At 34.2% G+C, this 144179-nt stretch overlaps 1 protein-coding gene across 3 annotated transcripts; it reads right to left on the minus strand.

Moving 5' to 3' along the window:
• Window positions 1–15698: 15698 nt before the first annotated feature.
• Window positions 15699–106928, minus strand: DPY19L3 (dpy-19 like C-mannosyltransferase 3). 3 transcript variants are annotated; one of them, XM_023494155.2, is made up of 19 exons: window positions 106436–106928; window positions 92545–92686; window positions 90669–90802; window positions 75408–75498; window positions 69393–69514; window positions 64446–64591; window positions 62139–62262; window positions 61559–61693; window positions 52783–52914; window positions 49425–49526; window positions 48598–48671; window positions 48272–48430; window positions 44387–44506; window positions 43899–44010; window positions 43408–43464; window positions 40098–40180; window positions 22976–23108; window positions 20019–20177; window positions 15699–18946 (listed from the first exon to the last, which is right to left on the minus strand). In XM_023494155.2, the coding sequence occupies exons 2-19, from the start codon at window positions 92645–92647 to the stop codon at window positions 18785–18787; spliced, it is 2148 nt and encodes a 715-aa protein (XP_023349923.1). In that variant the 5' UTR covers window positions 92648–92686; window positions 106436–106928; the 3' UTR covers window positions 15699–18784. The 3 variants fall into 3 exon arrangements, with proteins under 3 accessions (XP_023349923.1, XP_031810247.1, XP_031810248.1); XM_031954387.1 differs by having other exon boundaries at window positions 106414–106928; XM_031954388.1 differs by lacking the exons at window positions 90669–90802; window positions 106436–106928 and having other exon boundaries at window positions 92545–92650.
• Window positions 106929–144179: the final 37251 nt, after the last annotated feature.

Here is a 144179-nt window from a genome sequence, read left to right on the forward strand (position 1 = left end):
ACATCTTAAAAATGTTTTAGAAGTGCCTTTTGGTTTTAATCTTAGTAATTGTAGAGAGTCGCAGGTAGTGGGGGAACTCTGGGTAAGGTATAAAACCCTTCATCCAAGAGGGAACCTGCTGACAATGTCCGGTTGGGCTCCCCATCTCCCCTAAGGGCTCTCAGCCTTCCTGAGAAGTCAAGGAGGGCAAGAGTGTGTTCTACTTGAAGCAAGGCATACTTACAGTAAGAGGAATTTACTTATCAATAGCAGGGTGCTTATAGTTAGCACTTGCACAGTGTGCTGTGGTGATGTAATGGTACTGAGGTATTTAGGGGCTGAGAAGACTGGAAATAAATGGACTCCATCTTTGACCAGTCTCATGGTCTCTTGCCTTCATCACTCCTCCACTAAGACCAAGGACTCGGGCTGGTCCTGAGATCCTCCAGAGAGCTAGTCCGGACACTATATTTTGGCATTCCAGCGTGGGGGCTCTAGAAAGTACACTACAAGTAATTCCTGAAGAATCTGGTTGTTCTCCAGACCCTTCCTCTATAACAAACAGAAACCGTTAAGGAAAACTAATAAAATGACCAACTGGATTGGCAGTCCATGGCACATGTTGCCTACAGTGTTCTCCTCCCTGTCTACCAAGAAAAAGGAAATGATTTATTATGTTTTCTAGAAGTAGAATTGGGTCATTGCAATTAATCTGAATTCACCATTCTGGTGGTGGCTGGATGGCTCAATGGATAGTGTTGGACTTAGAATCAAGAAGACCTGAATACAAATTCTGCCTCGTTCACTTACTGGCTGTCTTATCCTGAGAAAGTCACTTAATCTCTCTTAGCCTCAGCCATAAAATAGGGAAAAAATAACAGTACCTACTGTTACTATTATTTTAGTGTTGCTTTCTTTGACATTATGGTAGTCATTGTTTTTTTCTTTTATTTCTTTTTTTTTTTTTTTCTCAGAGGCAGTGTGACACAGTGGTTTGAAGGCTAACCTGGGAATCCTATTTCTGGTACTGAAATAGCCCAGGCAATCGAGACGGCCATAGTAATTCATAATTTAGAAATAATTTATTGTAACTGGCCTAGATGGTCTGCATGGCCAGGACGGATCTCCAGTAGGATTCTGGCATGGTTCCGTGCCCAACTGAAGTAGGGACAGCCTTATAAGCATTCTTGTTCACCCTTGCTGGCACATTTTGACATTAAACAGGACAAAAGATACAATGGCAGATGTTTAACATAGTTTATAGGTCAGGGTTATCAAACAGATAACCCTCGTTGTTGATCAGGCACTTTGAAGTGCAAAACACCTCCTTTAATATAGCTGAGCAGACTTTTCTCTGCGAGCCCCAGGCCCTTTAACCTAAGACTGAGGGAAGGGAGGGGAGGCCAGTCCTTTATCCATTTCAGTACCATTGCATAAACAATGATGGACTAAATCCCTAGTGCTTCAAACTTTCAAAGACTATCAATTAGTCTTAGTGCTTATTATTGCTACTAGTCTTAGTGCAACTGAGTATGAGGAGTACTTCATGCCAACAAAATCACAAATGCTTAAGTATTAATCATAAAAGAACAGATTTTATTACCTGTACTTAAACTAAACAGCTCCTAAGAGTTGAAAAACAAAAAAAAGTGACTTTCACTTTATTCCAAATAATCAGATTGGCCTGGGAAAATGGTCCTCCTTCAAGGAAAAAGAATAAAACCATAAAATAGTCTTAATCCCAGGCCCATTGGGTATAAAAATTGTAGGAGGTAGGGAATAAATCCACTCCAAAAGAATAGCTGGTAAGACTTCATATATATGAAGACAGGGATTTAGAATGATTGGCATTCAAACATGCAGGAAACAAAGGCCTGAAATAAACTCATAGTGAGTTATTGTGCACTGCTTTGAGTACTGCAGTCAAATTCAGACTTCTTCCTAGAGAGTCTGGATAGACATTTTTTAGGAAATAAAATAACCTGGGGTGTTTGCTAATTATCTGCAGCCAATGCAAGTCAGAACAACACATGATGGCATGAGCAATATAAGGAAGCCATATTCCTTTGCTAAGATATAGTCTTTTTAGACGCCTGAACAGACTCTCATTCCTGTATTAACATGGGCTCAAGTCCCAGGTTCTCTCACTTGCTAAAGTCATAACTGAAGATACAGAAAAAACCTTGATGTGGAGAAGTAGTTCTCAAAATTTTTGGTGTCAGGATATCTTTATACTCAACTACTACTGAGGATCCAAAAATGTTTTTATTTGTGAGTTAAATTTATTGATTTTTTTCTTACATTAATCAACAAACATTTAAAAGTGCCTCCTATGTGCCAAACATTGTGCTAAGTATTGGGGATACAAAAAGAGTTAAAAGTCCCTGCCTTCAAGGAGTTTACAATATAATGGTGGAACAATATGAAAATAAATAAACATAAAACAAGCAATGTATAGGATAAATAGCAAATAATTAATGGAGGAAAGGCACTAGAATTAATAGGGATTGGGGAAGGCTTCCTGTAGAAGATGGGGTTAGAAATTAAAATATGATGATGATGACAATGAAAATAATATTGGCCTCCTGGACCCAATGAAGCTACCAGGGATCCCTAGATCATACTTTGAAAATTGCTAATGTGGAGATTCCTAAGGAAAATTTGAGGGCATGTCACCTCTTTATCTTTGTTGGCAAAATTATTGATCATCCAGTGTCATACATATACTTTCCTAGAGTGAAATGATGTGATGTGAAGCAAAGGGAAAACAAATTATAGAATCACTTCTATAGTTTATCATAATCACCAAAGAATACTTCATGACACTAAAAAAATCTTTCATGTTCATCGTCCACACAAACACACATGCTGTTAGATAATATAAGAATCCTTTCTACTAAATGAAGAAAAGCTGTCCATAAAACTGTATAAAACCATAGGATGTTAGGGCTCCTAATCACAATCTTCTCTATTTATATTAGACTATTTATCCTCAATGATCCCAGAATACTTTCCTATTCATAAATAGTGGCTGTGATATGAGGTCAGGTGTTGTGAAAAATCATTAAGAGTAATGAATGCTAACTGAACATAACTTATGTAAATAATCTTAATAGCAATAATAAGCCAGAGATAATTGTTTGCAGGTGTCATTTCCTTGGGAAAAAAAACACATCCACCTTTTTTTCTGATAGAAAATGCTAATAATGTCATTTAATTTATGTGCCTTAATTAGCACACTGCTGTTCTAATTACTGTGCTAGCCCAGAAATCATGATTCTTTACTCTTTCCCCTGTCTCAGGCAGACACATATGTACTCAGCTGTCTCTCGTTTCTTTCTGAATACATAGGTGCATCTCAGCAGGGTTCAGCATTAGCCCAGGATGATAAGACCTGGTACCATTTCTTGAAATTCTACAATCACACATGGTTTCTTTCCTCCCTAGTGACAGAGTGAACTCTGTAAAAATTGTGTAAAATCACAAAAACCCAGACTTCAAATGGTCTCACATCCTCTTAGCATGTGATAAGCAGTACCATTCAAGAGCAAATCAAACTCCTATTGATCTTTTAGGCAGTCAATTCTCAGGAAAAACTTCACATTCAATTGAGAAATCCTGGTCTGATTATCAAACCTCCCCCAGATTTGCCCATAAAATAGGTCTTCTGGAAACCATTCCAGATTTTCTCCATTGAGAAAATAGGCTCGCTAAGGGAAAGCCTCTTACTGAAAAATAAAACTTCCTATTTTTGTCACAGATTTTGGGGTTAGTGAATTCTTTCTCTTCTGAACCTGTATCTCTCTGAGCAGAAGGAATCACACTCATTCACACACCTCATCATCACTAGTACAAATCCCTATTAGATGAGGCCAGGGGAAATGGCTTTCATCTAATCTATGGTACTTCTATTAATCCAGACTTACATAGTAAAAAAAAAAAAACCAAAACATTATCTAATAATAATAGCTTATATTTTTATAGTATGTACTATGTACCAGCTACTGTGCTAAGGGTTTTATAATTATTATTTTATTTGATCCACCATCCTGGTGAATGGAGAGGTTAGATGTTATCCCTATTTTACAGATGAGGAAATTGAGGCTGAATATCTATCAACTATTGCTGACTCTGGGTCCAATGCTTTGTCTACCAATGCTTTGTCACCCACCTGCTCCAAATATATCTTACAAAATCCTACATATAAAAGTTCCTGAACTTTGTAACTTACAGGATGTGAAACTAAAAAAGAACTTTAGTCTCACATTCAATGCATGAATATCTCTTCTTCATGAATCTGCTTCTTCTTGACTGGTGGCTATGTCCTCTGCTTAAATATTTCCTGAGATGGAAAATTTACCAGTTCAAAAGGCAACTTATTCTATTATTACTCCAAATGTCACCACTGACTCAAATGTATATAGTATGCTAAAGATTAAAAGGCATTTCCCTCATGATTCCCATGAGGTAGATAATAAAAATAATTAACAATGTGTATGGCTTTAGGCTTCATGCAGTGCTTTATTTACATAGAGGAACTCATTTGATCCCCACAATAATGTTGTAAAATAGGTACTGAGATTCTGTCATTTAGAGAAGCAAAGACTCAAAAGATCAAATGTTCAGCATTATATAGTCTAAGGCAGGGTTTGAACTCAGGTCTCCCTGAGTCCAAATCCAGTGTTCTATCTACTACACAGCTGCCCAAGTAGCACAAAGCTATTTTATCCTCAAGGAAACTGAGGCTCATAAAGGGTTAATGATAGTTCATGGACACAAAACTAACAAGTTGAACCCAGGTCTTCTGATTTCAAATTCAGTGTTCTTCTCACTATATCATGATGTCTTTCTCCTAGAAAATTTTTCTGCATATTGAGCCAAAATCTGTCTCACTGTACTTAAATCACCCTAAATATCATTTGTCTACGGGATATGTTTTTTGGTTCAAATCAAACTTTTGATTGCTCTTCACTATAAGGGAAAAGAACCAAGCTTTATATCTAAGACTTGATTCCTCTTTCCATCAAATACCAATTCCACAATGAACAAAAATAGAAATAAAAAAGAAATGTATTTATCCAAATCAATAGCAAAATAGAAATCAAAGAAAACACACAGGAGAATATATGCCAGACAGTGCAGAGAGAAGTTCTTCACAGCACCTACTTTTATGTCTGGCATATGGTGGGAGCCATTTAATGTTTGTTTCTCCATTCTCCTTGGGAGTAAGGTAACCCAGATAAATCAAAAGAGAATCCCAGATCTCAAGGGAAATTTCCTGAAGTCTTTAGTATAATAGCAAATGATAGCAAAGAGATAAGGGCATGATAGAGAGCACCAGCTCCTAGACTCCTATTCTTCCCCTTAGTAATCTGAAGTGGGGTTTGGCGTTGTCCATTCCTCAGAGCAGGAAACCAGAATCTGAAGCATCTGTAGAACCCACAGGGACTTGAAGAAATTTGAAGGACCATACATATCCATAGTATACAGCAATCAATCAAAAGTAATAAATGTGGCTAGCTAACAATGTAACACTAGCTGCAACAATAATAAAAAGTACAACTTAATTGTAAGCAGTACTGCAAACATAAAGACTTATTAACAGACACTGCTATACTGTGAACATAACAAGTTAGCAAAACAAAAGACACTCAAACATACAGTGATTCACATGTACAGCAATAAACATATGCTATACCAGGCCTTTTCACAAGGTATTATCTATTAATGTCACTTGGATAGAGGCACAACTATTTCTTCAGACTTACCTACAACATCATAATTTAATCTAAGGGTCTTGTTTAATAGTCTTAGTTCTTTTGTCACTGATTGGTATCTCAGCTCCTATGCCAGAGTAATTGAAATGTGCTGACCATCAAGATCACTACACACTCTGTCTACATTTGGGCTAGCCTCAATGCCAGAGTAGTGAATATGTTCTTGCTCTGTACATTGAATTTATGCCCTAAGTCTCTGCAGCAGTTTAAGTTAGAAAAGCAATTGCTTGAGTTTAGTCCTCCTGTGTTATAATAATCATTTCTTTCATTGGGTGCATCACTTTCAATGCCCATATTTGAGTCTGAAAGTCTTTGTGCCACTGCTGGACAGTCTCTTTTACCCAGCTTGTTCCTAAGTAAATGTCTGTTATGGGCCAGAACTCTGAACTTGAAACAAGGATTCTTACAAGGTAGTAAGTGGAATTGATGAGACAATGATTATCTAGTTTAGCATGGTGCTTAATAGTTCTCTAAATTCAGTGTGATTGATTTAACCTTAAACAAATAATGATTTCCTAGTGATTGTAATGATTGGTTTATTCTCAGTGAAGAGCATATAAGCCAAGCTCTGGAAGCCAAAGAGAGAGATTCATTTCCACCTTCAGTCAGGCTCCTGGTGGCTCTCCTAGGGGACTGAGAGAGCTCGGATTCAGAGCTAGGGAAGACAAGCAGACTGGAGGCTGAAGCACAAGCCCTTGGACTCAGATTCATTCATCCCGTGTCACACCACCTTGGTGGCAGGCTCTCCTCCTTAGTTTCTCCACTGAAACCTAGACTCCAGAAGGCCTCTAAGGAAGCTAGCTGAAGCCCCAGGAAAGGAGACAAGATTTTGAAGGAGACTGGATTTGGACTCTTAGCACCGGGCTACTCTTGTGGTGATTACTCAACTGAAAACAAGGCTGCCCCCAAGACCACCAGAAAACCCAAGTAAGAACATTACATTTCAGCGTCCAAACGTGGGACAAAGTGATTACTGAGCTGAAACGAAGGGTTGCTTCTGAGACCCCCCAGAAAACTGAACTAAGAACTTTACAAATGTCTGATAGTTCTCTCCCACTGCAAAATCTTGCAAACTCTTCTATGGGCAATAGGTGATTACAGTGAATAGCTCTGACCCGGCCCACTTCATTCTTGGGGGCTATTTTGTAAATAGACATGTTTTTTAGTCTCTCAATAACTTTGTATTAATTAGCTTTCCAGCAGTCAGTTAATTTGTGAGTCCCTCAAAGGGTTTCACAATAGAACTTAGTCTCCATGCTGTACTCTGCCATCATAACTTGTGCACACACACACAGAGTGTATATGGAAACTAATCTCAGAAGAAAGGCACTAGAGGCTAGGGACACAGGAGTGGGGAGTAGATTTAAGCTGGGACTTGAAGAAAGCCAGGAAAACTTAGGCAAAGGGAAGAAGGAAGAGCATTGCAGGCATTAGGGACAGCCAGTGCTGATACATTGAATCTATGGTGGTGCAGCAATTGGAATGGAGACTCTGTATTCAAGAAGCCTGAGTTAAAATACAACCTCAAACTAACCACATGGTCCTAGGCAAATATGGAATCTGTTTTCCTCAGTTTCCCCAATTGTAATGTAACTGTAGGATTGCTGCGGCAATCAAATGAGATAAAATTTAAATTAGAGCAGTGTCTGGCATGCAGTAGGAGTCATATAAATGTTTTTCTCCCCCAATCCCAATCAGATGAGGAACAGCAAGTAGATTGGGAGAGGTCATAGTATAAGAGAACTGGAAAGATGGCATGGAGCTAGGGTGTGTCTGGCTTGGGATGGGGACAGAGCATCCTATATTTGATCCTGGAGGGCATATGGAGCCGTGAGAGCTCACTGAATTGCGAGGTGACAGTCAGACCCACATTTTAGGAAGAGCATTTTGGTGGCTGAGTAGATGAAGCGGGGAGCTGTTAGGAGAGAGGTGAGGAGGGCCCCCTTGGGGCAAACAGTAAGAAGGGCTCATATGTGAAAAGTGACGGTAAAAACAAGATTTGACAACAGATGGATTGTATGGTGAGTGTGAATAAGGAATAGAGTGCGACTACAATTGTGACTGAATGGATGGTGGTACCCTCAATAGTGATAAGAAAATTGGGAATGAAAAGCGGAGTCTTCGGATTCTTCCTCCATAAGCAATCAAGGATGGAGTAGAACAATCTATTTTATTTTATTTTATTTTATTTTTTTTTTTATTTAATAGCCTTTTATTTACAGGATATATACATGGGTAACTTTACAGCATTAACAATTGCCAAACCTCTTGTTCCAATTTTCACCTCTTACCCCCCACCCTCCCTAAATGTCAGGATGACCAGTAGATGTTAAAATATATTAAAATATAACTTAGATACACAATAAGTATACATGACAAAACATTATTTTGCTGTACAAAAGAATCAGACTCTGAATTATTGTACAATTAGCTTGTGAAGGAAATCAAAAATGCAGGTGGGCATAAATATAGGGATTAGAATTCAATGTAATGGTTTTAGTCATCTCCCAGAGTTCTTTTCTAGGTATAGCTAGTTCAGTTCATTACTGCTCCATTAGAAATGATTTGGTTGATCTCGTTGCTGAGGATGGCCTGATCCATCAGAACTGGTCATCATCTAGTATTGTTAATAGAAGTATATAATGATCTCCTGGTCCTGCTCATTTCACTCAGCATCAGTTCGTGTAAGTCTCTCCAGGCCTTTCTGAAATCATCCTGTTGGTCATTTCTTACAGAACAGTAATATTCCATAATTTTCATATACCACAATTTATTCAGCCATTCTCCAACTGATGGACATCCATTCAGTTTCAGTTTCTAGCCACTACAAAAGGGCTGCCACAAACATTCGTGCACATACAGGTCCCTTTCCTTCTTTATAATCTCTTTGGGATATAATCCAGTAGTAATACTGCTGGATCAAGGGTATCACAGTTTGATAACTTTTTGAGCATAGATCAAACTACTCTCCAAAATGGTTGGATTCGTTCACAACTCCACCAACAATGAATCAATGTCCCAGTTTTCCCACATCCCTCCAACAATCATCATTATTTTTCCTGTCATCTTAGCCAATCTGACAGGTGTGTAATGGTATCTTAGAGTTGTCTTAATTTGCATTTCTCTGATTAATAATGACTTGGAGCATCTTTTCATATGACTAGAAATAGTTTCAATTTCTTCATCTGAGAATTGTCTGTTCATATCCTTTGACCATTTTTCAATTGGAGAATGGCTTGATTTTTATAAATTAGAGTTAATTCTCTATATATTTTGGAAATGAGGCCTTTATCAGAACCTTTGACTGTAAAAATATTTTCCCAGTTTATTGCTTCCCTTCTAATCTTGTCTGCATTAGTTTTGTTTGTACAAAACTTTTCAGTTTAGGTATAATCGAAATTTTCTATTTTGTGATCAGTAATGATCTCTAGTTCTGCTTTGGTCATAAAGACTTTCCCCTTCCACAGGTCTGAGAGGTAAACTATCCTATGTTCCTCTAATTTATTAATGATTTCATTCTTTATGCCTAGGTCATGAACCCATTTTGACCTTATCTTGGTATGTGTTAAGTATGGATCAATGCCTAGTTTCTGCCATATTAGTTTCCAATTTTCCCAGCAATTTTTATCAAACAGTAAGTTCTTATCCCAAAAGCTGGGATTTTTGGGTTTGTCAAAGACTAGGTTGCTATATTTGTTGACTGTTTTATCCCTTGAACCTAATCTATTCCACTGATCAACTAATCTATTCCTTAGCCAATACCAAATAGTTTTGGTAACTGCTGCTCTATAATATAATTTTAGATCTGGTACAGCTAAGCCACCATCATTTGATTTTTTTCATTAATTCCCTTGAAATTCTTGACCTTTTGTTTTCCATATGAACTTTGTTGTTATTTTTCTAGGTCATTAAAATAGTTTTTGGGATCTGATTGGTATGCGCTAAATAAATAGATTAGTTTAGGTAATATTGTCATCTTTATTATATTTGCTACGCCCTATCCAAGAGCATTTAATATTTTCAATTGGTTAGATCAGACTTAATTTGTGTAGAAAAGTGGTCTGTAATTTTGCTCATAAAGTTTCTAATTTCCTTAGGCAGATAGATTCCTAAATATTTTATATTATCAGTAGTTACTTTAAATGGAATTTCTCTTTGTAACTCTGACTGTTGGATTTTGTTAGTGATATATAAGAATGCTGATGACTTATGTGGGTTTATTTTATAACCAGCAACTTTGCTAAAGTTGTGGATTATTTCAATAACTTTTAGCAGAATCTCTGGGGTTCTCTAAGTATACCATCATGTCATCGGCAAAGAGTGATAATTTGGCTTCCTCATTGCCTATTCTTATTCCTTTAATCTCTTTCTCAGCTCTTATTGCTATAGCTAAGCGTTTCTAATACAATATTAAATAATACTGGTGATAGTGGGCAACCTTGTTTCCTCAGATCTTATTGGAATGGTTGCAGTTTGTCTCCATTACATATGATGCTTACTGATGGTTTTAAATAGATGCTGCTGATTATTTTAAGGAAAAGTCCATTTATTCCTATACTCTCAAGTGTTTTTAATAGGAATGGATGTTGGATTTTATCAAATGCTTTTCTGCATCTATTGAGATGATCATATGGTTTTTGTTAATTTGGTTATTAACATGGCCAATTATATTGATAGTTTTCTAATATTGAACCAGCCTGCATTCCTGGTATAAATCCTACTTGATCATAGTGTATTATCTTGGAGATGATTTTCTGTAGTCTTTTTGCTAATATCTTATTTAAGATTTTAGCATCAATATCATTAGGGAGATTGGTCTATAATTTTCTTTCTCTGTTTTCAGCCTACCTGGTTTAGGTATCAGTACCATGTCTGTGTCATAGAAGGAATTTGGTAGGACTCCTTCATTCCTATTTTATCAAATAATTTATATAAGCATTAGGCCAATTGTTCTTTAAATGTTTGGTAAAATTCACATGTAAATCCATCTGGTCCTGGGATTTTTCTTAGGGAGTTGTTTAATTGCCTGTTCTATTTCTTTTTCTGAAATGGGACTATTCAAGCAATTTACTTCTTCCTCTGTTAGTCTGGGAAGTCTGTATTTTTGGAGGTAGTCATCCATTTCACTTAGGTTATCAAATTTATTGGCATAAAGTTGAGCAAAATAACTCCTTATTATTTCTCTAATTTCCTCTTCATTGGTGGAAAGTTCTCCTTTTCATTTTAAGACTACTAATTTCATTTTCCTCCCTCCTTTTCTAATCAGATTTACCAAAGGCTTATCTATTTTATTGGCTTTTCATAGAACCAACTCTTAGTTTTATTAATTAGTTCAATAGTTTTTTACTTTCAATATTTTTAATTTCTCCTTTTAATTTTAGAATTTCCAATTTAGTATTTGATTGGGGGTTTTTAATTTGGTCTTTTTAGTTTTTTAGTTGCAAGCCCAATTCATTAATCTTTTCTTTCTCTGTTTTATTCAAGTAAGCCTCTAAGGATATAAAATTCCCTCTTATTACGCTTTGGCTGCATCCCTAAAATTTTGGTATGATGTCTCATCATTGTCATTATCTTGAGTGAAATTATTAATTGTATCTATAATTTGCTGCTTCACCCAATCATTTTTAAGATGAGATTGTTTAGTTTCAATTACTTTTTGGTCTATTTCCCCTAACTTTTTGTTGAATGTAGTTTTATTGCATCATGATCTGAAAAGAAAGCATTTACTATTTCTGCTTTCTTGCATTTAATTTTGAGGTCTTTATGTCCTAATATATGGTCAATTTTGAATAGGTTCCATGAACTGCTGAGAAGAAAGTATATTCCCTTCTATCTCCATTCAATTTTCTCCAAAGATCCAATATACCTAAATTTTCTAATATTCTATTTACTTCTTTAATTTCTTTCTTATTTGTTTTCTGGTTTGATTTGTCTAATTCTGAGAGTGCAAGGTTGAGATCTCCTACTATTACAGTTTTGTTGTCTATTTCTTCTTGCAACTCTCTTAACTTCTCCTTTAGGAAGTTGAGTGCCATACCACTTGGTGCATATATGTTTAATATTGATATTGCTTCGTTGTTTATGCTACCCTTTAGCAGGATGTAGTTACCTTCCTTATCTCTTTTAATTAGATCAATTTTACTTTTGCTTGATCTGAGATAAGGATGGCTACCCTCTTTTTGACTTCACCTGAAGCATAATAGATTTTGCTCCAGCCTTTTACTTTTACTCTATATGCATCCCCTGCTTTAGATGTGTTTCTTGTAAACAACATATTGTAGGGTTCTGACTTTTGATCCAGTCTGCTATCTGCCTCCTCTTTATGGGAGTTCATCCCATTTACATTTCACGGTTAGAATTACTAAATCTGTATTTCCTGCCATCCTAATAACCCCAGATTGTGCTTTACTTATTCTTGCCTCCCCAACCCTCTTTCCCCTTTTAAACTTATGTACCCTCTTGTATCACGATGCTTATCCTCTTTATAATCCCTCCCTCCCCCTTTGAGTCTTTCCCCTTCCTTCCCTTATTACTCTTTTTCTTTTCCTTTTCCTCTCCCCGTTTTTAATGAGGAGAGAATTTTCTCTAAAACAAATGTCAATTATTTTTCTTTGAGCCAACTCTGATGAGAGTAAGATTCACACAATGTTCCTCCCCTCTCTAAATTCCCTCAGATATGATAAGTTTCCTTAGCCTCTTTGTGGGATGTGGTTTCCCTCTTTTATCCCTCCTTCCCACCTTATTCTGCCATCATCCCTTTTCCATATCTACTTCCCTTTTTTATGTTATATCAGTACAATCAAATTATACATGTATTCTTTTTGTATATCCACAACAGAAATACAATTCTCAAGAGTTCTTTTTACCTTTTCTGCATCTCTTGAGTTCTATTCTTGGAGATCAAATTTTTTGTTTAGTTCTGGTTTTTTCTTCAGAAACAAATGGAATTCATTTGTTTCATTAAATGTCCATCTTCTTCCCTGGAAGAAAATGCTCAGCTTAGCTGGGTAGTTTATTCTTGGCTGCATCTCAAGTTCTTGTGCCTTTCGAATATCATATTCCAGGCCCTTCTTTCCTTTAATGTAGAGGCAGCCAGATCTTGGGTGATCCTTATTGTGGCACCTCGGTATTTAAATGGTTTTTGGCTGCTTGTAAAATTTTTCCTTAATCTTATAGTTCTGAAATTTTGCCACAATATTCCTTGGGGTTTTTTAGGGTTTCTTTCAGAAGGTGTTAGATGAATTCTTTCAATGCCTATTTTACCTTCTGATTCTATTACATCTGGGCAGTTCTCTTTGATGATTTCTTGTAAAATAGTATCTAGGCTCTTTTTTTCATCATAGTTTTCAGAAAGTCCAATAATCCTCAGATTATCTCTCTAGATCTATTTTCCAAGTCTGTCGTTTTGTGAGTAGATAATTGTGGTTTTCAGTTTGTCATTTTTTTGTTTTGCTTGACTGATTCTTGCTGTCTCAATGAATCATTAGTTTCAATTTGTTCAGTTCTAATTTTTAAAAATTATTTTCTTCAATAGCTTTTTACTTCTTTCTGTATATGTCCAATTGAGTTTTTGAATGTATTGTTTTGGTCTGTGGAATTTTTCCATTTCACTAATTTTTTTTTTTAGTGAATTATTTTCTTTTTCAATTCACAGATCCTACTTTCTTCGTGTTCTTTGTCTTTTCAATTCAGGATCCTACTTTCTTGCAGAGTTCTTTGTCTTTTCAATTCACAAATCCTACTTTCTAGTGAATTCTTTATTTTTCAATTCACAATTCTTACTTTCCTGAGATTTTTTACTTTTTCCAATTACGTATTTCAGGAAGTTGTTGCTCTCTTGTAAGGCTTCTCTTTCCTTTCCCATTTATCTTCTAACTCTCTTTTGAGACTTTTAATGGTCTCTTCTATGAGAGCATTATGTAAGGAGGACAGTCTGATGCATTTTGCTGTTTGAGGTCTCTTCAGGTTTGCTGACCTGCTCTTTTTCTGCATAGAAGCTGTCGATTGTTCTTTTCATCTTTTTATTCATGTTTTAAAGCCTTTAGGGTAGGTCTCCTAGGCAAGGGGTTACCAGCTTCCTCTGCAGAGCAGGGAAAGATGTAAACCGATTTCTGGCTCGAGGTATGGGAGTGCTCTGAGTGAGTTTTCCCTTCCCCAACAGGAAGTGGATTCAGCACTGGCGAGCTATCAAACTGCTTAGTAGGGCTGAGTGGATTATTGATTGCCCTTGGCTAGAGACTAAGTGGTGAAAGTGTCACCGCCCAGGCGGAGCCTCTTTTGGGACTGTGAGTATTAGCAGCTGACTGCAGAGCATGAACCTACAAACTCTGCCTAGCGTCTCTGCCTGATGCAAATCGGCCCTGGAAAAGCTCTATGGCCCCAAGCCGGCTCCCCACTGCGCAGATTGGAGGCTAACCGGGCTCGTCCTCCTGCGGTGCAGGATCCAACTGCCCAAGGAGAAGCCCGTACTGCGGGTTGGGGCTCTGGCTTGTGCTGAGATCTGTGCCTTCACCCTGGTTTGAGACTCTCCTCCAGAACCTAATTTCTCTCCCGTCTGCCTGATCTCCCCCTGGCCCCGGAACCAACCTTTTTGGGGAGACTGCAGATTTTCTTCGGCCGGTGAGTTGTTCTACTTCTTATCTTTACGAATTGTAGCAGTCAAGACTATTTTTGAGGCTCGATATAATATTGATAAAGAGGGTAAGAGAAGAGCTTAGAAAGTTGCATGTGACTTCTCCGCCATCTTGGCTCCGCCCCCCCCAGAACAATCTATTTTAAAATGTAACTAATGGAAAGGGTGGTTAGGGATGCAGTGTTGTAAGAAGCAAGCAAGAACTCAATGAATTCTAGAAGATGGAAGGAGTAAGGAAAAAACAGTATAAGAAGGAAAGTTTGTTAATTATTGAGTAGATGTTCCAGAGAGCACAGGGGGAAGGGCAGACAGGTTAACAGTGGAACATTATTAGCCTAGGAATAAAAGCAAATGAGTAGGTAGTTGGTAATAGGGAATGGGGATTGTATGCTGGCAGCTGAGATTTCAGGATCACTGGGATGGGAGAGTATAAAGAAATGAGAAGACACTAAACCATTAAAGAAAAAGCCAGGCAAATTATTAGTGATTGGAAAGGTCCTCTGAAGGATGCGGGTGATTTAGATCAATAGTCAAACTCAAATAGAAACATGGGCCACTAAACTGAAAATAAGGTTCCCTGTAAACATAATATCATTATTATTCGATAGGATTTTTGTTAACTATTTCCCAGCTATATTTTTAATCTGGTTTGAGTTGTATTCCACACATAACACAGGCTATGTATTTAACACTTCTGATTTAGACTTTTCAAGGTCTTCCTTGAGGTCTAACCTCATAGAAAGCTATGATTTGGATTGATAAAGAGCAAATGTGCAGAGAAACTGGAGACAGATGGCCAAGATCCAGGTACCAGTTTTAAATCCTGTGATCTCTTTTCTTCCACATAGTTCTGAGTCTGTAATTAGTTTGCTTGCTCTCTTTGGATATGTTAGTTAAATGTTCGACCCAAATGAGATAGTCAAAACTGAACAAAATACTCCCTATGTAGTCTGACAAGGGCAGAAGGACCTAATTCTAGACAATATACTTCAGTTAATATAGGCTAAGATCACAGAAGCTTAAGTTGGTATAGAATTCATTATGCCACCATTAAGTTGCAAAAACTGGATTTCCCCCGAAAGAAATGAACCCCTTGAAAGCAAGTACAGTCATTTTTATCTGGATAATGTCACTAAATCAAACACCTACAAATTGAAGATTCAACCCTAGCTAGCAGGGATATTAATAGCATGAATAAAAATAAAAATATAAGTTAAAAAACTGATAAAATGATCACTTCTCTCTAGCACAGGCTTATAGGTAGATTCCTTAAGCTTTGACCTTGAGAGAAATAAAAACCACTCCTCATGTGTGATTTAAAAGACCTTTATTTTAATATACAATCTTCACATGGTTCAGTATAACAAATTATAAAACAGTTTTCTATAAGATCTCACCCATAGGATGTTAAATCAGAAAGCCAATTATCACAGGAAAGTTAACAAGCTCCCCTCACAACAAAAAGTCTCCCTCTATGACCTGATAAATATTAACAATCCAGGCCTAATGGCTGTACTGAAAAAGAATATCATAGAACACCTTTGTCAGAACTGATGATTTGGGAGTATCAAAACTTTATTCCATTAAATATAAGGTTAAGACTAACCCCAAAATGGAATTTTTGCAAAATTAAGGTAAATTTTTACCATAAATTACCTGAAATTTTTGTGTCTGATACTAGTTAGAATTTTGTTTTCTTTAGAAAAAGGAATAAAATAAAAAATAAAACCCAAATTTCATGGGAAAGTAATTGTCTTTTAAATTTTTTAGAACAATATTATGAATTAGCTCATATTTCTGATCATCTCTAGTTTTATAAGACTACCATTCTAGTCCTGATAAAAAGACTTTAAATATACTCCAGTCCTTTAAAAATAAAAGGACAATGAAAAACTATGATGAGCATTAGTTAATTAAGTTTTTTTGACTACTAACTTTGGAGAGCCGTCTTTTGGTGCACCAAGACCCACTGATCTGAAGATATTACTAGATTTTGAGGCTCTCTCCAAGTACTAATTGCTTCTTATATGATGTCTATTAAGGTAAAAGTTAGGAAGGCCAGAGACTCAGGGATCTGCAGCAGCTGGCTCCAGGGTGGTGTCCAAGCTATTCATACAAACCTCAAGTCATGAGTTTCCTTGTTCTTCCCACTAGTCCAAGTTCCCTTCCTGAATATGCTACAGAGAGATTATAAAAGGGGCTCGACTCGAGCTCTGAAAATGTCCAAGTGATATCTGGGAGATCTATCTTTTAGGAAATTAAAAAATTCTACTGTACACGGTTCACAGTGTCTTGGAAAGAATAAGAATGTGTGGGCTCTGTCTGGCACATTTTTTTTCTTCTGGCACTTTATATTTTCCATGAAAATATTTGATCAACATGGAATGATTTGGCAACACTGTTACTGTTATATAAACTTAATAAAAAAGCATCTTGTGCCACTTATGTGACAATGAATAGCAGCAAAATGTCCATATAATTTCTCAGATGGTAAATCAACAACCAAATTCTTAAAAGGAATAGATGAATACTTGTGGGATGTTCCAGGTTTTGTTCAAATATATGAAAAGAGAGCTGATGATTTAAAAATTGAACCCCACAGTCTAACACAGTACCTTACATGTGCTTGATTTTCAATTATTGTAAGGCACTCAATGAAGAACTTACTGACCCATGCTGTCAGCTACAACAGGCATGCATCATTACTGGCTTAATTAAAGTTTTAATACTGATTAAAATGTTTTATTATTGTATTATGTTAAACTGCAGTGGACTCCAACCTCATTAAGGGATATAGGAAAGAATGATTTAGGAGCTTTGAATACACAATTTAATAGCCCAGCTACTGTCAAGTTTTGATTTAAATAAGTTTTGATAAAAGCTCACTATCCTTTTGTGTTCAACATGAAAGTTCAGAAAGATTCTGAATGCTACTTAATGAATATTTACTGAATATAAAATTATTTGAACATGTGACATATCCATCTCAATCCCTTTGGTAATGTACCTTAGAACAACTACAAGGGGAAGGCTTTTAAATCATTTGGCATTGGTGCATAGAGGACTGGTGAAAATTAATCTCATTAGCCATCTTGATTTAATTAAATGTACAATATGTTTTTTAGCAGCATCTTTCAAAATACTTTCATTAGAAATTAATTCTAACAGTAATCATCAGAAATTTCTTGAGCAGATACACATACTGCCAGAGGATGCTTACAAGTATTTCCGTATTGGGGTAGACTTAGAGGCACTTAATTACCTTTGAAAAAGGAAAAAAAAAAAAGATAGAAGGTACCTCATTAAGGTTGGAGCTGACATAAGTCACACTTGGTATGAAAATGCAGTTTGCCTAAAAATACCATAATAGTGACATAGTTAAGACAACATTTAAAAGTAGATAGATACCAAGCTGTAAAAATACAAAAGCTAAAACCAGAACACAGGTTACCAAAGTTAGGAAACCTGGCAATTTTAAAACAAGTACAAAATGAAATAAAATAATATCAATGGAAGGAAAAAGATTATAATAGTATAAATGTGCCTTAAAACAAAAACACCAAATAGTAATAAAACAAATACTAGTTGAAGATCCTATTGTGAAACAAAATAAGTCTTCCTACACACTTTCTGCCACTCCTAAGAACCCAAGATGCTTAACTGTAATACTCTTCTGTGCCTATTACTTTAAAAACTGTTTCAAATAAAAGATATCATGTTTTACTGAAGTGCTTACTCAAACACATATCAATGAAAAAATATCAAATAAATACACAGAGCCAATGTAATTTTTGAATGTGAAGAGCATGGAAACTTGAAATGTCTGTAAAGTTTACCCCAAAATAGGACAACAGTAAACTTTGTTTTTAACTGCCACACCATTATTAGTATATATATAATACTTCAATAGCATGAAATGATTAACTTGAAAGGATATTATTCACTAATTCTGTTACAAAGTCACTTGATTCAGTTCAATAAAATTGAAAACAAGTTTAAAAATATTTCCAATCCTAAGCAGATTCAGTATTCCCACCTGATTGGAAACAGCTCAAACAACAAAGTTTCAGTCACTGTTAGAAACACGATGAACAACAGTGGATAAAGTTAAAAGAAAAAGAAAAAGACAGTTTATGTAAAATACCTTCAAAAATATCAACACGCATGTAAACTTCTAGAGTACTTATTAACCTCACAGCATTAAATTACAGGTGAAATTCATTTACCAGGTACTCGTTTGTTGCTACAGAATGGGGCTACTCAAAATGGTGTGAAAAAGCTGCATGAGTCTAGTGAAGGCTCAAACTTGATTCATGACATAGGAATTTCATAGGAATTGGGCTTTAATAGAATGAAATTTCACCTGGATCAGAATAAAGAATTACCAAAAGTTGTATTATTTGTGCCTAGACAGTTTGTAAACATGGAATGTTTTATTCTGAAACACTCTGGTAAAGTGTGCAGAGTATGAAGGCAAGTTTCTTTTGATTTCTTCACAGAAGCGAGGATGCTTGGCAGGCTTTAAATCAGGATCATTCTCTCCTGGGCCATCCATTACCTAAGACCAAAATGAAAAATCATGTAAACTTAGAAAATATGCATAGCCACGAGTGGCTATCAGGATATATATGAGGCACAATTCAATTGAAAATGTTATAATTCTAATTTTAGAGCTTGAAGGTCATTAGAGATCATCTACCCCTCCGTCATTTGACATGTAGGAAAATTAAGGCCTAGACCTGTCAAAGGGACTGGATAAAGTCATACCATCTGTAGTAGAGGCAGGAATGTAACATAAGCCCAGATCACCTGTTTCTCTGTCCAGTTCTTTCACTTGTACCATATTGTTTTTCCAAGAAAATAAGATTCCTCTCTTTAGCCCAATAAATATATAAAGATGGCCATGATGTATGATGTACTTATCAGAAAGAAAAAGCTTACATTAAAAAAAAGTAAATATTGATACAGCAATACAATCTGTTAAGTCTAGAGGTCTTTGGTTCATGGTTTACCAAGAACATCAATAAAGATTATTCCAGGTCATCTTACCTCTGAGAAAAAATATGAGTCTTAACCTCATTTCTTCCTTCATGACTCATTCATGCCATTCAACAAATATTTATGTAGTGCTTAGTGTGCATATCATGTGACTGTCTTTTACATCTAACCCCTATGATCTACTATCCCTCTGAAACAATAAATAATATGAAAAAGAAAACAAGCTGGGTAATTTTTCTTGTCTCTTACAGGACTCAAATCCTAAAAGGTAAGGAAGGCCTTTCTTCTGATAATTCTTTCCAGGGCCTAGCAGAGCACCAGCCACCCTTTCCTTGGAATTGGCCAGGGAGAGTCACTTTGCTATTTCATATCTATAGACTAGAAAGTCATTTTTACCGAAATGTGGTATTGGTCACAAGAACTGCAAATACCTTAATAGGCCACTTCCATTGCCAGTCCTAGGAAAACAAATCAGTATGCATGTCTTAGTAACCAGTGGAACCTTACTAACTTACTCATATACATATGTAAAAATTAGTAACTAACCTGAAATCCTAAAGAGCCCATTAATTATTGTGACCTCTTATTCTCTCAAAGAGTACTCTATGAAAAAGAATGACTACTGTGCTTACATGTCCATTAGCTATGTCAAGCAAGTCTCGGAGACGGCAGCCCCTGCTATGCCTTCTTTCATAGCAAATGCTATCTTCCAAGATGACATAGTCTGTGCCAAAGGACTTCAGGAGGGAATAAACTTCCTCAGGAGATCTCTTTGCATATATCTGATAAACCTATCAAAATGAAAAGAAAATGGTGTAAGAGTATAGTTATCAAATCAGTAGAAAAAAAGCCATTTTTTTTTTTTTTTTTTTTTTTAAGAATCATGCTAAAGAAAAGGGGGGAATCCCTAGTAATATACCTGTAACATATAACTATTCAAAAATATAGTTAAAAGTTTCAGTTAAAAGCAATTCAATATTTATTAAATGCCTACTAAGTGTCCAGCAATATGATAGATGAATGAAACAAAAACAAATTAGTTCCTGCCTTCAAAGAGCTTACTGTTAAGAGAAAACAACACTTACAAGTAAATATAAAATAAATGCAAAGTAATTTCAGAGGCCAGGAAGCACTGAGAATTGAAAGAATCAAGAAAGGTTCCTTATAGAAAGTATTCACTCCTATTCCCAAGGAAGAGATGATATCTCTGTCTTTCTCATATAAGGCCCATTCTTCTATCTTTACTTTTGATTTAATCTCTTCTTTAACATAAGCAGTTTAATAAATCAATAATTCTTTCTCTTGTTCATCTTCAAACTTTTTCTATTTATTGATTTTCCCTGTCAACTAAAACACATGCAGGTATATGCCATACTTCTAAAATCTTTCCTTGACCTTAATATCCTCACAATCTATTATATCTTCAATATCTCCCTTTCACTGCAAATTTCTTAGAGGAAAAAAATCTTGATATATTCCCTCTTTATACTATACAGCTAACTTCTCAATCTTTTGTAGTTTAGTTTTCCAGCTTTACCTCCCTGGCTGATATTGTTTTCTCTTAATGGCCTTTTCTCAGCCCTTACTCTCTTTGCCCTCTCTAGGTAGCCTCTCATTCTGCTAAACAGCTCTGCCTCTTGGATACTTTTCTCTCTTCATTTCAGTGACACTATTCTCTCTCAGTTCTTCCCTATCTGTTGTGGATAACTGCTCACTCATTCTCAATTTCCTTTGATGGATTATTACTCCTCTCCTGTGCTCTTGGCACAGGTGTTCCTTGGAGCTCAGTCTTAGGCCCTTCTGCTTCTTTCTACATACTGTCTCTCAGCAATCTCATCAGTTCCTATGGCTTTAAGGATTATCTACATGACAAATCTATACAGATCAGGTTTGAAATTCTCTCCTGAATTCCAGTTCCAGAATCCCATCTGCATGCTAGATATTTTCTTCCAAATGTTCCACGACATTTCAAACACAGCATATCTTTTCTCTCCTAAATTATCTCTCCTCTATACTTCACAAATTCTTCTTGGGTATCACTATACACTCAGCTGTGTAAATCAAAAGTAGGGACTCCTTCCTCTTTCTCACACTCCTTTGTAATCAGTTATGAAGCCATTTCAAATCTACCTCCCCACTTCTCATGGCTATCCTTTTCTCTCTACTTATAGAACCATCACCTGTAATATTCTCTCTAAAATGTAATGTTCTCTGTTGAGGTTTTCTTGGGGTCTCTGGAAGCAGTCTCCATTTCAGTTCAGTAATCACCACATGAGTAGCCAGGGGTTAAGGTCCAAATCCTTTATTGTCTCTTTCAAAATCTTGACTTCTTGCCTGGGGCCCAGTTAGCTTTCTTAGAGGCCTATCTCTCTTCTAGGTTCCAAGAGCTTGAGCTCCTGCCACCAGTCCTTTGTCTTCTCTGCTTCTGCCAGCTTCTTGAAGTCCTCTTGAATGTGTCTTGGTTTCTGTGGGGGAGGCAGGAGGACCGCCATCACGGTCTCTGTCTTCCAGTTCTGATTCTGGCTGAGTTTGTCCGAGCTTATATGGTTTCTTATCAAAGGTGTTAATCTTGTAGAACTATAGTAAGTACTAAGTACATGTACTGAACTAGAGAACTGTTAAGCACCATGCTAAATAACCATTGTCTCTATCAAGTCCACTGATTTAGCACCTTGTTTCAAGTTCTAGACCATAACAACTACCCTAATTCAAACTCTCATCACCTTATATAGACGAGAAAAGCTTCTAGTTGGTCTGCCCCTTTTCTAATTCAGTCTATGCACAGCTGCTAAAATAATCTTAAAGCACAGGCTTGACCACATCACATACCCAGCTCTTAAACACCTTCAGTGGCTCCTAACTGACTACAAAATATAAATTCTCAAGTCTACTAACTTATCTTAACACCAAACTTTCAGCAAGCACCAAGATGAGAAGAGCCATTTATCCAAACATATGCTAATAGAGTCATAATAGGTAATTAGCCTTAAGTGCTTGGTTGTCTTATTCAAGCATACCTTTTTAGAGTTTCAGCCCTTTACATAGTCTTAAAACTATTCTCAGTCATCAATTCTTTGTTCCAGTGAAACTGATTTAACTTGTTCTATAACCTACATTCCTGATCTTACCTATGTACATTGGCACAAATCACACTACTCAAATCTTGAATTATCTTTTGCCTCATTTTTCACCTTTTAGAACCCTCATCTTTTGAAGAAACTGCCTTCTCAGTCAAGTTTTCTTTGATTTCTCTTCTCTCCCCTTTTCAATATTCCTTGTTTCATATTTAGCTACATTTGTATAAATGCTGTATCCTTCCAATAGAATGTAAGCTCTTTTGGGGCAGACTACTTTGTTTATGTCTTTTTATCCCTAACATAGTACATTACATATACAATATGACTAATCAGTATTTACTGAAATAAAATTAATACAAGAATTTTAAAAGCTGAATCCTCTGGATTAGTTTTTCTTCTAATTTTTAGCTCCTCTAAACTCCACATTATAGACATCCTGAATGAGATTCTATTTAATACCAAGCATAAGAAAAATCAGAACAACCTTGGCAGGCCAGTTAGAGGACACTAACCTCTTTTGTTCTCTCTCTTAGTCCTTTATCTTCATAGTGTGGGTGATTGGTTAAGGTCCTTCCTGTGCACAATTTGACTCCAGCTAACAACTGCATGCTTCCAGCAAATACAGCTTTCTTGGGAGTGTTTGATCTAAAAATGGTTTCCAAATTTTGGGAAAATCTTAAGTGTTAATTTAAGGAAAGACAATTTTAAAAATTCTTTCACCATTCTTCTGAATTCATTCAATCATGTTAACACATTTAAAATTAGGTAAGCCAAGACACATTCACACGATAGTGATTTCTAGTTGGAAGTTTACCAGAACAAACTACCAGGAAGTACCAAACTTAGGAATGTGTTCTGAGCTGCAAAAGACCTTAGAGATTTCCTACTCCCATCCTCTCATTTTACAGATGAACAAATTGATCCCAAAGACTAAATAGACAAACCATACAGATAACAGCAGAGGTGGGATCCAAACCAGGGCTTCTGACCCCAACTCCAGAGGCCATCATTCCATGTTGTAACAAGTTATGAAGCGTAACAAACTGTTTTTATAACATAGGTCCTGGACTGGCACCAGACCAACCAAAAGGAATTCAAGAGAGATTCACTCTTCCTTTGAATGGGGCTTCAGTGAAAAGATGCCTAGGGTAACACAGAATGTGATCTGTTGCTGAGAACAAATCTGAGTCCTGGAATGACAGCCCAACATCAAGTGCAGATTTCCAGGGCTTTCACTTGGTCTGAGGGCAAAATGGTCACCAACATTTTGTTTGAGTGCCTTTAATGACAGAATCTATAAAAACCACAGGAAGGAATAACCAACCCAGCAGCAGAGATGGTATTAGCATAATCACCCTCCCCCCCAAAGAAATCCTCTTTGTCTTCTTTTCTTTTCTACTTATCCTTAAGACATTTATTATATACCTATTATCTAGAGATATTTGTTATGCTATGCGTTAGAAATAACTTTTTTTTTAAAGGCACAGTTCCCACTCTCAAAGAACTAACATTCTAATGAGCAGAAAGAAGTAATGTCTATATCTAACCTAAATTATTTTTATGGAAAACTTGACAAAAACTAAAATAGATAAACCACATATAGAGTATATCATGTCCTCTTGGTTTAATTGAGGAATGATTAACCAAGTTGTAGTATATGGCTGTGATGTACTATAAGAAATGATGACCTCATTGATTTTATAAAAACATGGGCAGACCTGCAAGAAATAATGACAAGCAAAACCAAGAGAACATGGTATACAGTAATAGCAAAATTGTTTTAAGATCACTTTTGAATAAGCAATTCTGACTAGTACAAATACTGAACTTAATAAAAAAGAATACATGAAGGAACATCCAATCTGCAATCACAGAAAAAATTGTCAATAGGAGTAAATATAGAATGATTTTACACATATATAAATATTTGTGTTTAATGATAGATATCTATAGGAGCAGGGTCGGGGAGGGAAGAAAAAAGGGGAAAAAAAGAAAGTTACATGATGGATAACTCTTAATGATGGAAAAGGAAAAAAAAAAAAATAAAAGAAAGAACATACACAAAAGCTACACTTTTCTTTTTATGGGGGACACGTCTTTCCAATGCTGCCTGGGAGAAAATGTAACTATGTGCTTCTTGGAAGATGTAAGATACATTGAAAAACTTTTTCTTTTCCTTTTTGAAGCCAGAGCAGAAATAATGTGAGAATCAAATCTACAACAATGGCTTCTCTGTCAAAGTAGTTAACCTCTGTAAAATGGGGAAAATAATGGTGCCAAGCTCACCAGATTGCTTTGAAGTAGGTGGTACAGTGAATAACAGCACAGAGCCTGGACCCAGAAAAACCTGAATTCAAATTGGACCTCAGATCCTCCCTAGCTGAGTGACTCTGGGGAAATGGTTGAACCTCACTACCTCTCAGTTTGTTCCTCTGTAAAATGGTAAATGCTGAAGGGTATGGGAGAAAAGGGGGAGGGGTGGTGGTGGCAATCAGCCACTCTCCACCTAGATTCTACTGCTCCAGAAGATAAACAATAAATATGTCTCTCTGCCTGAAAAAGACCTAGAGTTTGCTTGTCCAAATGGGTATCCAAAAGATTATAGTTTGGGAACTACTGTGAATTAGTGCATTTTTTTTTTTTAACATCCTTGCTGTTTCTTGAAGAAATTGAACACAAATAAATGAAGTTCAAGTTAATGAACAAATTGTTCTCATATAATAGTTGCATTTGAACAAATTTGAGTTTTGAAAATAAGCATTACAACAGAATTAATTACACCAAGAATTTACTTAATAAATGTTTTACTGAGCAGAATTCATAAGAGGAAGCTCTAATCTTAAGTTTTAGGAGATTTAGTACCCAAATACACTACTTTCTAAGATAAACAGGAGATTTAGTACTCAAATATTCTTATTTCTAAGATAAACTATATCACAATCATCTCTCACAAAGACTTTCTTATTTAAAAGGTAGGGAAATATATGCAGAAAAGACAGCATGATTGATTTAGAGTCTCAAGAGACAGAGCATACTCCCTTATTAAAATGATGAGGAAATTAAGGCTCGAAGAAGTTAACAACTTGGCCAAGTTTACAGGGAGGTCTCTTGCCATTAAACCACACTGACTCCATATATTTCAGCTTCCTTGCCAATGATGACTATATTGAACAGTAAGAACACTGTCATGCAGAACAGGAAGGAGAGAACTATTTCCAAATAATACTACTTTGGTAAACTCCTTAAAGGTCACTTTTTTTAAAATGAAAGAGAAGGGATAGAGATATTCTTCACATCTTTGGCTAGGGAGAGAATTCTTAGCCAAATAAAAGGACAAAAGTAATCATGAAAGACAAAAGAGACAATTTCAAGCATGAAAAATTCAGAGAAACATAAAAAGATTTATATGAACTGTTATGGAATAAAGTAAGCAGAATAAAAAATATCAATATGCATAATGATAATTTAAAAAAAAAAAAAAGAAAACACACTGAAATGTAGTCAGTTTCTAAATAACTACGATAACTAGTCTTGTTTCCAGAGAACAGCTAGTGAAACATATCTCAGTCTTCACAGCAGTCAGTCAACAAGCACTTATTGAGCATTTACCATGTCCAAGTGTGAAGGTAACCTATGAGTTTGGAGTAAACATCTTCTCTCCAGAAAAAAAGTAACTTTAGAGGTCAAAGAAACAAAGCTACAAAGTGGTGTATAGAGACACATTCTCAGTATGTATTTTAATCAATAATAGTATGAGTCTTAGTGATTTCTATCTTGAAGGAAGCCTTCACTATCTTAAGAGATATCCAGCCCTATCAGAATATTCTGATGAGATTAACTATAGAGAAAACCTCTTTCTAATGGTTAACAACTTCTCCCCCAAATCACCTGATACTCTATCCCTATGACTCAATCTCACAAATAAGAAAAGAGATTGAATAGTTACAAAAGAGATTGAATTGTTCCTTTTGTCAAGTGTAACATCAGCTCTCAGGCTATATATATATCTCCATTGTTCATGGAGTTCTATCTACCTTGTAATTGCCCAATGATGCTTAAACTTTTTAATCTCCTAATTTTGCCTTTTTGCCTTTTTTATTAACTGCCAGTCAAAGGACTAACCTTTAGAAGAACTGTTATATGATGAGGATCCTCATCTGAGACAGAGCAGAAAGCTAAGGTGGTGAAAAAAGGAAGGGACTTGCCTGAATTCTCTCTAATACCCTTCTGAACATCTTTAAATGACATTAAACAATTCCTGGAGCAGCAGAACCTACAAAAGGATGGGATGAAATAATTTTCTAGCTAAAGAAAACTTAGAAAGTCAGCAGGAAAGTGGGGAGAGTGGAACATGGTTCAGCCCAGGCCATGCCAGCATAGAACCAGTCCCAGCAAACCTTGGGGAGAAAATGAATTAGCAGTGGCAGCAGTTGCTTCTGGAGTTCTCAGCCCACATACAGTAAGGGAGTCGAACAACTGGTCAGAAGGAGATTATAGGAGGCTTTTTGTTAGCAATGAGGCAGACCTGTGTGGCTTTGCCTATACTTGGATCCAGATTCTAGTCCTAGATGGCAGTCCCAGCATGAGGAAGAGAGCTTGTAAACACAGTGGAGCAGTTTCATGAAAGAAAAGAATGCTTGTGGTCACTCACACACATTGGGTATGAAATGTGTGTGCTATGTCCAGGAGAATAGTAAACACTTCTCCTTACATTGTACCATCTTGGAACAATTGGAAACTTCAGGTCTTTAGAAATATCTTTGAAAGTAGCTGCATAAAAACCTTGAAGCTTGGGACAGTTCAGATTCCACCCTGGAAACAGAGTCCTATCTTAACAAAGAATTAAAAATAAGTAATGGGCTGGGAAAATGAGCAAACAAAAGAAAAAAATTGACCACTGAAAGTTATTATAGTGTCAAGGAAGATCAAAACACAAGAGAAGATAACAAAGTCAAAGTTCCTACATCCAAAACCTTCAAGAAAAATAGGAATTTGTCTCAGGTCATGGAAGAGCTCAAAAAAGATTTTGAAAACCAAGTAAGAGAGATTGAGGAAAAAACTGAGAAGAGAAATAAGATTAATGCAAGAAAATCAGGAAAAATGAGTCAATAGATTGGTAAAGGAGACACACAAAAAATTGAAGCAAATAATGCCTTAAAAACCAGATTAGGCCAAATGAGAAAAAGAAATACAAAATGAGGAGAAGGATGCCTTAAAAAGCAGAAGGGGTCAAATGGAAAAAGAGGCACAAAAGCTCACTGAAGAAAATAATTCCTTAAAAATTAAAGTTGAACAGATGGAAGTTAATGACTTTATGAAAGAATCAAAAAACAACCAAACAAAGCCAAATGAATGAAAAAAAAAGACAATGTAGAATATCTCATTGGAAAATAACTGGCCTGGAAAACAGACCCAGAAGAAATCATTTTAAAATTACTAGATTACCTGAAAGTCATGATTTTAAAAAAAGAGCCTAGACATCATCTTTCAAGAAATTATCAAAACCAACTGCACCAACATTCTAGAACCAGAGGGTCAAAAAGAAATTGGGAGAATCCGCTGATCACTTCTTGAAAGAGATCCCCAAAATGAAAACTCCCTGGAATATTATAGCCAAATTCCAGAGCTCCCAGCCAGAAAGAAACAATTCAAGTATCATGAATATATCATAAAGAAGTCATGAAGATTTAGTAGATTATACATAAAAGATATGGCTTGGAATATGATATTCTGGAAGGCAAAAGTATTAAGATTACAACCAAGAATCACCTACCCAGCGAAACTTAGTGTAATCCTTCAGGGGAAAAATGGGTATTCAATGAAGTAGAGAACTTTCAAGCATTCTTGATGAAGAACTGAATAGAAATTTTGACTTTCTAATACAAAACTGAAGAGAAGCATAAAAAGGTAAACAGGAAAGAGAAATCACAAGGGACTTAAATAAGGTTAAACTTTACAATCCTCCATGTGAAGATGATACTTGTAACTCAAAAATGTTCTCATTATTGGGGAAATTAGAGATATAGAGGCAGAGGACATAGGTCTGGGTTGAATATGAAGGAATGCTACCTAAAAAATAAAATTAAGGGATAAAAGAGGAATGTACTAGAAGAAAGGGAAATGAAAAGATGGAATGGAGTAAATTATCTTAAATAAAAGGCAAAAAAACCCCTTTTACACTGGAGAGGAAGAAGAGAGAGATGAGAGGAAGTGAGTGAACCATCAGAATTAGCTCAAAGAGGGAATAACATACATACTCAATTGGAAATAGAAATCTATCTTACCTTACAGAAAAGGAGGGGAAGGAGATAAATAAAGGGGTAGAACAGAGTGATGATAGAAGGGAGAGCATACTGGTGGAGGGAACAGTCAGAAACAAACACTATTGAAGAAAAAGAAGGTGAAAGGAGAGGGAGAATAGAATAAGTAGGGAGAAAGAAGATGGAAGGGAAAAGCAACAGTAGCTGGAAAAAATTTTTTGAAGCAAATTTCTTTGTTAAAAGTCTCATTTCTCAAAATATAGAGAACTGCGTTAAATTTTTAAAAATAAAATCCATTTTCCAAATGATCAAAAAGTTTTCAGATGAAGTAATCAAAGGTATCTATAGTCATATGAAAAATTGCTTTATTCATTATTAATTGGAGAAATGTAAATTGGAGCAATTCTGAGGTACTATTTCATACCTATTAGAGTGGTTAAGAGGATAGAAAAGGAAAATTACAAATGCTGGAGGGAATGTGAGAAAACTGAGATAATCAACGTGCTGAAATTGATGACGTGAACTGATTCATTCATTCTTTAGAACCATTTGGAACTATGTTCAAAAGGCTAAAAAATCATGTGTACCCTTTGCTGTACCAATTCTTCTACTAGATCTCTCTCCCAAATGAGATAAAAAGCAAAAATGAAAAGGATCTATATTACAAAAATATTCATAGCAGCTTTTTTCTGGTGGCAAAGAATTGGAAACTGAGGGGACGATCATCAGTTGGGGAATGGCTGAACACACTGTGATATATGTTTATGATGGAATACTGTTGAATGATAAAAAATAATCCAGTTTTAGGTAATTTATTAGCTTTGTGATCCTGGTAAAGTCATTTAACCTCTGTTCATCTAAGCAGCCTCATCTATAAAATGGAGATAATAATAGCACCTACCTATAAATGTTTAATTACTGACTGATCAACCTCCCAGAGTTGTTATGAAGTTATAAGAAAAAAATTTGTAAAGACTTTTGAAATCCTTAAAAGTGTTATCTAAATGCTAGCTATCATCTCAAGGACATTCTAACAGGAAGACAATCTATAAATAACTACATACATACAACAGATATCTGGCATAAGTCAGGAGTTTCCACAGACAGACTTCAGGTCCTTCATGAACGTGAATGGGAAAAAAAAAATCATCTTTTTTTCAATAACCTTTAACTAAAATTTAGCATTTCCCTGAATTATTTAAAAACAATTCTATAAGCATTATTGGATTTAGAAAAGGAAATATGAATATGTAGGGGAAAAAAAGAATAGGAACCCCTGATATAAATGGAAGATGATATCAGAATAAAGGGACTAAAGTAAGGGGGATTAAAAAAAAGAGGGACTTGGAAGATCTGTACCTCCTGCAGAAGGTAGGCAAGTAAAGTAAAGGTAAGAGATAACTGGTGTGAATTCTGTTGAGTGTCAATAATTTCACTAGCAGCAACAAACTTTTCTTTCTCTAGAAGCGATAGATCTGAGCTCTACAAAAATATCAAACTACTTGATCACATAACAAAACTGCACTGAAATCTTTGCTCTTCATTTAAAATAGAATTTGTATCAACCATCTTAAATAAGCTCCCACCATCACTATTAATAAGCAGGCAGCCATGCTTAGTCAAGCATAGTACTCTAGATGCGAATGAAGCTATTATGATTCCTGCCCTCATGCAATTCTGTCAAAAGGATATTTAACTATAGACATCTATCTTCCTCTTCTCTTCTGCACTGGAAAATGGGGGAACAGAGACTGTTATTACAAGTAATAACAATTCTCCACAGAGACAAAAAGAGCCAAAGCTCATAGCAGACTAGAAAAATGAATTCACAAAATAATGCTGTTTTTGGTTTCCCTTATTGTGCTAACTGGGAAGAGGGGAGATTAGGAGCAAGGTACAAACCAGTAATGAGCATGAGCAGGTGGACTTGGCCTGGCTCAGTATATGTGAGAAGGAGCTTGCTTCTGGAAATGAGCAGTAATGTAGAATGCAAAGGCCTGGCTCTCCACCTCAAAGAATGCACCAGTATTATCCATTTCCCAGCAGAAGAAAAAGCTTTTTGGTCAAATTGCTGAACTAGAACTGGGAATGCCTACAAAAGGCCATAATGGAGAAATTCACTCTTTTCTTCCTGCTGGTCAAGAAGAGTAAGGAACACACTGGAGTTCTGAACAAATAGTGGAAAGATATCCTTTTTTTACCCTCCACCAGGCCAAGCAGTGAATATATGGCTTCCGATGCAAGCCAGTGTCTAAAATAGGATAATTTCCTGTTTGTGCCTCTATTTTCTTAGTAAGGGGTCTTGTGAAACTTCAAAACATCAGAGAAACAGAGGTTCATTCATAGTCTATCCTCGCATTTGCCAGTAGCCAGCCTTCATCACGATCTGGAGTGACTTGCTTGGCTCAGCCTAGTAGCAGAACAGAATCTTGCAGTATGGGATTGACTTGTCAAGAGGCTTTTTTTTTTTTTTAATCACATTCAGAAGTGAACTTGGGAGAGTAAATGCTTTGTAAAAACTGATTTAAGCTTAAGCCTCCTCTCCCCAGAGATTGAGGTGGCATAGAGTAGAATGTGACTCCCATTCAGGGAAGGGGGCGTTGTACTTCTCTTCTTTTTTATAGCTTCTTGATAAATATTCCTTTGTAACAGTGAATTATGTTAAGTGGTTACAAATTATTTCGAGGAGAAAGCAAATGGTTAATATTGAAATTGAAGTGCTAATTACTTGGTCAAATAATATTAGAAATACTAGTAAAAGATACAATACTATAGCAGATTATAAGTACTAAACCATTTAATTGCAAATGTTACCTTAAAAGGAACTGGAATAACAGAAATCTTAAAAATTAATAATTGCTGCTGATTGGGGCTCAAGCTGACAGCATTAAATTAAAACCCTACTGCTCCTCAGAGCCCTGAGAGATGGAGACACACGACTTATGGCTGCAAGTGAGGACTGGGAGATAAATTCAAAACTGCACTACATGTGGAGCCTCATCCAGTATAAAAACCCCTGAGCCCTTTCTAGTTGTGGGGGCCTGCTTGAGAGATTCTTTTCTCAGGCCTTTAATTTTTGGATTCCTAATTTTGAGAATATACTAGAGAAAAATAATCATTTTTTCTTTGTTACAACCAATTCATTCTAGTGTATTTCCTTTAAAAATCAGACCAGATCCTTCTAAAATGATTTTTTTATAGCTAAACATTTAAGAACTGATACTTGATATAGCTGTATCTGCAAGACATGAGCATTTCACTGACAATTGTTTTCAGTTTTTCTTAAGCTTTTAAACAGTCTTGGCCTGCTTGTCTAACTATGAAATCTATAAGGTCTGTTGGCCTAGAAATCCAGAGAAATCAATCCAGAATAATTCCTTTGGAAAGCCTCACATTTACTTGTTCAAGACTTCTTGATGCAGTTCTTCCCAAACTGACCCTGCTTGTTTTTTCTGTTGGGAGAATGTGGAATTCCACTTGGATTGTCTTTGCAGTGATGAAATCAGTTGGAGAATCTGGTGTGTGCCTTGTGTAGAAAGAGGACACTTAGAGGTTTTGTCTGAACCTCCAGCTAAGTTTTTCCTAGGAATCTTAGAATCCCTGTAGAGAAGTTCTGAAGATTAAGGAAGGGGAGGAGGGGAGGTTTGCCTTTCCCTCACACCAGGTGTCTTGTGAGTGCATGACATTCTAAACAATGTCTGGAAGGTGACCATATTCTGTTTGCATCTTCTTTCTAACTATACAGGATCTTATGAGACTTCATGCATTTGGAGAACAAAGATCCAGTGATGGAAATCTGTATCAGAGAGCAGCCCAGTCTAGTGGTCAATCTATTTGACCAAAGTTATCATTGGATCAACCCAGTAGCCAGATAACTGTTTTGCTTTGAGGGAATAATTTATCCTGTGGCAATGCCATATTTGGAAATGAACTTGTTGGAGCCAATGCTTTGTAGCTAAAATGCTTCAAGTTTGAGACTCCTTTCCTCCCCAAGGTAGTAGACAGACAAGTGAGTCCCTAGTTTAAGGAAATGTCTTTGTACTTTTGTTCTTGCTGTATCTTCTTAGTAAATATTCCTCTGTAAAAGTTAATTGATACTAATTGCTTATCAGTGATATCATGAGAGATAAAAACAAATGGTCAAACAACACTAATCCATGGGTCAATGTGATATAGAAAAGATTCTAAATATAATGAACAATCAATAGATACTGGAAATACAGTGGAAATGGAGGCTCAAACTGATAATGACAGAGGAAATCTCAGTGCTCTTTAAGGATACCCTCAGAACTCTGAGAGGAGATGTACCCATGTGTCCTCTGAAGAGTTGACTTACTAATGTAAAAAAGAGATGAGATAAAGCCACCCAGCATCTATATATGGGCTTCATTTACCTAAGACTTATTTTGAAATGGTGTCTTTCTTGGTAATAGTCATCAATAAATGAATTTTAAGGTACATATTATTTCAAGATCCACTACTGAATTACATGTTTGAATTTCAAGTTAAACATTCTAAACCAGAAAGCTTGACTCAGCAAAGTTCACTTATTTAAATTCTGTACTGAGACAGAATACCTTTATATAAACAAATAATTGGCATTAAAACCAGTGCAAGCAAAATCAATAAATATTTGTTGAATGTTCACTGTGTATTAGACTAATTTGAAAGGGATACAAAGAAATGTAAGGCATTTTCTGTATCCTCAATTTACAATCTAAAAGGAGATAAGAAAATCAAATAAAGCTAAATAATTAAAATCCAGAAAACATTGACTGATATGTAATTCAGATTCAAGAAGTTCAGGAGGGGAAAAGTCATTATTACATAGATTTTAGAATTTAGAAGTGGAAGAGGTCTTTGAGCAAGGATCATAATTTGGAGTCTGTGAACTTAGATGGGGGGAAAACTCCAAGACCAACTTGTAACTGAAAGTTAGCATTTCCTTACATTATAAGGAGAGGCAACAAAGCATATTTCTGAAAATGGGTACATATACTTCACTAGGCTGCCAAAGAGATACAAAAAAGTTAAGAAATTTTGTTTTAGAGATTACTTAATCCAATGGAGATGAAACAAAAACCTAGCAAGGGTCTTGCAGCCATTGTTCTGTGTGGATGAGAGGCAGTTCATTAAGATTGCAGATCAGGAGGAGGAAACTATTTCATCTAGTGCACTCCCCTCATTTTAAAGATGAACAAACTAGAATCCAGAGAGATAATTTGGCCAAGATCAAACCCATAGTTAATGTAGAACCAGTCTTACCAGGTTAATAATTCACATCCTTAATAATAGAATATCTAACTTTATGATGTCCTCCCTTTTCTACCATTTTCTACCTAAGGCAGATAGATGCTCATTCTTAAACAAGAAGCATAGTTTATATTTATTTTAGGGTCTCTAAAGCAAATGTGAGATGTGAAATCAGAACTTCTGAACTCAAATATAGAGCTCTTTTCACATGCCACACTGCTTCTTTTGTCTTGCTATGAACATTAGTCATAATTGGAAAGGCTGTATCATAGATAACTTGTTTCTAGTGCATCAATGCTACACATTGGACTTTGTAAATTATTACACTATATTCACTTTTATTAAGTATCTTGACAACAAAAATCTGGTAAAAATCTAAGAGCTGTAACTTCCTCAAGGTTAATTATTAATACTGTAGCTTTATAAACCACTAAATTCTGACAACTGCAGAAGCTGTGGTCTACCTTTCTCAGTTTATAAAACAATTGTATTTGAAACTGTAGAATTCTGATCCTTCCCCTTTCCTCCCACCTGCTCTATTGCCAAGGTCTGTTGATTTCACCTTTGTATTCTGTCTCCTATGCATCCTCTTCTCTCTTCTGACACAGTCACCATACTGGTAGAGGCCTTCATCTCCTCCTGCCTGGCCTGTTACAATAGTTGGTAAGTTGGTCTGACTACCACAAGTCTCTCTTCACTCCAGCCCATCCTCCCTTCACATGTCAAGTGATCTTCCTAAAGCACAAATTTGAATATGTCACTACATCCCTCACCCCTACACCCAACTTCAGATTCAGATACTAGCACATACTAGGCCCTTAATAAATGTTTATCGACTGAGTTTCTTTAAGTATTTTAGTTTATCCTTAATGAAAACAAACCCATAGCCACTGGATTTTCTGTTATAAAATTATCAAACAAAGAAATAAATGCTTGTTAGAACTTAACTTTAAATTAGTATATGACAGGTAGAGTTCCTCTTTCATGAATATTTCCACCTGATAATGTCTCTTAACGGTTGTGGTCTGTATCTAAAACAGCTAATGTGTTTCAAATCACTGAATGACACTTCTCTATTATAGAAAAACGAAGCAATTTTTACAAATGTCTGAACAAATGATGTATAAAATGAAAGGATAATTTGTTTTTATAGCTTTCTGCCAAGCTCCATAGCAGGCTGCCCAACCTGCAAACAATTTATTCTGTAAGAAATGTCACTAAATAATGACAAGGACTCACAGGTCAAACTGATTTACATTATATAATTTAAATGTCATTCCAAACAGACCTGATGGCATTTTGAACAAATAATCTCATTTATTTTTGAAGCTCTAAGCCTCAACAAGTTAATTACTGTTGAACTAATGGGTAAACTGAGCATTATAATGTAACATATGAATATTTGCTTTATCTACACTTCAAGAATTTATAGAATTATGCAAATATTAAAGAATGATTCATTAAAAATAAGAGGTTTAAAGGCATTTAAGGTCTAAACTTAACCTGTTTCATATTTAAAACATGTAGTAATTCACTCTGCTCTGGTTAAACTGCTTAAGAAAACTTGGTGAATTTGTTTTTTAAACCGAAGGAAAAATTATTGCATCTGTAAGTTTCATTTAAGGAAACAAAGTACTGCTAAAGAAATTCTATCACAACCACAATGATAAAAGATCCAACTCTCTAAGCCCATTTTTCTTCATTGTATCATATCAGAAGAAATCCATAAAGCAAGAAAAGAAATGCTGTGCTATTGAGAAGAGGTATAAACTAGTGAATTGGATGGCAGATGTCTTTAATAAAAGGAAATTTACTTTTATATATACACAAAAGGAAAACTCTTTAAAAAACAAACAAACAATAATGCCTTATACTTTAGTTGGAATTGATATCCAGAAGGAAATCACAGGTTTCAGTTGGTTTAGTGTTGGCACAGAAAAGATCATATGAATGAATGAATGAAAAAGCATTTATTAAGACTGTATTATGCTAAGTGCTAGGCTAAAAAACTGCAGTTACAAACATAAAAGCAAAAAGTAATCTTTCCTCCTAAGGACTTTTACAATCTTCTCTTTCTTGGTGACCTCATCAGTTTCACTGGCTTTAATGATCATCTCTATGCTGATTCCTAGATCTATATATTTAATCTTTTTCCTGAATTTCAACATCACCAATTCCTAATTTACATTTCAAACTGGATGTCCTAGAGGCATCTCATGGACTCATCTACGTCCAAAACAAAACTTATCTTTTTCTAAGTTGGCCCCCTTCCTAACATCACTCCTTCACTTCAGTTTATCCTCCACACAGTTACTGAAGTTATTTTCCTTAAATTCAGATATGGCTATGTCACTTCCCAATTCAAATTCCAGAAGTTCTGTTACCTTGAAGACTAAATATGTACTTTACTGTTTAGTTTTTAATACTCTTCACAACCTAGCTTTAATGGATACTATTGGCCTTCCTAGTTTACCTAGTTAAATTTGGCCTTCTCGCTGATCCTTACCCAGTGGTCACTTCTGGGTCTTTGCACTGGCTGTTTCCCATAGCTTGGATGCTCCTTCCTCTCCCTTTTGCCTCACAGATGGAGCAAAGCACTACTGTCCACAGGAAACTTTTCACGATCCCCTTAACTGAGAGTGTCCTTCCATTCAAACGAACTACTATTTAATCATATAAACTTTTCAGAAGGTCTCAAATATTCAATTTACTTGATAAAGTTTCTTTTACAGAAATGGACAGTCAATTACAAAGTATTAGCTCCTAAAAAATTCACTATTGATTATTAGTCCATAGGACTTCTGCTTCTACCTGCTTCATTCTCCCCAACTGTGACACAAATTTCTGACCTAAGAAAGAGATAAGCTTCCTTTTTACCACCTTAACAATGAGCTTTAGGACAGGAAGAAGGCTGACACATATGACAAAATAGTTTGTAAAAATCAGTTTGTTTTTGATCCTAATAGGTATGAAACTCTTTCCATCAGAAAGGAAACATGGTTAAGGAGAGAAAATTTAAGAAGTGGACTGCCTGAAAAAAATAATCCAAAAAACCAGTCCAGAAATCATAATGAAAACTGTCCCACTTACTGAGAATGGATGGCTCTTCCCAAACTCTCTTCCTTCTACTGCTTTCCCCTCCCCTTACTTAAGGAGGGCATGTAGGCTCACATCTCATTTCTTCCCAGGTTATACTCTGAACTTTGTGTACCATGTTTCCCCCCTTCTTTTAATCTTTTTTTTTTTTTTTTTTTTTAATGAGCTGCTGTCCCCATTAGATCAGCTCCTTGAGGGCAAGGAGAAGATTTCTTTCTATTTGAATATGTATGTATTCCCAGCACTTAAAAAGAGCCTAATTTATGCCTATTGGCTAATTGACTTTCAATATTTTTGAGTAAAAGACTAAAGAACTATGAAACACAAACATATATGTATGTAGAAATCTAGAAAGGCTGATCTCTATTATGGCCAGAAAAAGTATTCAAAAAGTTTTGAGGGAGGTAAATAAGAAAGAGAGATTCTGGGGGAGAAAGGGAGGATTTACTGTTCTCAAAACTTTTAAGAGAGGAAAGAGAGTCAGTCAACAAGCATTTATTAAGTACCTACTAAGTGCCACTAAAAAGATGATGTTTACTTAGTTGTGTATGTGCTGATCTCTCTTAAAAAGTTTTAAGATTGGGGGGAGTGGTATAAAAATTCTTTCCTTTTTATCTCTGTATCTCCCAGTTCTCAGTACAATGCCTTACTGATTAATGAAACAAAATTTAAATAATACTCTTAGAAAGTTACAATAACGCAACTCAAAAAAATTATTAAAAATCTCTTGTGTACAAGGGATGGATACTGAGGTAGATATAAATATGGGGTCCTCAATCTCAAAGTTTACAGTCAATCAATCAACTTTGTAGTATAAGGATGTATAATATACACAAAAATTATAATGCAAAACAATAAAAACTGTAAAAGATGCAAAGGGCTATGAAGGTTCATTTTTGACAGAAGAGGGATCAAAAAAATGTAAATACAAAATTTTCTCTAGAACTTCTTATAGCTGATGCCACAGAAATCACGTTGCTAAGGAAAGAAACAAAGCATACACACTGGTAGTACTGTGGGCCATTTTTTCAGTTTTGAAAGCAAACAAAATCTTGCTATGGGCAAATATATATATATATAAAAAGAAAAGTAAAACTACTCCAATTTGATCTGGATGGTGGACTGGTGCTAATTTACTGATTTAAGCAAACACTCTTATGTTTAAATAGACCCTGTTTTGGTTACATTCATCATCACTTAAGCTTATTTTACAAACATGCCTGGCAGCTATTTTTCTTCAAATTGTAATTTAGGCTTGGGAAATTTTAAAAGAAAATTGTCAAGGAGATTGTATTACAATGAGGGTTGGTGCATGTGAAATCATATTTGTATTTTGCCAGAGTCATCCAACAAAATCCAAAAAGACTAAGGGCACCATTTAATGATAGTGACTTTAACAGAAGAGGAACCTAAGTCACAAAGACCAACACTGATGAAGTATAAATCTGAGTAAGGAACAGATTAGATTGTGTCTCTTTGTGACCAGATCATTCTTGCCATTTTTCAAAGACAGATTATATTTTGAAAATCTTTGAATCTTTTCCAGTAGGGAAAGTATGAAAACAAAGGCTGCTGTATGCAAGTACTTGTAGGCTTAGATTGCCTGAGACAATCTGGGGCCCTGCCAGGATAAATTTTTAATGACTAAATAATTAATTCCTGAAAATGGGAGTTTTTAATGCAAATCCTGACAGCCTTTAAGTCTTCAGACCTACCAGGTGGTGGTGGTTATATAGCATTAATCTTTAGCAGCATAATTTTAGGAACAGAAAATACCCATCCCACCTTCAGATGCATGTGTCATAAATTTCCAGTTGCCTATAGTTAATGCAAAAGTAATTAGCTTTTCTTTATATGAATAATGCTCTTTCCCCATACACAATAAATACTGCAAGAAAAATTTACTCTGTAATTGTCTGCCATGATTTAAAATGAAATAAATAAATAAATAAAGACAAAGAACAGTTTAGCATTCTCAGCACTAGGAACATGTGAAAAATTATTCTCATTGCATCCAGTCAAATCCAGTCCAACATTGGGACCAAAGCCACATGTATATTTTATATATAAATCTATATAAAACTCCATCTATTGCACTCAAGAGACCTAAGCTATCAAACATTTACCATCTCTTAATACACAAGTGGTGCTAAATGGTACTGGTTAGTAAACATTAGTCATGAGAAAGTGTCAATATGGCTACTAAAATCCTAAGTGATGGAGACAACATGGCCAATGCTTTCAGAATATGTCACATAAGATTTGTAACATCTATTTACTTGTGAATAATTACACTGCTGCTTTTAGGTTATAAAATAGGGAAATGTAGTATTACGGGGCATAAGAATGCTGCTCTGGATAGAAAGTTTATTTTTGCTGGTGGGAGGTATGTTTCATCAACATAGCTTTGAAACACATGAAGTTCATTCAGATGTGGGATACTGAATGTGGGATAAACTAGAAGGAAAAAATAATAATAATATAGTACAACAACTCCGACTTTCAAGATAAAGGCCCTATATTCTTCCCCCTCACAAGTTTAAGATTTGAATGATATGACCAAATCAACTAAAATCTGGCTCAAAAGATCTGACTACTTAATTCTCTGTACAAAATAAAAATTATATCATTCACAAACCAATGACAGTTCGTGTGTTTATATTGTTATAAAATTAAAATGAAGTAAGAATTGAAGAAAATAATGGACAAGACACATCTGACAGAAATTTTTAAAATATAAGGAGGCTCTATGATGCAGCAGGTCTAATAGCAAATGAGAAGAGAACTGGATTAGCATCAATCATATAGTCTTACTTCTGTCACCTGTATGTCATTTATACTCTTTATTTTTCTATGAAATGAACATTTTCTGATGTGGGGTTATTCTTAGAGGGAATAATGAAAGATTTAATTTTTAATCTAAACAAAATCAAAACTGCTTAGCATTTTGTCACAAGTGAAAGCAAATAAATTTAGGTCCATGAAAAGCATTGTATGGAAATGAAAAACTTAAAAAACCTCTTACTTAATCCAGTTCATCAGCTCCACTGTGTCTGGGTCATAGAATTCTCTCAGCTCTGATAGCTCCGCCATCATTCCTGGCCAGAACTAAAATGAAAAATAAAACTTACCTTCCATGACTATCATCAATATTAAGTACACAACATTATGTTTTTGAGGAAACTAAATTATTATTAGCAAAGTGAATATGTATGTGTGTGTAATACATGTGTACACACAAATACATATACAATACATGCCCACATATTTGTATATATTTGTTACTGAAGTCAAACTTGAAGGACTTTGAGCAGCAGATTAAGAGAAAATTTCTAGGATGTTTTATTTTGGGGGGAGAGTAGGGGAATGATAGAGAATGCCTAATTAAGTATTTAAAAAATCAAAGTTCTTACTATTTGTATAATTGTTTTACATATTATGCATTATATAGGATAATTTAAGGAGTATTAATAAACACTTTGACTATATAGAAAACAATGACTATTATTATATTACAATTGGCAATGATTATACAAGATTCTAAAAATAATTAGGGAAAAAAAAAGTAGTATAAAATAGGGCAAAAAGCCCTAAAGATTTAACTAGAAACATTAGGTTTCAATTGTTCAATCAATTCTAGATTATTCAATATAGCAAATTAATTGACCATTCATACTCTTTGCCCTGTATGCCACAAAAATATTACTTAACTCATTATTATTGCTCATTCATTGCTCACCAAGTAAGGGAAAAAGAGAAACCAATGGGGATGAAATTCATGTCAGCTGTGAGCATTTTTGGTTATTGGTTTCTTGAGAAAACAAGTTAAAATTTCTGCCTACAACGAAATCTTTGTATTATTTATGGTTTTTAATGATTTATAGCCCCAATCTTTATGGCAATTTTTCTTTCTTAGCGGACCAGTTCACTGTCTTTCATTTTCATTTTTTGGTTTCACAATGGTAATTTCCTGATATGTCTTTCTGCAAAACTTCCATTGTAATAGAGAAAAAAGTCAAGCAAAACCAAGTGACATAGAGTTTACTTTAGCAAGTGTATTTCATACCCATAATCTCCCACCTTTCTAAGAGGAGACAGAATGTCAATTAAGAACCTGTTGAGTGTTGCAGCCCAAAGCATGTGAGATCTCCAGTTGTTGCCTGCCTTCTCCTGACCCACAACCAATATGGACACTTCCATGGGCACTAAATAAACTTGTTTTCATCAGCATAAAAATGTAAATTAGTTTATGATCCATTGCTTTTTAGAAAAGGTAATGCTCACTTCTTTGGCTAAGTTAGATCGCATATCAGAAGACAGGATTCTCCTTTGATTCAAGTCCTGTTGCGTGGTGCTCTTTTTTATTTTTTCAGTGGGATTTGTTTAGTAGCTTTAAATAAAGTTTAGACTTGTCAGTTAAAAAAAATACCATAGAATGAGCTATGATTGGGTTTATCATCTTTGCACAGGGTCATGCTACTCTCTTATTCTAACTTTGGTATATGTGCTCCTGGAAGCAATGGCCATACTGCATTTTTCAACAGCTTATAAGACCCTTGCTACCAGCCATTGAGATCCAATATTAGTTAGGTAATATTAGTTATCATATTGGTTTGAATATAGGCTATTCTTTTAATACAGGGTTTTTTTTTAAAAAAGACACAACATCAAGGCATCATAGCAAATTAAAAGGAACCTAGGAAAGTGCAAACATCTGGAGTGATAAAGAAGGTGCTGGAGGCTTTCTGAAGTGAAGAAGGCAGGTCACTATCTTTTCTTTCCCTCTCTTTTTCCTCTCAGTTTCAAACCTGGAAACCCCACCTACTCCTGGGACCCACCAGACCTCTCCTCCCTGCCTCCCTCCATTTTCTGCTCTGTTACACTTCTACTTTTGTTCTTGCCTTTGTAGCTATGAATAGTATCTATCTAAAAATGGCAAGGGCAGCCCGGATAAGTAGTGGGCCAGTGTACAAACCCGGGGAAGGGGATTTTCAATAATCCCTGACTCCCCTCCATCCCACTCCTGATTCCTAAGAATCTTCTATATCCCAGGGATACAGTAGATGGAAAGAGAGTGGAAGGACTTCCCAGTGAGATCCCTGAGCAGCATGCAAGCAGGAGGGATCTTTTATCTTGTAGTGCTAGCAGGAGGGATGGCTGGCATGGAAGCTGTTCTTAATGCAAAAACCAGGAAATTTAAAACTGCCTGTGGTGGTAACAGCAAGATTATGGGCCACATTTAAGTTTCATACAAGCCAGAGTCGGGGGAAAATGTGTAGCCTATATTAAGACTAATGCAGTATAATTAGTTTAGTCATTTCAAGTTTTGTTGAGGAAAGGGTACCTGATCCTGACTTCCTCCCTCTTAAGGGACATTACAGAAAAAATTAATCAAGTCATGGAACACTCCATCTAGATGAAATCACTTTAAAGGTTCAAAACTAATGAAAAAAAAAAAAAAAAGAATCAGTTTTAAAAGATGTGAAGCAAAAACAATCTAAACTAAACTAAGTCAAAGGCAAATAAACTACCTTATTTAGTACTTTTAAAGTTTCTTGCAAAATTGTTAGCTTCTGGAGGGGACAAAAAATCTATGCAGTTTAGAAATCTGGATCAGGTCATTTAATAATTTGAATCTCACTATTATATTAGTGGATTGGTGAACTTGCTGGCTATACTGAAGACTTAGGAATCAAATCATTAGAGTTTAAGGATTTTTATGATTTCTGACTCTTTGTGAGATGGATGATAGAAAATTTGTTATAATTTTTTGCTAAATTCAAACCAACAAAAGGAGTATTACTATATTCTAAGACTGCTTTAGGCAAATTCAACAATATTGAAAACTCAACTATAAATATCCAATTCCAAGTAATTCCTGCTGCACTATACTGAGATATTAAAAATTGTTTTGGAAGTAAAAGATAATTTTGTACAGCAAAATTACGGTTTGGTCATGTATACTTATTGTGTATCTAATTTATATTTTAATATATTTAACATCTACTGGTCATCCTTCCATCTGGGGGAGGGGGTGGAGGGTAAGAGGTGAAAAATTGGAACAAGAGGTTTGGCAATTGTTAATGCTGTAAAGTTACCCATACATATAACTTGTAAATAAAAGGCTATTAAATTAAAAAAAAAAAAGGAAGTAAAAGACAAGTTTTCATATTTTTTCCTATTATAACCAAGAGTTAAACACTTTTTTTTGACTACTGAGTCTGACTTTATGAAAAAATAAACCAAAAATAGGGGCCAAGTCAAAATCACAAGTTATAGGCTCTATATATCAGCACACAAAGCTAACATCATCACACAAAGAAAACTTGACTTACCTTATAGCAAAGATAGATGAGTATTAAAACTGGTATTGAATATTTCATCATTTTCATCTATATGAAAAAGGCATTAATTAGTTTACAAGTATTTTTTAGCACTTTTTCTTTCAGGTGCTAACTTGTAGATATTTATCTTCTATAAAATGGAAAAACAACTTAATAGAATCCATTATTGACAATCAGGAGAACTAATGACATCTAAGGGTCCAATTCAAAGTACCCATTAGTGAAGGTATTTGTTGCTTCTATCATATTGCCACCTAGTGAATTTATAAGGAAGAACAAATTAAAGCTCTGCTTGTAGACATATTACCATTTAAGCCTTTATTAAAAGTTTTCCTCAATATAAAACTTGAAACTTCCTGCTTTTTTATTTTCATATTTAAGTAGCTTGATGTTTGACAGTCTTTTAAAAAGTGTTTTTTTTAAATGGGGTATAAAGGAAATAGGTAAGATATGTAACAATGAAATAAAAGCATAACACTGACCCTTTTTGGTGTGTAGAGATGGACCAATTTTAAAAGTAATTCCCAAATGTCACTACTGCATAAGCCGAACGATGCAAACACACACATATGTGATGTCCAAAGATATTTCATTCTGTAAGGTTAAAATACACACACTTTATCAGGTACAAGTTGAATTTAAATAATTTCTGCAAATTAGGCACTTTTATAAAATATGAACCTGACAGCTTTCTTCTGCTCTCAAATAACTGCCAAAGGTAAACTGTAGAAACAATGAGATATTTTTCTGGCATAAGTTTTACTTATGCGAGTTACTATAAAAAATCATAAATGAATTCTCTTTCAAGATAAACTTGTCACAGGGCTATCTATCTCTTCTACTGAAAGGGGGAAATCAATGGGGAAAATCATGAGTTTTGTTATCATTACTGGAGTGAGGATCAGTTTGTAAATATGTAGCTAAAATTACATTGAAAAGTGGAAAAAATGGAAAAAATAAAGGCAAATACCTCATGGTACTAAAAGCCAGACATCCAAACAAAATAGAGTGCATCAAGTTATAAGCTGTTCCAGGTTTCAATATAATTGTGCATCTTCCCTTATGCAAGTATTGCACATTAGTAGAATCACTAAAAAAAAAATTACAGAGCCACAATCAGAACTAGAACTGATTTTAGTTTAGTAAAATATTTTTGTAAGACATCTATATATATTTAGAAACATACTAAATTTCTTGGAATCAAATTCACCAGGCAGAACTAATAAACTTAAGAATTTCTCTTTAATTTGATAAAATGATATATTAACAGCCAGTATATTTGCCATATACACAGTTCATTTACATTTTAGATCTTAATTTTAAATTGTATATAACTATTTTACAAATGTATACAATCTCTAGGAAGTTCTGATTCAAGATAAGAGAGCAAAAACAACATTTTTAAAAAATCTTTAAATCTGGAGAGCAATTTACATCCTTTAAAGAATAAATAGAAAAATAGTGAGGAGGAGGAGAGGTGTTTTTAAAAAATTGCAATATAAGATATCAGTTTTAGGTGAAAATAGATATATCTTTAAGTCACAAGTTTCTCTAATGCAGTACAAATTTTTCTGTGAATATATCATTCCCTTAGAGCTAATTATGCCAATATTAAATATTGACATTCCCCCCTATAAACCTTTTTAGCTCTTTCTAGTTAGAAAATTAAAATGACATTCCCCCCTATAAACCTTTTTAGCTCTTTCTAGTTAGAAAATTAAAAATGTCTTTCAAGGTAATTTTCACTTTTCTGGAAATGATTTTCTTTTCCTTGAAATACTGTGAATAAAATTTTGATTTCAAAGTTGATACAAGAAGATTATTTTTGACAGGTGAAAAGTACTGCCTTTCTTTTTTTTTTTGAAGATAGCATTAGTACAGTGAGAAGAATTTTGGCTTGGAAGTAAGAGGAATTAGGTTCAAATCCCAAGCTTTCTGGTGGGCAAGACGCTTCACACTTTTGAGCCTGTTTCCTCATTTGTAAAATGAAGGGGTTTTGAACTACATGGCCTCGAAGGACCCTTCCAGTCCCAAATTTACAATCCTGTAATCCTATTCCCTTAAGTATTCACATACTATAAAAGTCTTCAGATCATAATTTTTATAGTTCCATAAGAATAAGGCATGATAATTTTTATAGTTCCATAAGAATAAGGCATGATTGAGGAATGACTAAACAAACTGTGGTACATGAATGCTACTGAATAAGATGGTGATACAAGAAATGATGTGAATGATGATACAGAGAAGTATGAAAAGGCTGTATGAACTGATGCAGAGGAAAGTGAGCAAAACTATAAAAGCATATATGCATATTGTCTATAATAATGTAAATGGAAAGAACTATACAACAAAAAGTCAAAAGTAAATGTAATAAAATTATAAAGTTCAAGCAAGATTAGAATAATGAGAGATCCAATTTTCCCTTCATGGACATGGAAAGCCCACAGGTGCTACTGAAGATTTTTCAGTGTATTTATCAATTGTGCTGGTGTTTTTTGTTTTCTGGGAGAAGGAGAAATACTTATAGTAATTATGGTGATGTGAAAAGCAGAAAATATAAAAATTAAAAAAAACAATAAAGCATGATATGCTTTTTATTTGTTTCTAGGATTACAGTTTGTAAAACTGATAAAGTAAAATTTATAGGTAAAAAAAGTTAACACCAAAAATTAATATAATTTGTAAGCTCTTGACTAGAAATAATTTAAAATAACTTAGTTAACATATACTATTCTGATGTAATTCAAAAAAATTTTTTTCAGATTAGGTGGTAGAGACTTTTTAAATGATATTGATGCTCACAGAGTTGATTAGTTTCCAAACTGGGAATAATTCCCAGTCTAGAGGGCATGATTGGTACTTTTATTTAATAGCTCTGAGCCTCTTCTCTATGTTACCTTAAGTAGCTTAAAAAAATACCAATTTTTCAACTTGTTATTTAATGGCTACAAAAGGCTCCAACCTCTATTTCCAGCCTACTTTTCCCTTTCATATACTTTCTATTCAACTAAAATGACCCATGAGTACAAAGTTCCCCAAATTCAGCATTTCTGGTGTGAGTGCTTGAACTCCTTTCTGGCTTCCACCTCTTTAAATTCTTAACTTCCTTCAAGCTCAGATGCACACATAACCACCTACTGTAATTTTTTCTTTACATACTTAGTTACTAGTGTTTTCTTATTTATTGAATTATCCTGTATTAAGGCGAAATTCTACAGGTTTTATTTCATAGAGAGTAAGCTCCTTGAGAGCAGGGATGGTAATGATTTTTTCTTTATATTCTCTGTGCCTTGCATAAAGTAGAAGCTTAATAAATGTTTGCTGAATTTCAGAATTCAATTAAGCAGTGATTAGCATATTGATAGCATCTGAGGTACACTAAATAATACTGAACCACACAATTTTGTCTATTTTCAAGAAGCTAAATCAAACCTTACATTAAGTACAAAAAAGAACACTACTGAGAGATACCAAAATTGTTTATGGTTATAGAAATACTTTCAGTTCCATCTTATTTCATTCTTAATAATCATAAACTGCTACTCTAAATAACTAGTCTTTGGTTATTTTAATATCTTTTACTCAACACAACACTCTGGTGACTATGAATCACAGTTCACTAGTACTTAATTGACACAGTAACTATATATAAAAAAGCATTTCCTTTGGAACATAATTATGTGTTCACCAACTATAATAGCTTTGTTTGCTAACAATTAATTCTCTTTCATCACATGATAGACTATAAAAGCAAAACAAATTTTATTAAAATTTCCATCCTATTTCCATTTCATTCTATTCAAGTTGATAGTACTTATTAAGTATCAGAGATTGTGCTAGGTACTGAAGATGCAAGAAAAAATACAAGATAGATCTTATTATCAATACAATAAAAAATATTATCAATAATACTATCAATCTTACTATCAATTAAATCTAAAAGGGAAGAAAAGCATTCAAAACATATACAATGAGGGTTAGTGTGTTAAGTGCAAAGAACAGATCCAGGTGAAATGTTATGAAAAACTTAGAATTCTTTTTCCTATTGATAGATTGGTGAACATGGTAAGAAAATTTGACAATGACTACTTAATCGCTTACTAGATATTAAAAACTGCTATTTTTTTCAGGTTCAAGAATCCTAAAATGAGGTACTGAAAAAAGAGAAAAAACTAATTCTTGATTTTCGGTGAATAATTTACAATTGATTTTTTCTTTCTTAATCATTATTAAAGCTTTTTATTTTCAAAACATATACATGGATAATTTTCAACATTCACCCTTGCAAAATCTTGTGTGCCAAATTTTTTTCTCCATCCTTTCCCCCCTTCCCTTCTCCCCCAGATGGCAAGCAATCCAATATATGTTAAACATGTGTAATTCTTATATTAAACATGTGCAATTCCACCATTATCATAATGCACAATAAAAGTCAAATCAAAAAGGGAAAAAAGGAGATAGAAAACAAAATGCAAGCAAGCAACAACAAAAAAGAATGAAAATACTGTGTTGTGATTCACATTCTGTAGCCACAGTTTTCTGTCTGGGTGCAGATGACTCTCCATCATAAGACCACTGAAACTGGTCTTGCAATTGATTTTTTAAGGAGAAAGTAAAAAAAGCAATGAACACTGATAAAATACAAAATAAGAAATCCCAAATCAACATTATTTTATAGGTAAGACAGAAGACTGCACCTTCCCTTAGGTAAGGGGGAAGTTTGTATATGTCCATATACATGAACTATATCTGATTTTTTTGCTGTTTTCATGTCAGCTAAGTTTAAAAAAATAAATAGATGTATATATACACCATAAGAAGTAAAATGTAATATTTCTAAACTAGATGGTACCTGAGGTTCCGAAGAGCAACAACAATAGCCATTATCACCATAATGGAGAGAACAAACATGTACACATAAAAAAGTAAAGTATGTGACAGTCTTTCAAGGGTATTAAAGGGTAGGAGACCAAAAGCTTCTTCACATAGATACAGATTGGCATCAAAATCCCTAAAGAAATGGAAAGTAGACTATTAAATTCAATGCAATATAAATAATTTAAACATGTTTCTTCAAGCCATCCAATAATAAATAATAGCAAGCATTTACTCTGACTTAATTTTTAACTTTACTGATTTAAGGTAATTTTTCAAAAAAGAATATAATTTTTATCCTACCTTGTTGCTCCAAATCCAAATTTTGCCTTCAGAAATTTAAATATATGTTCATCTGATTTTAGATTAAGAAATTGCTATTGAAAAAAACAAAAGTTGCTATTACTGTCTTGATATTTACCTACAGGGAGCATGAATAATAAATGTTTTTAACATATTAGTTATAATACAAAAAAATAAGCTTAGGCATCTGAATGCTGATGAGTTTTCACATACAAGAATGTCCAAAGGACAATAATGTGATCTAAAATTGAAATCTTTTGATAAGCATTATCAATATCATACATATTTTTGGCCTACAACTTGCTTATAGCTATCACTGTAAAGTCATACAGATAAAGATAATTCAAGTCATGCCATCTAAGTTCTAAGGAGTTGAGTATTTCTACATCATTACAGAATGGTTATGAACAAACTGTACCTGGAATTTGGAATAATTTCATCTGTAAGAGAGGGGACTCTGTTTTTATAAATGAAAAAAGATAACTACAAGTCAGAGTTTTTAATTTGATTGTGCTTAATTACTTGTTGGGAATCTTCAATTTGTTCCTCGAAAGGCCAATCATTCAGAAGGTGACAATATGAGATAAAAAAAGGGGACTCAAATAGAGCAGGACAGAAGTTAGTGATCAACTATATAGAAAATAACGTGTCACTTTGGAAATTCTAGAAATGGAACCATAAAATTACAACTTTAAGTTTAAAGTATACCAACAATATCTAATACTGATATCATTTAACAAAATACTTCATATCACTTATGAGGGTTTTTTTTTAAAAAGAATCTTTTTTCAAGTGCTTATTAAAGTAAAAGTGATGTACCAACCTACCTTAATAAAGCTATTGAGAAAAATGGTCAAACATAGCACCAGGGCTAAGTGGAACAAAAGTTTCCAGAGCCTATTAAAGAAGCTTCCAGTTTTCAGATTTTTCTAGAAATTAAAAGATTACACTTCAATTATTTTATATTTACTTAAAATGATATTACTTGTCTTCCAGAAAGATTGTTAATGGATTCATTTGACCTTACTCAGCCTCTTCTTTGTTCTGATTACAGGATGAGATACCTCCCAGAGCTTTCTTTCTAGAGGGCTTAAAGTGGGACTCTTAGATCACTCTACTCCATCTGCTGCCCTACCTGGTTTCATCTCCATGGAACAAGACACCCCTAGACCAGGTACCTCTGATATTCCTTCCCTTTTCCCCTTCTCCTTACTGTTTTCCCGCCTCATTTTGTAAGTCGTTTCCTCTTTAGATTGTAAGCTTTTTGAAGGCAGTGACTGGCTTTATATTTATTGTATTCTCAGTACTTAGCACAACATCTGTCATGCATAGGCACTTAATAAATATTTATTGGAGTATATTATTTGATGCACAGATAAAATATGAGCCAAAATTATCTCAATGAAGCTATCCTATATCTATTTATCTACCTACCTATAGATATATGAAAATTATACACACATATCCTATATATATATCTTTAACTGTCTACTTAGAAAATGCCTCATTTTTTTATACCCTTTTTCTGCTTTTAATTTTCAACAGCACTGGGCAATTGCTATAACATGAGTATAAAAATTCCACAATATGCTGTGGAAATCATGTTCTTTATTACTTAGGAAAGCTGCTTTTGTATTCTCGAATATGCTAATAAAGTGATCAATACCATACATTATCTTACATGTCACATCTGATAAAGTTCAAAAAATATCAAATATAATTAAAGTTGATTACTATTGTTACTTAATAATTAGCCATTGTAACACAGGATCTTTTTTTTTTTGTTACAATTTGAATGGTATTTTATCAATAGTAAGTACTATAATCAAGATTTTAAAATAAAGTAAATTCTTTTTCTTCCAAAAATAGAAAATGAATCTCTATTTAGATAATGTGGATCAAAGGTGAATGACAATAGCTTCAACATAAAAAAAAAAACAGGATCTACCCAAGTAAGTAAAAACTTATGAACAGTAATTAGGTATTAGTCAATGCCTGCTCTTCTTAATTTGGGGGATAAAAGGATTATTTGCTCACTTTGAGATGAGTCTGAAATTTTTTTTTTAATTCTAACTTCCCAAATTAATATGAAATTATTATAAATATGTAAAACAAAAACTAAAGAAAGAAACATCTCACATTGCTCCACTTTGGAGGTAAGTAGTATAAAATCAAATGATATAGTTACACAATTCCAAAAAAGGCTCTAAATTCATAATTTCCATAAAGGAACAAAGTTGCTTTAAAAGTTGATGATCTATTTATATTATGGAAGCAATGGAAATATTTTTTAAAATTGATTTTCTTACCTTTAAGTCAGTACTTTTTAGCTATGGTCAATGAAATATAAGTTTCAATAGGACATCTCTAGGACTTCCTTTTTTAAAAAAAAGTGGTCCTGGCTCTATTCTAAGACTTGTTAAGATTCCAGGTTATTGGTAGAGGAGAGGCAACAGAGAAAAGTCTCTTGAACCCAATGTCTGAATAGCTTACTTCAAAGAAACACAAACAGTAACTTTTAATGTTTTGTCATGGGAATTTAATCATATATATTTCTCCCATCTTCTGTGCAAAAATGATGTAGGGCAGAAGAATAAATTTGTTTTAAAAATTATGTATGTAGTTATTTGCCTCCAAGGGAAAAAGACAGGAGGCAGCAAGTGCCAGGGGAGGCAGCAAATGCCAGGGAAGTCAGACCACCTCCACCCACTATTATCTTGATTTACAGTCTCCCCCTCAGATGCTGCTGAAGACAGCCTAGAGCCTTAAACACAAGAGCCATTACAATAGCAGAGCCCCCTAAATGACTAGACATTTTTCCTACCTATCCCTTGAAGCCATCCCTAAGGGAGAAACTGTTGTGGAGAAGCAACTCCCCTCCCTCACCAGTCAGTCAGTCACACTTCATTAAGTGCCTACCACATGCCTAAGACTGGATAAAAAGAAACATAAAGAAAAGTCTGTTCTGGAGAAACTAACAGTCTGATGGGAAAGATGACCTGTCACAAACCACGTACAAGCCAGATAGACACAAGATAAATAAGGAATAATCATCAAAGGGAAGAGACTAAGATTAAGGAGGGTAAGAAGGTTTCCCTGAATTAAGTGGGATTGTAGCTGAGACTTGAAGGAAGCCAGAGACGGCAAGAGGTTGAGTGTTAAGCATGGCGGACAACCAGAGAAAAACCTAGAGTAGGGAGATGGAGCTTGAGTGGGTCAGTGTCACTGCATCAGGGTATGTGGAAGAGTGTTTTGGGTAAGAAGACTGGAAATGCAGGAAGGGGTTAGATTAAGGCCGGTTTTATAAGCAAAAAAGAAGACTTGGCATTTTATTCTGGAGTTGATGGGAGCAGTCAGATATATACTGTAGGAAGTTCAATTTGACAGCCAATTGGAGGACAGAGGAGGTGGGGAGGGACTTAAGGCAGAATCAACGCTGGGCTATTCTAACTGTCCAGATCTGAAGTGATGGGGACCAGAGTGCTGGCAGTGCCCAAGGAGAGAAGGGGGAATACATAACGGATGGTAGGAAGGTAAAACTGGCATGGCCTGACAACGGGTTAGCTAAGGGGTGAGCCTGCCTGCCTGGGAGTACTGTGGCAGCCTTAAGAGGAAGAGTACTGACATTGAGGAGACGGAGGGAGGTCGAGTTCCGTTTTTTAGCATGCTGAGGTTAAGGCTCTAGGATCTACAAGTGTGAAATATCTAGCAGGTGGCTGGAGAAGCAAGACTGGGTGGTCACAAGGTGTTAGCTTTGGATAAGTCTATCTGAGAATGATAACTGAATCCACAGGAGTGGATGAAATCCCCTAATGAAACAGTATATACAGAAAGGAGAAGCTTGTCTAAAACAGAGCCCTGTGAAACACCTCTAATTAGTGTTTATGTCCTAGTTGAAGATCCTTGGTACGTCGGAAACAGAAAATCAAGATATGGTTTTATAGTGGACATGACATTTAAAAAGAATTAATATCTACTGAGCTACTGTGTATTTGTTCACTTGACTTCTAGCTAAAACTTCCCCTAAGAGTTCTCTTCCCATGAGAATCAGAGCTCCCTGAGAGTTGGGACTTGTTTGCTATTTATATTCCCAGCACTTGGTACAATACTTTGCACATAAGTACTTAATAAATGGAATTTTATTCACTTAAAATACATTTACAATAAAAACAAAAAGATGCATACCTGAAATGTTCTTGCTATTAACACTGAGAAATTAAAACTTATAAGCAAAGATCCAAGGATCATGGAATTAAAGAACTGAAGGACACAGACCAAGAGTAAACTTGTCACCTGGATAACATATAGCCATGTAACCTGCCAAGTCAAAAATGGTAATGATAAGTTAGATAAATATATTCTACTAAGAATTCACCACTTAAAATGATTATAAAATCACACAGAAGGCATTTGGAAATAGTCTACACAAAAGACAGGCACTTACTTTTTTTTAATCAACAAACAACCTAGTACAGAATCTTACGGGCTAAAAGTAATCTCAGAAGCCATCTATCCCAATGCTTTATTTGAATTAGAAATCCCCAGCATAATATCCTTGATTAAAGGCTTTTAGTAATAAGGAATTCACTAGCTCATAAGATAAATCATTCCATATATGTATGGTTATATTTGATTGGATATTCTTTCTTAAATTGAAACTGAAATCTGCCTTCATGTAACTTCTATCTAATTAGTTCTTATTCTGCTCTCTGGAATTATAATTCATGACTGCTCATCAAATATGTGAAGCTATGTGATCATATCTTCCTCAATCTTTTCTTTTCTAAGATAAACATTTCCATTTCTTTCACTTCATCTGGGGCCAGGAGACTTTAAATCATTTAAAACAACTAGTTACTTAAGTTCCATCTACTGTGCGTAGTGACTTCATCTCAAAGACCATGTTCATCTGCATTTTACCAGAATGGAAACATGCCCACATAAAAAAATTTTAAAGTGAGGTTTGCAATTGTACTGAAAGGTACATAGCATTGAATTTTATCCGACATCCATTCTCAAGTGAATACAATTTATCCTTATAATAATGGACTGCACACAATACCTTTTATATTTAAGGATTAAAAGTTACTTTCAATTATGAGTCTAGAGTTTTAAAAAATTCATACCAGTTCTTATTAATACAAATGAGTGTTATCTGCCAAAATAGACTCTTGGAAAATTATTCAAGCAACACTGCCTTTGTTTAAGTTTTTTTTTTTTAAACTTCTTTTTCAGAAATGCTTTCAGAAGGAATCTATCAACCACATGAGAAAATCAGTTTCATTACTTTATAATGAGGGATCAATTTCTCAATACCGTAGCAACATATATTCCCTTCGTCTTCCATTTTCTCCTTGTTTCACATGCTCTGCTCCCTCCTTTCCACTTTTTTTTTTTGAGACAATAATCTGAGGGACCAAAATTAAGAACTATAGACTCAGACAAACTGGGAGGTGGGGGGACAGCACAAAACACAAGGAAGCCAACTAACTCAACATTCCTGATGTTTCCAGTAAACTGATCACATCAGGGCTGAACTTAATTCAAATTACTTTTAAAAAACACATGAATTTTTCTACATAAGTAATCTTTTTTCTGGTGTGCTGGTCAGAAGATTTGGGTTTTTAGGTTTTATAGGTGTTTTCTTTGGACGAAAAATTTAGGAAAAAGTAAAAAAAATTGAAAAACTGCTCTTTATAATTATATTGGGATCTATGCTAATATGTAAGATTATTTTTCAAATATTTATATGATAAGAGAGTAAGGGTCATATTTTTTATGTGATTATATATCATGTGACCACCCTGAAAGTAGTCAAAAGTTCACTGATGGCTGCAACAGAAATGACTTCTTGTATTTCTCCCATTACTACTTCTAATTTATACCTATTATTATACTAATTAATGTTTCTGCCATAACCTTAAGTAAGCATTCAGAAAATATTCACTTATTATCAATTGGGAATTAGAAGGCTTTAATGAGAAAATCTCAAAGGAAAATATAATAAAGTCTCAAATTTTATCTTTATAAATGTTTTATGTTTTTATTTCGGTGAATTGGTGATGGCCATTGTTCCATAACAAACTTAAATGCCTCCAGAGTAAAACTTAACTTGCTTGTCTAATAATAATCTGGCCAATTCTGCTCCTCTCCCCCCCCCTTTCCCCCTCCCCCTTTTTCCCCCCCCCCCCCCCCCCCCCCCCTTATACTCTTAGTTCCTTCTTCGTACATATATGCTGTACCTGCCTGAAGGTGGCTCCTAGATTGTCAAGATAACATTCACATACTCCTAAGATAAAACAAATAGTTATTGTGTTTTAACAGTTTATCTGACAGATGTAGCACTGTAACAACAGACAGGTTACACTGACTCTGATATATTTTCCTAGTGATCATTTTCCTAATCTTTAATACAGAGTCTTCAAAAAATATATAAACATACAATGCATCATTTACAATAATATAATTAAAGGTAAGCTCAAAAGTTTATTTTTTAGAAAAATGTATGGAGAAGCTAGCAAAGAAATTGGTCACAGATAACCAAACAGCAATCAAATAACTTTCTCCCCAAAGATAATCTGTATTACAGGTGTTAATCAAATTAAAGAAACTTTATGATGTATAATTTTAAAATTTGTAAGCTAATTTATGCTAATGTAAGTTAATATATGAATAAAATGTTTATAAAGTATAGACCAAGTAATTTAGTACTGTGGCTTTTAAACATAATGATCTGATATATAAAATCATGGGAAAAAATGCTGAGTATAAATAAATAAAAGTCTTGCTTAATTGAAAATTGTTTTAATTGGGAAAGCACTATAACAACTCAAACTGACCCATCTTTCAGAAGCCAGCTCAAATCTCATTATTATAATGACAGCTTCCATATTCACCCCTCCACACCTCTACCCCCCCACATGCACGCACTCATATGTATATATAAGTATCTATCTATATATTTATACACACATATATATTCACACATATTTCCAAATTATATGTAAAATTAATTTATAGCATTCATTTTAAAAATTATGAGTGTTAAATTCTCTCTTTTCTTTCACAACCCATTTCCTTTGAAATAGTAAGCAATTAGATATAGAATATATATGTGTAGTCATGGAAAACATATTTCATATTAGCCATGATGCAAAAGAAAACACAGACCAAAACCACAAGAAATATAAAGTTTAAAATGTACAATTCTTTCTACATCCACTCTTCCATTGGTTCTTTCTCCAGAGATGTATAGCATTTTTTATAACAAGTTCTTCAGAATTATCTAGCATTATTATATGGTTCAGACTGGCTAAGTCATTCACAATTGATCATTATACATCAATATTGCTGTTAATGTAAAATAGTATTTTTTAAACTTCTGTTCACTTCTTTTTACATCAGTTCATATAAGTCTTTGTATATTTTTCTGAAACCCTCATGATTGTTATTTCTTATAGCATGTTATATTTCATCACAATTATATACAACTTGTTCAGCCATTCCCCAATTGATGGGCATCCACTCAATTTCCAATTCTTTGCCATCACTTAAAAGAGCTGCTAGAAATACTTTTGCTTATATAGGTTCTTTACATTTGAACTCTTTGGGATTCAGTCTAATATTGGTGTTGCTGGATCAAAGGTATACAGTTTTATAGCCTTTTGGCATATTTTCAAAATTGCTCTCCAGAGTGGTTGAATCAGTTCAAAACTTCATTAGTAGTGCATTAGTGTCCTAATTTTGCCATAAACCCATTAATATTTGTCATTTCTCTTTTCTGTCATATAAGCCAATCTGACAGAGGTGAGGTGGTACTTCAAAGTTGTTTTAATTTATATTTATATTTATATTTATTTTATATATTTAATTTAATTTATATTTACACTGTAAATCAATAATGATTTACAGCATTTTAAAAAATGACCATAGATTTGATTCTGGAAATTGCCTGTTCATATCATTTGACCATTTGTCAAGTGGGGAATGACTAGTATTCTTATAGATTTTATTTCATTCTCTACATATTTAAGAAATGAAGTCAGAGAAAGTTGCTATAATTTTTTGGGGGAAAGTTTTCTATTTTTCTTCTAATCTTGTTTACGTTGTATCTGCTTGTGCAAATACTTTTTAATTTAATATAATCAAAATTATGCATTTTACTTTCTGTAATGCTCTCTATCTGTTGTTTAGTCATAAACTTTTCCCTTATTCACAGATCTGACTGGTAAGTAAGCTATTCCATGCTTCCTTAATTTGCTTATGGTATCACACTTCATGTTAAAATTATGTACCCATTTTGATCTCGCCTTGGCACATGTTAAGGCATTAATCTATACCTTGTTTCTACCAGTGTTTTCAGTTTTCTTAGAAATTTTTGTCAAATAATGAGTTTTTGTTCCAAAAGCTTAGATCTTTAGGTTTGTTAAACATTAGATGATTATGGTCACTTACTACACTGTTTTGCATATCTACTCTATTCCACTGATCTACCATTTTATTTATTAGTCTTTACCAGACTGTTTTGATGATTACTATTTTATAGTAGAGTTTGAGATCTTCCTTCACATTTTTTATTGATTTCCTTTTCTATTCTCGACGACTTCTTTGTCCTGATGAATTGGGTTCCATTTTTTCCCTAGCTTTATGAGATATATTTTGATAGTTTGATTGTTATGGCACTAAAAAAGTAAATTAATTTAGGGAGAATTGTCATATTTATGGGCTCAACCTGCCCATAAGCAATTATTTTTCCAATTGTTTAGATTTGGCTTTAGTTGTGTGAAGTGTTTTGTAATTGTGTTTACATAGTTCCCAGATTTGTCTTCGCAAGTAGATTTCTAAATATTTTATGTTGCTTCAAATGAAATTTCTCTTTATATCTCTTCCTGCTGGATTTTGTTGGTAGCATATAGAAATGCTGATGATTTGTGTGTTTATTTTAAAACCTGAAATTTTACTGAAGTTGTTAATTATTTCAACTAGTTTTTTAGTTGATTGATTCTCTAGGATTCTCTAAGTATACCATGATATCATCTATAAGGAATAATACTTACCCCCCCCCTGCCTATTATTATTCTAATTCCTTTAATTTCTTTTTCTTTACTAACTGCTATAAGCTAGCATTTCTATAGTAGTAATAATGGACATCCTTCACTTCTAACCTTTTGGAGCTTAAGATAGATACTACTTATCATTTTTAAGGAAAGCTCCATTTATTCCTGTGATTTCCAGTGGTTTTTAATAGGAATAAATATATTTTATAAAAATTATTTTCTGCCTTTATCAAGAGAACTGAGTAATTTTTGTTAATTTTGTATTGATGTGACTAATTATGCTCATAGTTTTCCTAATACTGAAGTAGCCCCACATTCCTGGTATCAATCCCATTTGGTCACAGAGTATAATCTTTGTGAAATATTGCTATTATCCTTGGTAATATTTTATTTAACTTTTTTTTGCATTTGTTTCCTTTAAGGAATTGGTCTATAGTTTTCTTTCTGTTTTTGCTTTTCCTGGTTTAGTTATCAACACCATATTTGTGTCATAAAAAGAATCTTGTACAACTCCTCTTTTGTGTATTTTCCCAAATAGTTTATATAATATTGAAATTAATGTTTTTTTTAAATGTTTGAGGAGTAGCTAGGTGATTCCATAGATAAAACACCAGACTTCGAGTCAGGAGAACTCAAGTTCAAATCTAGCCTCAGATACTTAGTAGTTGATCATGGCAAGTCACTTAATCCCAACTGCCTCCTTAAAAAAAGTTTGATATCACTTCTGAATTGATCTGGCCCTAAAAATATTTTACTCAGGAAGCTCATTAATAGCCTAATTTCTTTTTCTCACATAGTGTTATTTAAGTATTCTCTTATTTCTTTAAAACTGGGATATTTGTATTTTCATAAATAATCATCCATTACACTTAGACTGTTAAGTTTATAGACTACTAACTGCTCTAATAATAATAATAAAGTTCTTATTATCTTTCTATGTAAGAATATAAACAGTTCAACCTTATTCTCTTATGATTTCTTTTTTCTGTTTGCCTTTTTTAAAGCTTCTACAAGTCAATTTTGTATTCAGCTCTGGTAAGGAATGTTTTGAAAGGTCTCTATTTTATTAAATATCCCTCTCTCCCCCTAAAGGATTATACTCAGTTTTGCTGGCTAGGTGATTCTTGATTGCAACACTAGCTCCTCTGTCATCCAAAATACCATATTCCAAGTCTTTTGATGTTTTGCTATAACAGCTACTAAATCTTCTGTTAATCCTGACTGTTGTTCCATGATATTTAAATTCTTTCTGGCTGCTTGCAATATGTTCTCCTTGATCTGCAAGCTCTGGAATTTGGCTATAATAATTCTGGAAGTTTTCATTTTGGGATTTCTTTCAGGATGTGATTGGTGGAGTTTTTTGGTTTCTATTTTGCCTATCAGGGCAATTTCTTGAAATATAATATCCAGGTTCTTTTTTTTTTTTTTGAACCATGGTTTTCAGGTAGTCCAATAATTCTTAAATTATCTCTTCTCATCCTAATTTCAAGCTAATTTATTTTATCAATGAGATATTTCACATTAGATCCTCAATTTAATTTTTACAATAAGGTATTTCTCATTTTCTCTATCCTTGAGATTTTGTTTCATAGTTTCTTAATGTCTCATAGAGTCACTAGCTTCCACTTGTCCAATTCTAATTTTTAAGGAATTACTTTCTTCAGTGAGCTCTGGTACCTCCTCTTCCATTAGGCCAATTTTTTTTTAAGGAGTTATTTTCTTCAGATTTTTTTTGTGTGTGCCTCCTTTACCAAGCTTTTGATTCTTTTTTCATGATTTTCTTGCATCATTTTCATTTCTTTTTCCAATTTTTTCTCTCCCTCTCATTTATTTTCCAAACATTCCAGGAATTCTTTTGGGGTTTTTGACCATTTTTTTTTTCTTTGAAGTTTTACATGTAGTAGTTTTAACTTTATTGTCATTTTCTGGGTTTATGTTTTGATCTTCCCTGTGATCACAGTAACTTTCTATGAGCAGATTCTTCTTTTGTTGTTTGCTCATTTGCCCAGTCTAATTTTTGACTTACAACTTTATATTAAACTTGGGCATTGCTTCTGGGGTGAAGGGAGCACTGTCCCAAGATTAAATCCTTTTCTGCTATTAATTTCAGAGTTAGCTGTGAGGAGCAAGGCTGGGGGAAATGGCTTTGTGGGGTTTTGATTCTCCAAAGTGGCATGATCTAAGGAGAAGGTATAGTCACTGCTTTTTGATCAGTGATTACATTCTTCTCTGTTCTGGGACTTAGACCGGGGCCACTGCTGCCGTCAGCACTAGTTAGTTGGTAATTTCTTAGTTCTGGGACTGCAACCCATACCTGTATATGGGTAATGTGACAGTCATGTATTCAGTGACAGCAGAGAGTCCTCTGTGATCTCCTTCTGACCATTTGTCCCTCCCCCTTACCATTTGTGGGTTGAGGGCTCCCAAAGCTACTGCTGCTGAACTATCTTTGAGGCCTGCCTCCAGTACGCTTGAGCATGTGGTCTGGGTTGGACTTCCAAGTCTGACTACTCTGATGAGAGAGACCTTTCTCACCAACCTTCTAAGTTGTCTTGAACTGGAGAATTTTTTGTTGGTTCAGCCACTCCAGAATTCAATTTAAGGGATTACTTTAAAATTGTTTGGAGGGAAATTGGGAAGAATTCAATTGAGTTGCCAACTTTATTTTATTAGGTTCTACACACACCTCTCATAAAACCTTCCTTTCTTCTGAATACTTGACAGCACTTAGTGTATTTTTCCTTGTTGGTTAATTATCTTTTAATATTTTTATTTTGCTTCACCCAACTACTTGGTAAGATCTTTGAAAGCAGGTATTATATCGCTATATAACACACTAAGGACACAGTGCATGCAGGTACATGATATACACTAAACATATTTTGGTAACTTTATTTTTTCTGAAATAGTACTCTAATTTGTTATTGTTAAACTTGTACATGTTATATGAAATTATGCCCACATTCCATTTTTAATCAATAAATGTGCTGAATACCTGTATTTTAAAATTAAATTATTTAGACATATATTTATTATCAGTGCTAAAAGTATTGCTTAAGTTAAAACTTAACTTCTATTATGAAATTATGAATTTAGAAATTATTTGTGCTTATTGATTTCCTTTACTAGAATTCTAGCTATAATAAGACTATCTTATTCATCTTTGTATCCCTAACAAGTAAGCAGAATCTTGTATAAAGTGAGACTTCAGTAAACCCTAGCTAAATAACTGGGTAGCTATTCAGTATATCATAACACACATTTATAAAGCAGCTTTGAGTTTTACAAAGCACTTTCCCCACAACAACTTTGTGAGGTAGATAGCATAAAGTACTATTATCCTCATTTAATAGATGAGAAATAAATGTGGAAAGGTTGGCTAAGGTCTTGCCTAAGGTCACAAAGTAAACTGCAGAGCTGGGACTCAAGTATCTTTTCATTTAAAATTTCACAGTCTGTGGTAAATGGCAGCAATATAGGTTGAGAGACAGATTAAAGACTTTAAGAATCTTCAGTGTGTGGCTTTAGCTAATTGCATTTTTACAAAACACACTAACATCCCTAAAATAAAATACAAAATATTGCTAAGATGGTTCTCTTTTACTTTTAAATGTGAATTATTTTTTAAAAGGACTAAAATTGACCTCAATATATTTATAAGTACAATTATATGTTCTAATTCAAAATATGCAGAATGAAGGTAAAACAAGAATCAAATAAAATTCTGTAAAATATCATTTGTATCCTATGAATAGTTAAAAGTAATCAACTTTATTCACAAGAATATTTGATTGATTTAAATTATTATTAGTAAGCACTGAAGTAGCTAGTTTAATTCTTAGATACTGAATATTGAATAAATAAAACCTTCAATGAACATTTACTAAGAAAAATGCGAAGTTTACCTTTGTTGTAGGAAGCATATTCAGACAGTCCAGTATGAATAAAACTAATGATTGCATCAGCATCATAAACTGATTAAACTGCCATGTCAGACTAAAGAGAAAAGTAGATATGAACACTGCAAGGAGAGTCAGCTTCTAAAAAAAGAAAAATTTTGAGATTATTTACATGCCTCTAGTGACAAAAGCTTTTATACATAGGTTTCTTTCAGAAACAAGTCAATGTCTCTCTAAACTAAATAAAAGAAATTTTATTCAAATTTATATGTATATATATATATATATATATATATAAATGAATAAATTTGAATGTTATTCAAAATTTATGCAACAGCTATAAATATTACTTTGAAAATTCCTCTAAACTTCCTAATGTGACACTCCACAGTGAGACACTCTTATATAGTATGTCTACTGGGCAAAATCTGAAGAGCAATAAATGGATAGATTTTGGGGAGTTTTACACAAAACTTGTAGGTTTATTAATATTGATCAAGAAAGAGCTCAAATGAGGAAGACCTAAATTAACACATGGTTTAAACAAAATTGGATAGCTTCTAAAAAAATGATATTAAGAACTTACTTCACAAAGAGGCTGTAAGTGTGGTTTCAGCAAATATGTAATTGCTGCTATCTGAACTGCAAAGAATGGCAGGGCCCAGTTCTCTCTCAAAGGAATGGTGAACTCTACTCTTGTGGTATCTATTCTGTACAAAACAGAAATTTCCAGAAATAGTAGTAAAAAATGGAATTACTGAAAGCATCACACAATTCCTCATAAACATACCATTGTATAATTAATTCTGTGTCCAGTTCATTGTTTATCTGTAATGCTTGTCCAAGATATGTGTATGAAAAATTTTACTCAACAGACTGTTCATCAAACTCATACTTCAATTCATTCAATAAAAATTCTTTATCCACTTATGTTTTTTCCCTGTGTATATTGTCAGACCAATCCTTTTTGGTTTTTGTTTGTATTTTTGTTATTTGTTTTTGCAGAGGCAATTGGGGTTAAGTAACTTGCCCAGGATCACACAGTTAGGAAGTATTAAGTAGACTGATCCTTTTTGAGTGGCCTGAGGAAACCTTGTAGCATTTTGAGACAATTTTATCAACACAATGTCAATAGTAATCAGGAGCATCTGGAGGATCTGACTACATGGAATCCCTGCTCCCCTTGGGATTCCTTTATGGCATTATGACAATGCTTACCTTTGGTAAGCATTCATCATCCTCTTTTATCCCTTGCTTGATACTGAAAATCAGAAGATCCCTGAATTGGATGTCTCTGTAGTTGCATCTATCAAGAAATCTCTCATAAGTTATCATTAGTAAAATTTAAATAGTTACTCTTCATATCAACTAAAAATAACTTCATTGTTAAAAAAACATTATTCCTGATATAGCTAGAGTTCCTATTATAAAAGCACTACTACCTTCATGTTAAATTATGATGCTTTAGATCTAGCAGTATTTCAATTTACTTGAAAAACAACTAAATATATAGAATTTTGCAAATAGATACTATTTTGTAAGACTATAGTTTACAAAGTTTAATCTCACTAACATATTGCTTCTATGTAATGAATTATGCTTTAAAATTATTTCAATTCAATTAAAAAAAGTTTATTTAGTGCATACTGTATGCTTTTTTTTTTAATTAAACCTCAAAAGAATTCCATAAGGTAGGAAAGGCTGGTACTATTATATTCACTTCATAGTTGAACAAACTAAAGTATAGAAAAGGTAGACAGCTTGCCTAAGATTACATGGGAAGTTAATGACAAATTTGAAATTAAAATTTGCCTCTACTCATTTGTTGTATGTGCCATGTATCATGCTGAGATATAAAGATAAAAACTAAATAAATCCTACCCTCATGAAACTTAGGACAAACAAGTAAGTAGAGTTTGTATAGTATATATAAAAGAATAGAAAGAGGGTACTTTGTAGCTGGGGCCTCAGGAAAGGTAGAAAGTAGTGCCTGAGCTGAGCTGTGCAGAGAAGAAGGAATTGTAAGAGTTGGGAGAGGAGAAAGGAGTGAATTTCAGGAATGGAGCACAGCCTGTTTAAAATCATAGATATAGGGCTGAGCCACAGAATATAAGAGGGGAATCAATGTATATTAAAGATGGAAAGAAGGTATTCGAGCAAAACTGTAAAAGACCAAAGAATTTTCTATTTGATCCCAGAAGTAGGGAACTACTGAAGTTTATTGAGTATGGAAGTGACATAGTCAGAATTTCCTGGTTAGGAGATTTTCTAGAATCACTTAATAGATTTAGCAAAACAGGAGATTTCTTAGAATCACTTTTCTATCTACATGGAGAACTGATGAGAAAGAGGAAAGACAAAGCAGGGAAACCAATTAGGAAGTTACTGTAGTTATCCTGGCAGGATGTGAAGACCACCTGAAATAAGATGGAAATAACTTGTATCCAAAGTGGATTTTTTTTTTCATTTTACTAAACCAGAAAATAAGTATTCTGAAGGAAAAATAAAACTGTCATCAGAAAAATACAGAATAAGCCATTATTTGTTGAAGAGAAAATAGTACACTTTTGTTTATAAATAATAATAGCTAACAATTATACAGCACTTTAAGATTTATAATGGGTTTTGAAGTTTTAAAATTCACAACTCTTCTAAAGTAGAAACTACAAGTTTTATAGTATCTTCATTTTGGAAGTCAGGAAAGTGAGATTCAAAATTTGCCCAGGGTCACAGAGTAAATAAGTGTTAGAGGCAGTATTTGAATCCAGTTTTCTTTACTCCAAGTCTAACACTCTGTCTACCATATTATGCTATTAAATATAATCTTATTTTTACCATCCAAAAAAGGAAATATGTATATATATATATATAGAGAAATATCAATCCAACTCACCTATTTATAACATACCAGAAAGCTGCTAAGAGCCCTGACAACCATGTTCCACTAAGAAGCCAGCTGGTTACATAAAGAGCTGTGACATACATTGCTTGGAGTCCAAATAAAGTGTAGATATAAAAATAAACAGGCTCTAAATATGTCTGTAAAACAGAAGTATAGCATCAAAAGTTTTTGTTAACTCTTATCATCATTAATTTATTAAATAGTAAATAGTAGATTTTTAGGTCAAGAAACCAATACTAACTCCAAAGCATTCTTTTCCCCCCAGCCCCATTATGTATAATTTACTAAGCATATATTAAATTTAGCACCTTAGAAAAAAGTGGAAATATGGAAGGGGAAAAACATTTCCCTAATCTTCCTTAATTATATTTTCCCTTTGTTGATTGTCTCTAGTTTATTGTGTCTAAATCTTGTTTATACATAGACATAATTTTTTATACATAAGTATATACACATAACATGATTTTTTTGCCTATTGTTTCCTTCACTGGTCAGTGAGCTCCTTAACAACAGTTTCTGATACATACTATGTGCTTAACAAATACTAGACTGATGTGGCAAGCATCTGAGGCATGATTTATAATCCAGATACTATCAAAAAGAGATTTTTCATGAATGAAAAGAGATTTTCATAAAATAATGCTTCATATCTTTGGAAATAACTGACATCCTCCAAGTCATCTTTTTTTTCAGTCTAAATATCAGCTTACAGGACCTGATTTAGAGCAGGAAGGGACCTCAGAGATTACCTAGTTCAGAGATTCTTAAAATTCATGGTCATGGACTAATTTATTTATTCTTCTTTTCTTTTAAAAAAATTTATTTAGTATTTCATTTTGCCCCAATTACATGTGAAAATAGATTTTAATATTGTTTAAAAACTTTGAGCTCTAAATTCTCTTCTTTCTTCTCTTCCCAAACCTCCCTTGTTGAGAAGGCAAGCAATTTGATATAAATTATACATGTATATGTCATGTTGTAAAAGAAAACATAGACCAAAAAAAGCAAAAACTAAACCAAAACAACTCTCAAGAAATAATGACAAAAAGTATGCTTCAATCTGTATTTAGACACCATCAATTTTTTCTCTGGAGATGGATAGCATTTTGTATCCTAAGTCCTTCAGAGCTGTCTTGGATCACTGTATTTCTGAGAATGACTAAGTCATTCACAAATGATCATCCTATAATATTGGTATTACTTTATACATAGTACTTTTCATTTTGCATCAGCTCATGTAAATCTTTCCAGGTTTTTCTGAGAGCATCCTGCTCATCATTTCTTATAGCACAATAATATTCCTTCATAATCATATACTATGAACCCTCAATTTTCAATTCTTTGCCATTAGAAATGAGCTACTATAAATGTTTTTATACATAAGTCTTTTTCCTTTTTATTTCTTATCTCTTTTGGGACACAGATCTAGTAGTGCTATTGCTTTGGGTATAGTTCCAAATTGTTCTAAAGAATGGATAATCAATTCCCAACTCCACCAACAATGCACTGATTGTCCATTTTCCCCGGATCCCCTCCACCATTTGTAATTTTCCTTTTCTATCTTCTTAGCCAGTTTAGTAGGAATGAGGTAGTACCTCAGAATTGTTTTAATTTTCATTTCTCTTATCAACAGTGAGTTAAAACATTTTTTCATATGGTTATAAATAATGTTGATTATTTCATCTGGTAATTATTCATAACTTTTGGTAATTTATCAATTGAGGAATTTATAAATTTTATAAATTTTGCCCAGTTCTCTATGTATAAGAAATAAAGCCTTTTTCAGAGAAACATGCTTAAATTTTTTTTCAGTTACTATTGCTAATTGTATTTCCTTCTATACCATTCCTCCTGTTTATTCTATTTTCTTTCATCCTTTCTCTCCTTAAGTGTTTTGCTTCGGACTATACCCTCCCCAATATGTCTTTCCTTCTCTCACTGCCCCTCCATCCCTCTTCATTTATCCCCTTCCTCTCTTCCTTTCCTGTAGGGTAAGAGAAATTTCAATTCCCAATTGAATATGTATGTCACTCCCTCTTTAAGCCAACTGAGATGAGATTAAGTAAGGTTCACTCCCTCTCCCTCCTAGCCCTTTTGCTCTCTTTCCCCTCCAGTGTAAAAGCTTTTTCTTGCCTCTTTAATGTGAAAGAATTTACCCCATTCTATCTTTTTCTTTCCCTTTCTCTCAGTACATAACTCTCTCACCTCTTAATTTTATTTTTTTTTTAGATATTATCACTTCATATTCGACTCAGACATATACTCTGTCTATAAATATGCCTTCTAACTGCCTTAATAATGAGAAAGTTCATATGAGTTATAAGTATCATCTTCCCATGGAGGGATGTAAACAGTTTCATCTTAAGTGAGTCCCTTATGATTTCTCTTTCCTGTTTACTATTTTTATGCCTCTCTTGAGTCTTGCTGCTGAAAGACAAATGTTCTATTTAGCTGTGGTCTTTTCATCAAGAATGCTGGAAAATCTTCTATTTCACTGAATGTCCAATTTTTTCTCCTGGAGGATTAAATTCAGTTTTGCTTAGTAGGTAGATTCTTAGTTGTAGTTGTAATCCTACCTTTTTTGCTTTCTGTGTTTCAAGTTCTCTGATCCTTTAATGTATAAATGCTAAATTTTGTGCTGTTCTTTTTCTCCATGATACCTGAATTATTTCTTTTTGGATGTTTGCAATATTCTCTTCTTGACCTGGGAGCTCTGGAATTTGGCTTATAACATTACTGGGAGTTTTCATTTTGGGAGCTTCTTAGTGAATTCCTTCAATTTCCATTTGCCCTCTGTTCCTGATCATTTCTTGAAATGATGTATAGAATCTTTTTTATTTTTTTGGTCATGACTTTCAGGTAGCTTAATAATTGTTAAATTATCTCACCTATTTTCCAGGTCAGTTGTCCTTTCAATGAGATATTTCATATTTTCTCATATTTTTTCATTCTTTTGGTTTTGTTTTGTTTTTTTGTTTCTCATAAAGTTACTAGCTTTCATTTGCTTAATTCTAATTTTTAAGGAATTATTTTCTTTAGTGAGATTTTGTACTTCCTTTTCCATCTGGCCAATTCTAATTTTTAGAAAGATTTTTTTTCCTCAATGCATTTTTGTGCTTCTGCTTTTTAAGGCATTCTCCTATTGGCTTTTTGTATTTCTTTTATCATTTTGTCTAATCTATTTTTTAGGGTGTTATTTGCTTCTGTATTTTTTTTTTTGTCTCTTCTCCAAGCGGTTGACTTATTTTTCATAATTTTCTTGCATTAATCTCATTTCTCTTCCCAATTTTTCCTCCACCTCTCTTAATTGATTTTCAAAATCTTTTTGAACTCTTCCATGGTCTGGGACCAATTCCTGTTTTTCTTAGCTTTAGATACAGGAATTTCTGACTTTGCTATCTTCTGAGTGTGTGTTTTGATCTTCCTTGTCATGAGAGTAGTTTTTTCTATGGTCACAATGTTTTTCTGTTGTTTTCTTATGTTCCTAACCTATTTCTTGGCTTTTATCTATTTGTTAAAGTAGGGCTCTGCTTCCAGGATGGAGGATGGCCTGTCCCAAACTTCAGAGGATTTGTCAGCTATTTTCAGAAATACTTCTACGGACCTAAAAGTTTTCAAATCTTCCAAGGTGGGACAGTCTAAGAAGAGGTGTGCTTACTACATTCTGGTCTGTGAGTGATCACAAGTATTCTTTTCTTCCATGGAACTGTGAGGAGTATCTCTGCTCTATTGTGGCCACAGGCTCTGGTATCCTAGTGTTCCTCCTCACCCTGGCACTGCCATCCAGGACTGCAATCCAGATCCAAGTTTGAGCTAAAGCCTCAGTGTTCTGCCTCCTCTGTTTTGAAAGCAAAAAGACTCCTGTAATCTTCTTCTGACCAGCTCATCACTCGCCTACCATCTGTGGGTTGAGGCTTGGAAGCAAGTGCTGCCATCGCTGATTCAGTTTCTCCAAGGCCTGCTCCTGGTTTGCCAGGACTGGGTTTGTGCCGGCACAGCCTGCGCTGGATTATATTCCACTTTCATCCAGGTGTGACAAACCTTTTTCTGTTGACTTTCTAAGTTGTCTTTGGCTGAAAGGTTATTTCACCCCATGGGTTCTGCTACTCCAGGAATTGTTTTATGACATTATTTAAAGATATTCAGATATTTAAAGATATTGAAGAAAGCTCAGGCAAGTTCCTGCCTTTTCCCCCCACTATCTTGTTTCTACCCTCTCCACAGTGTTGTGAGCCTACTTTTTTGCTTTGTATTCAAGAAAGTGCTAGCAATGCTTCCTCTTCCCAAAAAAGGGCAAAGAACAACCCAATGAGTTTCTCGGCATTATTCTGCAGTCCAAATAATTGTGCCTGAACTTAGCCCATTCTCCTGAGAATAGCACATTACTGTTGTTTTTTTAATGACTTCTTTTTTTTTTTTTTTCTGCAAGGCAAATGGGATTTGAGTGATTTGCCCAGGATCACATAGCCAGGACATGTTAAGTGTCTGTAGCCAGATTTGAACTCAGGTGCTACTGATTTCAATGCTCTATCAATTGTGCCATCTAGTTGCCCCATTACTGTTGTTTTAAAAAGAAATTGTCTCTACTCTTATAAATTAAGATTCCTGAGTTCCAATATTGATATAAATGGGAGTTGCTTTCCCTTTGAGGTAAATTAGAAATGCTAACTTTTAAAGTGAATATCCTTTAAACTACATATTTATATTATTGCATGCTTTATATTTTTATATGTGTAAATATTAAAATGCATTATAACATATTAACAAAAAGCAAAGACCATAATGCAAGTTTAAAAATGTGTATTTTAAAAGCAAATTTGTAAATATCTGATACAGATTTCAAGAACAAAAATAGAAGCAGCTATAATTCAAAACAGCAAATTGTCACCTTCATGTGATGATATTAATTAAATGACACAAAAGAAACCCAAAGTGTACCTGTATAGGTAGAACTCGATATAAAATGCTGAGAAAAACCTCCTGGTAAATATTCATTCGTTCAAGGATGTTAATTGTTCTCATTGATTCAGTTTTATTATCATATATCAATCCATGGAAACCTAAAGTTAATATTTAAAAATTAAAAAAAATAATATTTTAATTGTAATCATTCTTTAAAATAGTATAGATTTAAATGACATGATTTTCCAAAATTATATCAAGAAACTCTCTGTTATCAAATCATTTACTTTATGCACACCAAGCACAGTTCTCAAAATTTCAAAGTAGAAATAGACTGGTATAATAGAAAGAACATTAGATTATGAATAAAATCTGGGTTTCAGTCACTTCTGCTGGTTAGTAGACATGTAACCTGAGAATATAGATTAATATTACTTAATCTTTTTAAGTCTTTAGTTTTCTCATCTATTAAAAAAAAAAACATACAAGGGGAGTTTGTCTGATGGTTTGTTATGAAGATTAAATGAGATAATCTTTGTGAAAGTGCTTTGAAAACTGTCAAGTCCTATGCAAATATGAAGGATTTATTAGGTTAACATTTAAGCACTGAAGCCTCTGAAAATATATAATGGATTCTTGCAACTACAATTCAGGGGATTTATAAAATGGTATGGTAAATAGGATATAGATCCCAGGACATTCTTCTTCCTTACTCAACGAGTTCAGGTCCAGAGCCAGGCTCAGAATATTTCCTATCCATTTCTTGCTCTAAGGGACATCAGGGATGCTGATATCCCCACAAGTAAGCCAGTTTCTCAATCTATTCCATGCCTATGACCTACTGAGCTATTCCAACTCAACCTAAATTAGAAATGGCCATATCCTTGACCTTGCTTTCATCCACAAGAATTTCATTTCCATATTATAGAACTCTGAAATTCCTTTACTTAATGTATTTTATCATTTCATCTTTCTCTACATCTTATGACCTCAAAATCTGCACTTCATTTTCATCATGATCTTCACTACCAACAATTCTCAGTTTTTTCCTATGCTGTCAACTCTGTACTGGCTATACTTTCCTCTCCCATCTTGGGAATCTGTTGGTAAACCCATTCTATACCAACTCTCACACTTAACCAATCCACTGCTAAATCTTGTCATTTCTACCTCTACAATATTTCTCTTACATAATCCCTTCTCCTTACTCATACAGCCACAACACCTCTTGTCTGGTCTACTACAAGACTTAGTTCATTCAGATGTCAGTGATTTTTTTCTAAAACACACATCTGACCAGGTCACTCCCTTGCTCAATGAACTACAATGGATCTTTATCACATCCAGGATCAAATATAATGCCTTGTGATTAGCATTAAAAGCTTTCCTTAAGATAGTCACAGTGGTGCATTATTGATGCAATTGTGAATCAATAAGACCATTTTGGAAAACAATTTGGAATTTCAAATAAAATAACTGTTGAACCCCTTGACTCAGAAATTTCACTATTAGGCTTATCCTAAGCCTAGGGGCTACTAGGCCTCCAAGGGGACCACTAATAAGAATAAAGTCCCCACATGCGGTAAATGTTTATATAGCAGCCCTTTTCTGATAGAAAAGAACCGAAAACAACATTGTCCATCAACTGGGGAATAGCTATTCAATTGTGGTACATGAATGGAATCGATTATTACTGTGCTGTAAGAAATAACAAACATAATCATTATAGAGAAACTTGTAAAGATTTACATGAACTGATGATGAGTGAAGTAAGCAGAGACAAAAAAGAATATACATAACGATTATCCTATAAATGGAAAGAACAATCATACACACACAAAAATCAAAAGTGAATGATGCAAAATTACAAAGAATAAGTATGTCTCCAAGGAAGAGATATGAGAAGATACTACTCCTATTCCATCCCTGTGCCAAGGTGAGAGCTCTACAATAATTTTGGTAAGTATTCATCTCCTTATTTTTTGTTTCACTTAATACTGGTACCAGGGATCAGTGAAATGGTCTCTGATCTCAAGGAACTGACATATTATCATAGAAATAAAAGATATATGGGCATCCCATGGGCATCTCAAATATATTCCATGAACATCTCAAATTAAGCATGTTGAAAATGCCACTCATCATTTTCTCCCCAAAGCCACTCCTGTTGCTAGCTTTGCTATTACCTTTAATGATACCAACATTCTTCCAGTCAGGTAAGAATGCAATATTAAAGTTAACCTATATCCTTCCTGTCTCTCCCCTCCCACAATTACCAAATCTTGTCAGTTCTATATCTGCAACATCTTTCATATTCCCATACAATTTCCATCTGCATTCTCACTATGATACTCTAGTCAAGCCCTTAGCATCTTTCACTTAGCCCATTATGCTACCCATCTAAGCAGTTCTTTCTTCTTTTCTCCTCTTTCTAATCTATCCCCTAACAGTTTTCAAATTAATATTCCTAAAATATGATAGGTCTGGCTACAACTCTACTCTCTTCAAGAAACTTCAGAGACTTTTTTTTTGTCTCTGGGATAAAAGATAAACTTTTATTTAGCATTTTAAAGTCCTTTTACAATCTATTCTTCATCTATCTTTCTTGACTCATTTTCCACTACTTTCCCTCATATGATTTCTACGCCAGATAAACAAACGTATTTGCTGTTCTTCAATAAAGAATCCTCTCTCCACATTTTCTTTATGGAAGCCTTCACTCCCTTCGAGATTCAAGAGTCATCTCCTTCAAGAAGCTTTTTCTGATTTTTCTATTTCATCTGTCTACTTCTCTCCTATGCCCTAATGAACTTATGTTGCAAAGTTTGCACTTTGGGCAGCCAGGAGGCATAGTGCATAGAGCACTGAATCTGGAGATCCAACCTCAGACTGCTGCTAGCTGTGTAATCCTAGTTAAGTCATTTAACTTCTATTTCCCTCAATTTCCTTATCTGTAAAATGAGGATAAAACTGTACTTACCTCACAAGGTTGTTGTGAGGTTCAAGTGAGTTAATATTTTTGAAGAGACAGTTCTGGGCACATGATAAGAGATATATAAATGTTAACTAGTATTGCTGTCATATTTACTTATTTGTGTACATGCTGTTTGTCCCTAGTGAAATGTAAGCCACCTCCTTTAAGAGACCCTTTCTGATTCTTTGAATAGAATGTATGTTTTTTGAGGGCAGGAACCATTTCATTTTTCTTTCTGCATCCCCCATGCTTAGCACAATGCCTGCCTAAGACATACTTAATTAATACTTAATATTCTATTGAATGGAGAAATAAAGAAGGTACATGACAAGAGTTCTATGGTATATAGGTTCAGAGTGAGAAGGACATGGATGATAATCCAGCAAGGGAAATTTCAAAATATGGTCCTGCATGTAAAAAGAGAACCACTACAGAACAGTATCACAAAAAAGTGAGGTGGATAAAGTGTCCAGAGGGAGATGGTAATCAACAATGTCAAACACTGACTGCACACAGGTTAAAAAGGATGAGGACTCAGAAATGTCCCCTGGATTTAGCAACAAACAACTCAATGATAACTCCAGAGAGAGCAGTTTCACTCAATTGTTGACAGGGGGTTGAGGGTAGGAAAGAATGAATTAGAGGTGAAAAAACCTGAAACAATAAGCGTAGGGGTTTTTTCCTAGAAGTTTAGCAGTTAAACAGAAAATATGGGAGTCAGTATATAAAGAGTTTGAAAATTAGGGAGAAATGACTATTATAGGGGTAGGCTCCTAGAAGAAACAGAAGAGCAAAAAGATAAATAAGGGGTTGGAGTTGATAAGGAGGGTCACTTCATCTTCCATGACTATGTTAAAGGCACTAAGTTAAAAAAACCTAGTAGTACTTGCTCTTAAGGAAATTACATTCATATTTATAGAGGAAATCTTAATGGTAATTCAGTATTCAGGTAGTATATAAAATTTAAGTCAAATTCAAATTTAATAAATATTTACTGTGTATAATATAATTGTTGATCCTAAGAAAAAGATCTCATATTTATCATGCCACCAATTAAGATAATAGGAGCTAAGAAATATAAGTCTTAGTATCCTCTGTTCCTTTTTCTGTCATCTGCAAAAGCATTAGAGACTATACATATACTACTGTAATTTTTTTCTTTGTTATTGCTTACCACAGCCATGACTTTAAAACCCATGAACTGTCAAGAAGCTTCTCCACACTAAACTGGAAGCTTCTCTGTATAACGGCTGGTCCTTAGACAGTGAGTATTATCTATTGCTAGTTTCATACTCAAAGCCTCAGAGAGCATCTACATTACTCTGAGCAAATATATATATATATATATATATATATATATATACAGTGGGAGAAAATCTTTTGGTTGACTTCAGTATAATATAAAAGTATGATTGACTTGTGCATGGGCAACAGAGGGAATAAAAAAGATACCAGAGGAGTGATTTCAAAAGGTAAGAGAAATAAAGGAATATATATATATATATATATACACATACATTCATGATTAAAAAATATATATTTCTAGACACAGATAAAATTGACTATATATAGTCAAGTGATCCATAATGTATTTATCTTAGCATTTTCTTAATATAGCAGAATAATGAAATGTTATTATTATAACTTCTATTTTGTTCTATTTTCCCATGCTAGTTGCTTTTAAACTGAATATTTTTATATTTCCCTTGAGTGAATGTTTTTTAAGCAGACCAGTATGAGAATTAAGAAGCAGAACAGGCCTATCAGCCTACATAAATGTGCAAGGAATCCTTAAAGGATGAGAGATGGTACATGCCAGGCAAGACAAGCTATTGGTGCTAGCTCCATAGCCAATATCCCTCAGACTCCAATGGATACAGCAAAGGCTCCTGAAACCAGAAAGGCTGGGAATAGTGTTTTCCCCAGACCACCAGCCCTGTTTCTAGCTTGGCAATCCCTATGGAAAAGAGGCCTATTTTCCTTACTACCTCCATCACTAGACACTGATGAGCAGATAAACCCAAGAAATCTAGGAATGAGAGTCCTACTTCCTCCCCAACTCCCATCCTATCATCCCCAAAAATAAGCCTGACAGAAATGAAGTCTGGCATTGCTTCTACAGGTACTGAAGTCTTATCCTTCACCTCCCATATCCACTATGCCCCTATCGCCTTCAGCAACTATAGTTATTGGAGATCCAGAAAAAAAAGTTATTGACAACAAAGCCTTTAGTAGTCAGAAGGCTCAAAATGAGAAACAGATATGATTTTATTAACAGAAATAATATTTTAAAAGATGCATTACCATCTGTTTTGCACTGTCCCCTAAGAACCATAGGATATTTTTCCATTTTACTTAAATGTCCTATATGTGTCATCCCACCCCATTAAATTGTGAGTTCTTTAACAGTAGGTCCTGTCTCTGCTTTTTAATTTGTATATTCAGTGCTGTGTATAAAAGGCATTTAATAAATTCTTTTTAATTCAACTCTTCATTCAAAATCCAGAAAATTCAAAAAGAATAGTTGTGTATGTGTGTATTTAAGGGAGGCAAGTGCAAATGTATAACAAAATATTTTAAAAGCAGTGTTTAAATGGTCACAATAAAGACTTCTTTTATGACCAAGGCAGCTGTATAAATTTGTAGTAGTGATTTGTTTTATTTTTGATTTTTTTTTAAGGGGAAGAGAGTGTTTAGCCTTATGATTTCATCAGTGTAAGGAAATTTCAGGTGAGAAAATTCCTTTTATTAACATAGAAGAGCCACTGTTTATTTAGCCAAATAGTTACCCAAGTCATTAAAGTTAAATGATCTGCCCAGCATCACACAATTAGTAAATCCTAGGGCCTGACTTGAAGACAGTCCTGTTATCCTGATCCAAGGCTGGCTTTCTGACTACTATAGCACTCTCCTTATGAATCTGGGACAATCTTTAAAATAACTTCCATCTACTTCTCAAATAATAACCATAACTTCATTTTAAAAGTACAATATTGATTAAAATAATATCTTCAAATGAGTTACACGTAAAACAATTCCACAGAATAATAGGTAAAACTTTCTATTAATTTAATTACCTTTTGAAATAGTTGGAGCCTGTAGCATTTGTTTGTAATAAGAGTAATATAATCCACATTCTGTTCTGAATGATATTTCTCGCTCTACTTCCTGGAAAAAAAAAAAGAGATTCTGTTTTGTGTGTGTGTGTGTGATTTTAGCATATTTCAGCAATTGTTATAGTGGCAATGAAGGGAGAAAAAACTCTGAAACCAGAATCTCAGGAAATTAGTCAAGTAAGTTTACATGTGAGTTTATCCAAAGGATTAAAAAAAAAAAAAAAGGTTCTACACAGAAAAAGAAATCAAATTTAAATTTTAAAAACTTACATATTCCCACATAATATTAGAATCATGGCAATTATAGGTAGCCTAAAAATAAACTTTAAAAAAAAGTAATATTGATCCCACACTAATAATGCAAATGAGCAATTTTCTTTTCACTCTAAAAATATAAGGTATTGTCACTAAAGGAAGGACTTTTACATATGAATTTTACTTTGACAAGTGTCACCAAAGTAGAAAAATATTAATGGAAGAAAATGAATAAAAAATGTTAAACTGAATTTAAATAATTTATTCCATCCCAAAAGAATTGAAAATTTAAAATAATCTTGTTATAGTCACATTTGGTTATATAACACTGTATAATACTGAATTTAACTGAAAAAACAATATAAAAATGTCAGGGCTGATGGTGGTTGTAGAAGAGTGGCATACCCCAAAGAATATTGAGTTTTGGATCACAGACCCAAGTTTAAAAGTCAATTCAATCAAACTGTGTGACCTTAGGAAAATCATAATCTCTCTCTGGGTCTTAATTTCCTCATTATGTAAAGAAGGGGATTAATCTACATTAAATGAAGCATCCTATACAGGTCAAAAACCTATGATTTTATAAAGTTCCTAGGATACATATATGTGTATGTGTATTGTATACATATATTGTGTGTATATATGAATATACATATATATATTTATCCACACATATGTTTACAATTAAAATAAAATTAGAATTCACATCAATATTGAATCTTTCATTTGGTAGGTCAGAAAATTCTATCCTGCAGTATGCAAAATCGGACTTCTTTCACAGAAATATAACTTTTTCAGAAGAATATTGTTATATCAATTTTAGGCATAAGTTCACATAGGGGGAAATGGTTTGGTATGTGTTAAGTCAGATGAGCTCTAAGATCCTTTCTGACTTAAATTCTGTAAATAGTTTATCAATTGTAGTATTAATATTTTACAACTAAAGACTCCCAATGTTTTTCCTTTTTAACATTCAGTATTACTAACTATTATCATTCTTAAGACTACTTTCCCTAAAAGATTATGTTTTTAGTTGAGCTTATTTTTTCCACCTTCCAACTATTTCTCAGGTAAAAATAATAACAATTCCATTTTAAAAAGCAGTCCACTAGGCTTTATTTTTGATGTGGTGATTATGTATGATACAATTTTTTTATTTTCTAGAGCACTGATCCTCTCTAAATTCAATATGATAGTACCAAAGAAATTCTTTCTACATCTAGTAGTGGGGTATTTACATTTTTAGTAAGACATAGTCATAAGTCCCCTAAAGTGAAGAACCACTGTTTTCCAGTAATTAATTTTGGTAATATACTTTAATAGCTCACAATATGTTGTGTTCATTTCAACACAAGTTTCTCAAAGGCCTCATTTCTCAAACAGAGGAAACTGAATCAAATTTATAAAAAATAAGAGCCATGCCCCAACTCATAAATAATCAAAAGATATGATTTGTGTCCAAAGAGCTATAAATTCATGCATATCCTTTGATCTATAAAGATCACTAATAGGCATGAATACCAAAAGCGATCCCCAACCCTCCCCTCACCCCCCAAAAAAAAGAAAGAAAGAAAAATGACCTATATGTACAAACAAATATTCGTAGCAACTCCCTTGCCAGGACAAAAAAAAAAAAAAAAAAAAAAAAAAAAAAAACCTGGAAATTGAGGTGATATCTATCAATTGGGGAATGGCTCAATAAACTGTGGTATGTGATTGTAATAGAATATAGTTGTTCAATGAAAAATGATGAGCAGGATGTGCTCAGAAAAAAAAAACAATTAGAAAATCCTTTATGAATTCAAACAAAATGAAATGTACTGTATAAAAAGTAATAGTAATATTCTGGGATGACCAATTGTAAATGACTTTGCTATTCTCATAGTATAATCATCCACCACTACTATGAAAAAGGAAATGATGGTGTCTGAATGCAGATTGAAGCATATTCTCTCTCTCCCTCCCTCCCTCCCTTCCTCCTTCCCTCCCTCCCTCCTTCCTTCCCTCACACACCCACCCACACCCACCCACCCTTAATTTTTCCTGAGGGTTTTTTATTTTCATTAGGGTGGGAAATCTATATTTTCTCTCACAACTTCTTTAACAACTTAACATACTTCATATGTGGTTTCTTAATTATGGGTGGGGATGAGGGAGAAAACCTAGAACTCAACATTTAAAAAAATCAAATATTAAAAAACTACTTTGAATGTACATGGGGGAAAATATTAAATAAATTAATAAAATACAATATGTTGTCTTGCTTACTGTGAGCTAAACAAGTTTTTTATGTTCTCTAATAAAGCAATCTGAGTTTGAAAAAAGCTCCAACCACTCTCATAAAACTAATTTCATTCCCATAGCTTTCTTTATAAAAAAGGACAATACAGAAAGCATTAAAGACATGATTTTTCAAGCATAGGCAATAGTCATTTTGGTTAAAATGATGTTTTTTTTTTTTCCTAGCAGTGATCAAAGATTTAGCTTTTATTTTCATTCATGCTGATATATTCAACCTTACTCTTCCAAGAAATTGTTTAATTACTCTTATCATAATATTAAACCAAAATATCATTACTTTTATTCCTCAAACTCTACTCATTAATTATAAACTGTGCTGTAAAATGAACAAATAGGAATGAAAAAATAGTGTTTGTTTTCTGGTTTCTATGTTTTGTGGCAATTTATAGGTTCATCTGAATTTCTGAATTGAGACATTTAAGATCATCTAGTCTAGTATACTTAGTTTTACACAATCTGGAGGGATAGGCATCAAACTTTCTTACTGTTTGGGGAAAGGAGAACAGTCTCCATGTTTAGGAAAGGAGAACAGTCTCCATAACAATGCAATGTGTCTTAGGGGTAGAGGTAACCTGGCTGAAGGTGACTAGGCATCTTCTCCAAAACCACTGAAATTAGTCATTATATCATCCACGTGGTTGAAATTAATTTCAAATTTATTTTGTAGAAAAATGTTAAAAATCCACAAACAATTTACAAACCTACTTTAATATAATTTTCACCTCTATATAATGTAAAGTATTTAAAAATGCTTTCCCCATCATAAATTGGTGAGGTAAATAGCTTGCATATTAAATGTCTTAATTTATATGTGAGTATAAAAAGGTCTGAAAGATTAAATAACTTGCTCATAATTAAACAACTGGAATAAAATGGCATGTGAGAGTACAGAGTTCTTTTCACTATATCATACTGGCTTTCAATATGAGGAAGAAAGAAAAAATTGTGACTCATTGTGACACAACCTTTTTAATACCCCCTCAAAGTATAAAAACAGAGGGGGACCTAATTAGCAAAAATGCATTCAAACATGATTAATTTGTAATCTTGGCACCAGCTGTATAGAACCAAATGTTATACTTTATTAGACAGACACTTGCAAGTTTTACATCTGCTTCAAGCTAAGAGAACATCTGCTTTATTCATTCAAATGCTTTTCCAGTTTTACAGCAATTTATACTTTGCCTGGTATACCATGCCAACAAAAACCTGTACCAATAGAGGTTACCATCGAAAGACTGAAAATGAACAGCTACTACACATTTTAATTTGCATTTTTTCCACAGAGAATGTAATGCTTTTGAGACAATGAAAGTTCTTCTTCTGAAGATAATAGTAGAAAAGAATGGGAAAATCAAAAAAGTAGAAGGAAGAAATTAGAGAAAAAAAGACAATTTAACAGGTGTTTTGTGTAGCAACTACAAGACAAAACTAAAAGGGAAAACAGGTTTAAATGAGATTTTACTTTTAATGATCTACTTTCCCTACTGACATGAAAGTAGTCAACTACTAACAGAAATGTAAGCCTTTTTAGAAGGGTTACTTTTGTTTGTTGAATTAAGCCTTAAATTACAAACTTCATATAAGTACTTCCTATTTTACAGAATTTCATGAAAAAAATAAATGTTCCCTGAAAGCCTGAGGAAGGTACAAAGGGGAATGGCTCAGGAGTCACAAGCCATGTTATTCAAGATCTAATGCTTATTGTACTAGGAGGGTGTCACGTTCTGTAAGGGTCAGACTCATTGGGTTCTGAGGCCCTTTCCAGCACTAGTATTAGGATTCCTTTTTCAATTCTTTCCTTGCCTTCTTCTTTATTCTTTTTCTTCTTTTTCTTAAAATCCACTTTAAAACCAGATTAGCAAATAAGCTCGGTCACAGCAATTTCATTTACACAGCTGTTGAGAAAGGATCCTACAAGGGAATATCACCAGCAAACATTCAATACACATACATGTTTTCTTGGCTGGTTAAATTTATGGCCATCTGTTAGAATGGCGTAATTTCTATTCTAAAGTTGACTAGACCTTTGGCATAGAACATAAGCTAACAAGATGAGGATTTTTAAGAAATGTGACAACACTTTTGGTAATTCTTTTTCAATTGGAAAAAACTGAAGTAACCAGCAGTCTTATTACTATAGTTTCTATCATTAATTGTGCTTATTCAGATCATATTTATTAATAGACTATCTTCCTGCCTTTTATTTTTCAGGACTGTCCAATGGGAGAAAAAATGCATAATCTATAAATCTTAATAAAAAAGTAAACTAGGAATGAAAATGTTAACATGGAAGAGTCCATGTATGTTAACATGGAAGGAATATATGATATTTTACCCAACCCTGATATATTATTATTACTTATTACTTATTGCCTTATTACTGCCCATAACAGCTTGTAACCACCTGAGAATGCATTTACTCTAAATCATTAACATTTACATTTCTTAAGTACCTACTATGTGCAAGGGACTGTATTAGATACTGATTTTACAAAGCATCATGAAAAAGCCTCTTTTTGGGGGTCTATCCATTCCAACTATGAAGAAAGACTGTTTACAAGGCAACATGGGAAAAGTTACAATTGCCAGAAAAATTTGGAAAAGACTGCACTTAGTCATAACATGACTATAACTAGACAGGTAAGGAGTTCTGTTATCTCAATGATCATCTGAGTTGTATATGTATTGAAATATTGAGAATCTATTGAGAAACAATACATCATCTTTGAAAATTTAAATTATCTCTAAATTTCCTACTTGATAAATCAGAATTAAAAGAATTAAATTTGGCAGCTTTGTCACTAACTATCCCATGCTAAGTAACAAAATGAATGAGAACCATTGCCCTATCTAAGGTGGTACACCAGAATAAGTTTGCTAAATTTTTGTATTCTGAAGTTATATGTTAAGCAGTTTCTATCATTTCTGTGATTAATATGCATTGATCACTAACTCTGAGATCCTTTAGAATAATTTTTCTATTTATCACTACTGGATATAATAACAATGATTATTTACATGACAGATCAGATGAAAATGGGATGTGCCCTATGTTGCAGTCACAATGCATAAAATAATCCATAATGTAGTATTAATTATTATTAAGCACAGCTATTCTGTTGAAGTGCCTATAAAGGAAAAATAAGTTAGTATATTTTATAAATACAAAAATTTTCTCCCAGGCATTTTAGTGATATGATCTTGAGCAACTTTCTCTACTTGAACTCTTCTGTATATAAAGAGAATGTTACATTCATTTAAATAAATGACTTCTAACTTAAAATTTTATGTATATACAAGACATATAACCGTTAACCACTCATTTTGATTAAACACTGATTCATAATTGTTCTCTTATTTTTCTTGCATTAAAGAATAAATTTAAACATTTTATATGTAAAGTAATAAAAATTATAAAACTGCTAAATAAAAAACTAAGAAAAATGAAATATGGAGTGTAGCTTTTAAATACTCTGGTTATTTTTTTACTCTTCCCAAATCTACATGCCATTTTTGATTAAAAATTACTCTAAATTTTTCCATTTTTTCAGTTGGGAAGAAATATTAGCTCATCAAATTACAGATGATATACACATATATACATGTAATATTACATTTTTGTTACAATATTTCCCTACCTCCAAAGTATACCTTATTGATATAATAATCCAGATACACACAAGTTTTTTCTTGACAATTTTAAATCAACGTTTTCTTCATTTTTCATGTTACTCTGCTTCAATTACAATTTTTCAACTACAAATACCTAGAATGAATATTTTTAAATATTTCAGATGCATTGAGCAACTTACTAGCTAACTGTATTATGTACAATTTTTATTTTACCATTTGGATAATTATAGCTTAACCAAATGAACAAAAATATTTCAGGCAAGAAATAATTCGAGTAATTTGGGGAAAATAAACTACCTATCAGAATTTTTTAAATGTCAAAAAAACAACCAAATTTGCTCTTCTTTGCTCTTTGCTTCTAGAACTGCCAAAATTCTAAGAAATATAGAAATGGGTGAAAATGATGAAAGCATGTGCCTTAGCAGAGACAGGGTGGATGAAATAACAGCAGAATGACACAGGCAACTGGTACCTTTGTTTAGATGTTATTAATCTATTACAAGAGATGGTATTAATTAATCTAAGACAGGAGAGGTCTTTATTTTGACAGGGAGGAAGTATAGTGGATAATCAGTTGTGATGATGATACCAAAAATAAGAAAAGAAAGAAAAGCATGTCAGAAGATAAAGAAGAAAGAAGACAAGTTCAGAAGAAAAACAGACAAGGAGGTCAGCATGGGTAGTATCAAGTTAAATTTAATACTACTTTAAAAACAAGCCATATATAGTAGAAATTTAATATTTCATATAAAATTATGTTTTTCTGTTCATTGTATATGAAAATGTTTATATTTATTGATGTTTATAATTTTAAAAGAAAATTTAAAAATATGTCATAATATTGTCTCTCTATCTTTTCAAGATCAGAGAAGCCTGGGCATAATGTCAGGCTTGGATGATGTGTTGGTTAGTATTCCTGAACTGTTTTTTCTTCTTCTTTATTATCTGTTTCAGAGATGGTTTTTGGGGAGAGAGAGAACAGAAATTTTGGGAAATTTAGGTGATATAAAAAATAAAAGACAGTAATAAAATTTTTTAAAAAATTAATTCAATTTCCACAACAATAATAAAAAAGGAAGACTAGCAACAAGCAAAAAACTCGAAGAGAGCCCTTCTATTAGGGAAACTCAAATGGGGAGAGACTGCTTCCAAAAAAAAAAAAAAAATCATAGAGGCTAAGTTTTGCTTCAAAAAGAGAATTACTTCAGGCTTTCCCAGAAACCCAACAAAGAAGATCAAAAGCATTTTAGAATCTTATAATTTTTTGCACACGAGATAAAAATAAAGCAATAAAGCAAAAAATAAAGCAATATCGATCCAACCATGCTAATGGTAGGGAATATAACCTTAAAGACTTTCTTATTGGGGGCAAAAATAAAGTTGACAAAAGATTTGTTGTTCTTTTTTGTTTAATGACATAAAGCTCTGGGATTATAATTAAATACATAAAGAGAAAAAAATAAATACATAAAAATACATAAAAAAATAAATACATAAAGAGAAAAAAATCCAGGAGAAAAATTCTGAAACTTCACCAGTTTCTTCTCACATTGCCCATGAGGCAAAGACTTTTCTTATTTAAAAGTAAAAATATAATCTTGAGTTTTTGGGGTTTTTTTGGGAAGCAAAGGAGGAAGGCCAAAGGGATGGAGAGACCACTAAAAGAGACAAAGATAATCAAAGATGAAGGCAGAGCTGTTCATTTCTTATTTTGCTTCTGTTTTCTCTGACAAGAAGGACTTTTGGACTACAAAGGACAGAAGGTGAATGACCAACTAATGAGGATTTAATATCTGGGATAAGTAAGGAAACCAAAAGTCTGCATGTGGTTGATCTTGTTAAATTTAAGGTACAGTAATCTACATATTCTAGTACAGAAACCAAAAAGAATATGACAGGTTCAAATGAACAAAACCTCTTAATTCTAATGCCTTCTATTAATTATTTCCTACATATGCTATATATAACTTATATGAAAATTCTTTTTCATATTGTTTCCTCCATTAGGTTCTGAGGTCCTAGAGGCCAGGAATTCTTTTTTGCCTGGCACATAGTAGGAACTTAATAAATGCTGAATGATTAATAATCTCAAAAAAACCAAAGACCATTAAACAAAAAACAAAAAAGAACAACAAATCTTTTGTCAACTTTATTTTTGCTCCCAATAATAAAGTCTTTAAGGTTATATTCCCTACCATTAGCATGGCTGGATCAAAAAAAGAAGGAACTAAAATTAAGAAAAATAAGATATATTATAAACAGGGCTACATAATTATTCAGTAGTTTTGCATTTTGAGGAATTACTGAATATGAAATCTCTTTTACAACCTATATTGTTATCATTTTTGGTGTTCCTTGAAGGTGTATCTAAATTTTGGAAACAGTCAAAAGTCAGAGACAAGTTTAGCGAGAAGACGGACATTGAAGTTGGTTAATACTGTTTTAGAGTGGAGAATAAGGCATGCCTTTCTTTAAGGTAATCAGACTGAGTTTTGTAATTCACAAAATGGTGTCAAAGAGTTTCCAAATAAAAACTAACAAAATATATTTTGAGCAAATTGAAGCATCCTTGGCATAAGAATACAGTTCCCCCAAACTGTCTACTTTTCAAAGAATGATTATTTAGGATACATAAACTCTGGTATGCTGATTAAAATCTCAGTTTCATTGACTTAATATCCTTGCACAAGGCTTTGGGATCTAAATGATAAAATAGAATGTTTTTATTCAGTAAAGTAGTTTTCCTTTTAACATAAATCAAGAAGCAGATAAATGAGTTATAAAGCCAATATACCTAAAAACTGAATAGCTCAAAGTTGAAAAAAAAAGACATCTACTCAAATATAGTAATTGCTATTTGAAAGTAAGCATTTCCCCCCTTTATGATTTCGCCTTTGGATAATTTAGAAATAGAGTTGAAAAATTGTTCTGCTTTTACTGGATTTAAATGTTGTAATACAATATCTAAGTACCTAATATGTATACAATACTATATTAATTGCTAATTGAATTACAAAATTATATAAGATATAAACAGATATAAAGTTTGTATAGCTAACTCAACTAAAAATCTTATAGACCACTGGTAGATAAGACAACCAAACAAAAATAATTTCAATATACAACATTAAATTTAAAAATGCATCAGTTACAAAATAAAGTCTATGTGAGATCCAAGGGTGTAGATCATTAAAATTGAATGAGTCAGAGCATACAGCAACTGGATGGAAATAGGCCAGAGAAAGAAGTGAAGATGAGAAAAATCATTAGGAGGCTAATACATTACATGTGAACGAACAATAAGGAGGCCTTGTACTAAGATGGTGATAGTGTGAATTGAGAAAAGAGGGTGGATTAAAAAAATGCTGTGGTCTGGTAATTAATAATATATGTGATATATACGGCAGTTAGGTAGTATAATAGATAGAGCACCAGCCTTGAAGTCAAGAGGACCTGAGTTCAAATCTGGTCTCAGACACTTAACACTTCCTGGCTGTGTGACCCTGGGCAAGTCACTTAACCTCAATTGCCTCAGCAAAATAATAACAACAACAACAACAACAACAACAACAACAATATATGCAATATAAAGGAGGGGTGTTCTGAGTGGGGTCTGATTCAAGTCAGTCTCCACAAGTATTACAAGTCCTGTTTTAGAACAAAGTCAGACACTCATTGTTCATTGAAAAGTTAACAGAGATTTAGCCACAGAAGGAAAAGGATAGTCAACAGGGATGAGCATCAGGGAACCCTTTAAGTCAATTCAGATGAGTGAAGGTCTCATCAAAACCTCCCACTTTGTTTCCTTGTGTCTACTGTAAACCCAAACCATGAGACAGTGACGAGAGTCATCTAGAGTGCTCCAGACTAATATTCTCAGGGAACATCTCAATGCTTTTAAAGGAAGAACTAGCCTAATCTACATGGAAGTAAATGTAAAGTTTTTATACCTACATCAAAAGGGAAGAGCCAAGACAATTTCAAGATTTCAAATGTGTGGAACTTGATGAATGGTGGCGCCCCAGACAGAAATAGTCAAGTCATGAGAAGGAAGGGCTTGGTGATTATCATGGTAAACCTCAACTCTGGATTACTCTCACTACCGGCTTCCTTTACCCCTCCTCACATGCTGCTGAACAGAGAAACCATGCTTCCTGAAATCTACTGTAAATTATGTCCAACTTCAATTGGACCCTCATTATAGCAAGGCAATCCATTTCTCTATTCCATTCTCCAGAAATTATTTCAAATCCTTTCTTTTCATCTCAAACTTCCCCTTCTTCCCATTTTCTTAGATAAAGGCCCTCACCCTATACTTGAGCAAAAAGATGTTGTTTGGCAAAAACTCTCATTTTTACTTTCTCAAAACTTTAATAATCACTCCTGACCTCTCCTTCCCTTGTCTCTGATAATGAAGTGATTTTTCTCCTCATTGAAGGGCAACCTTTTTCTGCATGTCCTGGATTCCACTTCCTTTTTTCTTCTCAGGCAGACTGCTTCCCTCAATCACTACCCAACTTCCTTCCTACTCCTTCTCCCTTACCTTTTTCTTTCCCATCCTGATTATTTCCCAGCTGCACATAAACATGTCTCTCATATCTGATCTCCTACTGGACTCTAAGAAGCAGCAGCCCTCTTTGTTTCTCTCTCTCTCTCTCTCTCTCTCTCTCTCTCTCTCTCTCTCTCTCTCACACACACACACACACACACACACACACACACACACACAATGTATTTAATAAATACTTTCTCATTCTATTCTTTAAAAATCTTCACTAGACTTTAAGATGCTCTTAGGCTACCATCCAAAAGTTCTCCATTTCACTGCCAAACTCCTAGGAAAAGTTCTCTACAAGTAGTACTTCCATTTTCTCTTCTCAAACTCTATTCTGAATCCTTTGCAATCTGGCTTCTAACTTCATCAGTCAACTCAAAATAAAGTACTATTCCCAAAGGGATCACTAATCTCTAATGGTATTTACCAAAATATTATATGCTCTCATTATACAACCTGACACATCTAACACTACTGACCATCCTCTCTTTCTAGAGAACTCTTTCTTATAAGTGAGGTTGTTTTTGTTTTTTGATGACTTCATTCTCCTGGTTCTTCTGACACCTATTCTTTTTGGTCTCCTTTGCTGGCTCACCATCTATTTCACAATTCCTAATTGTGAATGTTTCCCAAGACTTTTTCTAGAGCTCTCTTATCTCTCTACATCCTCACTCTTGGTAACTTCATCAGTCTGGTCATAGGTTTAATCATTATTTTCTGCAAATGACTTGCAGATCTTTATATCCAGCTTTTCTCTCCCCTGAAATTCTGTCTTGCATCACTTGAACTGCTTATTGAATATTCCAATCACTACTGCATTTTCCTTCCTCCCTTGAATATATTTTGTACACATCCTACATATACATATTATATATATATATATATAAAATACATAATATATGTTGCATTTTTGTCTTTGTACCCAAAGTACCTACATATATACATTAATGTATGTAATTAATACATTAAGTATTAATGGTACTTAATAAATGCTTGATTAATTCAATTCTGAATATGGTAGTTTAGGATGACAGTAAGACAAAAAAAAAAATCAAGATTTTTAGATATGAGAGTTAAATGCATAGAAGTTGTGGTGGAAGCCATGTCAGTAAATAAGATTATCATAGAGGAGGGTGTAGAGAAGGAAAAAAAGGCAAAGAATAGCCACATTAAAAAGATAGAAAGAGTAAAGGAGTCATTAGAGACAGAGCAGAAACAGCTAGAGGTAAAAGAATGAGAAGTGCCTAGTGTCCTTGAAGCTAAGGGAGAGTTGAGTTTCTAGGAGGAGTATGTAATCAGTGCCAAAATGTGCAAAGAGGTAAAAGAAAATTTAAAAATGATCAAAAAACCCATTCATCTGGCAAAAACATTTATTAAGGAAAAAGGAGGAAAAATTATAGAAGCTAAGATGAGAGTAGAAAGAGTTAAAATGTAGTAGGAATCAGGAATAATTTTTCTTTCAAGCTTAGCAAGGAAGAAAGGAAAAAGATAAGTCAGTAGCTAGAAAGATCAAAGGTGTTTTGTGGGATTGAGACTATCTCAGCCTATTTACAGATATATAAGAAGTCAATAGCAAAGAAGAAGTTGAATACCAGAACAAGGATTAAACATACAATTTGAAGGACTGGCTTTAATGAGCAGAGAGGATATATTTTCATCAACTAATGAGGAAGAGGACAGAAAGGATGCTAATGATGAGAGGCTTTCAAGAAAGGAAAAGGGGAGTTAAGGAAGTTCACATTTTATTCTCAAGAACATAGGCTAGGTCATACATTGAGAAATGTGGTATGGTTAGTGACAAGGGAAAGAAAAAAAGTTTTGGAGAGGTCATTATGTAGAAGAAGATAAGGAATCAATAAAATAGCTAAGAAGTTTTATACTTATATGTATATACACGCACACATATATATGTATATATATATATATATATTAATATATACCTATTAAAAATACGCATGGGAAGTCATTTGCACCCAAAGAGAGGACTGATTATGGATCACAACATAATATTTTCAATTTTGTTGTTGTTGTTTGTTTACATCTTGTTTTCTTTTTCATTTTTTTCCTTTTCTATCTTATTTTTCTTGTGCAGTGAAGTTTGTACATGTGGAAATAATGCACATGTTTATTAATACATTGGATTACTTGCCCTCTAGGGGAGGGGGTGGGGAAAAGGGAGGGAAAAAATTGGGAACACAAGGTTTTGCAAGGGTGAATGTTGATAATTATCTATGCATATGTCTTGAAAATTAAAAACTTTAATTAAAAAAAGAAAAGAAAAGGTGAAATAATAAAAATATGCATGGCAGTTTTTGTGATAGGCAAGAATTAGAAAAAAGTAAATTCTAGTCAGCTGGGAAATGATTAAACAAATTGTGGTATATAAATGTAATGGAATGACAAATAAAATAAATACAGAGAGACATAGGAAGAATTAAATGAGTTGATGCAAAGTGAAGTAACCAGAGCTCAGAAAATATACAAACTGACTATAATGTAATTGGAAAGAAGCACTGCAAAATAATAAAAAATTAAAGTTGCACATTAAAAGGAATGGCTTCAAAAGAGAAAAAACACCTCTTCTGGCTCCTTTGCACAAGAGGGTCAACAGGCTACATACATTATCAGATTTTTTTTATTGCAGTGACTGGTTTTGCTAATTAGAAAAAACTTATTGTATGAACTGGATTTCTGGAAGGACAAAGAAAAGAATATGGAGGGAAATTTAGGCAATGTAAGAATAAAAGATATCAATAAAATATATTTCAAAAAAGAAAAGGCAAGAATTAGGGGCAAGAGATTTTGGGATTATAAATAGTGAAATATGAGGTTGGTGGTAAACACGGAGGGGTAAGCAAAATTGAAGTTGGTGAGATGGATTAGAATAGGGATGGATCAAGGGAGAAACAGCCATGATGAGAATAAAGAGTAGGTTTATCAGGGAACAAATGACAGCAGACTGTAGACAGAAATGTGGTAAAGTTTTAAGAGAATTGTAAGAGGTCTGCTGCAGCCAATATTGGAATATGGTTGAAATGAGGTAGGAAAAGTGAATGTTGAAATTGAGGCAGTATAGGAATTCTGTGCTCAGTCCCTCAAGAATAATGGCAGGGAATGGGATAGAGAAGAAGACCATGATTCCAGGAATTAACGTCATTGAAAAAATTAAGATAATAATCAAAAGATGGATAAACTATGATGGGGAGAGGGTAGTGGAAGCAAAGACATCAAAAAGGTAAAAGTCAGTTAGAAATAGAAAATGAACAGGAAGTAGAAGGAATGGACATGTTCTCAACAGACATGCTATCTCCTCAAAGGGAAAAAATGTTTCTGGTAAAAATGAACAACTGAATGAAAAGATCAAGGATACAAAGGAATTTATTGACCCAAACACAAGCATTCTGAAGGACACAGTAGAATGGGTAAGGAAAGGAGCAAACTGGGCTGGAGAGGAATAGGGGCGATTAAAAACAGGATGAGGGTTTTGGTGGGGATAGTATGGGCCTGCTATTTGAAATTGAAGTGGTGAGACCTAAAAGGAATCTGAAAGCCAATACAATCAGAGGTAGTTTATTATAACAAGATCTTTAGATTTGAAATCAGAAAAAAAGCAGGTTTAAATTCAGTCATTTTCAGTTATATCTGACTCTTTGTGACCCCATTTTTGGAGTTTCCTTGGCAAAGAAACTGGAATGATTTGTCATTTCCTTCTCCAGCTCATTTTACAGGTGAGAAACTAAGGCAAACATGGCTAAGTGCTTATCCAGGGTCATACTATATGTGTCTAAGATGAGATTTGACTTCAGGAAGATACATGTATCTAACTCCAGATCCAGCACTCTATCCACTGTGTTATCAATGTAGCTATCTTCCTATCTCTCTATCTGACTTTGTTATCCTTAGACAATTCACTTAACCTCTCTTAGTCTTGGACTAACTGGTCCTTTAAAATGCCTTTTTGCTCTAAATATACAAAGAATGATCCATAAAAACTATTCTGACAGAGGACTTGCAGTAAATCCTTCCCCAGACTTAAGGGATAAAATTTAGCATTTTGCTAAATTTACTTTCTAGAGCATTTATTTCCAGAGGATAATGTGGTTTCCTTCCAGGTTTGCTGTGGCACTTCAACGAAGTGAAAAACAGTTCTCCATACTCAACACCTCCAGGATGTGAATGAAAGAACAAAGAGCTGCTAAACAAGGTCCAGGATACAGAAAGTCTTTGTCCCAGATATCCTACAGCTCTCATATTGAGAGAATTTTTAGACTGCTAAAACTACAGGCAGGGAAGAACAAAAATCTTAATAGATTTTGGCTTACTTGAAATATTCCTTTGATTTATGCCTTCTGATTTCATGGATTTATTAAGAATAGACAATTTGCAAGAACTATACTGTAGATATTCAGAATTTTTCAATCTTTCTTATATTTTCTGAGAAAATAATTGTTCAATAATTAATTGAAACATCTTACCTTAATGTTAGAAAACCATAAATCATTTTCATGTAATGTAGCAAGGTAGACAGAAGTAAGAAATCCAATGCAAAGGCCAATAGTTCCACCAACCGTTAAGGATAGAATTTTCCATAATCCTTTCCCACTGTAAACTTTTTTTTTTTACAAAGAAGAAAAAAGTCAGTTAAAAATTCATCATTTTACTACTGAGCACAGTGGTATATGTCAAGTTTCTGAAGTCTTTTTATAACAATTTGATTGAGGTTTATATTGCATTTTTAAAAATTATAAATGTTATAGCTGCACAAAATAAGTAATCTATTAGCCAATGAAAAATATTAAGGTTACAATAAGTTAAGAAGAATATATTCATTATTTGTGTGAATGCATTAGAATCCAAATCACAGAACTTTTGTAGTTGGAAGAGACTTTAGTAGCTAGGCACCCAGTGCAATCTATACATGAAACTAATCCCCACTATAATTTATGTCCAATAAGTGGTTGTTCACTTTTGGAGGCACTCTATCCCAATTTTGGGAATTTTAATTGTTAAGTAAGTTTTTCCCAACATCAAGCCTAGTGAGGCTGTTTTACAATTTGTACCCATTATTCCCTTTTCAACAATACTACTCCTCTTCCACTATGCTCAAAAAAATTTGGAAGGATAAATGATGAAAGAAGAATCAATTACATTTATTATTTGGCAAAAATTTTGTGTATATTCTTCAGAATATAAGATTGGTAGATATGTAACCAAAACAATCATGGGAGTGTTAAAATATCTGTCAATCTTGGTGAAAACATGATAAATGAACACAAATCTAAATTTAAAGTTCTGCTTTAAAATTTTTTCATACTATTTATTACATTGAATACAGAGTGAATTTTAGATTTGTTATTGTTGTTCAGTCGTGTACAACTCTCCATGACTTCATTTGGTGTTTTTCTTGGCAAAGATACTGGAGTGGTTTGCCAACTCCTTCTCCCAGCTAACTTGACAGATGAGGAAACTGAGGCATACAAGACTAAAGGCTTTCCCAGGATCACACAGATAGTAAGTGTGAGGCCAGATTAGAACTCAGAAAAATAAGTCTTGCTGACAGTAGGCCAGGTACTTTATCTACTACATCATCTAGCTGACCATATTTTAGTTTACAAAATCTTTTCTTTTAAACAACTAATTGAATCTTTTTCCCCAAACAAAACCAAAATTCAAATATTTTTTGTCAAATTTCTATACTAGAGGGAAATACTGAGCAAATCTACTCCAATAATGACTCCACATTTCAAATTGCAGATTACCTCCTTGTGATTGCAGATAGAAGAATTAGAGATAGGATGAGCAACAGGTTAAAAAGGACTGGACAAAAATAAGAGAATAATGTTATTTGTTCAGTCTGGTACAGAGTAGTTAAGGCTAAAGGAATCATGAATTCTGTAGTTCTATTCAATATACATTTAATGCCTGACCTTGAGGAACTTCTCTGTACTTCACTTACCTCAATTACATAAACTGTATATAGCACGGACCTTCCTCTTAGTACATTAGATTTATGTTCAACACAAATATTTTAAAATATTAAATATTAGAGAAGTCAATAAGATCAATATTTTAAAAGGTTTTAATGAACAAAATGCATCTTCAAATATAATTCAACTTTAATTAAATGTAATGTCACAATTGAATTAATGAAGTGATTTGTTGACTTAATCATTCATATGAATAAATGGAATATCACATTGTATAAACGATCTATTGGTGAATAACATTGAATCTTTTAAGTCTTTTGTAAGAAAGACACCACACAATGCTGTATGAAAATCTTAAATGATTGTATGCTCAAGGTACAATTAAAAGCTTACATTTTAATATGAGTTTGTTGAAATTACCTACCAGTTAACAATTGTCTTTCCAGTTCTTCCTCTTCCTCCTGTGATGCATTATCCTCATAAACTTCTGCAATTTTTATTTCTTTCCTCTGCCTGATAGTTGTCATGATGTAAAACTTTCATGCATTTTTTCTTCAAACCAATCTCTACACAAATAATACAGTAATAAATGATCCAGTCTATGTAAGCAAAATTACTATTGAACAGTATACCTGTAAACTTAAACCCTTTTAAAAACTATACCAGACACACAACTTTGAAAGCCTTAACAACTCTGATCAACAATTCTGATGGACATGGTTCTTTTCAATAATGAGATGATTCAGGGCAATTCCAATGGTCTTGTGATGAAGAGAGCCATTTACACCCAGAGGGAGGATTGTGGGGACTGAATGTGGAACACAATATATTTTTTTCACTTTTGTTGTTATTTGCTTGCATTTTGTTTTCTTTCTCATTTTTTCCATTTTGATATGATTTTTTTTGTGCAGCCTGATAATTGTAGAAATATATGTAAAAACATTTAACATGTTTAACATATATTGGATTACTTGCTGTCTAGGGGGTGGGGGAAAGGGAAGGAAAAAAATTTGGACACAAGGTTTTTCAAGGGTGAATATTGAAAATTATCCATGCATATGTGTTGAAAATAAAAAGCTTTAATTAAAAAAAAAAAAAAACTCTGATCAATACAACAACTAGTCATAATTCCAGGGGATCAATTACTGACCATCTACTGCCAAAGAGGCAATGGATTAAAGATTCAGAAAAATACATACGTTTTTGGACATAATCAATATAGGAATTTGTTTTGCTTTACTATATATTTTTGCTTTATTTTTGTTTCTTTTTTTCTTTATTTTCAAATGGGGAGATAGGAGAAGGAAGAGAGAATGAATGCTTGTTAAATGAAAAAATAAAAATGTACTAGAAATAAATGTAGCCCTAAATTAAGTTAAAGTTGGTAGCCACCAAACACTGACATAAGTTGAGAGTGCCTTGACATTATATGTCAAAACTATCTTTTTCATCAGTCTGTCAGAGTGACATTTTTTTCTCCAATTTGTACTCCAGTTTCTACCATTTAAGTTGTGAAGGGAGGAGATGGAAAGGAAAGAAATTGGTGGTATACTAATTACTTCCTTCACAATTTTCCCCAAGGCCAATCCTGATCAAAAATCACAAAATTTCAGGAATTAAAAAGGACCTCCCAAGCCATCTAGTCCAATCCATTCTTTGGTCAGAATTCCTTCTAAATATACCAGGTAGTCTGTCAAGTTCCTGCCCAATATCACAAATGAAGAAAAACCCTTGCTGGGAGGTATCCCTTTTCATTTCAGGATAGCTCTCATTATTAGGAAGTCTTTCACCACACAAGCTTAAAATTGTGCTTGCAACTCCTATGCAGAGCTCTCATACCCCCAACTTCTCTCCTCTTTCCCCAACTAAACATTTCTAGTTCCTTCAACTGATTCTCAAACTCCAAGACCTCTCAAGGCACTAGCTATCTTCTAAACATTGTAGGTCAGCCATTTCCTTCCTAAAATATATAGACTAGAACAACACAAACTCAAGATTATTTACAAGCTGTCTCATTAGAAGGAAGGGCCTTAAGGGCAAAGGGGTTTTATTTTGTATCTCTAGTTCTTGGCACTGATACCTAGTCTGGTAAGCACTTAAACACTTATTTACTATCATTTCCTGTTTCTAAACCCAATGCCTCTCATTATGCAAAACTTTATTGACAGTTATTTTATACTGTTGATTCACATTGAGTTTTATAGTTCACTAAACTGCCTAAAATCTTTGTGAGAATCACTGTCCAGCTACACCTTATTCATTTTAAACTTGTAAAGTTGATTTATGGACCCAATTTTCTCCCTAGATTCAATCAATTCTAACTTTTCATGATCTTTTAAAATCATTCAATGTGTTAGCTATCCAAAAAGTTTTGTCCATGCTAAAAATTTAATAAATAAGCATTATATTTGTACTTTTATCCATCTCATTAATTTTTTTAAGTTTACCTTCACTGGGCCAACCACTCCACTGGATGCCCTTGGCAGCCCATTAATGACTTTTTGAGTCTAGCCATTTAACCAACTCATTTTCACTTTAAGTATACTTGCTTGCTGCTTCATTATTTTTCACTCATCTCCTATTCTTAGTGACTCTATTTGGGTTTTCTCGGCAAAAATACAGGAATAGCCTGTCATTTCTTTCTCTGGCTTATTTGACAGATGAGGAATCTGAGGCAAACAGGATTAAGTGACTTGCCCAGGGTCACACAGTTAATGAATATCTGAGACCAGATTTGAACTCAGGAAGAGTATTTCTCATTTCAGGCCCAGTACGCCATTCACCTAGCTGCCCTGCCTACTTTCTCTTTCCATCTTGTCCACACAAAAAAAACTATGAAACCTCATCACATGCTTTGCTAAACTCTTAAGTAAACCATATCTACAGCACATATATAGTCTACCAGTCTAGTAACTGTGTCATAAAAAGAAACAATCTCATATTATCTAAACTCGAAGCTGTGTTGGTTCTTGGGGATCTTTGCTTCCTTTTCTAAATGTTCACTAACTATCCTTTTTGTTCTTTTAATAACACATTAGAATTTCCAGAAGTCAAAATCAAACTTATTGACTCAAAGTTTTCTAAATGTATTCTCTTACCTTCTTTGAAAATCAACCACCCCTTCTCCAATTCTGTAGTCTTTTTCTTATTACATCTGATTTTTCAAAAACTGCAAAATGATTTTGCAACCACATTTTTAGTTCTTTCAATACCCGAGGATGTAGTTCATCTGAAATTAGTGACCTGAATTCATTAAAATCTAAGTGCTTCTTTTACTATTTCCCTACTTATCTAGACTATCAATTCCCTATTGGTCACAATTGTTCTAGACCTTTCTGGTCCAGAAGTAATTATTCTTGGCAGAGAAAACAGAAATGAAGTAAGAGTTTAACTCCTATTTTTGTTCTTCATTATTGGCTATCAACAATTTACTTACCTGAGCATCAGTACTAGTTCTTTGATCCTTCTCTTTTCCCCTAGATAGCTTACAAAAAGTCTTTAAAAATCTTTTTTTTCGTTGTTTTGGCCTTAGCCCTCCATACTGGTCTAAGTTCACTCTGTTAGTACTCATCACAATAATCTTATAGGACTATGCTGTAGCTTTGCATTTAGTTTCTACTATTCACCCTTGTTTTCATCTTCTGTACATTTATTTTATAATTCTAAGTTGGTTGATGAATTCCCTATCCAGAGAGACATTAGTTTTCCTTTTGAATAAAATGATTTTTCTCTGTGCCTTTGGAAATTCTTGCCTGAAAATTTCTTATCCTCCTGAGCCAACTTCCCTTGTAGATTTTTAGTACATAGGATCTTACCTATTCTTTCTTTGAACTCTTTGAACTTTCTTCTCTCAAAGTATAAGCTGCATGTCAGACTACCACTAGTTTGTCTTCTACTAATTCACAAATACTGCAATAGAATGAATGATCACTTCCCTTCAAAGTTCCCATCATTTCCACACTAGCAAACAGTTTCTCATTATTAGTAAGCTTCAGATCCAGAACATACAGATCCAGAATTTTCTCTTCTTGGCTTTCATTTTTTGGAAGATTAAATTACCATTAAGGCAAATAAAGAAATGATTTGGGGCAAAGATAAAGTTTTGGCAGAAATCCAGATAATTGAATTCCCACATCATTACTATATAAGGCTTAGTCTATTTCCCAAGCTCCAACTCCATTTTTTCTTTCTTTTTAGTCTATAGAACATTCTAATGACAATATCATTTCTTTTTTTCTGTTTTCATCCATGCTTCTTCCCATTCTATTTCTTAATTTTCTCATATCAGTATATGTTAATATGCAATCACACTTTTGCCACTATTTTCTTTGACCCAGGGGCAGAGCCAAAATGGTAGAGTGTAGACAGGCCTTTGAGCTCTTCCTGGTTTCCCTCAGATCAACACCAGATCAAGCCTTTGAACTGGTTTTGGAGTGACAGAATACACAAATATTTGGAGTGTAACTAATTTCTAGCAGAAGATATTTTGGAAGAACTTCAGAAAATGCCTGTTTCAATTGACAGCTCACAGGGACCTAGGACAATTCCAAGTGAGGGGGAAATCTACCGGGAGGCTCTTAGTCAAAATACAACAGTGTTGGCTACTCTGTCCTAGTTTAGAAGCCAGTGGATCAGCAGACTAGCTGTGAGACATCACACAATTACAAAAGGCACTGAGCACCTGAATCCCAGAATAACAAGGTACTTGGCCACACCCACTCAGCACAGGAAGAAAGGAAGTCAGCAGCACTGGCCCCAGGAAACCATGATGCCGCTGTCCCCTGTAGAGGAAGCTTGGTACAATCTCCCCTTTGCCCTAAGAGCAGATCCCAACCTTTAAAAATGAACAAAAAAGCAAAAAGGGCTCTGACTATAGATAACTATGGAGACCAAGAAGAACAAATCTCAAACCCTGAAGAACTAAAGGTAAATCATCTCCAGATAAAGCCTCAAAAGGTAATATAAGCTGGTCTCCATCTCACAAGACTCTCTTGGAAAATTGAAAAAAGGATCTTAAAAGAGTGTTAGAAGAAAAATAGGGAAAGGAAATAAGAGAGTTTGGAAGCAGGAGAGTTTGGAAAAAGAAACAGAAATTATCTGAAGAAAACTCCTTTAAAAATAGATTTAGCAAAATGGAAAAAGCATATAACTTCTTACAAAATAGATTTGATGAAATGGGAAAAGAAACCAATCACTGAAAAGCAGAATTTGTGAAACAAACAAATTAAAAAAAAAAAAAACCAATGACTGAAACAACTACTTTAAAAGTCCAAATGGCCAACAGTAAAAAAGGAGATAAAAAACCTAACTGAATAAAATAATTTACTAAAAATTAGAATTGAACAAATGGAAGTGAATGACTCAATGAGACATCAAGAATCAGTCAAACAAAACTTAAAAAAAAATGAAAAATGGAAGAAAATGTAAAATACCTCATTGGAAAAACAACTGACCTGGAAAATAGATCCAGAAGAGACAATCTAAGAATTATTGGATTACCTGAAACTCATGATGAAAAAAAAAAAAAGTCTAAACAATACTCTTCAGGAAATCATCAAGGAAAACTGCCCTGATGTCCTAGAACCAGGAAGTAAAATAGCTATTGAAAGAATCCACCAATCACCTTTGAAAGAAATCCCAAAATGAAAACTTCAAGAAACATTGTAGCTAAATTTCAGAATTATCAGATCAAGGAGAAAATATTACAAGCAGTCAAAAAGAAACAATTCAAATATGGAGAAGCCACAATCATGATTACCCAGGACTTAGCAGCTTCTACTTTAAAAGGCATGGAATCTGATATTCTGAAAGACAAAGGAACTTGTACTGCAGCCAAGAATCAACTACTCTGCAAAATTAAGCATTATCTTTCAGGGAAAAAAATGGATATTCAATGAAACACGTGAATTTCATTTATTTCTGATGAAAAGACCAGAGCTGAACAGAAAATCAGATCTTCAAATATAGAACTCAAGAGAAGGATAAAATGTAAAAAGAAAAGAAAAACTAACTTTCTTTTAAAAGTTTACATCCTTGTATGGAAAGATGATAGATTTAACTCTTGAGAACTGTATCTCTGTTATAGGTATCCTTAGAGAGTATAGGTATAATTTGATTTTATTGTGATGATATAAAAAAGAAATTAGAGGAAAGGGGATTATACTCAAAGAAGAGGAAAAAGGAGATAAAGTGGGATAAATTGTATCTCAAAAAGAGGCTAAAAAAACCCTTAATACAATTGAGGGAAAGAAGGGAGCAGGATATGCATTGTGTGAATCCTACTCTCCATTGAATTTGGCTCATAGAGAGAATTTAGTTTCACAGAGAAACTTTTCTCACCCTATAGCTAAGGAGAGGAAAGGAGGGGGCTAATAGAAGGGAGAACAGAAGTAGAAGAGGAAAGGAATAAGAAAGGGGGAGGGGCTGTAAAAGGGGAGGGCTGTTTGAGAGAGGTGTTGGTCAGAAGCAAAACACTGGGGAGAAGGTAAAGGAAGAAAGGAAACAAGAAAAATTTAACTGGGGGAAGGGGAAATAAGATGATGGGAAGTACAGTTAGTAATTTTAACTGTGAATGTGAATGGGATGAATTCTCTCAACATTCTCAGAAGCCGATAGCAAACTGGATTAAAAGCCAGAATCTATTACAATGTGTTGTTCACAAGAAACACATTTAAAGCAGAGTGATATATTCAGAGTAAAAGTAAAAGCTTGGAGCAGAATCTATTTTGCTTCAACTGAAATAAAAAAGCAGGGGTAGCGATCCTGATCTCAGATCAAGCCAAAGCAAAAATAGATCTAATTAAAAGAGATAAGGAAGGGTATTTTTTCTGAAAGGTATCATAGATAATGAAGTAATATTACTACTAAACATATATACACCAAGTAGTATAGCATTCAAATTCCTAGAGAAGTTAAGATTGCTGCAAGAAGCATTAGACAGCAAAACTATACTAATGAGGGATTTCAATTTTGCTTTCTCAGAACTAGATAAACTGAACCACAAAATATATTTAAAAGAATTTAAGGAGATAAATAGAATTTTAGAAAAGTTAGGTATGATAGACCTTTGGAGAAAACTGAACAGAGGCAGAAAGGAATATACTTTTTTCTCAGTGGTACATGGAACCTATACAACAATTGACCATGTATTAGGGCATAAAACCCTCAAAATCAAATGCAGAAAGGCAGAAATAGTAAATGCATCTTTTTTAGATCATGATAGAATAAAAATTACATATAATGAAGGGTCAAGGAAAAATAGATTACAAAATAAATTGGAAACCAAATAATCTATTCCTAAAGAATGAGTGGATGAAACAACAAATCATAGACACATTCAACAATTTCATCCAAGAGAATGACAATAATGAAACAACCTATTTTCTTCAACCCTTTAATAAACAATTTGTAAGAAAATGGCTTTTCATTTTCACTCTTTTTGTTGTTTGCATTTTGTTTTCTTTCTCATTTTTCCTTTTTGATTTGATTTTTTCTTATGCAGCAAAATAATTGTATAAATATATATACATATATTGGATTTAACATATATTTTTAAATGTATAACATATATTAAATTACTTGTTATCTAGGGGAGGGAAAGGGGGGAAATTTGGAAAAAAAGGTTTTGCATAGATCAATGTTGAAAAATTATCCATGCATATGTTTTGAAAATAAAAAGCTTTAATAAAAAAAAATTCTTTCTGGAAAAAAAAAGAAAATGGCTTTAAGTGAGCCTTCTAAAGTGCTAGTTTTTCTATATTAAATCCATGATAACTTGGATATCAGCATCCCCTGAATGACATATATCTAAAAGAATGCAAACTGCTTACCTTTGTTATTGGACATTAGTGAGCTGGTTTCTCAAACATTAAACATTCCCAAACTTAAAATGAAAGCCTAAATGGAATATTTTAATCTTGAAATTTTACATTTCCAGTTATATTACTGATAACAAACTCTCATTACTTCTTTTTTCTATATGTAATTGGACAGGTCTTCTCACTGTGAAACAAGTATGCTTTGCTAAATTCTGCTTCTATATCTACATACAGATTGTCCTGCTGACCCAGAATGTCTACCCCTCTCCCAATCTAGATCTTCCCCATCCTTCAGCCTCAACTCATTTATGAAATCTCTGATATCAAAAACTGGAAATTATTTCCACTCTATCTCCCTTCTACTTGTCATATCTCTGATATATGTTATAGTCATCTGTATGTCTTTTTGTAGTGGCAAGGAACTGCAAACTGAGTGGATACCCATCAGTTGAAAAACACCTGAATAAGTTATGGTATATGTGTGCTATATTATTCTATAAGAAACAATCATCAGGATGATTTCAGAAAGACCTAGAGAGACATGAACTGTGAAGTGAATAGAACCAAGAGAACACTGTACACGGCAATAAGCAAGATTATACTGATGGATGTGGGTTTTTTTTTCCCTTGAGGCAATTGGAGTTAAGTGACTTGCCTAGGATCACATAGCTAGGAAGTGTTAAGAGTCTGAGGCCAAATTCGAACTCAGATCCTCCTGACTTCAAGGCTATACTTTGCCCACTGTGACACCTAGCTGCCCCTTGACGTGGTTCTTTTCAACAACAAGATGATTCAGGCTAGTTCCAATAGTCTTGTGATGGAAAGAACCATCTGCATCCAAAGAGAGGACTGTGGGGACTGAGTGCAGATCACAACATAATATTTTCACTTTTTTGTTGTTGTTATTTGCTTGCATTTTGTTTTCTTTCTCATTTTTTTCTTTTTTGATCTGATTTTTTCTTGTGCAGCAAGATAATTGTAGAAATATGTATACAAGAATTGCACATGTTTAACCTATATTGGATTACTTGTCATTTAGGGGAGGGGATAAAGGGAAGGGAGGGAGAAAAAAATTTGGAACACAAGGTTTTGTAAGGGAGAATGCTGAAAACTATCTTGAAAATAAAAAGCTTTATAAAAATAATCATCTGCATACCTGTCATTTCTTCAAGTGAACTCCAAGTTCCTTGAGAGAAGGGACTATTTTATTCAACTTTGTATTCTTCTCCATCCCCTCAATGGCTAACATAGTATAATGTTCACAGCAAGTATTAATATCTATTGAATTGAAATAATGGAGAGTGCTAGAGCTGGAAGTCAGGAAGACAGTTTTAAATGCTACTTCTGATTTTTATTAGCTGAGTTACTCAGAGCATGTCACTTAACCTCCCACCTTCAATTTTCTTATCTATAAAATGGGGATTCTAATACTTATACCTACTTCATAAAGTTATTGTGAGCTCAAATGAAATAAAATACTTGGTAAACTTTAAGATGCTTTATGTCAACTATTATGATTGTTCCATGATTCATTCATATAGATATCTGCTGATAAATGGTTGGAATTTGAAATATCTATCTATATATATATAGATATAAATTTATAAATATGTAAATATGTCTTCACAAATTCCAGTCATGTTTGTGTGTGTGTGTTTGTATGTGTGTTTATATATATACCGAGCACCCAGTATCTTAAAGCACTCCGAAAGATACAAAGGTATTTAAAAAATTCTCTCCAACTAGATCATACATTTTTTGAGGGCAAAATTGTGTTTCCTGGAGTACCTACCACAATGTTGAACATATAGAAAACACTTGACAAAATATATTCTGATTAGTATTTCAGAACAATAACATTTTATCAGATATTGCTATTTCATATCACTATTTAAGATATAGAAGAGACAGCAGAGACATCTGAGGTTAATTTTTTTTTCCTTCTACAAGATGCTTTGAAAGTTATTATCCACTTTTTCTTTTCCTGAAGATATTCAGTATGGAAGTATCTAATCTCACCAAATGGCCCCATTCTACTTTTGAATAACTTTAATTGTTAGGAAGTTGTTTTTCTGTTTTTTTTTTTTTAACTTCATTAAGCATAAATTTGCCAATACACTTAAATCTGCCTTTTAGACCAAATGCATTTATTCCGTCTTCCAAGTGAGGGCCCTTCAAATATTTGAAAGTAGTATTAAGTCCCCACTACATATTCTCTTCTCCAAGTTAAATATTCCAAGTTCTTTCACCTAATGTTCATATGACTTGATCTTCATGTCCTTTACCACCATCTGGTTGCCTTCTTATAAACATTCTCTGGCTTATCAATGTCCTTCCTAAAATGTGGCATCCAGAATGTGGCATCCACTATTCTAGATGTGTTAGACTAGATCACAGCACAGAACAGCAGGACTATCACCTCCCTAATCTAGAGTACAGAACATCTGGGCTTCTCTTAATGCAGTCTATGCTTTTTTTTTTTTAACTGTCATATTGTTAACTCACAATGAATTTTTAATCCACAAAAAATCCCAAATCTTTTTCAAATATATTATGCTTACCTATGCTTTTCTCATATTGTACTTTAAAATCCAATGATATTTTACATTTATCACTATTAAATCTAACCATTAAATATGATTGGGTTCTATTAGAAAATCACACTAAAAGATTGGCCCTAAAAGTTATCATATACTTCCACTATTCAATCTTTTATCCTTACAGCTCTATAGAAATCATTATTTTCCAAAATCACCAATGATCTTCATATTGCTAAGTCTAGCAGGGGTCCTCAAACTTTTAAAATAGGGGGCCAGTTCATTGTCCCTCAGACTATTGGAGGGCTGGACTATAGTAAAAACAAAACCTTTATTTTGTGGGCCTTAAAATAAAGACACTTCATAGCCCTGGGTGAGGGGGATAAACGTCCTCAGCTGCCGCATCTGGCCCACGGGCTGTAGTTTGAGGACCCCTGTCTAAAGGCTATTTCTTTAGTTCATTCTCCCAGATCTCTTACAGGATATTCTTATTTACCCCTTCCCTGAGACTCACTTTATTTCCTAGAATTCTCTCCTATATCTTCCTTACTTCTTTAATCACACTTTTCATGGCTCCTTTGATTATTCTATGGCATTACACAGTAAGTGCAACAGAACTATAGTCCTGCTTCAAAATCCTAAATGTGGGTACTAAGGACTCTAGCCTCATCATTCTTCCCTTGGTTCTACAATATTTCATTTTAACTTGCCTAATGAAAAGGATTTTAGTGAGGACTTCTATGCAGAAGCAGATTGGATGTTGACTTGAATTTGAATTCATTATCTTCCTCCCAAAATTTGTCTTTTCCTCTAACTTCCCTAATTTTTTCCATGGTCCTACCATTTCTTCAGATTCCTAAGACATGAAGTCTCAGATTTATCAATGACTCATGCTTCTCTCTTGCTGTCAGTTTCCCCTTGTAAAAGGGAGTTGCATTAGATTACTTCTAAGGTGTCTTCCAACTCCAAAGACATGATTCTAATCAGCTGTTAAACCCTTTGCGATTCTCTTGTCTTCAAGTTCCCTCTTTTTTCCACTTCTACTATTACAATTCTAGTTAAGGGCCTCTTTACCTCCTACCTAGATTACCCTATAGCTTCCAAATTGTTCTCCTTTACAATCCATCCATCCATCCATCCAACCACCGTATAGCTGCCAGAGTATTTGTCATCTGCAAAGCAAAATCTGACCCACATTATTCTCCTATTCAAATATCTTCAGGGATTCCCCATTCCTTGGCAATAAAATACAACTCCTAAATTCAATTTTTAAATCCTCTGTAATTTGGCAACAATCTACATTTTCAATATTATTATAGATACCTACTATTCACTTACTCTGTTCCATCCATGAACTACTTGCCATTTCCTAATCTTGTATGACATCTATACCTTTGAGCATTATGTTCCCCATGCCACCTACACATCTTTAACTGTTCAAATTCTTTCCTTCTTTCAAGTCCCAGTTCAGGTGCTGCCTTCTCTGTTTCCCTTCATTACTCTAGGTTCAATGGATCTCTCATTTCTCAAATCACTGATACTACTTACTTTTGACCTCTCTTATACACTTTATACTATAACAGGTGTAAGAGTTATGTGTCTTGGCCTTGTTCTACCCTATTAGATCTATACTCTCCTTTGGGTCAGAGGTCAGATGTTATGTCTCAATTTTGTACATGCATCTAGTACTGTTCCTGGGAGGCATTTAAATAATAACAAAAACTACTATAACCATCATGTACATATGTAAGGTGTATTAATTTGAATTAAAGAGTTATAATGGTCAAAAGTCACTACCATAGGCAGTCCTGGTCCCTGCTTGTGATTCGAAGACATCAAGTTATTGTGACTGGAAAAAGCAGAGAAAATCCTAAATTTTCTAAAATTGTTACCTTGAAATATCCTATTCCACTGCACTAAATAGCTACTTAATACTTTAGAATAGTGGAATAATGAGCTTAATTTTATCCATAATTTAATAAGAATATCCTATTAATAGACTGAAGAGGTGAATTCATCCCACAAAGTTAGTGAACTCATACAATTTTGAAGTAATTTACTCTGTATAAATGTACTCATACCTAGGGTCAATTATTACACATGTTAATCCTGCAAGTAAGTATAGCAATCTTACATGAAAATTACCAATCCAATAGACTTTCTATTCTAGGAAAGGTAAAGAACTTTAAATAAACAACACTAACAATACATAAAATATTAAAGAACAGAATAAAACAATCATCAGATAAACAATATAAGACAAAAAGCTCTTTTGTCAAACAAAAAGTAATAAAATTAAAGGGAAGCAAAATAACTGCAATAATTCTTAAAAATTTTTAAAAAAACCTATCCATTCGAACATATCATATCCCTCTCCCCCATTTGCTTGATTTGATTAAACACACAGTGCACTCACATATAGGGTATCCCCAAAGTCTTAGTGCAGCTTTCAGCTTTAAAGTGCACTAAGACTTTTGGGACATCACATTTTTTACACCTGTATATATATCCAGTTAAATACACATCAGATTATATACAAGTGTGTGCAGCATTTTTATTAATGTAGCACTTAAAATCACAAACATCAAACTCATGCTATTCTACGGCAACCCCACTTCTAACCACTCCCAGTTGTAGAATAATAATCTGTCTTCTGCAAAATAAATGAGTGCTACTATGTAAAAACGATACTTTATATACTTTACATGTTTATTTCCTCTATATAGCAATATCTACAACGTTGGTATGTGAGAGTTGTGTCCAAAGACACCTACTACTCTGGGGCAACAATCTCAAGCCCAGGTTCTGACACTGTCCGCCCTCCCATACATACACTCATCCACCCACCTACCCCCACACATACACAAACACACACACGATATAAAAGACACCTGCTACTCTGAGGCAACACCCCGCCCCCAGCACCACCACCTCAACACACACTCTAAGGTGCCAGCTACACTCTAGGGCAAGAATCCCAAACCCTAACAGCGCTCTCCGCCCCCAGCACCACCACTGCCATTCCAAAACGCACAAAACACCTGCTACATACTCTGGGGGGAAGGAGGGAGACATCCCAGGGCCAAGTCCTGACAGGATTCACACACACCCCCCAACACACACTCTCACACACACAGGCACACATTCACAACTCACTCTCACACTCACACACACTCACACCCACACCCACTCTCTCTCACACACACACTTACACACTCTCACACACACTCACACACACTCACTCTCACACACTCTCTCTCTTACACACACACTCACACACACTCTCACTCTCACACATTCTCACACACACACACTCTCACTCACACACACTCACACACTCTCACTCACACACACTCACACACATTCTCACACACACACTCACACACTCACACTCACTCATTCACACACACACACTCACTCACATCCACACACTCTCTCACACACACACTTACACACTCTCTCACACATTCTCACACACACTCACACATATTCTCACACACACACTCACACACTCTCACTCTCACACACACACACACATCCACACACTTTCTCTCACACACACACTTACACACTCACACACACACACTCTCTCTCACACACACACACACACACACACTCTGTAAGATGCTTGCTATACTCTTGGGCAACAAGCTCAAGCCCAAATCCTGACATTTCCCCCCAAACCCTCAGGAAATCTCCGGCAAAACGGTACCCGTAGAAGCTAGTTTTGTATTAAGGCGGTTAAATGGTCACTCCAAGCCCCCCGCCCCCAGCGGGCTGTCTGGCCAACGGCGGGGGACGGGGAAGGGGCGACAAGGGCCACTAGGGCGGGAGGGGACACCACCGCGCGGCGCGCCGCAAGAACAAAACACCGACACAGAATGTGCGCGGCTTCCCTCCCCGCCCTTCTCCCCAAACACAACACAACACGAGCCTCACCCAGCCCGGACACGCGAGTCACCTTTTCGCCGTCGGTGGGAAGCGGCAGGAGTTAGCGACGGCTCTTCTCGGACTCGGCTGGTCCCAGCTCCGGGCTCGGTGGTGCCAGGGGGCGGGGAGGGAAGGGGCAGGAAAGGGAGCGCACACACACACTCACACGCACACACGCACACACACACTCACTCACGCGCACACACGCACGCACACACTCACTCACGCGCACACACGCACGCACGAGGCCACACGACCCCGGCGAGATGCCCGCAAAGCAGCGGAGTCGGGGAGAGAGGAGCCCGCTCACACTTGCACACTCCCCCTTCGCACACCCTCCTCACGCCCCGCGCCCCCCACTAACGCCTCCAGTTCCCTCCGCCTCGGCAGATGGCTTGGAGTCACCCAGAAGGGAAGGGGCGGAGGATCAGGGAGGAGGAACCGGAGGAGGAAGGGGAGGGAGAAGGGGAGAACGAGGCGGCTATGTGCAACACGGCGGAGAACAGGGGGGTCGGGGTTGGGGGGAGACCGGTGGGAGGGTGCGAGGACAGTGAGGGAGAAGAGAGGCGGCAATGAATGAAGAGGCGACCAATCACAGAGGGGGGCGGGAGGGGGCGGTGCCTCTGCAGCAGCTGTGGCGGGGAGGATAGGGCCGCGGCGCTGCTATTCGTCTCCCGGAGCCCCGCCCCCAGCTCGCGCAGCCCCAGTGGCGAGCCTCGGCTCTGGGGCCTGGGGAGGCAGCCGCTGGCCCTTTTCCTTCCCGGTCCCGGGACGGTCCTTTTGCCTGACAGTTGCTGCTGTGCCCTCTCAGAGCGAAGGCCCGGAGAGGGGTACAGGCCTCAGAGAGGGGGCGGGAGTGGCGGTAGCTGGAGGGAGGCCGCGGGTGGGAAGCTGGCTGGACTTGGCTGCGGACCGGAACGGCTGCAGGGCCCCCGGGAGCCGGGGCCTCGCCCCCCCACCCCTCGCTCTTCTCTGGTGCGGAACAGGAGCGGCCCAAGTTTTCAAGCTCGCTTCCATGCCGTCACTTATCCGAGGCCTTTCCTGCCCCTTGCCTGGGCTCGGCGCTTCTGCACCGCCGAGCCCAATCACTTAGCGTGTACTTTGTGTATGGCTACCCGCGTTTCTGTACTTGTCCTCTCTGACTATGGGGGCGGTTTCTGCTTTGTTCTCTGGCGCGCATAGTAGGAGCTTAATACGCGCCTTGTCTTCGGAATTGTGCCGAGGGCTGATTCCTGGGTCAGAAAACCCAAAATTCCATTCAATCATTATTTATTCTTAGATCCGGGGACGGGCAAACAATTTTAAGTGAAGGCTTCCTTTTGCCCGCTTCTCTCGTGAGTGTTTCTCTCTTAGAATGTGGGCTTTTATATCTCTGGGTATTCTAATGTCTGTGGGAAGATAGGGGTCCTAGGGTCTGTATCTCCTCCTGTACATTTTAACACAATTGCCGAAATATCTGAGGAACAGTTCTGACAGTGTGTCATCCTCCTGCTCCAAAACAAGCAGGATCCTTCTGTTCACTATTTCCTAACAGATGAAGCACAAATTCATTAGTTTGGTATTCCACAATTTGTACAATTTGATCCCTTTCTAGCCTTAGTTCAGATTACTTTCTTCACTTACAGGCCTTCAAGTCATACTGTGCTTAGGACTGTTTCTCAGAATCCCCCTGGATTACAGCCTGGGTCCAAATCCTTTCCCTACCTATGACTACTCCTGTGACCTTATGCAGATTGTGACTTTGCATCTACTCCCTGAACCTCAGTTTCCTCATCTGTTAAAAAGAGGGCATTGAGCCACTAAAGTTCCTTTTAGTCCTAGATTTATGATCCTGTAAATGACTCTTCTGTCTTGGCTCAAGCTTCTCCTGTACCTGGAATACAGTTTCAGACCATCTAGTTGGTATAATGTGAAAAGCACTGGATTTGGAATTAGAGGAATGAGTTAAAAATTCTGTCTCTGTCACTTATCACCTCTGTGACTTTGGGAAAGGTCATTTTTTCCTTCTGAAGCTTCAGTGTTTTATGCTGTAAAATGTAGGAATTGGTTTAAAAAATAATACAAGATCCTTCTGTGTTGGTGTTTCTTTTTCCAAAACACAGCCAGGTGATAAAAGAGTTCAGATCTTTTATTGTGTCCTTCAATATAGCCCGGTTAGCTCAGAGGCCTATCTCTCTGCTTGGTTCCAAGAGATCTTGCAGCTTTGTCCTTTATCACCTCCAACTCAACTCCGATTCCTGGCTTCTCAATCTCCAACTGAGGCGAATAGGCTTCTGTATCTCCCAGAGTGCTCTGTCTCCGACCCCAGTCGATGTTCCCCAGAAAACTCTCTCAAGCTCTAAGAGCTTCCTGTATATATATGATCTCCCAAACTCCTCCTTCTGGAGAGAGAGGGATTCTGGGTTATCTCCCAAAGTGCTCTCTGGCCCTAAGGGAGGTGTGAATTCCGATATCTCATACTAAGCCATACTAAGCCCTGAAATCTCCCAAACGCGTGAACTCCATTGAGCACTTAGATACTTATGAGCTCTCTAAAGGTGTGAACACAAGCATCGTTTCTATCAGTTGTACTTAGTACCTTTTTTCAAGTTCTGGCCCAAAATATCTCTAAGATCAAATCGATCATATTGAACCATGCCAAATTAGATAATTATTGTCTCTATCAACTCCAATGGCTTAACACTTTGTAAAGATTCCAACACTTCTCAACTCTGAAGTCCTATGATCCTGGGAAATCCTCATATTTAAGGTCTTGTTCAACTGATTTCCTCTGTAACATTTTTATGTGAAGGTAAATTTTACAGTCTTTGAACTTTTTCCCATGTATATTCTTCAGGCCTAGCATAGCATCTTCTGCTATTGAATCCCATGAATTTGTTGGTATTGTCTTGATAAGGCAGAATTATGTCTAATTTATCTCTGTAACCCTTCTCCCCCAAGCACAATGCCTTTTACATAATAGGGGCTCAATAAATGTCTTTGTACGAATAAAAGAGAATTCTCTGAAAGTCAAAACATGCTTAGAATTTGTTCCAGCAAATGTGAAATGAAAATAGGCCTCTGATGTGAATTGGAAAAAATAAAGTGTGCAATAAATCATAAACGATAACACATAGTACTTGGTTTTCAACTTTTTATTTCTCAAATTGAAACTCTACAAACTGATGTCATTTTCATTATTCTCAGTAATATACATTTAAAATGCTATTAAGAAGAAATAAAAATTTAATCAGGAGTCAGTGTCTCAACTAAAGTCAAAAACAATGCCAAATCTGAAAAAAAAAATAGAATGCCTGAAGAAACTTAATACCTTGAGAAAAATTGAATGAAATATATTTAGATTGCTGTAAATATTTAAAGTTCATAACAATTCTCTGTACTTAAGTCTCATATAAATTTTTTATTTAAGAAATCTCAATTCAAATGTTCTGGATAATTTCCAGTTTCCTAATAGTAAAGGTAAAGGTAGAAAAACTATAAAAATCAGACACATTACTAAAATGTACAGCGATTTAAATTTGACCTTTTATCATAGTACTTTAAAATAATGATGTTCATTGTAACTTGAGTTTTCAAGAAAAAGTTAAATTCAGAAAAACAGGAAAGTGTGAGGATAAAATGAAAAAAATATATGTAAAGCACTATATTATTATTATTATTAATCTTGAACATTTTTCTTTCTTGCTTTTTCATTCTTCTGGCACTTAATGAAACCTGGCTCTTTCCTAATGACATTACATCCCTGCTACCCTTTCCTACTGGTTACACTTGTGCCCTATTCCCATATTCCTTATTCCCTATTGCCACTTCTAAATTCTCCCTCTACTACCATCACTCATCAATCTCTTCTGGGAGATCTACCTATTCAATTGTGTCACCCAATCCAAATCTTGGTGTCTGTTATCTGTTTAGCTTCCAGGACACTCTTTTTGATTCCTCAATAAATTCATTGGCTATATCTCTTCACTTCTAGAGCTTTTCCTCTAAAATTATCTTTCATTTCTATGGCACAGATTATGATTATACATAGTTATCTGTGTGTTATTTCACCTGTGAAAATGTAAATTCCTTTAGGACAGCGACCACACCTTTTTTTGGTCTAATTCCATTTCCACCTAGGCTTTGGGATATTTTTCTAACTCTCCTGTGAATCTGTGTTTCATATTCAGACAAAGGTGTGATTTCTGTTTCTCTGAGAGAGTTCCATACAGGAAATATTGTGTGCTTTTCTTTGTAGATGGACACCAAAGGATAAATTTGAGAGAAAGGTAAATCAAGAGAAGCAAACATAGACTCGAATGGCTGACTAGAAATCTCTCCAGAGCCAAAAACATGGGGAATCCAGTCCCTACTAGATAGCTGACTTTTTAACACCTGCAACCTCTGAGTCTATTAAGAATGAGTTTCTCATAGTCTTAAGGAAAAATACTTTAAATCATTATTGATAAGAGAAATAAAAATTAAAATAACTCTGAGCTACCGCTATATACTTATAAAGATTGTCTAATATGACACCCCACACACACACACAAAAAAATGACAAATATTGAATAGGATGTGGGAAAAAGCTAAAACACTGTTGGTGAGGTTGTGAATTGATCCAGCCATTCTAGAGAGCAACTAGGAATTATACTCAAAGAGCTATAAAACCACACATACCCTTTGACCTAACAATACTACTATTAGGTCTATATCCCAAAGAGATTAAAAAAAAAAGAAAAGAAAAGTACTGTATTATACACACACACACACACACACACACACACACACACATATACAGTATAAATACTTTTATTTGTAATATAATATTTTATTATTTATTATATAGATAATAATTTATATATATATATATGTTTGTAGCAGCTCTTTTTAGCTCTTTTTTAGCTTTAAAAAAAAAAAAACTCTTTTAGCTCTTTAGACAAAGAATTGGAAACTGAGGGAATATCCATCAGTTGGGAAATCACTAAACAAGTTGTATATGATTGTGGTGGAATGCTATTGTGCTACAAGAAATGATGAGCAGGATGGTCTTAGAAAAATCTGGAAAGACATGAATTGATGCAAAATGAAATGAACAGAACCAAGAGAACATTGAATACAGTAATATCAATATTGTATGATGCTATATTCTAAATAATTTAGCTCTTTTCAGCAATACAATGATCCAAGAAAATTATAATGAACTTGTGATGGAAAATGTTATCCACATCTAGAGAAAGATCTATGGAGACTGAATGTGGATTGAAGCGTACTATTTTCTCTTTATTTTTGTATTTTCTAATTTCATGATTTTTCCCTTTTGTTCTGATTTTTCTTTCACAACATGACTAATATGGAAATGTCTTTAAAATGATTGTACATATATAACATATCAGATTGCTTGTTGTCTTGGGGAGGGGACATGAAAGGGAGAGATAGAAAAATTTGGAGCTCAAAAATGTTACAAAATGAATGTTGAAAACTATTTTTATGTTGTAATTGGAAATTTTAAAAAATACTTTTAAGTGGGGGAAAAAAGAAAACTGGTTAGAATGTCTAATAAAGCATTTGAACAATCAAAAAGAAAAAGAATGGGCTTTTCTAACGAAGATACTTTTATCTCTTCTTGGGAGAATTGAGATATTTTTTATCTTACTCCTAGCCAAAGAGCTCATTTACTCTTGTATTTATTTGTCTTTTCTAACTTTGGATAACTCGCCTGATTTCTGTTTATTGTACTTTGATAAAGAAATTTACTCTTTCTGATGGCCATTTGTGTAACTAGACATTTAATAAGAGTGAGCTAGTATTGTCACATAACTCTTGAGTGATTACATTCTGGAGTATGGTTAGTTGTTGTCTGATACAGTTACAATTGGAATATGTATAACATGGATAGATATTATATCTGGGATCTGCCCAGGGAGACTTTGCTTTCCATCTTTTTGAAGAGCAAAAGGAAAACTATGTCAATACTGCTAGTAGTTTAGCAGGGGAGGGGTAGGAAGATTGTATGTAGATCTACTGTATCTGGTTTGTCTCTCCTATCTACAAGATGTCTCCCTACCCACCACTCCTCAAATGTCAGTTAGACGTAAGCTATTAAAAGCTTAATAAATATTGGTTTACTGACTTGACCTTCCCACAAATATTTCACAAAGGGTTTATCCAACAAACTGTAAATTCCTCTATATCTCATAATGTTGTATTGGTTCATGTGGTTCATGTGGGATTGTCCACTGGTATTCACTATACCTCCTTTTCTAATCATACATCTCTGATTTTTTTTATGACATATTTCTAGAATTGCTATTTTTTTTAACAATATGTATTCTTACTCACCATAACATCTCTCCCTTGCCTGTTGAGTTACATATAACTTTAATTTTTTAGAAACTGTGTTATTTCATGACTTGTGACCATAAAACAATGAAGTATATTGATGTTAAGAAGACAGACTCTTGTTTCAGAGAAGTTTGGGGATCAATAAAAGCATGGCATAATATATGAAAAGTTTAATCTCCTCCTATACTATGCTATATAGAGAATCCTTTTATCCCTTTGGACTCTGTGCTGGATACCCTCTATAACACTGTTAAATGCCCTGTTTTATACAGCACATCCAGAACTGTATTTGTAGTCCAAATATGGTGTTTTACTTTCTTTGGTGCAGAAAATAATCTGTTTTTAAAATTTTGATAGATCCTTTTTATTTTCTAATTATTTCTTGTTATCCTTCCAACTTCAACATTAAATATTTAAATGTTATCTTTGTTTCTAATTCTTTCCCCAACCCCATTCACTAAATAAATCATTCTCACTTTTTTGCCTGTTTTTATCTATACTTTTCTGTTCTATTTCAATATATTTCATTATATTTCTGATTGTATGCATGAATGACTGGCAAGACATTGAATTAAAGTGGATCAAAATCATAACATCATGAGCCAAATATGCTGATTCATTGATCTGGGTATATTTACATACTTCAAGACCCTATGTAACCTAGCTATTTGAACAGAAAGTCTCTGGTTAGCCCTCTTAATCTGGTTCCTCTAAACTAATTTGGTTTTATTCCCTGAAAAATTGGAACATATGCAACAGGTATTGGACAAATCTGGAAGGAGCAGATTTGCCCAGTTAACAGATGTTAATAGATATTGTCTGGCTCAGGATTTTTAGATTTATCCGTGGGAAGAGAAGTAGGAATTTCAGCCAGAAATATCAGCATTACTGCATTGAATGCAGGCATTTATTGTGGCTATTATTACTAATTTAGTGTTGAACAGTATTGGCCTTTATTAATACTTATAAAATGATTTTGCTAAAATATTCCTATTTCTAATGTAATGAGGGGTATAATAATAAGTAATGATGAGATAACACAAAGGATTAATTATGACACAGGGAGCTCTTTAAAATGGTTTCATGGTTTTGAACAGGTTTCAAGCCTGAAAATTATTATCACTGAAACTATCTAGATAACTGTTGGGTGACTTCTATAAATTGAATCAGCAATCTTAGCACAGTAGAAAGATTTAGCAAATCCACTTTCAGAAATAAACAGTATTCTTTGGTGACCTTTTTGAATTCACAAGAGATCAGGAAATAGAGGTGGATATACCTTTTTCTACTTATGGAAGGATTTAACTTGTTGATGGAAGGGTGGTTAGCATTTTCAGTCAATGCACAGTGTCTCTATTGTTCTCTCAGACTATTAGCCAACTTCTGGGATAGTCATGAACTTGTGTATGGAAGAGTCTTCAAGAGACAATAGAACATGCATAGCCAGTCATTAACTGGTTTCAGTCTCCTAACCTGTGGTAAATGCAAGCCTATTTGATTGACTGCAATTGTGGAATTGAAAGTAGAGGTATTCTCAAAAAAATCTTTACTTCAAACATTTTCTTCCACATTTAAACTATTGTGTTGACAACATATAGGTAGAGATAATGCTGAAAGGGGAAAGGCCTTGGATCTCATCATTTGTTCTTTTCTGTTTTAGATAAAGGAAATTAACCTGGAAGTGTAAGAAATCTTGAGAGCAAGCCTCCAGATATTGCAACATCCAAGTGTTATATCTGGCCCAGCATTTACATCCTAAATAGTACCATCCTCCAAGACTCAGTACAGCAATATCTGAGATGAAGATTGGTATCCTGCTTTCTGTCATGCTGCATCTAAATATGAACTTGGTGAGACCAATACTAGCTAGAAATTATTCTAAGTCTGAGCCAGTTTGCCCAGAGATCATAATGGTATAAGGGAAAATGTGCTCCTCAAGTGTTAGGGGGAAATGTTTATAATGCTATTGAATATCTTTGAGCTATATATATACCTTTAAATATAAAAGATAAATAGAACAGGAGTATTAATCACTAACATTTAAGAATGGGAGAAGTAGGAACAGAGCCCATGGAGACTCATAATGATGGCATTAGAAAAGACACTGGAAAACCCTCAGTGTACCCTTAAAAACCTTGAAGGGAAGATGAAGCAGCCTGGTTTGGGGATTGTAAATAATAGTGGTCTGTGAATGGGCAACTAAAACACATGAATGGTGTAGGCAAGTTTACATCTGATTTGAAACTGCCTTTTCTGTTTTGTTTTTTCTTTCTTGAGTATAGGTAACTGAATAGGGCCCCTTAATAAAAGGGCATTTCTATAGTTAAGAGTTATCCTTGTCAATTCAAGAGTGCCTAAGATCTTAAATCCTTTAAGCAGAGCTGATGGACAGTATGAGGAATATTTTGTATTCTTTCTTGGAAAATTTGCTTCTTGGAATATGTGATTTGATATGATTGAAGAAACAGTCCAATCTCTGACCTGGTTGCCCAAAGGTGTGAAGCTAGATAGGAATTTTTTGAACTGGGCAGAGCCAAGGTGAGATGTGAAATGCTAATTCAACCCTACTAACTGAGATTTAAGTTTTAGCCTTCCAGGTATAAATAATTATGCTGCTACTTCTTGAGTTTTCTTTCAGTGTGTGTTGAGTCTGTAGTATTTAGAATTTCTTTTTCGTATGCAGGAAATATCTGATTTAGAAGGCATTTTGAGTGCATTTCTTCTCCTCTGCTTTTGGGGAGACTTTTAGATAGAATATAAAACAAAGGTAATCTTCCCCAGGGCTCTGAGGATTATTGTTTATCCTTCTTTCTTGAAGAGGACCAAAGATGTTAGGAAAGTGATGTCTTGACTTGCAAGTGAATTGGATTTCAGTGAGGTTGCATTGTCTAAAGTCATTAGCCTCACTCACTCCTTCAGAATCATCTTATTCCACTAGCAAGACATAAATCAGGATGATATGGACATGAAGATGCAGTAGGAGTGGCTTTTTTAAGCTAAGGTTTTTCCTTGGTCTCAGTTTGTCTGAGGAAATGCCTATTCAGTGATTATGGGCTAGATAAAAAATGAGGCAGAAGATACCCTGGTTTGCCTACTCAAAAAACAAAAAAACAAACAAAAAAAATCTGAAAGGGGAAGACCCTTAGGGTTTCAGGCCAGAATTTTATTTAGGGCTCATTCTGAGTCCTCAAAACTCAATCAATAACTAAGTGAAGCTTGGGCTGGGACTTATTTTTGGCCAATCAGTGAGAGCCAGAGTGAGTCTGGTTAGAGACAGTCACATAGCTCCATTTGAATCCCAATAGGTTTTATCAAAACCTAGTTTTTCAAAGCTCTATTTCAAGAAATCATAAATGAAACTACATGGGACAAAAGTTTTCAAAACTCTCAGTTTTCAAAAAACTCACTCCCCCCAAAAGATGGAATAATAAACAATGAAGAAAAAAAGTTGTCCCCCAGACCCTAAGGTATCTTGAGAAGTTTAAGAAATCAAAATTTCTATTCCTTTGGACAGAGCACCTACATAGGATGTAAACTGAAGGTAGAAATCCCAAGGCTTTAGGGATGTAAAGGATGTAAAGAGGCAGAAATTCAAGAATCTGACCCTTTTCATGAATGGTTCAAACAAAGCACAATTTCTTCATGGCATTGGTTCCACCAAATTCATATCTATATGTAGTATGACTGTTACCAAGCTACCCCAGGATTGACACTGTCCCAAACCTGTGAGGATGGGTCCAGGCCTGAGAGAGATGGAGAAGTACCTCATATTCTCTGGGCCCAGCATTGATTCACTTGTTTATTATGTACAAACATACATGTTTATTATGTACATACATACATAAATATTGTTTCTCCTATTAGAATGTAAGCTCCCTGAGGGCAAGGACTGTTTCCTTTTTATGTTCATACCCCCAACACTTAATACTATCTCATAATAATGAGTTAAATGCTAGTAATACTGTCTAGTAATAAATAAGTGAAAGTTTTAATATCCTATGATTTTGAATATTTTCTTTGGGCAGGATATTAAATAAAAGTATTTTATTTTTCAAATACACATATAGTTTTCAAAATTCATTTTTGTAAGACTTTCTTATATAGGTTATCAAGTGTCAGAGAACTATCCTTTTAAACCTATTTCTATATTTGTCTTGTTGTGTAAGAAAAATGAGACAGAAGGGGAGAAAAAAGCCATAAGAAAGAAAACAAACAAAAAAGTGAAAATAGTATGCTTTGATTCATATTCACTCTCCATAGTTCTCTCTCTGGATTCAGTTAGCATTTTTCATCTCAAGTCCATTGGAACTATCTAGAATCACTACATTATTGAGAAGAGCCAAGTCCATTAGAATTGACCATCACATAATCTTGTTACTGTGTACCATGTTTTCCTGGCTCTGCTCACTTCTCTCAGCATCAGTTCATGTAGGTCTTTCCAGGATTTTCTGAAATCAGACTATTCATCATTTCTTATAGAACAATAATATTCCATTAACTTCATATATCATAACTTATTTATCCATTCCAGAGTTGATGGGCATTCACTAAATTTCCAATTCCTTGCCACTACATAAAGAACTACTAAAAAAAACCTTTTTGCACGCATGAGTCCTTTCCCCTTTTTCATGAATCCTTTAGGATACAGACCCAGTAGTGAGACTCCTGGATCAAAAGTTGATAGGCCTTTGGGCATAGTTCCAAATTCTTCTCCAGAATTAGTATTCCAATTTTCCCATATTCCCTCTAATATTTATCTTTTTTTTTTTTTATCATCTTAGTGAATCTGATAGGTATGTGGTGGTAGCTCAGAGTTGTTTTAATTTGCATTTCTCTAATCAAGTGATTTAGAGCATTTTTTTCATATGACTAGAAATGGCTTTGATTTCTTCATCTGAGAATTGTCTGTTTATATGCTTTGATCATTTATCAATTGAGGAATGACTTATATCCTTATAAATTTAGGCTAATTCTCTATATATTTTAGAAATGGGGCCTTCATCAGAAACACTCGTAAAATTTTCCCTCAGCATTCTGCTTCCCTTCTAATTCAAGTAATTTTTATAAAAAATTCAGTGATGTAGTTAATATTTATTCAAAGGGGTATCTAGTTACTTTCACTCTCTGGACCTCAGTTTCCTCAACTATAAATTGAGGAAATTGATCTTGAAGGCCTTTTCAAACTTTCATTGCTAGGTGGTAGAAGAGAACTGTTACCTCCAAAATAGTGTTCTAAAGTATAGCTTGCTATATAAGCTAAGTCAACTGAGAGGTAGCTGTGTAGTAGGATATTGAGTACTGCACTTGGAGACAGAAGACTGAGATTTGAATTCAAACGGTCATACCCTATTGGAAGAATGTATCACTTCTCTTATGATCTGTTTCTTCTTCTGTAAAGTGAGGGTATTGAACTAAATGAACCAGCCTTGTGTGGGAGAAGTGACATAAAAACTGAACTTGAAGGAAGGAGATAATGGGTACAAAAGAGAGTAAGAAGGGAGAGAATTCCAGGTATGTTGGACAGTATTGAAAAGGGATCAAAGTGGGAGAAAATATCAGGTTGGATAGAGAATGGAAGAGCCTTTAGAATTCATCTAGTTTGATATGTTAATTTTACAGATGAGAAAAGTTTCATTGAGATGATTGGTATTACAAAGTACAGGGGTTTGGACTCCAAAAATATACTGGGGTCCTGAGCCAGTGTTGCAGGTTGTCTCAAAGGAATTTGTAGATTTAGTCCATCTTCAAATCAAGAGGAGAAGATTTTATTATTATACCATTGACTGTCTTGCTAAGTTCCAAAAAGGAGTACGCCATTAAAAAGGAGGAGGAAAAACTTGCTGTCATAAAGGCTTCAGTCAGTCTATATTTGCAATGAACTTGCAAAATACATGGCAGACTAAATTTCTAAAAAGGAATTTAGCTAGGGATTGCAGTATCAGTATCTTTTGTAAGGGAGAACTTGGGGGTTGATATATCTGGATCTTTTGATTGGATACAGTAATTGTAGAGTTTGTCAATGCAAGGAATTGAACAAGGAATTCATCCTTGCCTAGGAGGTGATTTTTTAGCAACAGAAAGATCCTGCACTTGGCTCTTGGTTCTGAATTTCCTGAGAATTAGTTGAAGGGAAGGTACCCCTTGTGGGATGTCTTCTAGTGACCAGATGCAATTCAGGAGTTATATATGGGAACACACAAGAGACACACAAGTCCTTAATAGATGCTGTACTCTAGGGGAAGAGTACTGGCCTTAGAGAAAAGAGACCCAGTTTGGACTCTGGACTTTTTGAGTTATTTGCCCCATAGTTCATCTGTAAAATGGGGTTTAGACTTAATCTGAAGTTATCTTGTTTCAACAACTGCAAGTTAAACATGAAGAACTAGAAAAATAACTCTTTGAGGTCTTCAAGCTAAGGAGAATGGGAGTCTTGTCATCTTAAGAAAAAGCAAAAATTTTTACATTCCTTTGGACAGATGCAAAAAAATTATTATTTTTTTTAACTCATCAATAAAACCTTCCAAATTCTTGGTGTTTACAGCTATATTTCTTTCTTTAAGACCATGCCTTGAACTCACATCATTCTGGTTCTCATTGATTGGCCAAGAAGTCTCAGAACCAGTCTCCACTTGGTTATAATTTGGCCCTATTAACTCACAGTGTTTCTGTTTTAGCCAGAAATCCTAAGTTTTCTCCCCTCAGGTTGGAGTATTTTTCTTTTGGACTACCAAATAAAAGAGGCCATTCTTTGCCTCAATTCTTATCTTGCTTTAAAAGTCAAACCAAAACCTGTTAAAGATTTTAGTTTAAAAGGCACAGTGCATCCAGGGCCATGTCTGGTGGTCCTGATCTATATCTTATCATTGGACCCAGATAATTCTGGAGGAGAAAGTGAGGCTAGTGACTTTACACAGCCCTTCACTTAAATCCAGTTTACTTACATGTCATGTCATCACCCTCCTGTTGTCATGGTCTTCTTAGAGAACAAAGGACAAACAGCAACCAGAATGATCCTATGTATACCAATTTCAATATGTATATCATTTAAAATTTTTTTTCCTGAGAATTGTTAAGTGACTTGCCCAGGGTCACACAGCCAGGAAGTGTTAAGTGTCTGAGGACAGATTTGAACTCAGGTCCTCCTGAAGTCAAAGGTGGCCTTAGAGGCTATCTGTGTGATTCTGTATGAGTCACTTAACCAATGTTTGTCTCACTTTCATCAATTGGGGGTGACAATAGCACTTATGTCAGAGTTGTTATGAGAATCAAATGAAATAATATTTGTAGAATGATTAGCACAGAACCTAGCACATAGTAGGTGATATATAAATGCTTATTCCTTTTACTTTCTCTCCCCGTAATTGTTTTAACTTCTCTACACTTCACTTATGTCTGTTGGGGGTCTTAAAGTAAATGAAAAGAAGGAATTTATGACAAATGAAAAATCTATTTATTGGACCACTCAATTCAATTCCTCAAATATATCTCAAACTCTTACTATACTTGAGAGGGATTTAGTATAATGGGAAGAATATTAGATTTATCATCAAGAGATCCTTAAGTTTGAATTTTGCTTTGCCTCTGATTAGCCATGTTGAGGGGCGGGGGGGGGAGGGGGGAGGAGGAAGGATCTGAACCTTAGTCTTTATTTGCAAAGTGGGAAAAATAGTATGCATCTTATACAATTGTGACAATCAAATGAGATAATACATGCAAAGCAATTTGCAACCATTAAGAGCTTTATATCAGTTGGCTATATAATCTAGGTCATCATCTGGACCAGCTAAGTGTATACACTGAATAGAATATCAAGTCTCGAATCAGGAAAACTTTTACTGAGTTCAAAGCTGGCCTCAGTTGAGTACAATTGTATGATCTTGATCAAGTCACTTAACCCCTTTGGCCTCAGTTCCTCATCTATAAAATGAAGTGGAGAAGGAAATGGCAAATTACTTCAGTATCTTTTCCAAGAAAACTCCAAAAAGGTTCGTCAAGAGTTAGACAAGACTGAAAAATGCCTAACAACAATATATCATCATATAAAAGGTTTAAAAAAATTACCTTCACAATTATAAGATAGAAGTATGTCTAGGCAGCATTTTGTCTGAAAAAGATCTGGGAGTTTTAATGGAGTACAAACTAAATTTAAATAAAAAGTGTGATTGAAAAAAATTAATGCAGTTTTAAATTATATTCAGACAGATGTAATATTTAGGAATAGAAAATAAAAGTTCTGCTTTCCTTCATTTGGGTCAGATCAAATCTGTAGTATTATGTTTGTTTTTGGGTTATAATTTTTTTCTTTTTTAAAGGAATTTGATAAACTGGAGAGTATTTAGAATAGAAAGTTAGAATGATGAAGGGCCCAAAAATCAAGCCATATGAAGATCTGTTGAAGGAATTGCAGATGTTTTGCCTCAAGAAGAAAAAGACTTTGGGGGAAAATAGCTATTTACAAATATTTGAATGGCTGTCAGGAAGAAGAGAGATTATACTTGTTCTACTTGGTTCCAGAGGGAAGAATTCTACAGAGGACTAATGTAAAGAAAACAATTAAAGATAGCCCCAAATGGAAAGAGTTGCTTTAAGAAATAGTGGATCCCTACTTACTGAATTCAAATGGCTCACAATTTATCAGATGTATTGGAGAAGAGGTTATTCTGTGTGACCTCTAATATCCCTCCTGACTCTGAAATTATGTGATTTTGTGATCATATTTAGTGCTTTAAGAAATACACATATGGAAAATTAAATAATGTAAGGATCGCAATAACTAGGCATCAAAACTTCTTTCTCTGACATGTATCAATTTTTCTATTGACAAATGTAGAGTTTATAGATAGTCTAGGCTGGGAGAGAACATCACAGAATCACAAAAGAGACTAGTCACAGGATCATAAAATCAGATTTATAGCCAGAAGGGACCTTGCAGATCATTTAGTTAATTCTAATCATCCATGGAGGTAGACATTGAAGCTTTTGAGGTATAGTCTCCATTTCTATTTGATGATAAAAGGGAGAGTGGAATCAAGATGGAATAGTGGCAGGAAGAAGCCATAGTCTAACTACTTCAATATAATTCCTACACAAAGATCTAGAAAAAACATTTGACTGATCAAGAAATGTAAGAATCATCAACGAAGGAGTCCTACCAAACTGGTTTATTGACACAAATATGGTGCTGCTACCTAAACCAGGAAAAGCAAAAACAGAGAAGGAAAACTATAAACCAAGTTCTCTAAGGAATATTTATTCAAAAGTTTTAAATAAATACTCCCAAAGACATTACAGCAATATGTTCACAAAACCATACATTATAACCAAGTGGTATTTATACCACTAATGTTGGATTGCTTCAATATAAGAAAAATTATCAGCAAAATTAACCATATCAGTAATAAAAACAAGAAAAATCAAATGATGCAAAAAAGCTTTTAACAAAACACAACACTCATTCCTATTAGAAACATTAGAAAGTAGAGTACTAAGTAGAACTTTATTTAAAATGATAAGTATATTTATTTAAAACCATTAGTCAGCATTATCTGACTGGACAAACCAGAAGCTTTCCCAATAAGATCAAGGTTCATGAAGCAAGTTTTTTTTTTTTTTTTTTTTTTTTTTTTTGAGTTTCTTTTTTTTTTTTTTTTATTTAATAGCCTTTAATTTACAGGATATATACATGGGTAACTTTACAGCATTAACAATTGCCAAACCTCTTGTTCCAATTTTCACCTCTTACCCCCCACCCTCCCCTAAATGGCAGGATGACCAGTAGATGTTAAATATATTAAAATATAACTTAGATACACAATAAGTATACATGACCAAAACATTATTTTGCTGTACAAAAAGAATCAGACTCTGAATTATTGTACAATTAGCTTGTGAAGGAAATCAAAGATGCAGGTGTGCATAAATATAGGGACTGGGAATTCAATGTAATGGTTTTTAGTCATCTCCCAGAGTTCTTTTTCTGGGTATAGTTAGTTCAGTTCATTACTGCTCCATTAGAAATGATTTGGTTGATCTTGTTGCTGAGGATGGCCTGATCCATCAGGACTAGTCATCATCTAGTATTGTTGTTGAAGTATATAATGATCTCCTGGTCCTGCTCATTTCACTTAGCATCAGTTCGTGTAAGTCTCTCCAGGCCTTTCATGAAGCAAGTTTGCCCATTTTCACCACTATTCTTCAATATTGTACTAGAAATGTTAATTATAGTAATAAGAGAAGAAAAAGGAATTGAAGGTATTATAACAGGCAGTGAGGAGATAAAACTATAACTCTTTCTGGATGATATGATTGTATATTTAGAGAATTCTAGACAATCAACTAAAAACTAATTGAAGTAATAATTTCAGTAAAATTGCAGAATATAAAACAAATCCAAATAAATCACTAGCATTTTTATACATTATCAACAATATCCAACAGAAAGATGTAGAGAAAATTCCACTTAAAATAATTGTAGACAATATACAATACTTGACAGTCTACCTGCCAAGGAACTGAATGAACATAATTACAAAATACTTTTCACATCTAAATTAATATCCTTATTCAGTGCCATACCAATCAAATTACCAAAAAAAATTATTTCATAGTGTTAGGAAAAAATCCAACAAAATTAATCTGTGAGAACAAAAGGTCAAGAATATCAAAGGAATCAATGAAAAAAAAATGTGAAAGAAGGTGGCTTAGCCAAATTTCAAACTGTATTTCAAAGAGTAATCATCAAAACAATTTGGTATCGACTAAGAAATAGAATGGTAGATCAGTGGAATAGATTAAGTGCATAATATATAGTAAGAAATAACCATAGTAATCTGGTGTGTGATAAACTCAAAGATCCAAACTTTTAGGATAAGAACTCACTTTTTTTTTTTAATAATTATAATTTTTTATTGACAGAACCCATGCCTGGGTAATTTTTTACAACATTATCCCTTGAACTCACTTCTGTTCTGACTTTTCCCCTCCCTCCCTCCATTCCCTCCCCTAATGGCAGGCAGTCCTATACATGTTAAATATACAGTATTGTTGTTGAATTATATAATGATCTCCTGGTTCTGCTCATTTCACTCAGCATCAGCTCCTCTAAGTCTTTCCAAGCCTCTCTGTATTCATCCTGCTGGCCATTTCTTACAGAATAATAATATTCCATAACATCCAGATTGCTCTCCAGAATGGTTGGATTTGTTCACAACTCCACCAATAATGCATCAGTGTCCCAGTTTTCCCGCATCCCCTCCAACATTCATCATTATTTTTCGTATCATCTTAGCCAATCTGACAGGTGTGTAGTGGTATCTCAGAGTTGTTTTAATTTGCATTTCTCTGATCAATAGTGATTTGGAACACTTTCATATGAGTGGAAATAGTTTCAATTTCTTTATCTGAGAATTGTCTGCAGATCTCACTATTTGAGAAAAACTTGGAGTGGGGGAATCAGAATAAAAGGGAAAAATCACAAGAAAGAAAAAACAAATAACACCAACAACAAAAAAGTGAAAATAACATACTTTGAACCATATTCAGTTTTTATAGTTTTTTCTCTGTCATTGCAGAGAATTTTTTCTCTGCAATGGCAGTTTCCATCCCAAGTCTATTGGAATTGACTTGGATCAATTTATTGCTGAGAAGAGCCAAGTCTATCATAGTTGATTATCACGTAATTTTGCTGTTACTGTGTACTGTCACCATCAGTTCATGCAACTCTTTCCAGATTTTTCTGAAATCAGTCTGCTCATCATTTCTTATAGAACAATAATATTCCATAATATTCATTTACCTTAACTTATTCAGCTATTCCTCAATTGATGGTCATCCACTCATTTTCCAGCTCTTTGCCATCAAAAAAAGAACTGCTACAAACACATTTGCACATGTGACTCCTTTTCTTTCTTTTATGATCCCTTTGGAATACCCAGTAGTGAGACTACTGAGTCAAAGCCCAAAGGGCTATAAATTCTAAATTGCTTTCCAAAATGGCTGGATCCATTCATAACCTCACCAACTGTGCCTATTGTACAAATTACTAGCCTAATTTAAGTTCTTTATTTATTGACATACCAATTGAACTACTACAGGATTATTTTATAAAATTAGAAAAAATAATACAATTCATCAGGGGAAACAAAAGGTCAATAATATCAAAGAATTAATTAGGAAAAAAAGTGGGAAGGAAGGAGGGCCTAGTAATGCCAGATTTCAAACTGCATAACAAAACCATAATTATCAAAACAATTTGCTACTGAGCAAGAAATGGAATCACTGAACAATGGACCAAATTATTTTCACAATAGACAGAAGCAAAAGAATAGTCTAGTGTTTGATAAACCCAAATATTTTGGGTTTGGGATCAAGAATTTGATAAAACTATTAGAAAATTGAAAAAAATAAACCAGTAAAAATTAAGTATATACCAATAACTCATATTACATCCCAAAAGAATCAAATGAGTACCTGGTTTAGGAATGAAGGATAGCATCATAAATAAATGAATAAAGAAAAATGACTTGTCAGGTCTACAAATAGAGTAAAAGATCATGTCCAAACAAGAGACAGAGAGGTTTACAGGAAGGAAAATGGAAAGTTTTTGATCATATAAAATTTTAAAGTTTTTGCACCTACAAAATCTATTTAGTTAAAATTAGAAGAGAAGCAAATAATTAGGGGGTAGAGTGAGTAGGAAGAATCTTTGCATCAAGTTTCCCTGAAAAGGATTAAGTACAATATCATATGATAAACTTTTATAGAGCACTTGCTACGTACCAGGTACCCTGTGCTAATTTCTAGGCATACAAATAAAAAAAAGAGACAACCTTTGTCATCAAGGAGATTACAATCTAATGGAGGAAGGGACATAAAAGAAAACTGAAAAAGGATGTGAAAATGCCAGAGATTACAAAGCAAAGGGATAGATAAAAATGATGGTAACTCAAGCAGATTAATTTGTAGCAAATTAGGAGATAGTTGGGTTTTTGAGCCATCTATAATTGGAAGTTATGGGAGAAGTTTTTTTGCTTCACTCTTTAGTTCTACAATTAGAGACAGAAGGAGCAGAAGGTATTGATAAGGTGTAAGTAGCATAGCTGAAGCAATCTTCCTGATGATGAATAGCTTGGTAATATGTTTATCCTAGACAACCCAATATGAAGATGATGATGGGGTTAAAACCAAGCAGAGCTGCTGATTGCAAAATTAGAGATGGCTGGGATTTTGAGCCATCTATAAATGGGGGCTATACAGCAGTTACCAAAACTATTTGGTATTGGCTAAGGAATAGATTAGTTGATCAGTGGAATAGATTAGGTTCAAGGGATAAAACAGTCAACAAATATAGCAACCTAGTCTTTGACAAAACCCAAAGATCCCAGCTTTTGGGATAAGAACTTACTGTTTGATAAAAATTGCTGGGAAAATTGGAAACTAATATGGCAGAAACTAGGCATTGATCCATACTTAACGCCGTACACCAAGATAAGGTCAAAATGGGTTCATGACCAGGCATGAATGAAATCAAAAATTAGAGGAACAAGGATAGTTTACCCCTCAGACCGGGAAGGGGAAGGTCTTTACCAAAGAGAACTAGAGTCAACTGATCACAAAATAGAAAATTTTGATTATACCAAACTGAAAAGTTTTGTACAAACAAAACTAATGCAGACAAGATTAGAAGGAAGCAATAAACTGGGAAAATATTTTTACAGTCAAAGGTTCAAAAGGCCCTTTCAAAATATATAGAGAATAACTCTAATTTATAACAAATCGCTTTTCCCTCCAATTGAAAAAATGGTCAAAGGATATGAACAGAACCTGATGAAGAAATTGAAACTATTTCTAGTCATATGAAAAGATGCTCCAAGTCATTATTAATCAGAGAAATGCAAATTAAGACAACTCTAAATGGGGGCTATAGGCAAAGTTAACTCATTCAGATTTATAAGAATAAGAGAAGTTTCCCACTAGATAAATTGTTAAAGAATATGAATAAGCAGTTTTCAGATAAACAAATCCAAGCTATTAGTAGCCACCTCGAAAAAAATGCTCTGAATCACTAATAACTAAAGAAATTAAAATTAAAGCAACTTTAAGGTACCACACCTATCCATCAGATTGAATAGACAAAAAGGAAAAATGACAAATGCTAGAAGGGCTGGAAGAACATAACCTGTTGGTGAACTGTGAACTAGTCAAGCAATGCAATTTGGAAATAGTCCCCAAAGAAATTAAATTGTAAGTAATGCGGAAACCAAATTATCACTCTTTGCAGATGATTTGATGATACCATCATCATTAGAGAGTCCTAGAGAATCAACTGAAAAACTACAGAAACAATTTACAACTTTAGCAAAGATGAAGTATACAAAATAAATCCACATAAAGTGTTAGCATTTTTACATGTTATCAACAAAATTCAATAGCAAGAGTAACAAAGAGAAATTCCATTTAAAATAACTGTAGATAATATAAAATATTTGTAAGAAAACCTGCCACAGCAAAGTCAGGAACTATATGAACACAATTACAAAATTCTTTCTACACAAATAAAGTGAGATGTAGTCAATTGGAAAAATATCAAATGCTCATGGTAAGCTGAGAGAATATAATAAAATGATAATACTACCTAAACAATCTACTTATTCAGTGCCATAACAATCAAACTCCCAAGAAATTATTTTACAAAGTTAGAAAAAATAATAACAAAGTTCATCTGGAAGAACAAAAGATTAAGAATTTCACAGGAATTAATGAAAAAAAAATGCAAATGAAGGTGGCCTAGCTGCACCAGACCTTAAACTATATTATAAAACAGTGGTCATCAAAACTTTTTGGTACTGCCTAAGAAAAAGTAGTTAATCAGCATCAGTGACTATAGTAATATAATATTTGACAAACTCAAAGAGCTCAACTTTTGGGATAAGAACTCACTATTTGACAAAAAACTGCTGAGAAAATTGGAAATTAGTTTAGCGAAAACTAGGCATTGACTCATACCTAACACTGTATGCCAGGATAAGGTCAAAATGGGTTCATGATTTAGACATAAAAAGTGATATTATAAGCAAATTAAAAGAACAAAGGATAGTTTACCTTTCAGATATGTGGAGAGGGAAGGAATTTATGGCCAAAGAACTGGAGTACATTATTGAATATAAAATAAAAAATTTTGATTATAAATTTAAAAATTTTTGTACAAACAAAACCAGTGCAGACAAGATTAGAAGGGAAGTAATAAATTGGGGAAAATTTTTTACGTTGAAGGGATCTAATAAAGACTTAATTTCTAAAATATATAGGGAATTGACTCAAATTTATAAGAATCCAAGCCATTTTCCTATTGATAAATGGTCAAAATGATGTAATTTGCGTCCCCTTTAATCTTTGGGGGAGGTCCTGATGTAAACTGTGTCCCTTTTGGGGGGAAGGATGCTCCTGACTCTCTGACCTCCAGGCCTCTGGGAGGGGCACACCCTTCCCAGACAATTTCTAAGATAAGTAATCTTATTCAATTTTGAATTGAATTGAATTGAAAATCAGTCTCTCTCAAATGCAAATTAAGACAACTCTGAGATACCACTACACACCTCTCAGATCGGCTAAGATGATAGGAAAAGATAATAACGAATGTTGGAGGGGATGTGGGAAAACTGGGATACTGATACATTGTCGGTGGAGTTGTGAATGAATCCAACCATTCTGGAGAGCAATTGGAATTATGCCTAAAAAGTTATCAAACTGTGCATATCCTTTGATCCAGCAGTGCTACTACTGGGCTTATACCCCAAGCAGATACTAAAGAAGGGAAAAGGACCTGTATGTGCCAAAATGTTTGTGGCAACCTTGTTTGCAGTGGCCAGAAACTGGAAAATGAATGGATGCCCATCAATTGGAGAATGGTTGGGTAAATTGTGATATATGAATGTTATGGAATATTATTGTTCTGTAAGAAACGATCAGCAAGATGAATACAGAGAGGCTTGGAGAGACTTACATGAACTGATACTAAGTGAAAGCAGAGCTGGATTTAAAGCATATAATCCATTTCTATCTCATTTCAAATAATAAAACAACATAGTTTCTTTCTCTCCTTCTGGCCCCATGTGGCCATTATTCCCAATGGACTTCTCCTAAGCCCCAGCTTGGCCAGAGATGAAACTTTCAGAAAAGTCCTTGTTACATACTTTAGGTAAAATTAGAGGCACATGACCTCTTTCAGGCAGGTTAACAGAACTTCTTTAACAAGCTATTGTTCCTTTAAGATCTTATACTTAAGGAAAACCAATTCATTTCCCAAATTTAGAATCATCTTTAAATTCCTAATCAAATGTTTTCACCAGCTGGAGTTCAGTATTGAAATAACCAATTCCCAAATTTGATCATTGTTCTTAAATTTAACAGAGCTCTTAAATGAACAAAACAAACAAATTACAAACAATTTCCCAACACAGACAAAAATCACATAGAACACAGAGCACTAGACTGTCTAATAACATACAAGACATAAAGAACCCTGATCACACTTAGACTGCACAATTACAACATTCAGTAGGACACTAACATTAAAGCCAAACCAAATGACGTTTCAAAATTCCCTGCCTTTGTAGATAGCCCCCTAAGCATGCAAAAGCCGGAGGGGCCAGCATTACTCTAACAAACACAGGATGACCCAAGCAGAGTCCCGTTTTCAAATGTATATACTTCCCACTCTCATAGAAATGCATTGAGATGCAAAGGACAGGCCTTTGTCTCTGGAAAAGATTTTTTTGGACAGTTTCCTCAAGCAAAGCATCTGCTCCAGGAAAAGATTTTTTTTTTTTTTTTTTTTTTTTTGAGGCCGTGGAGTGTTTAGATTGTGGACAGGTAAAAACTTAGTTTTCCAAATCTTTGCAGCAAGATAAGGAAAGAAAAAGTCTCTTACCTTGTCCAGAGTTCCGTATTTCACACTCCAGTAACGACCCCCCGCGTCCAGTAGGCCACTCATCAACCAAGCAAATAGCACCCCCAAAAAGGGCATCCCGAGTGACAACCGTATCCAGTTAGTCACTAATCAACCAAACCAACTGGTACTCCAAGAAAAGGGCACCCCAAAAGTGACAACTGTGCAACTGTGTCCGGTTAGCTACTAATCAACTAAACTACCCAAACCAACTGGTACCCCCAAAAAGGGTACCCCAAAAGTGACAATCACGTCAGATTAGACACTAATTAACCAAGCCAACTACAAGCACTATTTCAACACTACTGAGAAGTAGTGGGCTACTAAGAACCCAGGTGTTAGCATAAGCAAGTGTATTCTAATCTTTTGAGAATCCAGATGTTAACACAGATAAAAACAAATCAGATTGGGTTTACTCCCTCCTGGCCAAAATGGAGTTGTCTACCATCAGATTATTGTGGCTGGAAACTGCTCTCTTTCTCGGAGGCTCTGAAAAAAAATCCAGGAGGGCCTGACCTCTCCAGGACAAGAATTCAGATTCGCAGCCACCCTGCCTCTAATCCTGCTCATTTTCTAATTATCTCACTGGGGGGCCTCCAAATGTAATGTTGAAGAAACTGAGCAAGACAGAGATTAGAGACCAATTCAATAATTTATTAAATGGAGAGAAATACTGGGATCAATGGATCCATGTTGATCCCAGGGCTAGACAAGACTATCATCTCAAAGAGTGTAGCCCCAAGTATCTGGGCAGCTAGCTTTTTATGGGATAACAAGAACAATGACATAATGGAGGGACTAGATGGGGATAACGTAATAGAGGGAGGTTACTGATATTCTAATGACAAACATTAAGGAATGTCTATAAAACCTTTATCTCAAACATTAAGAGGGGATGGTTATAACCTAAGACAGAATAACGAAATAGGACAATTGGAGGAACTGGTCACCCCATTAAAAGGGAATTTTAGCATAACAGTTTCATTTTTCTTGCTTTATTAATGGAGAGGTAAGAGAGAGAAAATGAAGGCCTGAAAATAAAATTGATTTTTTTTTTTAAAAAGGAAATCTATTTAATGGAAGGATTCTGTGATTCCCCTCACCCCATTCCAAGAAATGGAATTCTTTGAATGAGGATTCTTTACCTCAGAGTTTTCTTTCTCAGAGGTATTTAGAGATGCAATTAGTGAATGTTTCTTAAGTGTTTGAGAAAATCAGCTGAAAGGTGCTATGTAAATGCAAATTATTTGTGTAGGCACTGACTTAGTGTCTTCTTTAAATATGAAAAACAAATGTAAATCATCTTGGCATTAAGATTTATGTGATAAATCTAGGATTAGCTCCCCAAAACTATACAATTCAGTTCTTACATTGCATGATAATTTTTGCAATAACTTTTTTTGATGTACAAAATCTAGTTAGTTGTCTTATAATTACAAAACCACTTATCTTTTACTTAGATTATTCCTGTTAGGACTTTTTTTTTTAAAGTGTTAGAATAATTTACTTATTATTATTTTTATTTTCCCTAGTTACACTTAAAAACTTTTTTATTATACACATACATTCATTTTTTACATATTTCCATTTATGTCATATGGGGAGAGAAAAAACAGAATGATGCAGTTAGTGAACCAAATGATGTGGTTAGTGACAGTGCAGAGAGTTTGGGAACCCCTCTTTGGTCAGCGTAGCTGCAATGTGAAAAAATTCTGAACCCGAAATATTAGACTGGCAAAAGGAAGTTTATTGTTGGCACTACAGCCAGCTTTTTTTAGGAAGACTGACTTCCGAGTGACAAAATCCTAGCAGAGAGATAAAGATCCTAGCAAAGAAATTCTGACAGAAAGATAACAAAAGGTTTATCACTGAGAAGAAAATGTCTCTTCACAGCAGGCAGGAATCCTGGTAGGGAGCTATGGTATGGGGTGTGTGAGATGTGAGTCTATGCTGAGTTTCTGACATTATTTTCCAGTGTTCCCAGCATTTTTATTAAATAGTGAGTTCTTATCTGAGAAGATGCATTCTTTGGGGTTATCAAAGAGTAGACTACTATAGTCATTGATCATTGCATTATGTGTATCTAACCTATTTCAATGATATACCACTCTATTTCTTAACCAGAAGCAGGACAGTTTTACTGCTTTATAATAGAGTTTTAGCTCTGGTATTGCTAAGTCATCGTTCATTGCATTTTTTTTTTTTTTATTAATTCCCTTGATATTTTTTATCTTTTTCCAGATGAGTTTTGTTATTATTTTTTTCTAGCTCTATAAAATAAATTTTTGGCAGTTTGATTGGTATGGCATTGAATAAGTAATCTAATTCAGGTAGGATTTCCATTTTTATTATATTAGCTCAACCTACCCATAAGCAATTGATATTTTTCCAATTATCTAGATCTGACTTTATTTGTGTGAAAGGTATTTTGTAATTGTTTTATATAGTTCCTGGGTTTGTCTTGGTAGATAAATACCCAAATATTTTATTTTGTCTATAGTTATTTTAAGTGGAATTTCTCTTTCTATTTCTTGCTGCTGGGCTTTGTTAGTAACATGTAGAAATGCTGATGATTTGTGTGGGTTTATTTTATATTCTGCAACTTTGCTAAAGTTGTTTTTTTTAATAGTTTTTTGGTTGATTCTCTAGGATTCTCTAAGTAGACCATCTTCAAAGAATGAGGGTTTTATTTCCTCATTGCCTACTGTAATTCAGGAAGGAAGATTTTTAAAAAGTTAACGCAAAGAAATAATTTAATTTTTCTCTTTCCTCTTTTGCCACCTTTCACTAACAGACAAGGCCTGGAACTAGATTTTGATAATCTTGTCCCCAACCTGAAAGAAAAGAGTCAAGAGCACAATACTGACACAAAGGGGAAAAATCACATTTTAGTGAGATGTTATGACTTTTGGGGAGGTTATCATAGTCAAACTGTATCTATGTGAATTGAGTGTCTTTCTTTAACTGTTCTGTTTTGGGCCTGTGTATTCCACCCTGTTCTCTGTAAATTAAAAGATTTATTACAGTAGCAAAGCATTAATAAAATTTTACTGTTGTAAAAATCACTAACTAATTTTTCTATGATGGCTCATTGATTTTTTTATTTATTTTCTACAATGATACAGTTTAGAAAATTAAGAGGATATCATTAGGATATAAAACTTTGTTAAAGTCAGTTCCAATAGCAGATTATGTTCTTGGGAATGGGGATGTAAGTCAATTAAATACAGTCAGTTCTGCTATAACTAGATATATGTATTCCCTAACGCACTGATATGCAGAATTGAGCAATAAAAACCACAAGGCTTTTGACCTGGAGCCTGATTGCTATAGACTTGGCTGGCAAAGTCTGAACAAGTTGGGCAAGTGAAAACACCGAGAGGGATGGAAGAGTGGACCAACCTTTCTCTACTTATAAATCCCACTACTTCAATAAGACATACAGAAATTGTGGCAATTTACCTTATAAAAAACCTGAAGTTTTCTTCAGAAATTTGGCATCAGAAAAATTGCAACTTTTGAGTTATTATGAAGGAGTACAGTTTTCTGCATTCTTCCTATTTCTCAATAAAGAAATTGGCAGAGGCAAATTCAAAATGTGAATTGTGTTCAAAATGTTCCGTATTAAAATCAATTGAACTGGTCCAAATTTGAGATTTACACTTGTATTTCAATTCAATTGGTAAATGTTTATATGAAATGCAAAGGAGAAGAAATCTGATTTTTCCCTTAGAAATAATATTATCATAGAGAAGTTAAACTCTTCTTTAAAGATCATAAGTTGGATATCTCTTCAATTTTTAATTGAATTGATTCTTCAACTCTAGCTGCAACTATGCCATAGTAAGGGGTTGAAAGGATATATAAATCAAGTAAATAAGGCAATATAGTGTATATCTTGGCTCAGGCTCAATTTCTACACCCTATTCTGAACTCCCCCAGAATGGGTCTAAATGTTTAGGGCCTATTTAAAGGGCTCAGATTCAATCTCTCCCCTCATTAGGCTTTCATCTAAAGTTTACTTTAGGAAAATATCAATAAACCCCATTTGGAGTTTTCTTGGCAAAGATAATGGAGTAGTTTCTAAGTTTTTTCCTTCAGTTCATTTTAAAGATGAGGAAACTGAGGCAAATGAGGTTAAATGACTTGCCTAGGGTTACATAGTAATAAATGTCTGAGGCCAGATTTGAACTCATGAAGATAAATCTTCCTGACTCTAGGCCCAGTGCTCTATCCATTGAACCACTGTTATACCGCATTTTCCCTAAATATAAGGTATAAGGGTATAGTATAAGGGTATGGTATAAGGGAAAGAGGATGTGATTCTTCATCTTAATTCTGCCATTCCCCAGCTCAGTTGATGTAGACATACAATATAATCACACTCTTGAAGTTTTAATGTGTTTAATGTGTTAACAAGGCATAATACCCAGTGATCTATTTATGAGGTCCAAACACCTGTCTGATTGAATTAAGAAAGGAACAGTGCTACTGGCTGAGTAAACAAATTACCTACATCCCTGGGGTCTTTAAATAAATAGCTAAACCCTGTTGGTAGTCAGTGAACATTCATTAAGCCCCTTCTAAATAAAAAAAAAGTTTAAAAAATAGTGCTTGCTTTCAGTGAGGTCACAGTTTAAGGGGGAATAAACATGAAAACAACTATAGGTAAGATATATGTAGAATAATTTGGATATAGTATTTTATTTTCAAAGATCAATCTTCTCTCTCCCATTTCTGTGCTCTTCTACCCCTATTAAGAAAGTAAGAAAAACAAAACTCTTGTTACAAGCATATGAAGTCAAGCAAAACAAAATTTTTCATTGAGTATATTGAAAAAAAAAAACCCAGTCTCAATCTGCACACTGAGTCTATTATCTTTGTGTCAGGAGATGGATACCGTGTTTCATCATAAATCCTTAGAATTTGTGGTTAGTCGTTGAGTTAATCAGAATTCCCAAGTGTGCTTGTTTCATTCCTTATTTTCTTTCTTCTATTTTTTCCTTTCTCTTTCCATTCTCTCTCTCTCTCTCTCTCTCTCTCTCTCTCTCTCTCTCTCTCTCTCTCTGTCTCTCTCTCTCTGTCTCTCTTTCTGTCTCTCTGTCTCTCTCTCTCTCTCTTCCCCCCTGTTTAAATATTTTGTTTTAACCAGCCAAGATCTCCTCTCTCACCTTTCTCCTTTAACACCCTCTCCCACACTTTAAGCAATCAGAACAATTCAAAATATTGCAAACATATATAATCGATCAAAATAAACTTCCACTTTACCTATGTCTTTTAAAAATATTTATCTAATTTTGTATTCACTTCTTTATCTGAACACAAGTAGCATGGTTTATATTTAGTTCTCTGAAATCCTAGTTGGTCTTTACACTGATAAAAATATGACACATTTATATACTTTATACAAAAAAAGTATTTCATCACATTTATGGACTATAACTTGTTAATCCATTCCCCAATTTATGGGCATCTTAAAGAAAATTTCTCTTTTTTGCTATCTCAGAATTATATTTTTCTCCATTCTTTTTTGCTCAAAAATAACTCTTCCCTTAATTTACTCTCTAATTTCTTCTTCCCTCTTTTCCTCTTTCCCTCCTGGCCTCATTGTTGAAAGAATTAGATTTCTGTACTCAGTTTATGTATTCTTTTTACTTCTGACCTGTTCAGTTGAGAATGAGAATCAGATGTTATCCACTCTCTTTTCCTCATCCATTCTCCTTATTTATCTAGATGTATATTTGTGCAACTTGATTATGCGATATAATTTTCCTAACTTTCTTTTCCTTTACTTCCCTGCCTCCAATATATTTCTCTTCCCCTCTCTTTCTGTTCTTTTCTTAAGATCATCAGGACCTAAGAGAACCGCTCCCAGGCCTTGTTTAATTGGACTCCTATGAACCAGGATGATGATAGGTTTCAGAGGGGACTCATCTATCATGTCTCCATATTTAAATATAAGTACTTTATCTTTGTTTATCTATGTTTTTATTAATTCAAAGTTTCTGTACAGCTCTGATCTTTTTATCAGAAATATTTAGAAGTCCTCTATTTCATTAAAAATACATTTCCCCCTTGTAGCATTATAGTCACTTTTGTTAGGTGAATTATTTTTTACTAAAAGCTCATGTTCTTTGCCTTGCAATATTATATTCCAAATAATACACTTCTTTATAGTAATGGCTGTAAAATTGTCAATAATATCATGTATGATTCTGACTGCAGCTCTTTGGTATTTGAATTCTTTCTTTTTGGCTTCTTGCAGTCAGAGATTTTTTCTTTGATCTAGAAGCTTTAGATTTGGGCTATGAAGCTGCTGAAAATCTTATTTCAGAAAATCATTGTTAGATTCTTTTTTTGGCTACTTTGTCCTCTGGTTCTAAGAAATGGAGACAGTTTTATTTTAAGATTTCTTGAAATAGGATATATAGGCTCTTTTTTTTTTTTTTGTTATGGTACTCAGATAGTCCAATGATTCTTAAATTCTTTTAATTTCAAATTTTTTTCTAGGTTAATTTTTAAATTTGCTCTGAGGGGACACCTTACAATTTCTTCTTTTGTTTCCTTCTAATTATTTTTACTTTGTTTTTAATATGTCTTGTTATCTCAAGGAGTCATTAGCTTTTTTGTTTTCATGAGCAAGGTTTTGTACCTCTTGTTCCAAACAATTCCTTTTCTAATACATTCTTCCATAATTTTGATAAAATTGTTAAGGGATGCTCCAGAAATTACAGAAAAAATTAATATGGTACAACACACAAATAAGTCTTTGATAAATATGCTTTGGTCTCACAATTGAAATTTCTTAGTAAAATGTCCATCACCCTCCAACTCTATTCCAGAAAGATGGCACCAGAAAAACCAGGGGGAAAAACAGCTTAAAATTTGAAACTTCATTTTGTTGAGGTTTTTTTTAGGAGCATACGCAGTTTTTTTTCCTTACTAGACTTGAAATAGAATTTTTCAACACCTTTTGTAGTTGGAAATATTGCTTCAAATAAAGAACGAGGGTGCTGACATAAATAAAGAAAGCAAGATGTAGATTGACAAAGTTATTTTCAGAAAAATGCAGCTACATTATTTTTGAAAAGTGCATACTAAAATTAATAAAAATGACAAGTAGAAAAAATCATTAAACTAAAAAGCAAGAGGATTGTAGGTATAATATTCATTGTAACAACATTGAGTATTTAAATAGATTTTATCAAATGTTAAAGAAAAAATCTTTAATGTTTTATTTTAAGAGACTAATCAACCAGTTTACAACTGTCACTGCTTATTCAAGATGTTAAGATTATCATATGTCTATGAATAACTGGTAATTTTATTAATTTTATCAAGCACATTTATTTATTTTATTATAGCTTTTTATATGCAAAACATATGCATGAGTAATTCCTCAACATTGACCCTTGCAAAAACCTCTATTTTATCAAGCACATATTTGACTTAATTTCTAGTTAAATGATTGAGTTATGATACTGAGATAAGATAATTACCTCTCTCAGTGTTATTTTCTCTTTTTAATAAAGAAAAAATCTAAGAATTGATACAATAAAATAATTGGTTAGATCATTAATAGATTACTATTATTTCCTGGATTATTATGCCAAATACATTGCATTTACTAGATATTTTCTTATTGAAGAATAAATAGTGATATATTTTTGGTTAATTTATTAGGTAAAAGGAATTTAACATTTGAAAATTATGATGCATAGTCTTATTTTAATTAGGTTTACATGAATTTAACATTTTTTATTTCAAAAGAAAAAGATCTAAAAGGAAGATAATTTAAGCCAGATGATTAGGAACTGAGCTGTGGTTTAGAATCAAAATAGTAGGTTAACAAACATTTATTGTGTGCTAGGCACTGTGCTAAGTGTAAAAGATAAAAAGAAAGGAGAACACTGTTTCCGCCCATAAATTTCATGGCTAAGCTGCCAAATCCACACACACACACACACACACACACACACACCCACACACACACACTCAACTGGGGCTCAGTGACTTGCCCAGGGTTACACAGCTGGTAAATGCTAAGTATCTTAGGTCACATTTGAATTCAGGTCCTCCTGACTCCAGGGTTGGTGCTCTATCGATTGTGCCATCTAACTGCCCCATTGAATTGATATTCTGAAAAGTACAGGACTGACACCCTATATTCTTAATCTACACCTTTTAAGACCTTCCTCTTCAAGGCTACTTTGCATTAGATTTTCTCTGTGTGTGTATGTATGTGTGTGTTGGCCAGAATAGAAATTCCTTGAGGGCAAGATTCTATTTTTAAAAAACTTTTTTCCTTTTTTTATTATTTTCTTTTTTTGTTATACATGTACACTAATTTTTAAAAAAATACATGTTTTTTTATGAATCATGTTGGGAGAGAAAAATCAGAACAAAAGGGAAAAGAACATAGCAGGTTGATTTACATTCAATCTCCATGGTTCTTTCTTTGAATGTAGATGGCATTTTCTATCCAAAGTACATTGGAATTGCCTTGGATCATTGAACTGCTGAGAAGAACCAAATTTTTCATAGTTGATCATTGTACAATCTTGGTGTTTCTGTATACAATATATTCCTGGTTCTATTTGTTCTGCTCAGCATCAGTTCATGTAAATCTTTCCAGACCTTTCTAACATCAGCTTGTTCATCATTTTGAATAGAATAATAATATTCCATTACTTTCATATTCCATAATTTGTTTAGCCATTTCCCAATTGATGGGCATCTACTCAGTTTCCAATTGCAAGATTCTATTTTGCTTTTGTCTCCATATCTTCACTCCCTTGGACATTGGCTTATACATAGCAAATGCTTAACAAATAAAGGTCGGTTGATTGATTGGGTTTCATTTTCTCCAGGACAAAAAAATAGTTTCTTTAATTTAAAAACCTTCAACATCTGCTTCAAGCTACCTTTTCAGACTAATTTCACATCATTCCTCTTCATTCATTCTATGTTCAGTAATGCTGGGCTAGTTGTTGCTTGAACTCTATAATCTAACTCAATATTCTATCTCCTACTTCTGTTAGTTTGCATAGGCTTCAGTCATACCTGAAATGTACTCCACATCACTTCTACTTCTTATCTTCTTTCAAATTTGAGCTTAGGTACCTCCACCTACTGGAAGCCTCTTCTGATCTCCTTTGTTAGTATTTTGTCCTTCCTCAAGTTATCTTATATTTGCTTCTCTGTTTATCTGTTGGATACTCAAAAGAATGTAAGCTTCTTAAAGGAAGAGGATGTTTTTTCTTCTTTTTTATATTCATATCTCCATCATCTAGCATCACAACATAGAAGTAACAAGTGCTTAAGGTATATTGAATTAAATAAAAGATATCCATAGAGCACTTCATGACAGCAATTTTGGTTGTCAGGCTGAATATTTGAGAACAACTTTAGCATCTTTCATTCAACTTTTACATCTTTCAAATGCAAACAAAATTAAATGACTCATATCAGGTGATCTTAATTCTTTTTTTTGCTTAATTTTTTTGATCATAAATATAATTACTATTGATAAAATGATAAAATACATCTGCTAGATAAAGATTAAAACATTACATAAAGCTTTAGCATTTCATAGTGTAAAATCAAGTGAATTAAAAGCAAACATTTAAAAAATGTTTTTGTTTTGTGTCCTTTTAAAAATCTATCTGAAGTTCAGCTATTTTTGGTTCAAAGTGATCCAAATCCTATGGTGGTAAAGCTTTCCTAAGTTTTTTTCTTTTCAGGGCAAAAAAAGTAAAAAAAAAATACTTTGTAATGATTATTCTATTTTCAGAATAGAAAGAAAATGTTCATTTTCAGCTTTGCAAAGTTAATGAAGATTTCTATGCAGAAGCCCCCAGTTGGCTTTACAATATCATTCATTCTGTTCATTAAAAAAGTTCTAACTACTTTCCACATTTAAGGATTCTTTTTCTTAAATTCCATCTTGTTTATAATTATTCAGTCAATTTAGCTTTTTATGTCATAGCAAAAACATAGTAATTACAACACTTTGAAGAACACTTAATGCCATTCAATTTTTACTCTATGTGGAAGACTACAGAGGCAAATCTTTTCCTTTGGGAAACAAGGATAGGGTAAATTTGGCATCTTGTAGAAGAGATATTAGTCCATGAATATTTTTTTCATTTTAATTAATTTTTGGATTGAGATTTGGGCAGAGGCTACAACAGAGGTCGATAGATTGGACAAAAAAAACCCTATAATTTGAAGTAATTAAGTGAAGTGGAAGAAAAAGCAACAGTTTGATTCCAACAAGGAATTAAAACCATTAAATAATACTGAGATTTGGTTTTTGAAAAATAAGCAAACTCAATGGGTATCTATTGAAAGGAAGTTTTGAAAGGAGTTATGAATTCTATGAATTCCTGATTAGTTTTAGTTATATTAATCTCTATCAAACAAAAGTGAGCAAGACAGATATAGTAATGTCTTTACAAATCATTAATATGTAAATCTTGGGATTCTTTTAAAAATATTTTATTTTCAGTGAAAATATTTTCAGTTACATGTAAAAACAATTAAAAAAATTTTTTTTTAACATTTTGAGTTCTCAATTCTCTCTCTCCCCCTCTTTCTTCCTTTTTCATTGGTAAGGCAAGTAATTTGCTATATGTTATACTTTCAATCATATAAAAAATTCTTTATTAGTCATCCTGTAAATGAAAACACAGTCTAAAAAAAAGAAAAAAAAACCCAAGATAAATAGTTTTTTTTTTCAAATTCTCTTATTTTTATTTTTTATTTATTTTATTTTTTTATTTAATAGCCTTTTATTTACAGGCTATATGTATGGGTAACTTTACAGCATTAACAATTGCCAAACCTCTTGTTCCAATTTTTCACCTCTTAGCCCCTATCCCCTCCCCCAGATGGCAGGATGACCAGTAGATGTTAAATATATTAAAATATAAATTAGATACACAATAAGTATACATGACCAAACCGTTATTTTGCTGTACAAAAAGAATCAGACTCTGAAATATTGTACAATTAGCTTGTGAAGAAAATCAAAAATGCAGGTGGGCATAAATATAGGGATTGGGAATTCAATGTAATGGTTTTTAGTCATCTCCCAGAGTTCTTTCTCTGGGCATAGGTGGTTCAGTTCATTACTGCTCCATTGGAAATGATTTGATTGATCTCATTGCTAAGGATGGCCAGGTCCATCAGAACTGGTCATCATATAGTATTGTTGTTGAAGTATATAATGATCTCCTGGCCCTGCTCATTTCACTCAGCATCAGTTCGTGTAAGTCTCTCCAGGCCTTTCTGAAATCATCCTGTTGGTCATTTCTTACAGAACAATAATATTCCATAATATTCATATACCACAATTTATTCAGCCATTCTCCAATTGATGGGCATCCACTCAGTTTCCAGTTTCTAGCCACTACAAAAAGGGCTGCCACAAACATTTGTGCACATACAGGTCCCTTTCCCTTCTTTATCATCTCTTTAGGATATCCAGCAGTAACACTGCTGGATCAAAGGGTATGCACAGTTTGATAACTTTTTGAGCATAGTTCCAAACTACTCTCCAGAATGGTTGGATTCATCCACAACTCCACCAACAATGCATCAATGTCCCAGTTTTCCCGCATCCCCTCCAACAATCATCATTATTTTTTCCTATCATCTTAGCCAATCTGACAGGTGTGTAGTGGTATCTCAGAGTTGTCTTAATTTGCATTTCTCTGATTAATAATGACTTGGAGCATCTTTTCATATGACTAGAAATAATTTCAATTTCTTCATCTGAGAATTGTCTGTTCATATCCTTTGACCATTTTTCAATGGAGAATGGCTTGATTTTTTATAAATTAGAGTTAATTCTCTATATATTTTGGAAATGAGGCCTTTATCAGAACCTTTGACTGTAAAAATATTTTCCCAGTTAATTGCTTCTCCTCTAATCTTGTCTGCATTAGTTTTGTTTGTACAAAAACTTTTCAGTTTGGTATAGTCGAAATTTTCTATTTTGTGATCAGTAATGATCTCTAGTTCTTCTTTGGTCATAAAGTTCTTCCCCTTCCACAGGTCTGAGAGGTAAACTATCCTGTGTTCCTCTAATTTATTAATAACTTCATTCTTTATGCCTAGGTCATGAACCTATTTTGACCTTATCTCGGTGTACGGTGTTAAGTGTGGATCAATGCCTAGTTTCTGCCATATTAGTTTCCAATTTTCCCAGCAATTTTTATCAAACAGTAAGTTCTTATCCCAAAAGCTGGGGTCTTTGGGTTTGTCAAAGACTAGGTTGCTATAGTTGTTGACTGTTTTGTCCCTTGAACCTAACCTATTCCACTGATCAACTAATCTATTCCTTAGCCAATACCAAATGGTTTTGGTAACTGCTGCTCTATAATATAATTTTAGATCTGGTACAGCTAAGCCACCTTCATTTGATTTTTTTTTTCATTAATTCCCTTGAAATTCTTGACCTTTTGTTTTTCCATAAGATAAATAGTCTTTTTTTTTTTAAAGTATGCTTTGATATACTTTCCAATTACTTTAATTATTTCTCTGGAGGTAGATAGCTTTTTTTTTTCCATAATGAATACTTCACAATTGTGTTAAATCAGTGTATAGATAATACTAGCTAAGCCATTTCCAAATCTTTGTTACCACAAAAAATAGCTACAACAAACATTTTTGCACATGTGGCTCCTTTTCCCTCTTTTATGCTATTTTTAGGCTATAGAATGCAGTAATGGCATTGCTAGATCAAAGAGAATGCACAGTTTTATAACCTTTGGGGCATAGTTCCAAATTGTTCTCTAGAATGGTTGGATCAGTTCGCAACTTCACTAATAGTACATTAATGTCCCAATTTTTCCACATCCCCTACTACATTAATCATTATGTTTTCTTGTCATCTTAGCCAAATAATAGATGTGAGGTGGTTCCTCAGAGTTGTCTTACATTGCATTTCTCTAATCAATAGTGATATGTAACATTTTTTTCACATAACTATAGGTGGCTTTAATTTCTTCATCTAAAAATTGTCTGTTCATATCCTTTGAGCATTTATCAACTTGGGAATGACTTGTATTCACATAAATTTGAGTCAGTTCTCTATATATTTTAGAAATGAAGTCTTTATCAGAAATACTGGCTATAAACAATTTTCCCGAGCTTTCTTCTTCCCTTTTAATTTTGGCTGCATTAGTTTTATTTGTGCAAAATCTTTTTAATTTAATATAATCAAAAAAATTTTAAATCTTTTTGGGCTACAGATTTGTTGTGGTATTGTTGGGGCAAAGGATGTGTATGGTTTTATAGTCCTTTGGTCATGGTTCCAAATTATTCTCTAGAATAGTTGGGTCACTTCATAACTTCACCATTTTCTTTTTCTGTCTTATTTGATAGATGAGGTAGTATTGTTTTGATTTGCATTTCATTAATCAATAGTGATTTAGATCACTTTTTAATATGAATATAGATAGCTTTGATTACTTCCTTTAAAAACAACCTATTCATATCCTTTGATTATCTAACAATTAGGTAATGGCTCATATTTTTGTAAATTTGATTCAATTCTCTCTATTTTTGAGAAATGAGGTCTTTATCAGAGAAACTTGCTATGATTTTTTTCACAATCATAATTACTAACTGTATTTCCCTCTATTTACTCCTGTTTAATCTTCTTTTTGTCTCTCTGTCTCTTTTTTCCATCCTCCCTTCTATCACCCCTCTCTTCTCTTATCTCCTTCTCTTCCTGCTTTCCTGTAGAGTAAGATAGATTTCTATGCCTAATTGACCGTATATGTTATTTCCTCTTTGAATCAGCTTTGATGAGAATTTCAAGTATTGCTTGCTATCATCACCATCTACCAATAATTATAGAGGAAATACTTATTTTAAAATCCTCTAAATCATTATTGATTAGAGAAATGCAAAGAAATTAATAATTTTATTAGCCAATCTGATAAATGTGAGGCATGAATAAAATAGAAAAGAAAAATGACAAGTTGGAATCCTAAAGCATTATTAGTGGAGTTGTGAATTGATCCAACCATTCTGGAGAACAATTTGGAACTATGCTAAAAGGGCTATAAAACCATATACACCCTTTGACTCAGCAATACTGCTACTAGGTCTATGTTTCAAAGAGATTTTTTAAAAAAGAAAGAAACTTATATGGTTTGATCTATATGGTCAAAAGTATTTATAGCACTTCTTTTAGTAGTGGCAAAGAATTGTAAATTAAGGGAATGCCCATTAATTTGGGAATGACTGAACAAGGTGTGATTTGTGATTATGATGGAATAATGTTGTGCTATAAAAAATGATGAGCAGGATGTTTTCAGAAAAACCTACAAAGACTAATCATGAATTGATGCAAAGTGAAGTAAGCAGAACTAGGAGAACATTGCACACAGAAACAACAATCTTTGTATGATGATCAACTTTGAATGACGTATTTAATATCAGCAATTATCTTAAACAATTCTGAAGGACTCATTATGAAATATGATTTTCA

The sequence above is a fragment of the Sarcophilus harrisii genome, chromosome 2, assembly GCF_902635505.1.
Source record: "Sarcophilus harrisii chromosome 2, mSarHar1.11, whole genome shotgun sequence".
NCBI lineage: Eukaryota > Metazoa > Chordata > Mammalia > Dasyuromorphia > Dasyuridae > Sarcophilus > Sarcophilus harrisii.

What these genes read in the sequence shown, in the direction of transcription:
- DPY19L3 (XM_023494155.2), bottom strand. Translation starts at nt 92,647, where the DNA reads ATGACAACTATCAGGCAGAGGAAAGAAATAAAAATTGCAGAAGTTTAT. An exon ending in GGCTCCAACTATTTCAAAAG is followed by an intron (nt 69,515 to 75,407) that starts GTAATTAAATTA and finishes TATTAACTTTAG; the next exon opens with GTTTCCATGGATTGATATAT. An exon ending in CTGGCTTTTAGTACCATGAG is followed by an intron (nt 44,011 to 44,386) that starts GTATTTGCCTTT and finishes TTAACCTTACAG; the next exon opens with AATGAAATATCTTTGGACAT.